Source organism: Vipera berus, assembly GCF_964194415.1.
Source record: "Vipera berus genome assembly, chromosome: 11".
Taxonomy (NCBI): Eukaryota; Metazoa; Chordata; class Lepidosauria; order Squamata; family Viperidae; genus Vipera; species Vipera berus.
This window is the reverse complement of record NC_138214.1, coordinates 9,405,116-9,547,228: the sequence shown is the minus strand read 5'-3', so window position 1 is coordinate 9,547,228 and position 142,113 is coordinate 9,405,116. Positions and strand designations below refer to the sequence as shown.

The window sequence follows — 142,113 nt, the reverse complement described above, 5'->3', positions numbered from 1 at the left end:
GTAAGAACTAATCTGGGACGCGGTGGCTCAGTGGGTTAGGACGCTGAGCTTGTCGATCAGAAGGTCGGCAGTTTGGCGGGTCGAATCCCGAGTGCCGCGTAGCAGAGTGAGCGCCTGTTACTCGTCCCAGCTTCTGCCAACCTAGCAGTTCGAAAGCACGTAAAAATGCAAGTAGAAAAATAGGGACCACTCCGGTGGGAAGGTAACAGCGTTCCGTGCGCCTTTGGCGTCTAGTCATGCCGGCCACATGACCACGGAGACGTCCTCGGACAAGCGCTGGCTCTTCGGCTTTCAAATGGAGATGAGCACTGCCCCCTAGAGTTGGAAACGACTAGCACACATGTGCGGGGGAACCTTTACCTTTACCTAAGAACTAATCAGTGGAACGCCTTACTTCTAGAAGTTGTGAGTGCTCCGACACTGGAGGTTTTAAAGAAGAGATTGGGCAGGCATTTTTCTGAAATGGTGTAGGGTCTTCTGCTTTTATATATATGAAAGCAAACTGAAAGAACCTAATTGCCCCGAATAACATTTGCCTACTATGGTTACTGACTGCGACTTAAGTTCTTCCTTCATTTGGCTTTTCTTCTGCCTTTTCTTTTGCAGACTGGCAAATCACCACTCTGGTGTTAATCCTGACAGCTGCCACCATCACTCTCCTGTCGTTCCTCATGTCTCTGATAGCCTTCTGCCTGGGGAACTATAAATACTATTATCGGATAGTGTCGTTTCTTCTCTTTGCGGCAGGTATGTCTCCCTTTTCCCTAGCCACCCGTTTGGGTAAAACTTTTTGCCCTGGCCAGTGGTTTTAACAGAACTTGTTTCTCCTATTGTTCCCTTGCTCCAGTGGTTCTCCAGATCTGCGCCTTGATTCTCTACCCCATCAAGTTCATCGACAGTAGCCCGTTGAGAAGCTACCATGAGTTCAACTGGGGATATGGCTTGGGTTGGGGTTCAGCCATCTTTATGCTGGGAGCAGCTATCCTTTACTGCCTACGCAACGATGCATATGAAGATGCTTACTACTAGGACAACTTGAAGGAAGGTCACTGGGTTATCAGATCTGGAAGGCCTGTTCAGTAAACAGAGAGCAACAGAAGGGGAAGGACGATGGGATTCATGGGGATTCTCGGCACACTCAATCTTTACGGATGGACCTATTGGACAGCCTCTTACCACCAAGAGGAGAAGACGCTAAAGGCCTTCAGCTGGACACTCTTCCATCATCGCCAGGACCCATCACTGCCAGCCAACCACGTTTCTCTCTGGCACAACCCGCTTAAGATCACTCGTGCATTTTTTTCTTTTTTTTAAAAAATATTTTTCTTTATTTTTATCTTCTGTGTATGAAAGGTTGTTTTTATTTTATTTATGAGAGGGCAGCTCCTACGGTGAAGAGCAGCTTGGTTTAGCTTTTATTGAGTGATATCTTGAACACAAAGAAGGGGAGTTGTCTGAATTGAAAGGGTTCTATAAATGCACTGATGGGCGCTAAATTTGTTTGATACCAAGAAGCCTGAAACACAGAAAATATAAGTTTATGGACTGCTGACGAATAAAACCATGGAAGAAATGAGATGGGTATCTTGCATACTTCTATGTAATGTGTGTGTGTGTGTGTGTGTGTGTGTGTGTGTGTGTGTGTGTACAGTATAAAAAATTTGGATTGTTAACAAAGAATTAAAGGGAGACTGATATAGCTAGTTTGGGCTGATACAGGCAAAAAATTTCACCCATATTTGTGTCGATGAGGTCCTTAAAACACTCAAGATATGTGTGTGTGTGTACACACAATATTATATATATTATATATATTGTGTGTATACAATATTACATATATACACAATATTATATATATATATATATATATATATATATATATATATATATATATATATATATATATATATATATATATATATATATATATATATATATATATATATATGTATATGTATATATATAGCATCTCTACCTCTACCTATCCACCCATCCATCATCTATCTATCTATCTATCTATCTATCTATCTATCTATCTATCTATCTATCTATCTATCTATCTACCTACCTACCTACCTACCTTAGTATAGATCTTATCAAATCAGGATTCTCTACGGCAGTTGTTCTTAAACTATGGGTAATTATCCCAAAGAGGTAATTAGGGCATATTGTGGTGGTAATGGAGCAATTAAGGTGGAGTCCTTGGTGATCTCTGAACTTGGTTGGTTTCATGCAGACATTTCATCACCCAAACAGATAACATCATCTGCGGTTGTTTTTCATTGCCCAACTAAGTAACATCATCAATGTATTGCACTGATGATGTTATCCAACTGGTTCACAAAAATACCTGCAACCAGGTTCAAAGAACACCGAGGAATCCCTAGGCTACAAGTATTCTCTTCTGCTGGGGTGCGCTTTATAATTAATTGCTTGTTTCAGAGCCCTGCATCTAGTGTGGGACTGCCAGTGCCGGTGCCTCTTGTGGGGTTTTGTAGAGGTAATTAGTTATTCAAGGCCAGGGAAGTGGACCTTTGGGTCAAACAGTTTAAGAACCTCGGTTCTACTGTGCTGAAAAAAGCGGGTAAATCTCTCTCTGTGTGTCTCACTGTGCAGCACTGTCAAACGGAGAATCTTGTCCATTTTCTTTCCTCTCCACGTTTCTGGCTGCAAATGTGCAACAATCGCACCGCACACACCGACACATAACCATTCAGCTGGTAAAACAATGAACGGCTCCTAATGCAGCAGCCCCAGGGCCTTTTTCAAACATCTCTTTGTACATATCCATGTGTATGTTTGTATGTCTTTGGGTGTGTGTGTGTGTGAGTCTTTGCAACACGCTGACAAAAGAACGAACGTGTTGTGGTGTTTATATCCCATCCTCTCTACTGTTTTATCCTCCGAGAGCAAGCTGCTGACTCGAGAACATTGTAGGAGCCCCTGCACCGGTTTCTGTTTGGGCTGTCACGTGCAGTGGTGCTATTCGGCGGACACTTTGGGACTCACAAAACAGGCTGATGCTAAGCAGGTTGAGCAACTGGAGGTTGAAACATACCAAGGACGGTTACAGGAACTGGGCATGGCTAGTCTAGTGAAGAGAAGGACCAGGGGAGACGCAATAGAAGTGTTCCAATATTTGAGGGGCTGTCACAGAGAGGAGGGGGTCAACCTATTTTCCAAATCACCTGAAGGCCGGACAAGGAATAACAGATGGAAACTGATCAAGGAGAGATTCAACCTGGAAATAAGGAGAAATGTTCTGACAGTTGTTGGTGCTTCATCCCTGGAGGCTTTCAAGAAGAACTGCTCTGCCATCTGTCAGAAATGGTGTAGGGCAGTGATGGCGAACCTTTTAGAGACCGAGTGCCCAAACTGCAACCCAAAACCCACTTATGTATCGTTGGGTGCCGGGTGGGTGTGGCCCATCGGGTGGGCGTGGCCCATTGGGTGGGTGTGGCTGTGGTGGTAACGGCAGATTGGGTGTGACTAAAAAGTTCAATCAATCAATTACAACTTTGCGAGATCATTTTTTCCCCTGCAAGGAGTTGAAATTGATTGATTGAACCTTTGTTTTTGGCACACGGTGGCGGAGGCTTAAAGTGAAAAGGTTTTATAAAACCCAGCTGAAGGCCTAGGACTGGGGTGAGGGCGCGCGTGCCCAGAGAGGGCTCTGCGTGCCACCTGTGGCATGCTGTAAGTTTGCCACCACGGGTATAGGGTTTCCTGCCTGGGCAGAAGGTTGACCTAGATGACCTACAAGGTCCCTTCCAATTCTGTTATTCTATATAACCTCAGCAGGGTTGATTTGATCTATTTTGTTACGATAGAAGACAATTTGTGTCTCAAGCTGGGAAACTCTGATCCACCCATCTCAAGTCTATTTTTGTTTAATTGATTTGTATCCCGCCTTTATTACTTTCACAAGTAACTCATAGCGGGGAACGTATCCTTCCTCCTCCTATTTTCCCCATAGCAACAACAACTCTGTGAGGCGGGGGGCTATGGGGGGCTGGGCTGAGAGAGAGAGGGACTGGCCCAAATTCACCCAGCTGACTTTCATGGCTAAGGTGAGACTAGAACTCACCGTCTCCAGCTTTCTACTGTGTGCCTTAACCACTAGACCAAACTGCCTCTATAAAATAAAGGTAAAGGTAAAGGTTCCCCTGCACATGCGTGCTAGTCGTTTCCGACTCTAGGGGCCGGTGCTCATCTCCGTTTCAAAGCCGAAGAGCCAGCGCTTGTCCGAGGACGTCTTCGTGGTCATGTGGCCAGCATGACTAGACGCCAAAGGCGCACGGAACGCTGTTACCTTCCCACCGTAGTGGTCCCTATTTTTCTACTTGCATTTTTGCGTGCTTTCGAACTGCTAGGTTGGCAGAAGCTGGGATGAGTAACAGGCGCTTACTCTGTTACACAGCACTCGGGATTCGACCCGCCAAACTGCTGACCTTCTGATCGACAAGCTCAGCGTCCTAACTGTCAGAATCCATTTATATCATATTCAAAATGTGTGTTTAAAACATTATTCCATGGATCCTGCCATCTCCCGAGGAGGAGGGAACGGATGTGTATTGAGCCGGTATTAGGCATTTCAAAGGAAAAGAGAAGCCTTTTGAACTGGGGGAACAAAAGGGTGGGGTTAGGGTAGGAGCATCTGGCTTGTGTCACGGAAGAGAGCAATAAACATAAAAGGTCCTAAGTTCCTTTTTCCCACGAGACGGATGATACGAGGTAAATGATGGGGGACTGACCAAATGGGATTAAGGGGGGGTTGAACCGGGAACTCTTTATAAGGGTTTAGTTTGTAGAACAATATTAAGTCCTGTCTTGTATTCCTACAACCATGCATGTCATAATAAAGATTTCTTTTGGACTAAGATTTGGCTCCAAGAGCTTCATCTTCCTAAGACGTGGTTTGGGGTGGGTCCTGACACCGCATCCCTTCCCTCTATAAAATACTTTACTGTAATTCTGTTGCTGCAGACGGGAGGCTTCCTGACCATTGCACCAGGACTCTGTAACAAAGGATGTGATTGTACCAAAGGAATGACTGAGGGTAAAATACTTTGCCTGAAAAAGTCCTCTTAAGAAAAACACACCGCCTTGCATCTCTGTATTTATGACGCAGCTTTGAGGAATGCAAGATTTGAACATTCTCACTGAATGAGTGCCCGAGTAATGATAGCGGTAGCTGAGCTGGAAGCTTCTGAAGAACTGCTTGTCTACTTTTATCTGATCCACTCAGGGAAATTTAAAAAAAAAAGGTGAATCTTTAGAAATCAAATCCAGCTTTTCTTTCCTGGCCTAATTTAGCTGTGAAACGTGTTTGGAAAATGAAGGACAGGGACGTTGCCTTAACAAGCTTCTTAAAACTCCTTGCAGGACAGAAATACGGCTCTGGGAAATCTGACCACATGGAGCTGGGAATGGTGGGTTTTTATACCTTCTTGGGCTCTTGTGTTTGGAGTTGTTCCTGTGGCATGAACTTTGACCTGAGGTTCAGTGTGCCTTTCTGGTGTTCTAATGTCCCTATTATGTCCCAAAGTTCGTATCCTGCTTCCCTGGGACTGTGGCTGATGACTTGTCCTGTGTTGGATTTTTGGGGTGAGGGGTTGTTGATTCTAGGGATCTTTGTCTTTCTAAACCCATCAGCTCTAAGCTTCCTGGCTCCAGTCTTTTTGACAGGATTATCACATCTGCATTTCTACAGACCTGGTTTCTGCTTGGGGCAGAGAGACATGGAGGGTGGGGGAAATGGGGGTTTCTGCCTTTTAAGATCTTCTCCATTATTCCTTTGGGGAAATATAATATTCTGCCTTTTTAAATATTCCCCAAAATATTTCTTTCTTGGGGTGGGGGCCCTGACTTCCTGCACAACTAGTTGCTAAGCTCAGATTCCCAGATTTCATGCTGGAAAGATCTGATGCTTTTCAGAAGCTTTTCTTCCCAGAAAATCTTAAACAGCTCCTTCTGATTTTTGTTTTCAGAGTTATTTACTCTCCAGCTCCAATATTTCTATACTGTAGAATCTACTAAAAGAAAGGAAGAAGTTCACGCAATGCTGCCATCATGTGGCTGAGCATCACCAATCAAACCATGTGACGAAGACATTCATGGAGGGTGAGAGAGCGATATAAACCCCACTCAAAGCAGGGTTTCTCAATCTTGACACTTTTAAGATGTGTGGACTTTGACTCCCAGAATTCCCCAGCCTCCCTCCTTCCTTCCTTCCTTCCTTCCTTCCTTCCTTCCTTCCTTCCTTCCTTCCTTCCTTCCTTCCTTCCTTCCTTCCTTCCTTCTGTGGGAAGAATCCAGAGAAAGAAATATTTTGGGAAATATTAAAAAGGGAGAATATATTTCCCCAAAGGATTTTAAAGGCAGAAGCCAACCCAAACACCCACCCCCCACCCCCCACCCCAAGTCTCTTTGCCTGTTGCTCAGGACAGCTTATCAACCCTCAATCAGAAAGTCAAAGGCACACATCTTTCGATGTTTGCATTTTGTAACTTTATCTTGGTGTGGCTGTGATTGCCTGGAAAACAATCAAATGCTCTATTTGCTTCTTTGGGAGGATATATAAGATAAGGTTGGATGGAGAGGAGCCACGCTGGATTATGGTAACACAAAATCAGGAATTAGGTACCAGTCTTTCTGACCTTGTGTGTGTGTGTGTGTGTGTGTGTGTGTGTTTGTGCCTTTGAACCAGTTTAAATTTCTGGTAACCGCCTGGATGAGATTTCAGAAGTGGTTTGGCAATGCCTCTTTCTTAGGGCTGAGATAGAGTCTGCCCCAAGGTCACCAAGTGAGGCTTTGTAATAAAGCACAACTAAAACACCGCTGGCACCAAACCAGCTTCCCAGTAACCCGCTTCGGCCAGAGCGACTATCCCAAAGCCAGCTGGCTGACCTTGGGCCAGTCTAGCGCTCTCAGGCCTGGGAAGGAGGCAATGTCAAAGACTTCTGAAATCTCATCCAGGCAGCTTAAGGAAAAGAAGGACCAGGGGTGACATGATAGCAGTGTTCCAATCTCTCAGGGGCTGCCACAAAGAAGACGGAGTCAAGCTATTCTGCAAAGCGCCTGAAGAAGCAACGGGTGGAAACTAATCAAGGAGAGACGCAACCTAGAACTAAGGAGAAATTTCCTGACAGTGAGAACAATTAACCAGTGGAACAACCTGCCTCCAGAAGTTATGGATGCTCCAACGCTGGAAGTTTTTAAGAAGAGACTGGACAGCCACTTGTCTGAAATAATCTAGCTAGGGCAGGGGTAGGCAACCTTGGCTCTTTTATGACTCGTGGACTTCAACTCCCAGAATTCCTGAGCCAGGAATTCTGGGAGTTGAAGTCCACGAGTCATAAAAGAGCCAAGGTTGCCTACCCCTGAGCTAGGGTTTCCAGCCTGAGCAGGGGGTTGGACTATCAAAAGACCTTCAAGGTCCCTTTCAAACCGTCTATTACAGGGGTCTTCAAACTTGGCCCTTTTATGACTTGTGGACTTCAACTCCCAGAATTCCTCAGCCAGCATTGTAGTCCACAAGTCATAAAAGGGCCAAGTTTGAAGACCCCTGGCTCTATTATGCTGCTTTCTCAACCGTGGCCCCTTTAAGAAGGGCCTACTTCCACTCCCAGAATGCTCCAGGCAGCACTCTGCCTTGTTGAATCCTGGGAGCTGAAGTCCACCCCTCTTAAAGATGCAGCAGCCGCTCCGAATCCCCCTTTGCCCCCCAACCCGGGCTTGCCTGGAAGCCCCAAGGCTGGCCTCCATGGCTTGCGCTTCTCCATCATCTCCATCATCTCGCGCAGGTGAAGCGGCTCCCAGCCTCCGCGGAAGAAGCGCCTCTTCCCCGCCCACCTTCTCCCGCAGCTTCCCCGCCCTCCGTCCCTGCTGGCCGGCTACTTCTTCCTGCTTTCCTCCGCTGCGCTTGGCAGGCTCGGCCGGGGCTATGGCGTTGACGCGCGCCGAGCGCTGCCTGGTGCAGGTGCTGCGCGGCTTCTCGCGCGCCTTCCTGGCGCTGCTCAGCCTGGCGCTGCGCCTCGCCGACTTGCTGCGCTGGAAGAAAGCCGAGGGCGCCGGCGGATCGCGCCTTGCGCGCACCGTCCCGCCGCCCGACCAGCCGCTGCTGCTCCTTTCCGCCGGGGAGCTGGCGCGGCGCATCCGCCGCAGGGAGGTAAGGAAGGGGGAAGGAGACCGACCCCCCCCCCACACACACACCCACGCTCACACCCACACTCACACCCACGCGCGCGTCCCCCGAGGCTGCGCGGGCGCCCCGTAAAAAGGCGGGGGGCGGGGGCGGGGGGTGGTTTACTGATCGTGGCTAGTTTTGCAAACGGGGAAAGTCCCCTCGAGAGAAAAAGAACGGGAGGGGAGGGGAGGGGAGGGGAGAGAAAAAGAAAAAAAAAGTTCGAGGAAAGAAAGACACGCGGGTTGGTATTTATTTATTTATTTATTTATTTATTTATTTATTTATTTATTTATTTATTTTTTTATTTATTTATTTATTTATTTATTTATTTATTTATTTATTTATTTTTGATTGATTGATTGATTTGGATTTGGATTTGGATTTGTATACCTCCCTTTCCCGAAGGACTCAGGGCGGTTTACAGGGTAATTAAAACAAGAAATACAAAAATTAAAATCAATTAAAAAGATTACAACGGTCCCTGAAAAAGTAAAAAAAACAAAACCCTTTAGGATCGCTAAAGAGTTTTGCAAGCAGGAAAACTCGCATCCAAGGGAAAAAAGGTAGGAAAAAGAAGAAGGAGAAAAAAAAAGGCAAGGAGAGAAAGAAGAGGCGTGCTTTTCTCCATCCCTTTCTATCCCTTGGAAAGGTCTTTCAAGAGCGCCACCACTCCTGTTTGATCCGTGTGTGGGGGGGGTCGGGGTGGGGGGTTATAGGTTGGGCTGGGGGAGAATAGCCCGCCCAGCTGATCCTCCGTGGATTTGAACCTTGGAGCTTGTGTTCTCTCCTGCTTCCCTATGCCCCATCTCTGTGGGGTAAAGGAAAAAGAGGGTGTGCTTATTTATTTATACGCTGCCTTTATTGTTTTTATCCGAGCAGTTTATTGCATTCTGGAGGGACACTGTGCCATGCTTATTCCAGGTGTTCCTCTAGAGTTGGACTACAAGTCCCATCACTAGGCAAGCACATTTCGTGGCGATAAGAGAGGAGATCCAGCAGTGTTTCGAGCAATGCCTTTTGTCCAGCCCGGATACGCCACCAAGCAGTGATCCCGCTTGTGATCAGCCACTTCCAAATGGCCTCCCCAATGTATTCAGGCGCCTGAAATAAATGGTTAAAGATGGTCGTGAGGAAGGGAGCTTCAATGTTCCTGTTAAATAATGATCTCTGCCTCCCTCTCTGCATTTGGAATCAACGGATGGGGGTCTGCATGAAGCCCAAATCCGTAACGAGAAGCATAACTAGGGCTTGCATCAACCCCTAATCTGGGATTAAGGAGAAAACATCCCCCGTTTCTTTAAAATCCAGAGATTTTCCAATCCTGAATTGATGAGAGAGAGAGGCTGAGCAGGTCTCAAAAACCTCTTTAGGAAATGCTGCCATAAAATTCACTTGATAAGATGGAGGCGTATTCGCCTTTTTTCTTTTCTCTAAAGTTCGTATGTTGGTTTGTTTATTCAATGCATACGTTGGCCACCTCACCAGTAGGGCAACTCTGGGCTCTTGAGACTCTTTTTCTAAAGTTTGAATTCATTTTTGAGGGAGGGCGTAACGTGTTGGTGGGAGTCCTATTTTTCCTATATTGATCCTCCTGTCTATAATAGCCGTCTCTCCCCCTGAAATAGTCTCTCCTGTTTTGATTTAGACTGATTGAAAATTGGCGGGTAATACTGAGGGGGCCCTTGGTGCTCTCTGAGCTTGGTTGTTTTCTTGCAGACGTTTCATTACCAAACTAGGTAACATCATCAGTGCTAGAAGGGAATGAGGTTTGCAGAGAGGAGGAGGAGGAGGAGGAGGAGGAGGATGACGACGACTGTGGGGCCCTTGGTGCTCTCTGAGCTGGGTTGTTTTCTTGCAGACGTTTCATTACCAAACTAGGTAACATCATCAGTGCTAGAAGGGAATGAGGTTTGCAGAGAGGAGGAGGAGGAGGAGGAGGATGACGACTGTGGGGCCCTTGGTGCTCTCTGAGCTGGTTTGTTTTCTTGCAGACGTTTCATTACCAAACTAGGTAACATCATCAGTGCTAGAAGGGAGTGGGGTTTGCGGAGAGGAGGAGGAGGAGGACGACGACGACGACTGTGGGGCCCTTGGTGCTCTCTGAGCTGGGTTGTTTTCTTGCAGACGTTTCATTACCAAACTAGGTAACATCATCAGTGCTAGAAGGGAGTGGGGTTTGCGGAGAGGAGGAGGAGGAGGACGACGACTGTGGGGCCCTTGGTGCTCTCTGAGCTGGGTTGTTTTCTTGCAGACGTTTCATTACCAAACTAGGTAACATCATCAGTGCTAGAAGGGAGTGGGGTTTGCGGAGAGGAGGAGGAGGAGGACGACGACGACGACTGTGGGGCCCTTGGTGCTCTCTGAGCTGGGTTGTTTTCTTGCAGACGTTTCATTACCAAACTAGGTAACATGGGGCTGCCCTTGAGGACCACTCGGAGGCTTCAGCTGGTGCAGAATGCGGCCGCGCGAGTTGTGATGGGGGTCTCCCGATACTCCCATGTAACACCTCTCCTCCGCGAGCTGCATTGGCTCCCGGTTGCCCTCCGGGTGAGATTCAAGGTGCTGGTGATGACCTATAAAGCCCTAAATGGCTTGGGTCCGGGTTATTTGAGGGAACACCTGCTGCCGGCATCAAGTTCCTTTCGTCCAGTGCGCTCGCACAGGGAGGGTCTGCTCAGGGTCCCACCGGTAAGAGATTGCCGGCGGGTAACACCCAGGGATAGGGCCTTCTCAGTGGGGGCGCCTGCCCTTTGGAACCAGCTGCCAGTGGAGCTGAGGACTGCCCCCGACCTCCGTTCATTCCGCCGGGACCTCTTCGAGCTCTCTGGCCCAGGCTGAGAATTTTAATTTTAATTTTAACTGGGGTTTTATTTGTTCAGGGACGGATATAATTTTTTTAATTGTTTTCAACTTTTGTATTTTTGTTTTTAATCACCCCGTAAACCGCCCTGAGTCCTTCGGGAAAGGGCGGTATATAAATGTAATAAAAAAATAAATAAAAATAAACATCATCGGGGCTAGTGAGTGTCGGGTTTGCTCTCTGTTTACATTCAGTACTTTGCACTGAACGCCTTGGTGCGGGGATGTGGTTTTTGTCCTTGATAGTGCCTTGATTGGGGCACTGTTTTCTGCTTGGTTGTCTGAGCGAGCTACTTAACAATTTACTGATCATAAAACAGGGAGTGAAGCCCACACTCATTAGTACTGACGTTGTTATCTAGTTAGGTAATGAAATGTCTGCAAGAAAAGAAAATAACCAAGCTCAGAGAGCCCCACGTAGCCCTCGTGTCAACCCTGAGTTACAAATATCCTCCTGTATCTGTGTCATATAATATTGAAAAGGCAAACAGTGCAAAATGCTGAACATAAATAGAGATCAAACCCCACGCTCACTAGCACTGATGATGTTACCTACTTTGGTAATGAAACGTCTGCAAGAAAACATACTAAAAATAGAGAAAGGAATAACAGGAAAGGGAAAAAAACCAAGTTAAGAAATACATTTATGACTTCTGACCTTCTTTTCAACAGGTCATTCTTGGTCTGCCTGCTCACTCCCACATATTTTAGAAGTCTCTTTGCCCTTTATTTTATTTAGCCCTCATCTCTCTTAGTCTTTAAATACATAAAACATCCATTCTTTATTTTCCTTCTTTCAGCAAAAAGTCCATATAAGACATCTGGCATTTAAAAAAAAAAGTTGTTTGTTCTCAGATACACTGGTCAGTTTTCCCAATTCGGCTGGCTCACCTGAAACTCTCTCTAGATTAGATCAGGAGTAGGGGAGTATGGGGACTTTACAACTGCGGACCAACTCCCAAAATTGCTGGCTCATGTCGTAAAGTTGCCATAGTTAGCCTGCTCTAGATAGCTACACATCTGGAGAATGACCTAAAGCAAAGGAGTCAATTCTTTGCCTTGAACCCCAAACTTTTCCCTCTAAAACTATAGCGCTCCTCCAGCATCAGACTGAAAAAAAATCTGATTTTGTATAACTGCCAGAAGAGAAAGGGAGCAGTGAAGTTGCAAACACAAATAACACTGTCCTACGAAATTTCATTTTGATGTATGCCGATTGGTGTCCATTCAAAGTGACAATAAAGTTGTTATTATTATAAAACTTTTATTCATAAAACATGAAACTCAGTCAACTGAACACTCAAATTGACTGGCATTAATGGTTGACACGGGCTGCTGCCAGCATCCTAGGTATCAACCAGGTATCGCCTTAAAATGTAAGATGTTCCGAGTAGCACAATTTTTTGTAGCTTTGCTGGAGTTATTGCAGGAAGCTGCCATTTCTTGATGTATTTTGCAAAGTTTTTGGACATAGTTCCCAGTGCCCCGATGACAATGGGTATCACTGTTACATGTTTCATCCATAATCGCCCAGTTTCGATGGCCAGGTCGCAATTTCGTAATTTTTCCTAGTTCTTTTTCTTCGACTCTCGCATCTCCTGGTGACAGCAATATCAATCAACTGGATTAGTTCAATCAAGTGGATTAGTTTAACAACTCGGTCATGTCTAGCTTTGTAATCAGTTTGCACGATTTTGCTGCACTCACATATTAAATGTGAAATAGTTTCAACTTTGTTGTTGCAAAGTCGGCAATTTGGATTGTCAGTTATTATTATTATTATTATTATTGTTATTGTTGTTGTTGTTGTTGTTGTTGTTGTTGTTGTTGTTGTTAGATTAAACCTGCTTTCTGCATGGGGAAAGCAGGGAATTGCAGATGCCTTTGTACAAAGGGCTCCTATTTTATGTCCCCCCCCCCCGGCATTGATAAGAATGCCAAGCTCAAAAAGCTTTACCCTCCTTACAGGAAATATCTGAATCTTGGTATCAAGGAATTTAAAATGATCTCTTTTTGTAGTCTGTAAAGAAGGTAACAAGGCATTTGTGTCAGTAGCATCTTAAAATTCAGGAGGGACTTTAATTTACAGGAACTGTGCAAGTTAATAAGGAAGATTATGGTTTACAAGAAGTTTTCCTGGTGGCAAAACTCGTTACTATAGAGGCAGAATTTAATAAATACTAAACAGGTGATCAAGATGTGGGAATTATATCTTCTATTCCTCCTTCCTTCTTGCAGACACTTTAAAATAAATATTCCGTCCCTTATAGGTTTTATTTTACCAGATGCAATGGTAATCCTTGACTTACAAAAACAATTGAGCCCAAAGTTTCTGTTGTTAAGTGAGACATTGATTAAGTGAGTTTTGACTCATTTTATGACCTGTCTTGCCACAGCTGCTTGGTTGGTAAGTTAGTAACAAGGTTGTTAAGGGGATCTGGCTTCCCCATTGATTTGGCTTGCCAGAAGGTCGCAAAGGGGAGGGGGGAATCACATGACCTTGGGACATGGCAAAGGTCGTAAATGCGAACTGGTTGCCAAGCGTCTGAATGTTGATCACGCGGCCATAGGGATGCTTGCAAAGGTCGTAAGTGTGTAAAACTGTCGTACGTCACTTTTTTCTGTGTCGTTGTAACTTGGAGTGGTCACTAAATGAACTGTTGTAAGTCGAGGACACAGGTGTGGACACCTGTCAGGTTTAGTTCACCTTATTCTGCCATAAATCAAGGGCAAAGGTTTTGGGCTACCTAATTTGCGTGCGTTGTTTCATAAATGCCACTCTGAAGTCTTCTGAAATTAGTCAGAATTCCCAAGAGTTTTCACGGGTGTCCTTGCTGTCACCTCCCAATCCTGTATATCCAGTTTCATGTTTTTTCATCGAACACATTATTATTTGTTTGTTTACGGAACTCTGGAAAACTATAAACAATAATTTGCTGAGATTGGCCTGATCTTCGTGGAGACCTGGGCAATGTTTACAGTAACTAAAATATTGATTCTCACTCATTTCCTTTAAGAGTTTGCTCTTCTCCTTCGCCTTTCAAGAGCATTTTACGTCATCTGGGTTACAGGGAATGAAATGGGATTGAAAATGGGGTAGCCTTTTCTCCTCTTTAAGCACGCTGGAAGGGCCGAGCCCTTGCCCCCGAACCAACATGTGCATGGATTTATTTAGCAGTTTTTCCAGTAGCTTCCTATCTCGCCCCAAAGAGCAGGAGAGCACCATCCCTAATCATAGGCTAGTCAATCTCTCAGCTCTGTCTACCTTACAGGGCTGTTGTTGTGGGGGAAATAGGGAGGAATGTTAGGTAAGTTCTTCCACAGAAAGGGGCCATCATTGAGAAGGCTTCTCTCCTGGTCCCTGTGGGTGGCATTTTATGAAGGAAAGGACTCTCGGGAAACTTCTATTCTATTCTATTCTATTCTATTCTATTCTATTCCATTCCATTCCATTCCATTCCATTCCATTCCATTCCATTCCATTCCATTCCATTCCATTCCATTCTATTCTATTCTATTCTATTCTATTCTATTCTATTCTATTCTATTCCATTCCATTCCATTCCATTCTTATTTCTATTTCTAATTCTATTCCGTTCCATTCTACTCTACTCTACTCTACTCTACTCTACTCTACTCTACTCTACTCTACTCTACTCTATTCCTATTCTATTCCATTCTATTCCATTCCATTCCATTCCATTCCATTCCATTCCATTCCATTCCATTCCATTCCATTCCATTCTATTCTATTCTATTCTATTCTATTCTATTCTATTCTATTCTATTCTATTCTATTCTATTCTATTCTATTCTATTCTATTCTATTCTATTCTTCTAGAATCTATGGTATTCTATTACGTTCCGTTCCATTCCATTCCATTCGAATAGACAGTCATGGATAACCGGCCCTTGAGCCATGAAGAACTTTAAAAGGGGTAACTGGACCTTGAATTCTCCCAAGAAGCCAATTAGTAGCCAGCTTAGCTGCCAAAGTAGCAGGGTCATAGGAACAAACATCAATCTTCCCATAGCTGACCAGCTGAAGCTTCCCTGCAGAACAAATTGCATCAGTCCAAACTGGAAGTGGACTAGGCTGCTCTTGACCATCGGTTGCCAGAGCATTATCTGACAACCCTTTTGAGGCGTCCTTCAACCAGGTCTACATCCTTCCGATCTTTGTATTCCATCTTTTTCCAGGGTGCTGAGATGCTAGATGTAGGCTGGGAGAACTAGAAGGTGCCTTCTTTAGAGATTAAAAACGTGCTTCCTGGCACCAGTGTTAGATGCTTGCTGTAAAACCCAGCCAGTAAATCAATGTAGGTAATTAAACTTTGTTTTCCTCATTCCTCCCAGTTGAAGTCTGTCGATCTTCTTGAGGCATACATTGAGAGGATCAAGCAGGTGAACCCACTCATCAATGCTCTTGTTAAAGACAGGTAAGCTGGAAAAACCTCGACTTTCTGCCCAACAGGTTCTGGGCTATTACCTTGGGGAGGAACCAGCAGACAGGTGAGGCTTGCTGGAGAAAGATTTCCCCTGTTTCAAATTCTTGCTGTTCCTTTCGGCAACGGGGCTGGGCCTTGAGAATTCGTCTTCCAAACATCCCATTCTACTGACTTGCTACACAGGCCTAGCAAAAGTAATTTTTTTTGGTAATCTTTTCTCCTTCCAAACCCTTTCTCACCATTTCACTGACCTTATACACCCTGAATTCAAGATAAGAGGAGAGGGAAGGGGGAAGACTCCATGCTCAGTTGAGCAGCTGATTGGCTGTCTCCAAGATAGAAACATCCTATTCAGCAATTTTGACCTGAAGCATCTCACAGTCAAACAGTTCTCCTTTTGAATAAGGCTGTATTTACTTCCCACCATTTGCTCACTGCCTTGACCTATTTTGTTTGTAGATAAGAGTAGGATTTCCATATCTGGGTTGCAAAATTACACAGTTGATCAGGGAGGAAGGGAGGGGTATAACTCGTGGTCATTCAGATGATTTTTTTTCCCCAACTCAGATTTGGTAGGAAAACAAGTGACTAAAAAAGCTGATTTAACTGTGAGAAAGTCTTTTAAAAAAGGAACAAAGGATCGGTCTGGTGCTCCTTGCTTCAGATTGCAACGTTCTCTTCTGCATCTTTTGAATTCTGTTAAAATGGGAAGTGCTTAAAAAGGAGATAGGCACCTACTGTCTTCCATATAACAAAGCCCAAGGTGAAGCTTTGTGAAACAAGACAGTGTTCGTGAGGTCCTTGGTGATCTTCGAGCTTGGTTGTTTTCTTGCAGACGTTTCATTACCAAACTGGGTAACATCTTCAGTGCTGGAAGGGAGCAGGCTTTGTTCTCATTATGAAAGAAATCAACCAAGTAAAAAGGATGTCGAGACTCTAGAAAGGGTACAGAGAAGAGCAACAAAGATGATTAGGGGGCTGGAGGCTAAAACATATAGGGAACGGTTGCTGGAATTGGATATGTGTAGTTTAACGAAGAGAAGGACGAGGGGGGGGGGAACATGATAGCAGTGTTCCAGTATCTCAGGGGCTGCCACAAAGAAGAGGGAGTCAAGCTATTCTCCAAAGCACCGGAAGGCAGGACAAGAAGCAACGGATGGAAACTGATCAAGGAGAGAAGCAACCTGGAATTAAGGAGAAACTTCCTGACAGTGAGAACAATTAACCAGTGGAACAACCTGCCTCCAGAAGCGGTGAATGCTCCAACACTGGAAGTTTTTAAGAAGAGACTGGACAGCCATTTGTCCGAAATGGTACAGGGTTTCCTGCCTGAGCAGGGGGTTGGACTAGATGACCTCCAAGGTCCCTTCCAACTTTATTATTATTATTATTATTATTATTATTATTATTATTATTATTATTATTATTATTATTATTATTATTATTATTATTTTCAGAGTGCACCAAAGACCTCACAATTCAACCCTGAGCTTCAAAAGTTCTCTTCCATCAGGACCCTATCAATTTTTTCCCCATTTTCCTGTTCTTTTCCTCATGCATTTTCTGCCACTCGTGAAGGGATTGTCCTCCTCCTTGAGTTGCTCAGATGCAAAACAGAAGCAACGTTTTGGCTCAACCAACGATATCCAGGTTTCCAGGCTGCTTACACAATGAAACGCTATTCCTTTGGTTCAAAAAGTACAGCCCACTCCTCAGAATACAGAATAACAAGAGTTGGAAGGGACCTTGGAGGTCTTCTAGTCCAACCCTTTGCTTAGGCAGGAAGCCCTGTACCATTTCAGACAAATGGTTGTCCAATCTCTTCTTAAAAACCTCCAGCGTTGCAGCATCCACAACTTCTGGAGGCAAGTCATTACACTGATTCTAACTGCCAGGAAATTTCTAGGTGGCTTCCCTCCTTCATTAGTTTCCGTTCATTGCTTCTTGTCCTGCCTTCAGGTGCTTTGGAGAATAGCTTGACCCCCTCTTCTTTGTGATATTGGAACACTGCTATCATGTCTCCCCTGGTCCTTCTTTCCATTAAACTAAGGTAAAGGTAAAGGTTCCCCCGCACATGCGTGCTAGTCGTTTCCAACTCTAGGGGCCGGTGCTCATCTCCGTTTCAAAGCCGAAGAGCCAGCGCTTGTCCGAGGACGTCTCCATGGTCATGTGGCTGGCATGACTAGATGCCAAAGGCGCACGGAACGCTGTTACCTTCCCACCGTAGTGGTCCCTATTTTTAGGTGCTTTCAAACTGCTAGGTTGGCAGAAGCTGGGACGAGTAACAGGCGCTCACTCTGCTACGCGGCACTCGGGATTCGACCCGCCAAACTGCCGACCATCTGATCGACAAGCTCAGCGTCCTAACCCACTTGAGCCACCGCGTCCCACATTAAACTAGACCTACCCAATTCCAGCCACCGTTCTTTATATGCTTTAGCCTCCTGTCCCCTAAAACGTCAGCCTAGAGATCTCCCTTTTTAAAAAAAACCTCCCTGCTCTTTCCTTTCCCATCTGCTCAGGTTTGAGGCCGCCTTGCAGGAGGCACATTCGGTTGATCAGCTGCTCTCTGAGGGACATGAAGATGAAGAATCACTCCGGAAAAATTTCCCCTTGCTGGGCATTCCTGTCACTATCAAAGAAGCCTTTTCATTATATGGTGAGTAGCTGGATTTGGGGTTTTTTCTTTCCATTGCTTTTGACTTCCGTCCTCAGCCTAAAGGTGTGGTAGAATGTAGTCCAGAGTTGCAGGAAGGGGGCGAGGGGGGAGGGGGGGGGTCTTTTCCAGGAAGCAAAGAGACAACAAAGTTTGGAATTTTTGATATGCAGAAAAAGGGCGAGGGCGGGCCCTCCTGAGCAGTTCAGTTTTGCAGTTAAGTGCTCTAGTCTGTAAGATTTTTCTCTATACTACAGGCAAGCAACAATTTAACAAAACAAAAAAAAACTACTTGGAAGTATATTACAACGAAAACAACAACACATATACACATATTATCTCCCCCGTAGTTGAATACTGATTAATACATTGCTACACTTTTTTTTTTCATGCACCTTTTTGAATGTCTTGTTTCTTTTGCGTTTTTTGTTTAAATTTTATGGAGTTTTGTATTTTAACTTTAAATAGAAGGGGGGAAAAATAGATGAAACAAACAAACAAAAAAAGAAACAACTCCGAAGTAACTCCTTGTGTCATTCTTGGTTCCTTGGGCCCACAGGGTGTGGGGAGCCATGGGGAGGTGGTCCAAACATAAAGATGGTGGCTTCCTATGTCTACATGCTTTGGGTTCATGAGACACATAGAAAAGATGCAAGGCTTCTTGTGTAGAGAATTCGTCATCTGAATTCTTTGGATCGCCTCTTGCAGTTGTCCCTGTCCATTCTCTCTTTCTTCACTGGTGCTTTTTCTTTGACCATTAGCACGTCCTTCTGTTCTGTTCTGTTCCGTTCCATTCTGTTCCATTCCATTCCATTCTTTAAAAATCCGACTCTATTCTCAATAAAGATTCTCTTCTCTTCTCTTCTCTTCTCTTCTCTTCTCTTCTCTTCTCTTCTCTTCTCTTCTCTTCTCTTCTCTTCTCTTCTCTTCTCTTCCCTTCCCTTCCCTTCCCTTCCCTTCCCTTCCCCTATTCTATTCTATTCTATTCTATTCTATTCTATTCTATTCTATTCTATTCTATTCTATTCTATTCTATTCTATTCTATTCTATTCTATTCTATTCTATTCTATTCTATTCTATTCTATTCTATTCTATTCTATTCTTCTATTCCATTCCACTCCATTCCATTTCCAAAAAGCCTAAGAGATGATCAGCACAATTTAAAGACTGCCTGCCTGTCTTCCTAACATTTGGATGCTCACTTTTGCTAATGCTGAGAACAACCTAGACTGAAAATGAAAAGAACCCCAGAGGATTAGGAACAAGGACAAACAAAACTTCAACTACAATAGCATTGACCAACCGGCACCAAAATCTTTTTTTTTTTTTTTACTATTTGGTAACTTTCTTGGAAAAAAAAATTCCGGTTGGCTGGCTTGACTTAGCAGCAGAAGAGATGAAAGGTGGTTTCCCATGGTAATTCCTAGAGGAAGTCAGAAACGGTTTCCTAATAACGCCTGTAAAAGAGAAGGGAAGATTTTGCTTCAGAATGAAGGGCTAAACATGCTGCAAATAGGAGTAAAGCCATGTTGCTCATTGAAGAACCCTCTGTTTTGAGTTTTTTCCCCCCAGTTTTCCTTATCTGTGGGTTCTTAGATAAGGTGTGAAACGCTTTCAAGCTTTTGTTTCTGTACCTTGGTAGGGATGCCCAATTCCTCTGGATTGATTAACCGCCGCAACGTGATCTCCACTACGGATGCTATTGTGATATCCCGGTTGAAGCAAGCAGGCGCAATTCCCTTGGGGGTGACCAACTGCAGCGAGCTGTGTATGTGGTTTGAGTCGAGCAACGTTGTCTACGGCCGATCTAACAACCCCTATAACCTTGACTGCATTGTAGGAGGCAGCTCAGGTCAGTGGATAAGTCCATTCTGGATATGCTGCAACTGGGTGAAAACTGGAATTCTTAACCCACCAAGTTAAAGACAAAAGTCTGAGCAGAAATCATTACTATGTTTGAAGTTGCCAGAAAACCCAGGGCTTCTTCTTGAGCTGATTTTGAGAGAGTCCTGGTTCACACAGCATGCTCTAACCATAATCAGATTTGTTTGGTTTTGGCAGTGTGGGTTGTGCAAACTCACCACTGGAGCTTATTCGCTAAGCTGCATTGCTGAAACAAGTCATGGCTGAATGTAATGCAGGAACCTACTCAGTAAAGTGGGTTGTGCAAGTGAGCGGGCACCCATCTAAATCAGTGTTTCTTTAACTTTGCAGCTTTTTAAGAAGTTGGCTTTCAACTTCTAGAATTGCCGTGGATTCTGAGAATTAAAGTCTGTGCATCTTAAAAAGTTGCCAAGTTTGAGAAACATTGACCTAAATGATTTGTTTAAGGAATGAGCAATAAATATGTTTATTAGAATCCAGAAACCCTTTGTGGACTTTTTGCTGATGAGTTTGATGATTATAAAGAGTAAACAATGGAAAAGTAGAAAGTTTATGTGGTAACTTTGCAGAGAGAACAACACATAAATATACTTGTCGCTGCTGTTAAGAAGATCTTTATAATCTTCCCTTCCCTTCCCTCTCCTCCCCTCCCCTCCTTTTTTCACTTATTATTAACTTTACTGCCGTGTGTGTGTGTGTGTGTGTGTGTGTGTGTGTGTATGCATATCAGTCTCCCTTTAATTCTTTGTTAGCAATCTAAAATTTACACACACACACACTATATATATATATAGTGTTTATTCTTTTAAAAATGTATTTAATAAAAAAAATTTGTGTGTGTGTGTGTGTATAAAACAGAAACACTGACCTAAATAACTTTATAAGCCAGGTGCGAGTAAAACCTGCATATCTCAGCTGTGGCCCTGGATGTGCATATTTTTGCAGATGAATCAACAAAATTAACATAAGCTCTGAAGTCGTCACTGCCAGAGTGGTATAACTGCTTTTTCCAGAACAGAGTTTCCAGGCTGTTTGGTCTTTATTACAGTGCCAATCGGCCCTTTGTTTCCACGCAGGAGGTGAAGGTTGCATCATAGCAGCTGCTGGCTCTGTGATTGGCCTTGGCTCAGATATCGGGGGCAGCATCCGTATGCCCGCCTTCTTCAATGGGATCTTTGGACACAAGCCCACCACAGGTACGGCCTGGTTATTCCTCCCTAGAAACGGTACTAATTACAAGTTTGTTATTAGCAATAGCACTTAGATTTATAGACCACTTCATAGTGCTTTACAGCATTCTCTGAGCGGTTTACAAATGTTAGCATCTTGCTCCCCCAACAATCTGGTTCCTCATTTTACCGACCTCGGACGGATGGAAGGCTGAGTCAGCCTTGAGCCGGTCAGGATCAAACTCCAGGCTGTGGGCAGAGTTAGCAATAGCAATTGTAATAGACACTTAGACTTATATACCACCCCATAGTGCTTTCCAGCCCTCTCTGGGCAGTTTGCAGAGTCAGCATATCGCCCCCAACAATCTGGGTCCTCATTTTATCAACTTCGTAAGGATGGAAGGCTGAGTCAAACTTGAGCCCCGTCAGGATCAAACTGCTAGTTGTGGGCAGAGTTTGCTTGCAATACGGCATTCTAACCACTGTGCCACTATGACTCTTATATAGCAATAGCACATAGACTTACATACTGCTTCACAATGTTTTACATCCCTCTTTAAACGGTTTACAGAGTCAGCCTCTTGCCCCCAACATTCTGAGTTCTCATTTTACCCACCTCGGAGGGATGGTAGGCTGAGTCAACCTTTAGCTGGTCCAGATCGAACTCCTGGCTGTGGGTAGAGTTAGCTTGTACCACTGCATTCAGATCACTGCACCACCATGTCTCTTGTTATTCAGTCATGTCCAAATCTTTTGAGACCCCATGGACCATAGCACAGCAAGTCCCCCTGTCCTCCATTGTCTCCCCAAATTCATGTTCATTGCGTATGACCCTATCTAACCTTCTCATGCTTGGCCGTTCGCTCCTTCTTTTGTCTTCCCTCTTTCCCAACATCAGAATCTTCTCCAAGGAGTTCTCTCTTCTCATTTGTGGGCCAAAGTATTTGAGCTTCAGCTTCCGTATCTGCCCTTCCAAAGAACACTCAGGGTTGACTTCTTTCCTAACTACAAGAGACAGCCACAAGTTTTTATCATTTTTAAAAATGAGCACACCCGTGCTCATGAAAAAGCATCAGGGATTGTATAATGAAGAAACGATGCATACATTACAGGGATTAAAATAAACTAAAGCGCGGTGGCTCAGTGGGTTAGGATGCTGAGCTTGTCAATCAGAAGGTCGGCAATTTGGCGGGTCAAATCCCGAGTGCCGCGTAGCAGATTGAGTGCCTGTTACTCGTCCCAGCTTCTGCCAACCTAGCAGTTCGAAAGCACATAAAAATGCAAGTAGAAAAATAGGGACCACTACGGTGGGAAGGTAACAGCGTTCCATGCGCCTTTGGTGTCTAGTCATGCTGGCCACATGACCACAGAGACGTCCTCGGACAAGTGCTGGCTGTTTGGCTTTGAAACGGAGATGAGCACTGGCCCCTAGAGTTGGAAAGTACTAGCACGCATGTGCAGGAGAACCTTTACCTTTACCTTTTTAAAGCATAAGAAAAAAAAAGAAAAAAAAGAATGCCAGACTAGAAGAAAGTGGCTTGTCAGGCAGGGCTGAACTCTGCTTCTGTGGGTTTATGCAGGCGTGGTGCCCAATGACGGCCAGTTTCCTAATGCAGTTGGTAATCGTACAAATTTCCTGTGCACTGGACCTATGTGTCGTTACGCCGAAGACTTAGAACCCATGTTAAGAGTCATGGCTGGACCAAGCATTTCCAAGTAAGTGGCTTTTGTTGATTCGTAGTCCAGGTCGTTCTCTGCTTAACAACCATTCATTTGGCAACCATTTGAAGTTACAACAAGTGACCTACAACCATCACAGCATCCCCACAGTCACGTGATCAAAATCCAGATGTTTGGTTACAAGCATGTATTTATGATGGTTGCAGTGTCCCCGGGACATGTGATGCTTCCTGCCGTTTTCCCACAAGGAATGTCAGTGGGGAAGCCAGATGGAAGTCAGAAGTCATTCCCACCTCCACTGCCTCTTTGGCCTAGTCATTTATCTGTTTAGGTTACTAAGTATTGATTTATTTTTAAAGTTCATTTTGCCACTACAATTTTCTATTTATGATATCTATTTAGATGATCATGGCACTGTCTGTGCATATGGTCAGCCTAAAATGTAATGCTGGACTAAACCAAAGCCAGTGTACACATGTCAGTTGGATTATCTTCCAAGGCAGGGGTCTTACTTGGCCCTTTTATGACTTGTGGACTTCAACTCCCAGAATTCCTCAGCCAGCTATGTCTGGCTGAGGAATTCTGGGAGTTGAAGTCCACAAGCGATAAAAGGGCCAAGTTTGAAGACCCCTGTTCTAAGGTAGGATAGGTCCCATTGTTCTTCGTAGCTGTCTTTTCCATCTTATTCCTTCCTTTTCAGACTGAAGCTGGATGACCCGGTATCTTTGCAAAATTTAAAGTTCTATTCCATGGAACACGATGGAGGGTCCATTTTCCTCTTGCCAGTCGATAAAGAGATTCTTCAAACTCATCGGAAAGTAAGAAGTTGTTGTTTTTGGTTGCTTCAAAGCTTGAGTGCTGTTGCAGAAATCAGAAAGCAGATTCAATAAACGGCAGTGTTGTTAGCTAGGATGAATTTCATTGGTTAGATCGCTCCTGTAGCTCGGTAGATCTGGACCCTGTCTTGCTGAGAATCATAAAGAGGCCTATAGCCAGTGGTGGGATTCAAATACCTTAACATATGGTTCTCTGTGTGGATGCAGGCCTGGGCCTCTGAGGCCTAGAATGGACTTCCGGAAGTGATATCAATGCACTTCTGATGGGCCGTTCTAGGCCTGAGAGGCCTCCTCCAGGCCTCTGAGGCCTAGAACGGACTTCTAGAAGCAGCATGGGTTTAGCTACTGGTTCTACCGAACCAGTGTAAACCAGCTGAATCCCACCACTGCCTATAGCTCAACATATTGAATCGCCAGTTTTGTGCACAGAAGGTCTTGGGTTCAGATCTAGGCTCCTCCCAAATATGGAATAGAAAGATAGATGAGTTGACATCTGGAAAGTCACTGTACAGGAAATCCTTGACTTATGGCCGTAATGGACTCAGAATTCCTGTTGTAAACCATGACAGTTATAAATCAAGATCCCCAAGTGAGCGGTCCCAATTCTACAAATTTTTTTGCAGCAATCGTTAAGTGCATACCATGGTCCTTAAGCCGATCAATGTAGTCCTATAGATGATTTTTTTCCTGAAAAACTTTTTCTTCTTTCAGATTGTTGAGTAGCCCTTTAATCAGCAGAGTTCTGACTTCCATCTGGCTTCCCCACTGACATTGCTTGTGGGAAACCGGCAGGGAGCATGACATGTCTTTTTCTGCTGTAAAAGGTTGAGACAGAAGCTGATGGCTCTTTTACTCCTTCTCTTTGCCATCCTGAAGGTGGTGTCGCACCTAGAGACAGACCTGGGGGTTGAGGTGGAGAGTGTGGCTATCCGGAAAATGAAATACTCCTTACAGATCTGGTCAGTTATGATGTCTTCCAAGAGCAGTGATAAGCAGGTATGTCAAATGGAAATCTTCCCTTTTTCCCAAGGATTGGAAATCTACTGGAGACAGCCTGAAAAGCTTTCTTAGCAAATAGTATGTAGGCTCCAACAAAGCTGTTATTTCTACATAGCAGCTCACTCCTACTAGCTTGTAAACTGTTATGTATGATCACAATTGCAGCTTCCACATAGTCTTCTGAGTAGATTTTGTAACCTTTCTGAGGCTTCCTGGAATGTCTTGCAAAAGAACTTGGCCTGCAGTCCTCTTTAGGCCTTTGTTAGTTACAAATGAAGGCAAATATACATGTCCCAAGATAACGTTGCAGGATCCAATCTGGGTTGGCTGTACCTGCTCAGCTAACAATCTTAATAGCTGCCAAATTGAGTGCATGTCCTTGTTCATTGCAGTGTGGTCCTCGTCTGACTGCTCACTTGTGTTCTTCCAATCTGGTGGTTAGCTTCTCACGGTTTGCCCTACATAGTAGTTACAGTACATGCAGGATTGTGTGTGTAGGAGGGAGCTAACCATCAGATTGCAAGATCATAAGTTTGTTGGCCGAGTAGGTACAAAAATAGCCAGGGGAATGATTGAAGTGTGGGAAACGGGCCCCTTATCAGTCAATCGGAGTGCTGATTTATCACCATCTTATCAGGTAATTAAGAGCCAAGGGCTTGGCAGCAGAAGGAAACAACAAACAACCACTTACTTGCCAGCCATCAACTCCCCAATCAATCAATAAGCCACACCCAACTAGGCACCACATAAATACTACACATAGAAGAGCCCAAACTACACATTCCTATACAGAGGAGTTCCCTGAGGAGAGACACCAGCATGGGTCCGAAAGCTCAGAAGACTAAACCTCTGGTCCTGGTGACCAACCCAGATTGGATCCTGCAACACATTAGTTAACATGTCCTCTGAAAATTCAGATACAGCTACAACTTTCGATAAAAGTTGCTACTAAGAATGAAGAGATGGGCCAAAAAGAAGGAAACGTCCTGGAGTTCGTTCTCTCTCTCTCTCTCTCTGTTTCTTTGTCCATGTTATCTTTTAGGAAAATCAAACCTTTAGTGATCTGCTTGCAGACCACGGAAAACCAGTCTGGCCATCATGGGAACTGGTAAAATGGATGATGAGACTGTCTTCTCACACTTTTCCAGCCATTGGTGAGAACTCAAGACCTGGGACAGTTCTTTATAGTTTACTGTGCCGCTTCCATTTTTTTTACATCTAAGGATTTGCCCTAGGCAGGAGGTTGGTTGGACCAAAAGACTTCCAAGATCCCTTCTATGCCTAGAATTCTATGATTCTATGTCATGTGACTCTACTCAGTTGTCTAGTGTAGGGCTCTCCAGCCTTGACAACTTTAAGACTTGTGAACCCCAACTCCCAAAATTCCTCAGCCAACATGGAGATTGAAGTCCACAAGTCTTAAAGTTGCCACGGTTGGAGACTCTTGGTCTAGTGGAATTCCTAGGGGGAACTGCACCTCCCCAAAATCAAGACAGCCACGTATCTAGCGCCCACAACAATTGCATAGTTTTTGTTATGAATTGATCTGTCTCAACATGGTTTTTTCCCCCAGCGCTAGGATTAACGGAGAAGTTCACGAAATACAACTCCAAGGCAAATGCTAAGATAGCAAGCATGGCACAGAGCCTGCAAGCAGAGATGGTGGAATTATTAGGAGAGAATGGTGTCTTCTTGTACCCTTCGCACCCTGTGCTAGCTCCCAAGCATCATGTGCCTCTGGCCATGCCTTTCAATTTTGCCTACACCGGTAAGAAGCTCCCGTTGTTTGAACTGCTGTGATTCATGTAACACAGTTTGTGGGTGCTGCACTTGATAGATTAGGTAAAGGTAAAGGTTCCCCGCACATGCGTGCTAGTTGTTTCCAACTCTAGGGGCTGGTGCTCATCTCCATTTCAAAGCTGGGACGAGTAACAGTCGCTCACTCTGTTACGCGGTACTTGGGATTCGACCCGCCAAACTGCTGACCTTCTGATTGACAAGCTCAGCGTCCTAACCCACTGAGCCACCACGTCCCTCTTGATAGATTAGAAGGGGACAATTCCCTGCTGTGAAGACATTGAAATCTAACCGGTTACCATTGGGAAATTGGGTGGAAATGGTTGACAGAAGCAAGGAACATTGCTCAAGGAGGCATTTTGATGTAGTTATACCTGAATGTGTGCTGCTTTCTTGTTTCCATATTTTAAACAATTTGTAAACTGCCCAGGGATGCTAGGAGTTGGGCAGCATATATAATTATCATTTTTTTATGGTTAATCTCACAATCGTCCAGATGTTTAGCTTGGGTTTGGCATTTTTATCCACCTATCAAGTCCTTCCCAAGGGCCTGGGACAGGCAGATGTGGAAGTGTTAAAGGTCTTGTTGCATTATTATTATTTATATCAGGGCAGAATTCAACCCTCTTGCAACGTTGCCCTCTTAGAAGCCACGTAGATTTCCTCTGATCTCTAGCAGTCGTGGGAGGGTCTTTCATGCTGGATGCTGCTTCATGCAGCATTCCTTGCATTCTTGCTTTAGATAAGTCCCAACAATGAAAGCTGGAATCTTCCAACTAACATCATGTCTAAACAATGATAATATGCTTTCCTCCCCTTTAAGGCCCACTCTGATCTCATAATCCTGGAGAATCCCTTTGGAAGCTGCAGTTGCCCTGAATGGTTTTCTCTTCAGATGCTTTATTCTGGTTTTACAGAAAAGTGCTCCAAACCGTTGACCTCCGTTGTCTTTTCCTTTTCAGCCATCTTCAACATCCTGGGCTTACCAGTGACACAGTGTCCTCTTGGCTTGAGCAAGGATGGACTCCCTTTAGGCATCCAGGTGGTGGCAGGACCCCATAATGACCACTTGACCTTGGCTGTGGCGCAATACTTGGAGAAGGCATTTGGGGGCTGGGTTCCCCCTGGCCAGCCCTAACACGAATTTCCTGGGACCTGGAGACAAAAGAAGAACACCAGTACCCCATCTGTGAAATCTAGGGCTAGGTGTCTGGGCCTGAGGTTCTGAAGGGCCATGCCACCTTTCCTTCCCTACGCAACCCAAGGGAATAGACATGGGGTCATGAGCTTGTTCACCAGGCTAGATCATTTCTCCCACGCCAGCAAAGCCAAAGTGGTGAAGGAGTCAACTGGCTCTTCTCTTTGACTTCCTTGCTAGATTTGGGGGAAGACGCTGTCTCAGGGAAAGCAAGGCTAAGAGCAAATGACAGGGTTGTGAGATGCCCTTTTGGCTCTTTGTTCTGTCTTGTTTAGACAACAGCAGTGGTAGAGTAGGATTGGTGCCCTCTGTGGCTCTTAACTTCTTTTTTTTTTTGCTGCTTAGAAATAATTTTAGACGAAGAGAGATCTTTATGGGATTGCATTCTTCTGATAGAAAGAACGTGGGAAATCAAGGTTCCCAAGTCCCTCTCAATTTGCACAGAGAAAGAGCCCTGGGACCTTGGCTTTGCTTCACCTTTTCATGGACTCAAGTGAGGGTTGATGTTGACGATATTGATGGGAGAAGCACAGGTCAGGTACCAAGCCCAGTGAAAGACACATATGGATAGGCTCAAGAAAACGTCTGGTAGAATCTGATGCGTCTCAGTGCTTCTGCCTAGCCAGCTTCTTCTTCTGTAGCACTCAGATGAGGGTCTTTAGAATCAGGAGTTCAAGTCATGCTTTATGTTGACGAAAGGACTTTATCCTGTTGAGGGTTGAACTTTACTGCGTTGCACGCACCACTTTCTGGATTGGGGGCCCTGCAATGGAAAGCTGTAGCCCCTCACTTGGTTCTCATGGGCCCAGTAGAATGAAATATGTATGGTTGTCCTGACAAATCAATATAATGTAAAGTATTATCTGGCACTGGAGATCTCTAGTCTTGTTGATTTTTATTCACTTCGAACCATTGTCATCTCTGAACACCATCTATTGCCGTTATACCTGTCATGAATCAAGTGGCTGAAATGTGCTCATGGCTGAATATGTGGGCGCCTGTTCTCAACACTAGGCCTGTGTGAGTGTGTCAAAATGCGTTTCCAAGATCTTGTCAAACAGAGGAAGTGCTGTCCGAAGAGACCTTTGAGCACTTTAAACCGGGAGAGTCAACCGTCACTGGGGATTTGAGAGGGCTCCCATGAAATGACTTCCTGGGTGGGCATAGCCAGCTGTAGACCGCCTGCTTTTCAGAAGTCAAGCTGCTGATGTTGGGTCCCTTTGCCAGTAACTCTAACAAGTGTGAAGACCACTTGTTACGTTCTAGTTAAGATGATTTATTGCTCATGCCTATACAAAGAATCTAGTCAATTAGCAGTCAACACTAAATTGGTGCTAAGCGAGAGTCAATGGAATTCAAGAGGATCTGGACCACTTGTGGGAACATAACAACTCCAGGCTGATTCCTCTCTTGACTCCACCCACAAGCTCTGCCTTCCTTCTACACCCCCTACGCTACATCCTCTGCTGATTTTTATTGATTTTTTCCCCCTAGGCAGTTGAGCATAATTCAGTTGAAACTATAAAGCAGAGCCAACCAAGACTTCTTAAGAGGGCCATGATTATAAATAATGAGTGTGATGTTCCAAAGCGTGTTAGTTTGCCTTTTTTGAAATGTTTTTAGATTGGTGGGGCAGACAGCCCAACTGATACCTAAGGTTGTATCAGGATGCCTACCCAACTTTTCATGCACATTGCAATTGTTGGGAACAATTCTGCAAGGCATGGTATTATTATTATTATTATTACATTCATATTATGGGAGGAAGATAAAAAATATAATGGCTTGCTTGCATTTACAGAGTGGCTGTAGCCAAATGAACTTGCTTGGAACTTATAAGTCAGTTTTCACCTTGTTTCTTTTTATTTATTAAGAGCCGGGATGGCACAGTGGTTAGAATGCAGTATTGCAGGCTAACTCTCTGTTCACTGCCAGGAGTTCGATCTTGATGGGCTCAAAGTTGACTTATCCTTCTATCCTTTTGAGGTCGGTTAAAATGAGGACCCAGATTGTTGGGGGAAATTGCCGACTCTGTAAACTGCTTACAGAGGGCTGTAAAGCATTATGAAGCGGTATATAAGTCTGCTGTTGCTATTGCTATTTTGGGTGTGTTTTGTTTTCATGGAGAAGCTAAGACTTACGTGGTTATGGAGCACTGTCAGTCTTCTCATTTTTAAATATTAATATAGTTTAATGAAACTGAGTATCCAACCCCATGCAATATTGCTCAGCCCTTGGCGTTCTGCTGCACACACCTTCCATGTTTAAGGTAATCTGGAGAAGATACCTTCCTTGGTTAATGCCGCGGGTTAATTACAGATTGTAGTACTACATCTCACAGTCACTTCATACAAAATGTTGAACACAACCAGTGCAACTGTCCAGAGGGAGACAAAAAAGGAGCGTATGCAAAGTTCTCTTCATTTGAATTATCGATTGGTTTAACAAGGTTTAAGGCCTGTCTTAATCCTAGTACAGTCGGGGTGGAGAACGAGAAGCACAGGCAAACGTTAAATTAGCAGAAAAAGCAATAACAAAAGAACGCTAGCTGAAATTTCTGTGACAGCCACTCTTTCTAGAGCCTGCAGTGTGCAAAGGGAAGGGCCTGGACGGACAGGAGGGAAAACTACCAACCCTGATGGAGAACTCTACACTCGGACAAGACACACTCTGGGGACGGAGGAAGTGTATTTAGACTTGCAAGATTCTGTTACTGTCCCTTTATAATTAATACTGGTCTACCTGCCTGATTTTCTAGTCGGGTGCACCGTGAAGCCCGCCAAAAGTGCGTTGGACAGGCCAAAGCTGCTGCCTTCACTTGCTTGCAAAATGCAAGAAGGCTGGGGCCAAACACACGTGCAAAAGGTCCAAGGTGGTGGTAAGTACGTATGTGAAGGTCAGCCCATTCTCCTTCTCGGACACTGCAAAGCCGAACATAGCATCCTGCCATCTTTACGCTTGTTCCATGAGCTTTCTACCCTATCCGAAGTAATTTGAATTTGAATTTTATTGAATTTATATACCGCCCTTTCCCGAAGGACTCAGGGCGGTTTACAGGGTATATAAAAACATCGATACAAAAATTAAGACCAATTTAAAAAGATTAGACTAAGTCCCTGCAACATGTAAAACCCCAGTTAAAACCCCTATTAAAATTAAAACTCAGCCTGAGCCGGAAAGCTCGAAGAGCCAGGTCTTCAGGTCTTGGCGAAATGATCGAAGGTCGGGGGCAGTCCTAAGCTCCACGGGCAGCTGGTTCCAAAGGGCAGGCACTCCCACAGAGAAGGCCCTCCCCCTGGGTGTCATCCGCCGGCATTCTTTGACCGGCGGCACCCTGAGAAGACCCTCCCTGTGGGAGCGCACTGGACGAAGGGAACTCGATGCCGGCAGCAGGCGTTCCCTCAAATATCCTGGACCCAAGCCATATAGGGCTTTATAGGTCATCACCAGCACCTTGAATCTCACCCGGAGGGCAACTGGAAGCCAATGCAGCTCACGGAGCAGAGGTGTTACATGGGAGTAACGGGAAACTCCCATCACAACCCGCACGGCTGCATTCTGCACCAGTTGAAGATCTGTCTTACAGATCAGAAGAAGGCACTTCTGAGAAATAAATAAAGCATTGACCGCAAAAAAAGGAAGGGACCGTGCTGATTTCAAGTTTAATGGATGCCCTTTTGAGGGAGCAGACAGGGCAGCGCAAATTCTGCTGTGTGCTTTTTTTCGCCCTTAAGAGGTAGATTTCCTCGGCTGTGACACTTCCTCACGCGACACAGGATTCTCGTGCCACTTCTGGATATTGGCAGGCAGTTGCTCTTCAACTCTCAGTGTTTTCACAGTAGTCCTTGGCTTAAAACCATTTCATTTAGCGACCAAAGTCATGAGTCATGAAAGAAGTGATTTCAAGACCCGTTTTCACGCGACGGTTGCAGCATCCCCATGGTTACGGGATCAAAATTCAAACGCTTAGCAACTGGGATGTATTTATGACAGTTGCAGTGTCCCGGCGTCGTGGGCTCACCTTTTGCGATCTTCTGACAATAGGGAAGCCAGATTCAATTAACAACCTTGTTACTAACTTAACAACTACAGTGATTCACTTAGCAATTGTGGTTAAAGGAACGGAGCAAAGTTCCCTTAACTGTCTTGCTTAGCAATAGAAATTACGGGCTGCGTGGTAACCTTTAACTTCTAAGGAATGTAATCCTGAGCCCAGACAAGTTCAGTCAGCTCCCGCCATTGTTAAGACGCCCCACCCTTTCAGGCACCTTCACTTCAGGAAGCATGGAATAATTTAAACGTAGGCAGCACGATCCCATGCAAATAGATATTTATTCAGCCCATTTAGTCAGATGCTCAGCAGCTTCCAATGTCCTCTTTTGAACTGGACTTCAACCAAGCTTTCTTGAAGCAGAAAAGCTTTTAAATGGGACCGTTGAATGTACAGTAAGGTTAATGGTCAGGGCTTCTGAGGCTGGTGGGCACCTCTACAGTTCATGAAACTAGGAAGGATATATTCTGACACATTCGCCTTGCCTCTATTCCTTCTGTGAACTTAGCTGATGCTTGTCTGACCATTGCTTGGTCTACGGTCTTTTTCACCTGTCCCCCAAGGTCATTCACACACATTTTACAAATGCAGCACTGAGTTATCCTTGCCGATAAAACTTAAGGCAACTATGGAAATTACTCCCCTTGCAGAGTCAATCCACTCTACCTCTTCCTGCTTTGAAAGGATGCTGAAAAAGTGTCGCATGTTCAGAAAGCTTTGCGCAATAGAGGACTCCGATGTTTTTTCCCCTATAATTATGGGTATTGGGCATGGTTTTTCCCCTTACAGATTTGTTGTGCTTGTGTCTTCAAAGCTGCATTAGGAATGTTTTTGATAAAGTGAGATCTAAGCAAATGTATCAAGTGTTTCATGGATGTTTGCTGGTTGAGGAGGAACAGGGAAAACCATACTTCCGCATCCCAGCCCTTGCACAGCTTTCTTGGATGCCCCATTTTGCCCTGAACTAGCCATAGCAGTAAGACTTGATTAAATACTTTTAATCTGAAGATGCCTGACATGCAGTAAAAAGGAACAAATTGAAGGCAGGGCAGAGATGGATGTGATTATGGGCAAGGGAACTCAAGCAACAATAAGGTACTCCAGGTCAAGATGGATGGGCATTTGAGACCATCTGTCATTCTCCACTTCTCGCAGATGAGCCATAGATGTATGTCTAGAGGGAAAATGAGTCTTTCAATACTGAGGATGACAAATGAGTTTCAGAAAAAAATGCCATAACTTTTTTGAACAAATTTCCACAAGCCTTTGTCTAGTTTCCTGCAATCAGAAAGACTACAGAAAAGTGGACTCTGCCATAGCACAGGAATAACCTGGGGGGGGGGAGGAGGAGGAGGAGGAGGAAGAAGAAGAAGAAGAAGAAGAAGAAGAAGAAGAAGAAGAAGAAGAAGAAGAAGAAGAAGAAGAAGAAGAAGAAGAAGAAGAAGAAGAAGAAGAAGAAGAAGAAGAAGAAGAAGAAGAAGAAGCTGTTTGTGGTTCAACTACCAAACGAAGCTGAGTTGGATTCCTATATGAACAAATAGAGATGTTTGGTCTTCTAAAGAGTCCCCACCCCATTAAAGTATTAGATCCAAGATCTAATGATCAAATCCCATGGGATAGAGGGAAACAAGAGATGGCAGATGCTACTTTTGGATCATCCAGCCACACTATGGATCTTCCAATATTGTTTGTTTGTTGTGTATTAACACATTTTGGAATACATCTAAATATTTGCTTTTTGACCCTAGTTAGACACAGGGTGCCAGGATCAGGACCCTAGGTTAGGTTTCCATTCAGAAAGATTTGTTACTCAAGCCTATACACAAGAATTTAGTCAAGTAACAGCACTAAGATAAGGGTCAATGGAATTCAAGAGGGGGTGAACATGGATCTCTTGTGGCAATGATAATCGTAAGAAGAATATGATTCTTGAGCAGATGGACCTCAGCCAACCAATCAACAATTTTATATCCAACCAATCAGCATTCGTTGAATAGGAAAGAAATTTCAAGATAGTAATTGGTAAACCCAGGATCCCAATTCAAGCATTTCATACAACTTGGTGGAGGTTTTGTTTTCTAAAAAATGATGCTATATAGCAAAATGGAGGTTTAATGTTTGGAGAAAGTGCACCTGTAAATGCCCAAACGTGGAGTGGGAGGATTAGTGAGGTTATGCTGCAAATGTGGACTTCCTAATGCAGTGGCCCCCAACCTTTTGGGCACCAGGGAGCAATTCTGTGGAGAGAAGTTTTTCCATGAACCGGAGGAGATGTGGTTTCTTGTGCTGCCACGGATGGGGCTTCGCTTGTTTGTGTGGCCTGGTGGCTGACATGCCAAGGACCAGTGCTGGTCCACAGTCTGGGGGTTGGAGACCCTGCTCCTAATGCATAGATTTGAATATTTATTTTGCCAGGAACTAGGCAAAAAAAAGGTTTGGATTACAGTGTTAGAAATAGATAATCCAGGGTAGAGTCCTGCCTTTCTGAAAGGATTATGGATTAGGAATTTTACAACTCTAGGCATAGTCTCTAGTTTATTTCAAATCTGTAGAATGTAAATGAAGTTAACTGAAGACAACATTCTTGAGTCAATCATCAACAGCAAAGGATCCACCAGTCAAAAAATACACTGCAGATCAAAAAAAGATTCTGGGAATGATATTTAAATGCTTTGATACATCCAGGGCTTTTTTTCTCACAGAACGCTCAGAACGGAGTTCCAGCACCTTTTTTGGATGGAACCTTGTAGGTTGTGTGACGTGTGTGAGTTCCGGCACCTTTTTCTTTTACAAAAAAAAAGTACTGGATACGTCTATAACAATGAAGTTCAGAATGGGTTCAGGCAATGATTTTTTCCTGCTAGATTGTTTGGATGTGGGAGTTGGACTTTGAAGAAACAAGATAGAACAAACAATTGAACTTTGGTGCTAGAGAAGATTTTTAAGCAAACCACGAGCAGCCAGAGAAACAAACAAATGAGTCATAGGGAAAAAAAATCCTCTGTAATTCTCACTGGAAACAATAATGATCAAGGCAATATAATATTTTGGATGTATCGGGTGGAAACACAGTTTCCAGTTAATAATTGTAGGACAAGTCAGTTGGAAAAGAAGAAGAGACACAGAGCAGCAAAGAGAATCAGTTAAGCTATGAGATTGTCATTAGCAGACCTAAAAGGCCAAGTTGAAGACAGACCATCCTAGAGAACGCTCTGGAGAACAATCATTAACACCAACTGGATGGTTTTTCATCAATCAATCCATCAATAGAAGCAAACAAAGGCAGTCAAGTAACATCTTCTGGAAGAGAAAAAGGCTGAGTCCTACTATAGAATCACAGCCCCATTATAACAATTGTGATACCTGGAGTCTACACTATTTTAACAAATCCTTCTTATTCCTTATGTGTCATTTCCCAACTCTACCTGTTGTGGAATCAAAGTTGAAGGACTCTTGATTCCAATGAAGCTTTATTAGGTTGCAGTAGACGTCACGAAGGGAGAGATATTAGTGGCACGTTCCTCTTTTTTTATGGAAGGGGAAGATATTTTATGCACAGCAGCAGTGTGTAAAAAGGAAATGCTGATTAGTAACTAATACCTAAAGAAAGCTTACATCCATTTTACTTTCAATCCCATTCAGTCCAGGCCAAAACTGTCAATTTCCACAGGTATTTGACGTCAATTCACTGTTTCTATTCCAAGTTTATCTAGATTGAAATAAACAGTGATGAAATCTCCAGTCCAGACCAAATATTTATTAAGGGCTACCTGTTCAAGCGATGATACAACTGAAGCACAAAAGGTGACGGTGAAAATGATGCACCAGCATGACAAAATGTGCATTAACGCTTGTTGGTTTGTCACTGAAGGGGATGGATGGCTTGGACAATGAGAGTCATTTGCAAGTTGATGATAACGTATTGATCCTGCAGAGATAGATGGATGGAGAAAGTATAAAAAGGATCCTTTCTGCTTGGGATTCTCATGACTGATCCAAACTGCAGAGGGAGCAAAAAGCAACAGAGATGCATCCCCAGATGTTGTATGCCCTGTTTATGCTTTCAGCAGGCTGCTGTATGAATGCTTATCCAGTTTATCCAGATATTGATGGCATGCAAGGTAAGGGCTGTTGCTTATCATGAATCAGAATTAGGTTTGTTTCATATTAGTGTTCAAGTGCAGAAGGTGTAAAAATAACCTATTGAATGAGGTCTTCTCTCATTAGCTGCCCTCTGTCTGGCTAGCCTAGGAACTATGGGCTTTGTTCTTTCAAAACATCTGGAGAATGATAGGTAGGGGAGGATTGGTCTTAGGTCCTCTCTGGTTTGCTCTAGTGGCCATGAATTTGGGGAGTCTATAAGTTAGATTATACATTCAACAACATTTCCCATTATTGCATCCAAGCAATTGGCTTCAGTATTGTATTGTACAACCAAGTCCCATGTAGGTTTTGTCTACTTCAGCTATAAAGTTATCTAATGCAATGTTCTATCATTAAAATACTGGATGAATAGTAGCTTTATGGAAACATACTTCTAGGTGTCTACCCAAAGTTCTTGCATTGTAAAAGAAATCAAGATGACCCTGACCCAGAAAAACGTGGTGGGTTTTATAGTAGTTCTGAATCCAGGGTGAAACTTTCTTTGGATTCTTCCAGATGAAGGAAATTGGCTTAAATTTACCTCAGGGTCTTTGGTCCTCCATGGAACTCATCTCTGACGTGGGCTGACATTATTACCAAGACAATCTTTCCTGATAATACCATAAGCCCAAAATAGAGACCTTAGCTTCTGTCTTTAGTCTTGTCCATTTGTGTACTGCTTTGTCTACTTCTTCTTAAGATATTTGTAGAGTTGGAAACCATCCCACCCCATCACTTCTGCTCAGATTTTGTGCCTACAGACTTTAACTTGGTAGACAATACAATGAGCTTCGTACCTGATGATGTACCTTCTATTGGGCTTCGTCAACCTCGGAATATGAACTCAGCTCACTCTGTTCTGGAAGAAGAAACTAATCAGATCCAGAAAGGTGGATGGTGGAATGGTTAGTGAAGATGAATGGTTTACCATCCTCTCCTTCCCTTTGCTCCTCCCCTCCATTGGGACAATGCACGTCATGTGTTGAACAAAACTGCATCTTAATCTCAGTCGTCATTGCATTTCCATCTTCAGTATCTATTTGAATAGTTTATTTGAATAAACTAAGAACATCCTTACTGCATAATTTGTTTTCTCTTTTCTTGGGGGGAAAAACCAGGAAGTACTTCCAAATCGGATACAATCAGCTATTTATTTGTAAATGTCCTTCTGCAGTGTAACAAACACCTTTGTTTCTGCTCTAAGTTTTTCGTGTTCTTACAGCTACCCTTACAACTAAAAATAATAATAACGAACCAACGTATGAAAAAAATGCAGTTTGATTTAATTTCCTCTCTGATGCCTGAGAGAGTTTACTCTTCCTTTCCTTTCCTCCCTTTTCTTTTGATTTTTTAAAGTCAATTAAAAATATGAGAATGTCCATCCCTCCAATTTACTCTGTTACCTTCCTACATACAATGATGAGCTTAGATATGATAACTGCATGGTTATTAACAAAGAACTCAGTTGAGCTAGTTTGTGTTAATAGTAGTCAGTCCATCCATTTAAAATATACATCTTTAATTGTGTTTGGATGAGGCCGTTCCTAACGGCATCAAGCAGGGGTTGCTCAATCTGTCCGTCTTGGTTTTTCAAGACTTTATTTACTAATAAGAAGGTCATTTTATGAAACCTTCTTGACAAACAGTACTTAGTCAGATGCAAGCTTAACAAAGATTAATAGATCCACGGTTTTCTTGAAATTTGCATTAGCATAACATGGGCCAACTCAAATGTTATCCGATTGTGACTATTTCCAGGAGCTCTTCATCACTGTATGGAGCAACTTCAAAAATCAAATTAAATCAGTTATTCTTAAAGTAGAAAGGAAGAAGGAGACAGCAGGCATTCATATTCAAATCTATTTGGTGATTTGATGGGGTCAAGTGACAGATGCATAGATCTTAAAATGTTTGACTAATTGTCTTCTCCTTCCGTTGTTCTTGCAAAATCACCATGCAACATTTCATTGGTGTAAATTTTCTTTCTTTCTTCTTTGCTGTTTGTGGAGATAACTATTTCTAGATCTCTTTGGTCTCTTTGTAGGAGGAAAGGAATCAACCCAGGATGATGTCCCTGTGAATCTGGTGAGACAGTCTGTCCAATTTGTTGTGTGCATAGTGCATATCTGCTGTGTGCACAGAACAAGCTATTGCCTGAGGCTAGCAAAAATGGTTGAACTCGTCCAATTCATTTTTCCTCATTTTCTCATTCTTTCTGATCATAAGTTCATTTCCTCCGGTCTTATCTGGATTTTAAGATTTTTTTAAAGAAAAAATTGAAAAAATGCATGATCATCTGTGTAGATTTCTGTGCATATTTCTCCAAGCTGGTGTTTTCCCACTTGCAAGATTAGCCGGTGTTCATGAGTTTTACAGATAATTCCACCCACCTCCCTCATGTCTGGAACACATATTTTCACAAAGATGCCCTGTTTGTTGATGGAAGACATTGCAACATTCAGAATAGCACATCTTCTGAATTTGTATTGTTTCTTCCATAACCAAGAGGTTTAACAGGGTCATTGTCCACCGCTCATTGTCGCACTATTATTATTATTTTTTAGATCGAAGATGTCAAAGCAATACTATGGAAATTGGAGGCTGCAGATAAGGTCCGGACCCAAGCTTTTCTCAAAGCAGACCAGTCTCCTCAAAAACCAAACAAGAGAGGTGAGCTGTCTTTGGTCCTCCGTGGAGCTGAGTTTAGCCACTGGTGACCTCACGGACAACTCCTGGAGATGTTTAGACAGTGCTTTCTTGCAGGAAGTTTTCTTTTTCCCAGCTCCTCAAATTAGTCTTCAGTTCTTGGGACTTCCTGGTGATCTCCCACCCAAAAATCCAACCAGACAGATCTGGCTTAGAGATCAATCAAAATTAACTGGGTTGGAGGAAGCGTCGCCCATATAGAACAAGGATGGGCAGTCCACAGCTATTGACTTTCAGGTGACACATACCTTGGCCCTGAAGCTTACTTGCCGATCTCAGAGAATCTTGATATTGTAGCGCAAGCAAAATATTTGCATTGGGGAGTTTGTTTGTTTTTTTAAAAAATTCAATTCTTAAAAATAAGAGCGGAAAAGATGTCCTACACCGCTGAAGTATTTCCTTTTTTAAAAAAAACGGGCCCCAAACAAGCACACAGAGCTGCCAACTATTTATTTCTCCTGAAGTAGAAGCTACACTATGTGTGCTAGAGGGGCATAGGATGCTCTGTATATCATGCCTTCATCATGTAAATGATGGGACTGACGTACTGGATCAGATGTCACAGCCGCAATATGTAATTGCACCATCGGCCCATTGTGATTGTGACTTGTGTTTTGTCATCCTGATGTCATTGTAGATTGACATGGGCACCACTGAGGGGACCACTTTTTGCCCATAGTTAACAGTTTTGGTGGCGGTGGGGGAGCTGACTGCATGGGTGGAAACACATCTCACACATGGATGAGGATAAGATTTGGGGGAGGGGGGGAATTCAGGGAGATTGATTGCTTTGATTTAAATCTCCCCATAGGAGAGTTTCCTCTATCATAATGCACTCCCGATGTGTGGACACCATTCCCCCTGATTCTCAGCCAATCAGTGGAAGCTTCTTAGAGGACAAAGAGAACTCATAGTACTCCTATTCTAACAGCAGAATTCCTTTCCAAAGGAAAAGAAAGACCAGATTATTCTTTTTTCTTTTTTCAGCTTGTTTCTGGAAGTATTGTGTCACCAACTGAACTTGGGAAACGGCTGTGCCTTGTCTGCTCAAGCCACGATCTCCACCCCCAGAAGAACATCTTCAGATCAAGCCTTCCAGAAAGTGGGCTTTCACTTTTACAGCCACTCATCCCTTCCCCATCTACCCTAATTGTTGGTCACGATTAAATATTTTGCATTGCACTGTAAATAAAACACATCTGATCTCTGTGAGCTGACCCCCTCTTCTTTGTGGCAGCTCCTTAGCTATTGGAATGCTGCTATCCTGTCATCCTTGGTCCTTCTTTTTATTAAACTAGACGTACCAAATTTCAGCAGCCTTTCCTTATATGTTTTAGCCTGCAGTCCCCTGATCATCTGTGTTGCTCTTCTACGCACTCTTTCTGTCTAGAGTCTCAACACATTTTTTTACATCGTGGTGACCAAAACTGGGTGCAGTATTCCAAGTGTGGCCTTACTAAGGCATTGTAAAGTGGTATTCACACTTCAAGTGATCTTGATTCTATCCCTCTTTTAAAGCAGCCTAGAACTATGTTGGCTTTTTTGGCAGCTGCAGCACACCGTTGGCTCCAGGTAGCATCTTTTCAGATATGCGGATTTGATTAAAAAAGATGATCCTACAGCTCATTTCATCAACTGCAAAAAGCTCCATGCATCTGATGAAGCTTGTGGATCCTCCACGTTGGATGAAGTGACTCACAGTTTGCGAAAGTTTATGCTTTCAATAAATTTTATTCCTCTGAAAAGATGCTACTAGGGACTTTCTGATTTCTGGCTACCACTGTCTGTCAGGGCTCTCCTCCTGAAACTTTAGCTATTCATTTTTAATAAGTCATACTTGAAACGGCAGGCTGAAACTTCCTTCTCATGGAACAACGGGAGATAAGATTTAATTTTGCTTCTTGGGCAAGGAGGAAGAAAGCAAAGTTCAACAGCCTTTCCGACAGATTTATGATATTTAACAAGCTGGAAGAATATTATTTCTAGTCTAGTTCTCCTTCCTGTTCTACCGGTTTTGTAAATATTGGGTGGGTGGTTTAGCCCGAGTTTAGCCCGACCATGGAGACGTCCGAGGACGTCTCCATGGTCATGTGGCCGGCATGACTAGACGCCAAAGGCGCACGGAGCGCTGTTACCTTCCCACCGGAGTGGTCCCTATTTTTCTACTTGCATTTTTTACGTGCTTTCGAACTGCTAGGTTGGCAGAAGCTGGGACGAGTAACAGGTGCTCAATCTGCTACGTGGCACTCGGGATTCGACCCGCCAAACTGCCGACCTTCTGATCGACAAGCTCAGCGTCCTAACCCACTGAGCCACCCTGTCCCTTTTATGTTTATTTTACATATCAGTAATTACCATATATAACATCTAAGTCAGCAGTGGAGGTTGTATATAAAATAAAGTTTATTATCATTACAGAAATACAAAGTAAACAGGCACATCTATATTGGGGGGGAAAAAAGGCCAGGATTTTCTTTTCATTATTGCCACATAGGAAATTGAAAAGCTCTTAGAGATATTGTGGCTTAGTGTTTTGTGATGGCTAATGCGTGTCTTGCATAAGGAAGTTGGAGAGCTGACTTAGGTTAAACGACGGCTTTCCCTCTTCAATCCTGCACAGTTTCCCAGGAGTTTATGAATATCTGTACTTTTGCTTTGCAAAGACAATTCTTATTCATCTACAGCAGGGGTGTCCAAGCTTGGCAACTTTAAGACTCGCGGACAACCAAGCTGGCTGGGGAATTTTGGAAGTTGAAGTCCGCAAGTCTTCAAGTTGCCAAGGTTGGACACCCTGATCTACAGTATCTTGTTACGTCACCTGTTTATATGATGGACAACTTTAACTTGCAAAACACTTTTCCCACCACCCCCACCCTCCCCAAGAGAGGTCCCAGGGCAGAGCCTCGATTGCAAGGAGCTTGAAAAGCGTAGAAAATGATAAACAGGATTATAACAGTTCCCTAAAGTCCTAACCAGGCAAGCCATGGCTTGACTGGCATGTAAAGCTAAGCCAGTTTTTTTTTTTAAAAAAAAGCTCGTTAAACAAACCACATTGACTTGCATGTCATGCTGAGATAAAAACAAGCATACCCTATAATGGTTTAGGATAATGTACAAACTAGGTTTATGGATGTATTGCAGTCAGTCACCCCAGTCAAACACAGATCTGTTTCCACCTCCGTCTGAGCGTGTCAGTGCTGAGCGGAGCCAGTAAGTCCTGAATTTACAAGACTGAAGTGAGGAAGCTTCGAGCTAACTGGGTTTGATCTTATGGGTTTCAATTTTCAGGTTTGAGATCTGCTACTTCCTGTTTCCTGCCTGCCTTCCCAGCAGCTCTTGGTTTCCTTTTCAGAAGAATACATAGCTGCCCTGCCAACATATTTTCACAAGTTTAAGCCAGGCAAACCCCACCCACTCCTCTGCCCAACTAAGGAAGAAGGGTTACACCTTAGTTGCACTCTGTTTACTTTTAGCAGCTCTTCTTGCTAAGAGCAGAGAACATTGACACAGGCCAACCATAAAAAAGATTTCAAGCAGAGATGGAGAACTTACAGTCCTAGTGTGTGCCCCAATTTTAAGAGTTCTCTCCCAGCAACTCACAGAGTCCTGTGAAAAGAGCTATCTGGGTCTTCTCTAGCTGTAGGCTGTGGTTCAGAATGAAAATAAGAAAGGGCAGGAAGAGACTAAGTAATCTTATCTCTTTAGTCTGTAGCCTCCCTCACTGCTTGCTTCAACCCACCCAAGAGGTCCCTCAACAGGACAGGATCTGCTCAATTCCAGCATATGCAGATGTTTTCCAGCTGCTTCTGATCAACCAGAAAGGGGCACCTTTGGTGTTCAAGAGAAGAAACTGCCAGGGTGGCACTCAGGCTATTTATAAGCCCCAACCTAGAACCAACCTAGGAGTCTGGATGAAAATAAAAAAAAATCCTTCCCAGGCACAGAGACACATAATCTTCTTCAACGGGGCAGTGTTTTATCAGTTGACGGTTCATATTCTTGGAAATCTTGAAGGAATGTCTTGTTGACCTGGAATCTCTTAGCAGAACCTAGAACGTTGGAGGGTCAGATTTAGTTACCTTTGCTCCATGAAAAGGGGTACATGCAGGTGAAGAAACTCCAAGAGAAGAAACTCTCATATATATTTAAAAGGCTAGTATGTGAGGAGTGTTCAGTTTGGGATCAATACTGCACACCCAATTCCCTGGTGGACCTTTGCAGGAACCAACTTCCAGAGCTTGGTCTTTAGCTCATCTTCTTAGCCACGGTGGCGTAGGTGCGTTCAATCTCCTCATCAGCTGGACAAGTGTGGCTGAACTCATTCCGGGCATAAGCCTGGTGGAGATAGCGCCATAGTGCGGTCATCTCCAGTGGGATCTCAAAGTTGCGATACCTCTTGGCAGCAACCTAGAAATTGGGGAGAACCAATGACGTAAAAGATGTCGATGAGAAAATGGGCAGATCACATCTGTTTGGTCAAGTGTCAGGGTAGTGACTGGATGCCCAGGCAATTGGTTCTTTTGGATCTGGAGACAACGAGCAAACCAGTAAATAAAGAAAATTTTAAGCTTTCTTATTAATCCAAGCAGACAGATTTAAAGGCATAAGAAAAACATACGTAGAGTAGTAATAGCAGGCTTATAGACTGCCTCACAGGCCTACTCTCTAAGTAGTTTACAGAGTCAGCCCCCACCAATCTGGTCCTTATTTTACCAACCTCCCAAAGATGAAAGGCTGAGTCAACCTTGAGCTGGGGAGGATCGCACTGCTGGCAATCGGCAGAATTAGCCTGCAATACTGCATTCTGACCACTGTGCCACCACAACTCTTATATACCAAGAAAGAACATACCCAACGCTCTTATAAGCTGTCAGGATTATAACAACAAATATCTCAAGAGCGGCCAATTTCCACCGTACCCAATGCTAGGTTCTATGTAGAAGATCCACACAGACAGCAACAACCCCAAAGTTTTTATTAAAAACTTGGCACCAGGACTTCATGGCTGTGCTATGGTCATGAGGCTGAAAGGCCTGACTGTCTCTGGGTGACACATGACTGAGATGAGGGCCATCAAAGAGCGAGAAACATTCACCTTGATGATGTTGAGTTTGGGGAGAAGGTTGCAGTCTGCCAATGTCATCCGGTTTCCATCCAAGAATTTCCTTTCGGAAACCAGAAGGTCTTCAGCACAATTCTGATCAATTTCTTCAGGCAGCGGGATTCTTAAGTAATCATCCAAGCGATGGAACTCTTTCAGCAAAGCTCTTTCCAGATCTGAAGCGCAAGAAAAACCAATGAACTGTCCTTCGCTTCTAGTGGGTTATAGGTAGTCTTTGATTTACAGCCACAGTGGGTTGTCAAGTTAGTCGTGCCCAATGTTATGATCTTTCTTTATCTCGGCGGTTAGGTGAAACACGCGGTCGTTGAGTGAAACCAACTTTCTCTTTTGACTTGGCTTCTTGGGAGCCATCTGGGAAGGTCAGAAAGGGCGATCACGGGGCCTGGGACATTGAGCCATCTTAAGTACAAGCCAGTTTTACAAGCCAGAATCGTGTGAGCATGGGGAACGGTCGTAAGTGTGAGGTTTGGTCCTAAGTCACTTTCTTCCGGGTTGTTGCAACTTTGAACGGTCCCTAGTTTTACTGGTTTTACTTAGACAAAAACATTTGGAAGAGATTATTATTATTATTAGGGACGCGGTGGCTCAGTGGGTTAGGACGCTGAGCTTGTCAATCAGAAGGTCGGCAGTTTGGCGGGTCAAATCCCGAGTGCCACGTAACAGAGTGAGCGCCTGTTACTCGTCCCAGCTTCTGCCAACCTAGCAGTTCGAAAGCACGTAAAAATGCAAGTAGAAAAATAGGGACCACTACGGTGGGAAGGTAACAGCGTTCCGTGCGCCTTTGGCGTCTAGTCATGCCGGCCACATGACCACGGAGACGTCCTCGGACAAGCGCTGGCTCTTCGGCTTTGAAACGGAGATGAGCACTGGTCCCCAGAGTTGGAAACGACTAGCACGCATGTGCTGGGGAACCTTTACCTTTACCTTTACCTATGATTATTATTATTATTTATAAAAAAAAGAATCACAAGAAAAACATGCATATGTTTTGCCCTCTTTCTTACTTTTATTTGCTTCTTTATGGGGGTTCTTGATGTAAGCGGAGAATTTGGCGAAAATGTTTCTGCCCACATCCATGGACTCCTTGTTTTGGGGAGTGAGCTGTGGGTACCTTATGAACAAGAAATGCGAAGTTACTTTTCTACCACGCCAATGAATAACACAACACCATTGCTTCAAAATCACTGTTTTTAGAAATCAACCTCTGAAGAACAAGGAGACAAGATTTTTAAAGCAGAGTTACAGTGATAAGATAGGTAAATAGAAGAAATTAAAAAGTTTGGCCACTAGAGAGCAACATTAGCATGCCGTCTACTTCCATGTCCTTCCATTGGCCTCTGGACATGTTAGTAGTGCCTTTTGGGTGAGGTCCCCCCAATGTAACTGAGGAACAGAGCATTGAAAAGAACAAGATTCTCCTGATACCATCTATGGCAGTTTCCCCACTCTGGTCCTTTGTCGAATGGGTTCCTGCCATTGCTTATGCATTAAATTTCTATGTGGCCCTGAGGATTATGAGTATTGTAGTCCGAGACATTGGAAGGGCATGCATTATTGCGATCCCATTTCACGGACTGCAGTTCCTGTGATTGGGTGTGGGTGTGTTTGTGTGTGTGTGAGAGAGAGAGAGGGCGGGCATGAACTGCCTGTTCCTTTAGAAAAGGCAGATTATGCCTCTCTCTCCCTCCCTCTCTTCTCTCTCTCTCTCTCTCCCCTCTCTTTCTTTCCCTCTCTCTCTCTCTCCCTCTCTCTCTCTCTCTCTCCCTCCCTCCTTCCCTCTCTCTCTCCCCCGTCTCTCTCCCTCCCTTTCTCTCTCTCTCTCTCTCTCTCTCTCCCTCCCTTCCTCTCTCTCTCTTCTTTCTTTCTCTCTCTCTCTCCCTCCCTCCCTCTCTCCCTCTCTCCCTCTCCTCTCTCTCTCTCTTCTTTCTTTCTCTCTCTCTCCCTCCCTCCCTCTCTTCTCTCTTTCTCTCTCTCTCCCTCCCTCCCTCTCTCTCCCTCTCTACCTCTCTCCCTCTCGTCTCTCGCTCCCTCCCTTCCTCTCCCTCCCTCCCCCTCTCCCTCTCCCTCTCCCTCTCTTCTCTCTTTCCCTCTTTCTCTCTCCCTCCCTCCCTCCCTCTCTCTCTCCCTCCCTCCCTCCCTCCCTCCCTCCCTCCCTCCCTCCCTCCCTCCCTCCCTCCCTCTCTCTCTCTCTCTCTCTCTCTCTCTCTCTCTCTCTCTCTCTCTCTCTCTCTCTCTCTCCCCTCTCTCTCACACACACACCCATGTGACACACCGCAAGGAATGCTCTCCTTTGGGGCTCTTGTCCTTTAAAGAGCCTCCTGTTTACTGCAGCTGCAAGTCAGACAATTCAGACAGTGGCTGCCAACAATGAGCGCATCTTGGCCTCCCTCCGAGCCTTTGGGGCTGAGCGTTTCTTTTGGCTCCCTGGCTCGGTTTCGATCCTTAAAAGAGAGGAGGAAGGAGAGAGGGGACTTTTCTGGCACATCCCTGCCTCCGTGGCTCTGCAAAGAAACACCAGACCTAACCACAAATGTGACCTTTCTTGCAGCATTTGGGCCTCCTTGCGAGAAAGCTCGCCCAGCTTCCTCTTTTCCCCAGCCCTTCCATTTGTCCTCTCCTGTCCGATATTCAACTTCCCTCCATTGTTTTTCATCTCTCTGGCCACCACATTTCCTCCCCGATCCTGGTGGGAAACAGATGGCTCTCGCAAGCTGTCCCTCTCTCATCAAGGACCATCGGATGGCAGCCTCTCTGCCAGAGGTCATCTCTGCACCTTTGTCTTTTCGGTTCTTCGATGCAAGCAGGGTTCCCATGGCCAAATTTCCAGGCAGAGGTTAAATAACCCTGAGCAAAGCAGACCTGTGAATGTGCCTGACCTTATGCTGAGACCATGGAAAAAGCGCAGAGAGGGGCAAATGAGATAATTAAGGACCTGGAGGCTAAAACATACGAAGAAGAAGAAGAAGAACGGTTGCAGGAATTGGGTATGGCTAGTCTAGAGAAAGGAAGGACTAGGGGGGTGACATGATAGCAGTGTGACGATATTTGAGGGCCAACCACAGAGAAGAGGGGGGTCAACTTATTTCCCATAGCACCAGAAGACAAGAAACAATGGATGGAAACTAAGCAAGGAGAGAAGCAACCAAGAATTAAGGAGAAACTTCCTAGCAGTGAGAACAATTAACCAGCGGAACAGCTTGCCTCCAGAAGTTGTGGCTGCTCCATTACTGGAGAATAATAATAATAATAATAATAATAATAATAATAATAATAATAATAATAATAATAATAATAATAATAATAATAATAATAATAATAATAATAAGAAGAAGAAGAAGAAGAAGAAGAAGAAGAAGAAGAAGAAGAAGAAGAAGAAGAAGAAGAAGAAGAAGAAGAAGAAGAAGAAGAAGAAGAAGAAGAAGAAGAAGAAGAAGAAGTTGGAAGGGACCTTGAAGGTCATCTAGTCCAACCCCCTGCTCAGGCAAGAAACCCTATACCATTTAGGCAAATGGCTGTCCAGTCTCTTCTTAAAAACTTCCAGTGTTGCAGCATTCACCACTTCTGGAGGCAGGTTGTTCCACAAGAAGAGATTGGACAACCATTTGTCCAAAATGATATAGGGTCCCCTGCTTGAGCAGAGGGTTGGACTAGAAGACCGCCAAGGTCCCTTCCAACTCTCTGTTATTCTGTATTTAGATTTAGTCTTGTTTGAAACATGACTTTGAACATCAAAATCCCCCCAAAAGCCCTTTTTTCCCCCTCCACAACAGAGTCTGCCAAGAATGCAGATATGAAGTAGGGTGATAAAGACACAGCAGTGACATTCTTTGCAGAGAAATTTGTAGCAGGGAGTAAAAAATGGAATGGACATTGGAAATTGGAAAAGAAGATACTTAGGTGGCGAGAGAGTCTGCTCCAGGAAATCCTCAATCTTCAGAAAATCTGTTTTCAGCTCCTTGTTGAACACTAAAAATGGAGGGTTGGTGCCTGGGGCCAAATCCTTCAGCTCCTCAGGCTTCCTAAGGGGAAATTACAACGGAGAGGAAGAAAATAATAAATAAATAACGACGCTCCTGGCCTTGGTTTTATCTCCCCACCTTACCACTACCCCCTTCTTTTTTTTTTAGTTCATTCTTCATTCAGCTCCTGAGATTACCTAGCGATCCACCTGCAAGGGTCGACAGAGATCTCAATTTCACTTCGCCGATCTTGAAAAATATCTAAGTTTGCCTATGTTTTGATGGACACTTGTACAGCCATTTGCCTGAAATGGTATAGATTTCCTGCCTGAGCAAGAGGTTGGACTACAAGACCTCGAAGGTCCCTTCCGACTTTGTTATTCTGCTATCCTTCCTTCCTTCCTTCCTTCCTTCCTTCCTTCCTTCCTTCCTTCCTTCCTTCCTTCCTTCTTACCCTCCCTCCCTCCCTCCCTCCCTCATCATCACTGGAGGTTTTCAAGAAGAGATTAGACCACCATTTGTCTGAAATGGTATAGGGTTTTTTGCTTGAGTAGGAGGTTGGACTAGAACAGACATGTCAAACACAAGGACGGGGGCCGGATCCGGCCCGCGAAGTGGTTTCATGTGGCCTGCGAAGCCATCCTGGAAACAGTGAGGGAACGGCCCCCACTGCCTTGGCCCTTGGCCCCAGAGACCCTCCTCCTGCCAGAGACCCTCAGATCTGTCCCACTCCTGCCCAGGCCCCCATAGGCACCCTTGATGCGAACGATGTAGGGCTGGCCACGCCCACCCAGTAGGCCATATGCACTCTAGCCACGCCCACCCAGTAGGCCACACCTACCCTGGCCCACCCGGCCCCTTGAGGGCAACCGCAATGCTGATGCGGCCCTCAATGAAATTGAGTTTGACACCCCTGGACTAGAAGATCTCCAGGGTCCCTTCCGACTCTCTTATTCTGTTGTGTTATTCTGTTAAATATGTCTGCAACAGAGCTTTCCCCCCCACCAGATATGCTGCCTCTTTTAACTATTTTTTCACAAACCTGGGCATTTTTGTGCAGATTTTGTTCTTAGTATATATTTCAGGATCTGATACAAGTGCACACTCCCATTATTAATATTCAACCAGGTAGCAGGCTGTGTGGCTGTTCTCCTTTTCACCTTCTCATCTTCCCCACCTCTCATCTTTCCAACTACCTTCTACTATTGGTGTCTTATGATTTATCAATTATTTGTATCTTATGATTTATGATTGTATCTTATGGTTTGTGATCTGTGACTTATCACTTTGCAGTGTTGTTGTTGTTTTTTAATGTACCCTGAGCGCTTATGCACCGGAGACAAATTCCTTGTGTGTCCAATCACACTTGGCCAATAAAGAATTCAATAAGTCATTTTCAGATTCCAGTATGGTTTCAGAACAAAACCTTAGCTGTGTTTGCAATGAAAGGCGAATGCATGAAAACTGTTAGGCTTATGGTGTTAGCCTACAATGTTGGGTTGAAAATATATTAACCATAATGCTATGTCTTTAAGTTGTTAATTGGCCAATGGGTGTGTAAGTGTTCTCATGGCCATAAGAGGAAGCTAGGAACGTAGCTTCTCTCTCTCTCTCTGAATTCACTGATCTCTACTATTACTGTTTTTGCTCTGCTGTTGGTTTACTACTGTTGTAAACCTGAACTGTGTATTGACCTCTGGACCGGTAAGAAGACTTTGTATTTTGGATTGCTACTTGGACTGTTTATTTTTGACTGTGCATTTTTGTTTTTACACCACCTCAAAGTAAAATACTTTTTGCTTTTAGAACTCAGTGTATTTCTGTGTGTGACTTTTACTGCTCTCAGTGCCCTTCCTTGTCTGTGCAACTCTTTGGTAGCACAAGGAGACCTCTGCACAATAAATTCCATAACACTGGTTATGGGCCCAGGCCTGTACTGAGAGTTAGTACACACAGTATTCCTAGCTGAGTTTGTGTTAGCTATTTGGTGTAAAATGGCACAGGTACTGTTGTCAGGCATCTCCTGGATAACCCGGTTGGATGGGACAAACTATGTTTCCTGGTCCACAAAATGCTGCTTGCTTTTGCGCAAGGAAGGACTATGGGCTGTTGTAAATAACCCACCAGATACTACTGCTTGGGATCCAGATGACGAAGAGGATGTAAAGAAGTTAGACAACTTTAGCAACGAGAAAGCTCTTTGCATTATTGGACTAACACTGAATGACCAGCAGCTTGTCCATATTCGTGGTGAGGAGTCTGCTGCAAGGTGTTGGGATGTTTTGCGAAGGCTTTATGTTCGAGACAGTGTGGGTGCACATATACACCTTACACGTAAGCTGTTTAGGGCTCGTCTGCAGAAGAATGGAGATATGCTGACCCATTTAAATTACATGAAAGCAGTTTTTCAAGAGCTTCATGAAAAGGAGCTGATTTTTTCAGAGTTGCATCAGGTCTACATTATTCTGTCATCTTTGGATGAGAGTTATGATGGATATGTTTCTTCTTTGGAAGTCCTGACCAGAGAGGAACTGACATTGACTAACATTACTGGGAGACTGCTGGAAGAGTCCAGAAGGAGGCGTGACAGAGACCAGCTGAGAGAGACACAGCCACGAGAGGAGCAGCAATTCACCACTGCTTACAACGTCAAGAAATGTTATTCTTGTGGGGCTAGAGGGCATATAGCCAAATTCTGTAGAAAGGGTAAAAAACAGAATGTGAATAGCAGTGGGAAGGCTAAGAAGGGCATTGGTTTGGCTATTTCTGGTGAATCAACATCCAGAAATAATGAATTGTGGGTTGTTGATAGTGGGGCTTCACAATGCATTACTAAAGAGAAAAAGAGGTTTGTTACTATGAAAAACAGCAACCAATATGTTTCACTGGCAAACGGTTGGAGGATGAAGGCCTCTGGTGAAGGTAATTCCTATTGTCCATGCATTGATGAACAGTTACCTATGTTATATATACCTAAGCTAAGATTCAACCTGTTATCTGTAAGGGAATTGGTTAAGGTTGGGTTTGTGGTAACATTCAGAGGGGAGCAATGCACTATTGAGAGGAATGGAACCTGTGTAACTGCTAATTTGAAAAATGGTTTATTCATTCTCACAAGTAACCAAGTTAGTACAGTTAAAGCTAACTCAATATGTGAGAACAAGAAGCCACATGATGAGTGCATACATTTATTGCATAGGCGGTTAGGGCATGTAAACTTTAACTCACTACATAAAACAGTTGAGTTAGTAGAAGGAATTAAACTGAAGCCATGTAGTAAGTATTTGAATTGCAATGCCTGTAATCAGGAAAAGAGTAAGGCAACTCCTGCAAACAGGTTAAACAGCTTCAAAACAACTGTACCTTTGGAAGTTGTGTTTGCTGATTTAATTGGACCCATGAAACCAAGTTTAGGAGGATCCTGTTATATTTTAAGTATATTGGACCACTACTCTCGTTATGGATTTTGTTATCTGCTTAAGTCAAAGGCAGACACTTTCCAACAATTTGCAAACTGGCTGAAATTTGTGGAGAGAAAAACAAAGAGAAAGGTTCAGTGCATAATTACTGATAATGGTACTGAATTTACAAACAAGCGTTTTGTTGATATGCTACAATCAGCTGGCATTGAGCATAAACGTTCAGCCCCTTATAGGCCTCAACATAATGCATTTGTTGAGAGACATGGGCAAACGTTACAAGCCATGATTAGAACCATGTTAAGAGATTCTGGCTTAACAGATAGACTGTGGGGGGAGGCAGCAAAATGTGCAAACCATGTTCTGAATATAGTTGTTAATACTTCTACTGGTAAAATACCATATACAATATGGCATGGTAGAAGACCAAACCTTGATTACCTGCACACGTTTGGCACCCCAGCTTGGGTCCACATTCCTGCACAACTCAGGAGTAAAGGCCAACATAGGGCTAGGCAATTATACTTCGTAGGTTACGAAGCTAATCACAGATCCTATCGTTTCTGGGAACGGGGCACAACTAATGTATATAACAGTGCTAGTGCAAAATTCCTTGAGCACGTTGGTTGGGATAGGTTAGAGCAAGTAACTGTTAATACTGATCCTCTAGTGTTTGAGGACTCCTCTGATAACGTAACTAGTAATGATAATGCATCTCCTGTAAATATAAAAGATGAAGAGGAGATAGGGGAGATAATAGAGGAATCAGAGGAAGGAAAGGAGACAGAAATTCAAAGCCCTGTAATTCCTTGGCGTTCAATGCGTATCAGACATCCACCTGATCGCTATGAAGCTAGTATAGTATGTCAAGTTAGTGTAGAGCCTTCTAACTATGATGAGATCAGGATGTATCCTGAAAAGGAACAGGCATCATGGAAAGCTGCAATGAACAGGGAGTTGAAGTCTTTGCAGGATCTTAACGTTTATGAGAAAGCAAAACTGCCACCTGGTGAGCAAGCTATAGGTTGTAAATGGATATATAAGTTAAAGAAAGGAGTAGACGGGACTGTAACCCATAAGGCACGTTTGGTTGCACAAGGTTTTGCCCAAACTACTGAGGATTATGACGAAGTGTTTGCACCCAGTCTAAGGGCGACTACTTTAAGAGCAGCTTTAGTATGGGCAGCTAAAAACCAATATATGGTTAATCATGTAGATGTTGAAACTGCATATTTACATGCTCCATTGCAACATACTATTTATTTAAGAATACCACCAGGATTGACCAGTGATAGAGACCATGATTGTTGGGAATTAAAGAAAAGCCTCTATGGATTGAAACAATCAGGCTATGAGTGTAATACATGTTTAGTTAATGAGTTAAGTGCAATAGGTTTTGTAGCCAGTAATGCTGATCCTTGTTTGTTTAGAAGAGAACACAACGGAGCATTATCTTTTATTTTATTATTCACAGATGATATTGCAATAATAACAAAAACTGAGTTAGAAGCACAAACTATCATTTCAAGATTGCAAAATAAATTCACAATTAGAAATCTTGGGAAAATTAGCCACTATTTGGGGTTAGATATTGTGAAAACAAATAGGGGTTTTAAGATGTCACAAGCCAGTAAAATATCTCAGTTATTAAAGAGATACAATATGGAAATGTGTAAACCAGCAAAAACTCCGATGGCTATGGATTTTAAGGACACTAATGTTGAGAGTCCTGTATTTGATAAGACTATGTACCAATCTTTGATAGGAAGTCTTATGTATCTGAGTAATTGGACTAGACCTGATATTTCTTACTGTGTAAATCAATTAGCTAGGTACAACAATAATCCAACTGTTAGACACTGGCAATCAGCTAAACGAGTATTAAGGTATTTGAAGCAGACTATTCACTACTCGTTATATCTAGAGCCAAATCGTGAGTTAATCCTTACTGCATATGCAGATGCGAGTTTTGCCTCTGATACAAACACTCGTAAATCTACTTCAGGGTTGGCTGTTATGTTGGGTGATTCTTTGATTGGATGGAAGTCCATCAGACAAAAGCACATAAGCTTGTCTACAATGGAGGCTGAATTTTCATGTCTATCAGTGTTATGTACAGAACTGCTAGTGTACAAACAATTATTGTTAGATATGGGTTTAAATGTAAATGATCCATTCATTGTATATGAGGACAATCAAGCTGCGATAAAGATGGCTAATAATGCTGCAGTAAGAACAAGATCTAAACATACTGATCTTCGTTATTTAAATGTCAGACAATGTGTCAAGGATAAATTAATACAGCTAGAGTATTGTTCATCTAATGTAAATATTGCTGACCATTTTACGAAGGTACAAAGTGCTGTGAAACACAATGCTAATTGTGAAAGAATGTGCATAAGATTGTAAGAGTTATATATTATTCTACCCAAAGGGGAGAATGTTAGGCTTATGGTGTTAGCCTACAATGTTGGGTTGAAAATATATTAACCATAATGCTATGTCTTTAAGTTGTTAATTGGCCAATGGGTGTGTAAGTGTTCTCATGGCCATAAGAGGAAGCTAGGAACGTAGCTTCTCTCTCTCTCTCTGAATTCACTGATCTCTACTATTACTGTTTTTGCTCTGCTGTTGGTTTACTACTGTTGTAAACCTGAACTGTGTATTGACCTCTGGACCGGTAAGAAGACTTTGTATTTTGGATTGCTACTTGGACTGTTTATTTTTGACTGTGCATTTTTGTTTTTACACCACCTCAAAGTAAAATACTTTTTGCTTTTAGAACTCAGTGTATTTCTGTGTGTGACTTTTACTGCTCTCAGTGCCCTTCCTTGTCTGTGCAACTCTTTGGTAGCACAAGGAGACCTCTGCACAATAAATTCCATAACAAAAACCCTCTTACCTTGTCATATCCACAGTGGTGACATTAAATCTGACACCTTTGAGCCATAACACCATAAAGAGGCTTTGACAGAACGGGCAGTTCCCGATGTTCTGTCCATCCAAGCCAGCCTGCCGTAGGAAAAAAAAAACACAAAACAAAGCAAAATAAAAAAGCGATGTATTGGTTCTGAGTGACACTTTCCCCGTGACAAGCGAGTAGATTGGATCCAAATTGTCCAGCTTTCCTGATGCTGGGTCTTCCATCTCTGCAAAGAGGTAAAACCCCTGGAGCTTCATGCTAGCATTTCTTTTCTGTTTTAATCAATTCAGCAGAGAAATGACACCTTGATGACACTGGAGCTCCTTCCTCCGTTGAGAATGCTTGAAACATGGGGGGGGGAATCCCTCAAACCTTCCTAAAGGGTAGTTTCCCTCGCACATGCGTGCTAGTCATTTCCAACTCTAGGGGCCGGTGCTCATCTCCGTTTCAAAGCCGAAGAGCCAGCGCTTGCCCGAGGACGTCTCCGTGGTCATGTGGCCGGCATGACTAGACACCAAAGGCGCACAGAACGCTGTTACCTTCCCACCGTGGTGGTCCCTATTTTTCTACTTGCATTTTTTTACGTGCTTTTGAACCGCTAGGTTGGCAGAAGCTGGGACGAGTAACAGGCGCTCACTCTGCTACGCGGCACTCAGGATTCGACCTGCCAAACTGCCGACCTTCTGATCGACAAGCTCAGCGTCCTAACCCACTGAGCCACCGCGTCCCTATTGGACTACTAGAACTATATAAATGTATGTTTTTATTAAAGTTTTTAATCTTTCTAAATTTAACTTAATAAATTTCCCCCTTTCTAGGTCCTGCATTTACGACGTGAGACGAGGCCAGACAAGACTAGCACTGATGATGTTACCTAGTTTGGGTAATGAAATATCTGCAGGAAAGCAACCACCAAGGACCCCTCAGCCTACCCACCTACCCAGAAACAAGAGGCAAATACAGGAAGTACCATAAGTAGTAGTAAGAAGCAGTAAGAAGCAACCTCATCAGTCTCCTGATTCATAAGTCGATGCTTTGTGATGGCCACGCCCATGATGGAAGCCATTGTCTGAATCAGGAAACCCTTCCCCTCCAAACAGGACGACTATTGTGTGATAGTCCTATATTGAGTGATAGTTCCCCACCCGAATAATTCAAATAACCTTCCAAATAACCCCACGGCACCAGAAGTGGAACAGCGAAGATTGGTGGAGGAGAAATGAAAGTTACATTCTTCACAACAGAAGCACTCCACAGGGCTACTCACTCACTCACTCACTTGAGAGAGCCTGAAATGTAGATCTACATTTCTCCCTTTAAAGGAGAGATCTAGATTAGGAGCTTCTCACTTTCTCTTGCTCCTTCAGAACTCTATGGAGATTCTCCGTCACCCAGGACATGGTTGTCCCAAAGATTCTTTTCAAAAGGCAACTGGACTTCCTTGGGCATTGTTGTCTTCTTCTTCTTCTTCTTCTTCTTCTTCTTCTTCTTCTTCTTCTTCTTCTTCTTCTTCTTCTTCTTCTTCTTCTTCTTCTTCTTCTTCTTCTTCTTCTTCTTCTTCTTCTTCTTCTTCTTCTTCTTCTTCACCTTTCACTTCTGTCTAAGAAGTATTTTCAGATCTAGATGAGAAGCGAAACGTTTTCAAGGGTATAACCAAGAAAGTCCAGTTGCCTTTTGGAAAACCACCTTTGGGCTCCTTGATAAGGTCGAACCGGTCCTGTTTCAGGCCAATCCTCGCTGCTTGAAAAAAGCCTTCCTAACTGGAAGCAAGTATGATTGTTTCGTCCTGTTTTCAAGGCAAATAGCACATGATTTCCGTTTCCTTAGGCGCGGGCTGGATCAGGGGTGAAAGCAATACTGAAAAGTCCCAATGTGGCTTGCCAGCCCATTGTAGCCCTCTTCATCTTTTGGAGTTTGCGATTGTGAGTTGTTCAGGAAATGAGATTAAGGGTGGCTGGGCACAGGAGGTCCTCTCTGTGGGGAACCTTGGATACAACACAAAGTGTTGATGTTGTTGGCTTGCAGCAAAGGAGGAGGAGGGTGGGGGCGGGGAACCCCAGAAGGAGAGGTGTGGAAGGAAAACACAAATGTTTTCCTTAATAGTCATGGGAGACTTTCTCAATTCCCTCCCCCCTTTCTATTCCTTTTGATTAGATCTTTTATAAGGAAGCGGTAGCTGAACTAATCAGATTTTTCCATGAGTGTTCTTTTAAACTCTGAACATACAAGGTGGAAAGAACTTCTCGCCAGCTTGCTTATTTCCGTTTCTCTTCCCTCCCCGCACAAGCCTGCTTGATAGATTAAATTAAAGAGAGAGATTCTTTTCCCGATAAGGGTCCCAGTTTATAGGATTAGCTGCTAGAGGAAGCTAGAGGAAAATTTAAAAGCCCGTTTTTGTTGCAGAACCGAACATTGGTCCACCAGCTAGAGGTGAGTGCCAAATTGTAGCAAACGGGAGAATCAAGACACTGAAAGCAGAATGGCTGCTCTATTGCACACACGAGGAACCCTAGCCAGTTCCCACGTTGCATGAGGTCTTTATTTATTTCTTAAATGCTTCAGTCACATTCAGCTCAATGCTCAAACATGCTAAAGCTTAAAGCCTGGTTTACAAGCCATACTTGGTGGAGCAGTGGGCTAATGCCTCCTTAAGTAACACCAGCTGCCTGCAATTAGTGCAGGTTCGAGTCCCACCAGGCTCAAGGTTGACTCAGCCTTCCATCCTTCCCAGGTAGGTAAAATGAGGACCCAGATTGTTGGGGGCAATTAAGCTGACTTTGTAATAATGCCGCTTGGGGGGTGTATGAAAGCCCTAATAAGCAGGCATATACATAGAATGAAGGCTACTGCTAAGCTTGTAAGCCGCCCTGAGTCTTCGGAGAAGGGCAGGATATAAATGGAATTAAAATAAAAAAAAAATAAAATAAATAATTTGGGCTCACCCAAAACATCAAGTCAAAACAGTATCTTCTGCTAGAAATGGATAGATTAACCATAGAGATGGTTAATGTGCTATAGAAATCCACAAGATGAGCTGCATCCGCTTTTTAAATCAGTTGCTCTTTAGATTTGTGGGGGGACAAGCTAGGAAGATCTGTCTCTGGCCATTAAGGAAAACGAAAACTCCTCATGTATTTTGGTCCAGATTGTGAGTAATAGAAAAATTGCCATGGTTACGTACTGTACAACCACAGCATTGCCCAAAACTCTGATTCAGAAAAAAAGGAAGAGGCTGGAGCTTAAGGGTATTGTAGCCCCAAAACAACTTGAAGTTGTGAAAAGGTTTAAGGTGAATTGTATGAGCCAGAAGTATAGAAAGAATGAAGATGCCTTTACAGATAAGTGTAAGGATGGAGTCTTTCCTAGGCGAAGCCAACCAACGTTATTAAAATGCCACGCAATTTACTGTGGCATCAGTTTTTATGGATATGAATTCATTTCATCAGAACCATATTAGTGCACGGAGTATGATACTTGCACATAATTCTTTTGGAAGGGGAGGGGAGAAGGAAGAATAATTTAAAAAGGATTAGAAAGAGAATGACTTTTGGTGTCCCGTAAGTTGGTTAGCACAGAGAGAAAGAAAACTCCATCTCTATGTTTTGCCTCTCTAAGAGCACAGTGTTAAGTTTACTTGTGAATTCTAACTCAGATCAAATTCTTGTATCAGAGTTCAGGATTACCACAACACAACAGTGCAACAAGGATAAAGTGTCATCTCTGGCTAGATCTCACGGGATTTTTTCATCCTCCCTCCCGCATCTCATCCGTGCTACTTTTACCTTTCTCCAGTAGTAAGAATTAATTGCAATGAGATCCCAAGAGGTTTTCACACAACATCTGTCGATGTCCCAAAAAAGTATTTTGATCAGCAGAATGAGCTCTTGACCATTTGGTCAGCTCCAAGCAAGAGGTCAAGTTCTTATGGGAGATTTCTTAATGGCTACACCCAAGCTCTTCATCAAATAATTAATAAGATAGAGATCATCAAATAATTAATAAGATCATCAAATAATTAATAAGATCGTCAAATAATTAATAAGATAATTAATAAGATAGAGCAGGTACCAAATGTCCAGAAACCTTAATTTAATCTATCAATGTAGTAGCATAGTTTCATTGTCGTAGACTCTAGACTTAAAGGTCTTAGCCACGCACAATCATGCACATTACGTTTACGATTTGCTGTTGGGATCTGCCAGTCCTCTGATATTCTGCCCCACAACCTGCTTGTTCTTCTGAACAAGGCCCCTGACACCTGACCCCAAAGTCTACCTTTGCAACGAAGAGGAACTGACCTTTACAAACAGCTCAATCTCCGGTTCCTTTAGGGGATTACGAAGCCAACTTGCCATCCTCTCTCTTTAGCTGGTCACCAATCCTTGCCAAAGAAGTCCCTTCCGCCACGGTATGTTTGCAAGCAGTCTTTCCCAACGATGCACTGGGTGATTTTTTCAGGGCAAGGACTCTCTAGGGGAGATGGCGACCTTCCATGGTTGAACCCCACCTTTGTGGGAAGCTGCTTTGCTGTTCCTGTCTTCTTTCACGCTAAGCCAGAAGTCGTGAGGAGGTGAGCCGAGCAACCTGCTACCAGCCAAAGGGGGATCTCCATAAAGACCTCCCAGCCATGACTCAGCAGCACAGTTTATCAGAAAGCCACATACCACGTTCTCCTCTGGTCTATCAGAAGAGCCAGATGTCTAATTCTCAGAGAAACAAGCCAGAATACGTCCTTCGCTGGAGCGCCACTCCGCAGCTGCCAGAATTTCTATAACAGGAAGTGAGTCGGGAAGCATCTCAAACCTCAGTAGATAGAGAGGTCACTCACTCAATATATTCCTGCCCTATGAGAATTCCTCCTCCACCCAAGAACATCCTACCTTTTATTTACAAACTCATTTTCCCCCAACGATGAACTTTGACATAGCTAAATGGCCCTGTCCACGAATCAAAGGAACGAGGTAAGGGACTTAGGGGGATTCCGAACATTGCAGAAATGAAAATGTAATTTCAGGTTAGAGACCTGTGTTGAGATGAATTGCTTAAATGATCCCATTTCCCAACCAGTTCTAGCCAAGGTCCAGAAAGCTCTTTAGAAAAGAGAAGGGGGACCGTTGAACGAGAAGAAGTAGAATGGTCTTCCCAAGAAGGAAACATGATTGGATGGTCTTCCTGAATAAAGATGCTCCATCTTACAGCATTTTATCATGAATTATGATTGGATGGATGCATGCCTAGATCAGGGCTTTTCAACCAGTGGTACGGGTACCACCTGTGGTACATTGGCACCTGGCAGTTGGTACGCGACCATCCTAGAAAAGTGGCAGTGGGGGAGGGGAATGAGCTGAACCGGTGGCAGCACCGCACAAGCCTGAGCGAGAGATGGCTGGAGCTGCGGGGCTGTTGGGGCTCAGCGGAAGCGCCAGGATCAGTGCTTCTTCGGGGCTGTCAGGGCTCAGTGGAAGCGCCAGGATCAGCGCCAGGCTCCAGCTGGAGCTCAGCACTGATCCTGGCACATCTGCTGAGCCCAGAAAAAGCGCCAATCAGCTGGAATGTTGCAGCATCTCCAGGGTCTTGTCATTTACATTCAGATGCCTGGCAACTGTATTCATATTTATGACAGTCACAGTGTCCCAGGGTCATTTTTTTTTGGTCATCATGTTTTTGACACCTTGCTAGGCGGTACTCGGATGTTGCCATATCCTAAAAGTGGTACAATGGGTGAAAAGGTTGAAAAGCCCTGGCCTAGATAAATGGATGGGTGGATAGCTGGCTGGGTAGGTAGGTGAATGAGTGGATGGATATGGATGACAGACAAATAGACAGATTTGGGAATGGAGGATAGAATGGATCCTACAAGAGAGCATAGCTTGCTGGCTGGCTGAAATTCTCTCCCTCTCTCCCTTTATTCAATCATGTCTGATCCTTGGAGATCAAGTCCCTGCAGTTTTCTTGGCAAGCTTTTTCAGAAGTGGTTTGACATTGCCTCCTTCCTAGGGCTGAGAGAAACTGACTGGCCCAAAGTCACACAGATGGCTTGGTAGCTAAGGTGGGACTAGAACTCCCAGTCGCCCAGTTTCTGGCTTGATGCCTTGAAGAATGCCACCAAACTGGCTCTCTGACATTCTCTAGATCCAATCAATTCACCGCACCATTTGTGTGTGAGCGTGTGCTTTAAAACTCAGACGCGGAAAAATCTTTCTGCTTTCCTTTGAAAAGGGAGGGCTTTCCTTCCAAAACAATTTAATCAAAGCCCAGGCGCTGGAGGAAATTATGCTGCTGCTGCTGCTACTATTGTTTTGCATTTTCCCAAAGCAAACCACGAGGAAAAGCTGGTAATGTTTGTCCCTTGACATTGCATCACAAACAATGCCCTCCTTTCACAGCTCTGCTTAAGGAGCAGCCTCGGCGAGAAACATTTGCCTCTTGTTTTTTTGTCCTGGTTGACCTCCATTTCTTCACTCACTGTGAAAAGGGACAGATAAGGCAGAATCTTCAACCCTACCACCTTGGTGCTACCTGCTAGGTATTTATTTGCTGCTGAAAACTTCACCTTTTTAAAAGCGTCGCAGTCAGAAGCATTGGTTGGTTAGCCGAAGCATCTAGAGAAATGTCTTTTGAAATGGGGACAAATTCCCTTCTGCCAAATCTGAGCTTTCAAACTCTATGTCACTTTGCACATGGTTAAAGAACTGACACAATGTGTGTTTTGCTATAAGTGGAGTTCTTCCACTTTAAATCATTCCTTTCTTGGCAGGCAATCTCTGTGTTAAACTTAACGTCTTGGAGGCTCATGGCACAAAACAAGTCTTTTAAATAGCAATGTAAACATTGAATTAATAGATGCTCTACTGTGGGCGTCTGTGGCTTTCAGACGTTGCTGAATTTTAAGTTATCGGTTCTTTAGGTAGCATGAGCAATGGAGAGGGATCTTGGGAATTATATTTCGGGAACATCTGGAAAGCCACGGCGTGGTTTTTCCTCTGCACAGTGAGAAACAGAAAAGTGCCAAAACCATCGGGAATTAGAAACAGTTTAACGGAGGAAAACCCAAAGAGCGACGCTACCATAATGCAAAAAGGACTAATCTAATTAATTGGGGAAATGTTGTTGCTGAAAAAGAAGGGTAGAGAGTAAACAGTTCATTAAAATAACAGTTGTCGGAAGAAATTGGGTAACAGCTAAATGAGCTTTTGCTACCAAGTAAGAATGAAATAGGATTTCGCTGGTAGCGTTGAGCATTTCTGGATTTATTTATTTTTTTTATGGAAGAGGTTTTGCTATTTTAAGTGCTGTGTGGCGCTCCCGTATACGTTCTGATTCTGGCTGTTGCAGGAAGGCCGTGCCTCAAGAGTTCTGAATAGTTTCAATATAGAAAATATAGAACGAAAAACCTATGGCTCACTAATATAGAATTTTACTCTGAGGAGCTGCACTGGATGATAGTTAGCTTCCAGGTGCAATCAAACCAGCTCTTTGCCACCAGGAAGCCCTTCCTGTTTCAGATCTTGGACATCCTTGAGATGCCCTCACGGGATCGAATCTGCATGTCTGGCAAAAACTGGAAGAGGGTCTTGTGAAGGGTCTCCACACTAAGAGAACACTTATTTTCGCTGACCACCTAGCTGTATTTTCTCAGTAATGGTCTCTTCAGTGGAATAACTTTCCCCCCAGACACCTCAATTGCCTCTTTTTTGGCTGGGCTTCCAAAGAGTTGGGAAGACAGCTGTTCAGGAAAGTGTTTGGGACATTATAGGATAGAATAACAGAGTTGGAAGGGACCTTGGAGGTCATCCAGTCCAACCCCCTGCTCAGGCAGGAAACCCTGTACCATTTCAGACAAATGGCTGCCCAATCTCTTCTTAAAAACTTACAGTGCTGGAGCATTCACCGCTTCTATAAATATAAAGACCTCTGCTGCTGTTGGTAGCACTGCCAATGGATATTGTCACTATAATTATGGCGTTTATTGTTTTTAACCCATATTATTACTTCTATGCTACTTAACAGCTTTGGGAATTGAATGGCTTAGAGTCTATAGAAGAATCTTGCAGGCACAAAAATCAAGTAAAATAATTTAACTCAGACAAGGAAAAGGTGTATATATCAGTGGAATAAGAAGCATTATTTTGGTTTTTAAGCTGGGGCCTGATGATGTCTAAAGCCAGCACAGGTTTACTGGATCTTTTTTAGTTAGCTAGCCACACACAAACATGCACACACACACACACACACACTGCCAGCCACGTACAGAACCAGCTCATTGTTAATGGACAATAGGAGTGTTTAGTTCCAGCAGCAAAAGGAGATGAGAGAGAACAGCAAATTGCACTGGAGTCTGGGCTACATCAAGGCTGGCTATGCAGTGCCATGCCTGGATCTCGGCTAATGGGTTGGCTTTGGCTGGCTGCAACCGTGGTGAGCTTGTCCTGTTATCCAGCATTCCTGGAGGCAGCTCCTGAGTTTTCAGGTAAGTTTCTGAGATGATGCGCTAAAACTGGGAGGAAGGAGGGTCCTGATTTAACATTGTCAGTTGCTTTCTTCTGGCTGACTTTGGCTGCAGATGAGAGAGGACAACTTCTACCTCAAGTTCTTAAACGTCTCTTATTCCTGGAGGGAAAACTGAGGCAATCAAAAGAAAGTGAGGTCATTCTGAGAGGGATAGTGTTACAGCTTCTTCTTTTGAATGATGACTACAAACTAAAAAAAAAATCAAGGAAAAATTTTGGTTGTCAGTGTTAGAAGGGACCTTGGAGGTCTTCTAGTCTAACCCTCTGCTCAAGAGGGAAACCCTATACCACTTCAGACAAACGGTTGTCCAGTCTCTTCTGAAGTTGCACCCATAACTTCTGAAGGCAAGTTGTTCCACTGATTAATTGTTCTCACTGTCAGGAACTTTCTCCTTAATTCCAGGAATTGCTTCTCCCCTTGATTAGTTTCCATCCGTTGCTTCTTGTCCTGCCTTCAGATGCTTTCAGCTGACCATTGACTTGGATTCACCCTACCCTAACAGAAATATCTCTTTCCTATTTTAGAATTGCTAACCAACAGTGCTTGCATCGCAACTATTTGTTTATCTTTCTATGTGTTATGTTGTCAGATCTAGGGTGCTTCACTATAAATTGGAAATAGCAGTTGTAGGACTCGAACCATTCTCACAACTAAGGCTGTGTTATTAAAACAGTAAAAACAGCAGCAACTCAGAAAATGACCTTCCTGTAATTAGAAATGCAAAGTTATGTGAGGGTCTGTCAAGTAGTAAGCAATAGTTTCATCACAAATGTTCAATACTGTCCATCTGGGTTTTTTTAACTCAGTGATTTAAAGCCAATTCTGCCATATTGAATAGTAAATTTGTGCTGGAACAGACACAGTGCTGGCAGCTTTTGTAGAGTGGCTTGAAAATGGCTTGTGTGACTGAAGCCTTCAGAACCTTCTAGAATAGAGAAATCTGGTAATGCTAGTGAGTGTTTGGCTAGACTGTCTCAATTTTCCTAAAGATCAGTCTTCCTGAATGTTTTTTGGGATTTACGTTCTAGACTATACAATGTGAGGGTAACGTCTCGTGTCTAATGCAGGGGTCCCCAAACTTGGCAACTTTAAGACTTCTGGATTTCAGTTCCCAGAATTTCCCACCCAGCATGGCTAGCTGTGGAATTCTGGGAGCTGAAGTCCAGAAGACTTAAAGTTCCCAAGCTTGGAGACCCCTGGTCTAATGTCAAGTGCAAGTAAGATTTTCAAGGTTTCTGCTGTCTGTGACCTTCTTCTTTCACAAGGCTACCTGAGGAAGGTTTTGAAGAACCACACCATCCACGCCTGTGATGGGGAGCAACTAACAATACTTTGCCCCCACAAGACCTCCATTGCCATACTTTCTGCTTTTTATGGGCGAAGGGTGCCCAGCCCAAACCTCTGTCCAGCCTCAGGAGAACTCTCTTGGGAGGACCTTGATTGCTCATCTGCAACAGCCCATCAGGTAAGACGTTCTGACATTGCAGAAGAGGTTTTTGGGGTTTTTTTGTACAGATAGTCCTCAATTTATGAGCACAATTGAGCTCAACGTTTCCATGGCTAAGCAAGACAATGGTTGAGGGAGTGGCGCCCATTTTATGTCCTGTTTGGGGGGCCCTGTTGTTAAGAGAAACACTACAATTGGTAACTGAACCATTTCTCTTCCTAGCATTAAGTGAAAATGCTAGGTAGAGAGAGAGAGAGAAAATTCATCTCCCTATCGTTTTTTTTTAAAAAACTGTTTCCCCCCTTTTAATGATGTGGAATCATTAAGCAAATAAAGCAATCAAGAAGAATGAAGGGAGCATCAGAAGAAAAAAATACTGCTGCTCCTGCAAGCATTGGTTTCTTTGAGGGCAAAGGAAGGGCTACAGAGAATGAGGAAGAGCTTTTCTGGGTCAAGCCTTCTCAACGTGGGGCATCTCAGCTCAATGAGACCCCTGGCAGCCAATGCTGGAGATCCCTTTTCGACCACCTATCTCTTAAGGGCAACCGCAAGCAGCATATTCCCTCGTTTGATTGTTGGGTCGTCTGAGCGAAGGACAGAAATCCCTCCCGGAGAAGGTTTGGGGAAAGACAGATTGCCATCTAGTGGCTAGCAAAGCGATGCGCTTGGGAGCGGCCCAAAGGCTTGGCTGGCGTTGAGATTTCTCCTGGAGATGGCTTGGGAAAGACCTGGGAAGGAATGTGCTGGCGAAGAGTTTTCCTGCTTTTGCCACAAAGAGCCAAACTAGACTTAGGGCATAAAAGGAAACCAGGCCACCAAAGAACAGGCACCTGAATGCTGACCATGTGACCGTAGGGATTCTGCAATGGTTACATATATATAGAATAGAGTAGAGTAGAGTAGAGTAGAGTAGAGTAGAGTAGAGTAGAGTAGAGTAGAGTAGAGTAGAGTAGAGTAGAGTAGAGTAGAATAGAATAAAATAGAATAGAATAAGGAACAGAACAGGACAGGATAGGACAGGACAGAACAGAATAAGGAACAGAACAGAACAGAACAGAATAGGAGTAGAGTAGAGTAGAGTAGAGTAGAGTAGAGTAGAGTAGAGTAGAGTAGAGTAGAGTAGAATACAGCTGGAAGAGACCTTGGAGGTCTTCTAGTCCAGCCCCCTGATCAAGCACTTGTGGTACATTTCTTTTTTCAATGCTGTTGTAACTTTGAACAATCACTATGCCAAAGGTTGTAAGATTTCCTGCAGACAGGACAGGACAGGACAGAACAGAACAGAACAGAATAGAACAGAAGTAGAGTAGAGAAGAGTAGAGTAGAGTAGAATAGAATAAAATAGAATAGAATAAGGAACAGAACAGGACAGGATAGGACAGGACAGGACAGAACAGAATAAGGAACAGAACAGAACAGAACAGAACAGAATAGGAGTAGAGTAGAGTAGAGTAAAGTAGAGTAGAGCAGAGTAGAGCTGGAAGAGACCTTGGAGGTCTTCTAGTCCAGCCCCCTGATCAAGCACTTGTGGTACATTTCTTTTTTCAATGCTGTTGTAACTTTGAACAATCACTATGCCAAAGGTTGTAAGATTTCCTGCAGACCCAGGGACAGTTCCTTTGGCCACGATTACTGAAAATGACAATAATTAACAGAGAAAGAGGAAGCTTTCAGTCACAAAACTCTACAGAGAATGCTGGGTTGTAGAGAACCTATGCACTACTAGGGACTAGTTATGGTCTTTCTAAATTAGATATGGCTACACCTAACGCCTGTCCTTTTCCACCAGAAAATGATGGATGAGTGCCAGGACCACCAATGGTGCCATTTCCTTGTCCACAGCCGAGTGTTTGGGCCTGATCCGTGCCCAGGAACACACAAATACTTGGTGGTTTCCTACAAATGCAGACCTGGTGAGTGACTTCAACAAGGCATTAAGGTGGAAAAGGAGAAAACTTGTAGCTCTACCCTACAGTCTTCTGGAGAATTGCAGGAGGTTCTCCAAAGCTGCTATAACATCATTAGTAGAGGCCAAAAGTTTAATCTATCTGGAGGGCTTTGGGAAAAGGGTGAAAGCTGGTGATGCAGATAAGAGACTTCTCAGAGGAAGGCTGAATAATTGGATCCAACAAACCATTTGTTCACATAACAAGAAGTGGCACTCTTTGCATCCCACTAAGTTAATCTGAGAGAGCCAGTTTGGTGTCGTGGTTAAGGCATTAGTCTGAAAACCAGGAGACTGTGAGTTCTAGTCCCACTTTAGGCACAAAACCAGCTGGGTGACCTTGGGGCAGTCACTCTTTTTCAGCCCTAGTTGAGGTAATGCCCAACCACTTCTGAAAAACCTTGCCAGGAAAACTCACTTATCCAGGCAGTCTGCAAGAACTGGACACAGTTCAATGGAAGAGAGAGAGAAAAAATGGTTTATCTAATCACCTGTTGAATTTCATCCCATCTAAAATTAGAAGAAGTGATTTTTGAAGCTTTATCTGGAAACACATATAACTGAAAACAAAATCAGTTGATTAAAATCTTTGGGGCTAAATCACACTAAATTGTAGTTTGACTAACTGTAGTCAATGAATTATTGCATAAAACGCAGTTGTCCGGGTCTATGCAAAGCATTATCCAGCACTTACAACCTTTAAGAGCTGATATCAGCTCAAAAGAATTCCTTTTCAGGTTTTAGCCTGTTGTTCTGAGAGTCAAACCTGTCCTAATAGTCCCTTATCTCAAATATGGCCTTAAATAAAAGGAAAAGGGATTTTAAAATATTAGGGAGCAAGGAGGAGATTGAGACTATGAGGAATGACTGTTTTTCATTTTCAGCCAATTTTCGTCTCAAGACTGTATGTGAAAATGACAAGATGAGGCTACAGTGTCGGAGTAACTCAGTTCTAGCTATTTATTCTTCGATCTACGGACGACCTTTGCGAGGAAAGTTGGAGTGTAATTCTATGAATGGGACAGAACCTGAAATAGGTCAGCATCTGCTAAGACAATCCTAAGCATTTCTGCACTTGGTGAGTCTCTGGCTCCTTCCACATCAGGATCTGGTGCCAGGTGGAAGGTTCCTCATGACCTCTGTATTTCCATCATGGCAACTGGTTGGAGAACTTTCCCCATTGCACCAAATCCTCTGACATTCTCCCAGGTCCTGAAAGGGGAAGGGCGGTTGGTTGGTTTCGTTGTTTCCTTTAAGCAGCCCAGTCCAAGCAAACAGAGTTGAAATTGATCAGAGTTCTATCATTGATCCTAGGGCGGTGTGTAAAATGCCACACTACTGTTTTTCCTCCTTCTTTTCATTTCCCCCCCCTTTGAGTTGAAGGGAAGATGAGGGAACCTTTGTTGTTGCTGCTGAGACAATTGTGATGGATGCCAGCCTTCTGAAATGCTAAGGAGGCCTTCTGAGGCTTGGAGAGGGAAAGTGGTGGTGTAGAGGTGTTATAAGGGAAAGAGATCCCTTGAAGTATCACCTCCTTCAGACACACAACTCTGGTTCATCTGCCCTCTTGGATACCTCTTCTACCCTTCTGCAAGAGCCTGAAGACCAAAATGGGGCAATTCCACACTGGAGGTGGCTGCTGGATTGTTGGAATTCATTGTTAGAATATATTTTTGTGCAACAACTACAGTTGTATTCAGCCAGTAGATGGCAGTGTTTACAATTTTGGATTTATGGTATATTCTCTTATGTTCTTTTGTTTCCTGTTTCCTGTTACAGAAAAACAGTTAAGCAGTAAAGCACATGGTGACTGTACACTTTGTTTAAACAGAATTTCTAACATGGATGAATGGCAGATTCCACCTATCCTCTCCCTTGCTTTCTGCTTGCCACCCATCCATCTTCCTGATTATCATATTGATGTATTTATTCTAATTGTGTTCTTTTGTCATAGTTTATTTTATTGTTCTATTATTGTACTCCTGTTTATACTCCTTTCATTTTTCTTCCTTTTTATTATTGTAAGCCACCTAAAGTAGCCCCATGGCAAGATAGGGAGCAAATAAATGTAATAAACAAACAAGCAAATAACTTACCTACCTATGGATGTAGCCAGTTCTGAGCTGAGGCTTCATTACTGGACACAAAGAGTCAACAATTGGTATTGTTGGCAACTGCCAAGAGGCACACTTTAGCAAGGGCTGATGCCGACCTCTCATGTCCTTGTTTTTCAACTCCTTTTGTTGCCTGATTATGGCCTGCTCAGCTCTGGCCCTTTCCCTGGTCGGAGTATTGATGCTCCATCCGCAGAAACCAACACTTGGCATGAAATTTGCTCTCCGCGTAGCCAACTCTATTCTCCCTTTATGGCTTATTTCAGCTGAAAGTTGGACAAGTGAGATGTTGAGGTCAAAAAGAATGCACTTCACGATGACACTGTTGTGTTGCGAGACTAAAATTAAAGGAGCTTGGGCGCTTCCCAGGAACGCTTTCTACAGCAGGGTTTGTTCAAATAATTCTGCAGGGTTTCCAGAGAGACAAAGGACAAAAAGGAGGAAAAATGCATGTAGGACATCCATTGTTAAAAAGGGGCGCATTTGTTCTCCTGCAAAATAAATAAATAAATAAACCCACACCTGGTATTTTGTGAATTCTGGGGTTTTTTTTGTTTGTTTTTTTAAAGCTAATAGCTTCACAGCCTGAAAAAACTTGAACGGCCCACCTCTAGGGCGCCAAGTGTGATGAACTGGTCCTTCCAAATATTTTAACTCTAGGATCTCTTGAGCATCACCTGAGCAAAACATCTGGAACGCCTCTTGATAAACAGCTTTCTTCACTCCGAGAATCTGAACAGGATGAAACTATTTCACTCATGCCATGCCTGTATTTTGTAAACGATGAAGGAAAGCCATATCTAACCCTTACACCAAGCTGGTGACTATCTAATGCATATCTGAGAGTAATAATAATAATAATAATAATAATAATAATAATAATAATAATAATAATAATAATAATAATAATAATAATAATAATAATAATAATAATAATAATTTAATTTCTATACCGCCCTTCTCCCGAAGGACTCAGGGCGGTGTACAGGGCAATACAATAAAATACAACATACAAAAATTAAAAAATATTAAATATTACAGCCCAATTCAATACAATTAATACAATAACAGTGCCTCAACACTACCAAAACTTGTGATTGCCATTTTGAGACTGACTCTGGTAGACAGTCAGTCTTTGGGGCCTGTTTGGAAAGTCCACAACTGAGCGAACCTCCAAAATCTGCCATTTCTCCACCCCCAACAGGACTGACTGCGTTGTGTATGTGTGTGATTTGTAGAATGCACAGTTCCTGATGCCTTGAGAAGAGTGTCCCAGAGATGCCACAAGAAGAGGAATTGCACCATTGTTGCTAACACGGCTACATTTGGAGATCCATGCTTCCCAGGGGTGAAGAAACAATTGAGAGTGTCCTACACTTGCGGTAAGCAGGACGACAAATTCAACTGTTGATATTTGGGGTGGGAAGGACAAGCGACAAACCAGCTGAGTGAGCAGTTCTCCATTCCAAGTTAGACATGTTTAGAGCTTTGGTAGCCCTTGTCTTACAATCATTCGTTTAGCGACCGTTCAAAATTACAACGGCACTGTAAAAAGTGAGTTAGGACTGGTTTGTTGTTGTTTTTTTACACTCACAACTGTTGCAGCATCCCCATGGTCCTGTGATCAAAATTTGGATGCTTGGCCACCAGCTCATATTTATGACGGCTCGTATGAGGGTCATACGGTTCCCTTTTGCGACCTGACAAGCAAAGTCAATGGGGGAACCCGGGTTCGCTTAACAAACCCTGTTGCTTGCTTAACAACTGCAGTGACTCACTTAACGATGGTGGCGGGAAAGGTTGTAAAATGAGGCAAGGCTCACTTAACAGCTGTCTCGCTTAGCAAGAGAAATGGTGGGGGTCGGTTGTGGTCGTACGTCAAGGACTACTTTTATCTGAAAAATAAAAATCCTTTGTCAAATCAAAGCCACAGCTTATGTGGCCCGGTACTTTCCCTCCTAAGGGTTGAACCATAATCCCCGCCCCCCCAGGGCTAAGTGTTTAGTGACGTCCAGCTCTCTCTTAGTGCTAGTATAACCGATCGCTTCTTTTCAGAAATTCTATTTTTCATGTAGGTTAACTTTGCCCCTGGGAGAAAATAACTTTTAGACAAGCTTTTGTTTGCTTTTCCCATCACCTGCACCTCTATGTGTCTTTCAGTGCCAAGGCAGTTGCTAGAAGAGGTGACACGTGAATCTCGGGAAGATCCCTTCTCAATCTCAGATTACACTCACGGTAATTATCCCGCCTTGATTTTAATCCGCAGTACTTCTCTGGATGGAGAAATACCTGGGAAAAGCCTCCTTCCAACCACCTTCTCCTATATCTATGGAGATTCATTCATTCATTCATTCATTCATTCATTCATTCATTCATTCATTCATTTTTTATCCTGTGAAAATGTTTCACTTCTCATCCAAGAACTGAACCGAAGAAGCTTCTTGGATGAGAAGAGGAACATTTTCAAAGGAAAAAAACAAACCCCAAGAATGTCCAGCTGCCTTTTGAAAGAATACCTTTGGGACACGGTGTACAGGCGACAGTCCTTGAACTTGTGAAGGCCAAGAAACCAGAAGCCACCATGTGTCTGCTAAAGAATAGAACAGCAGTGTGTAGGTGGAACTCCAAAGTTTGCTACAAGAACTTAACTCTCTTCTGTCCAAGAAATAGTTCCGTAAGGAATGAACCCGGTTAGTAGCCACCCAAGGCAAAACAAGACTTGGATATGAAAAATAGAACATTAAAGGAAAGACCAATAATAATAATAATAATAATAATAATAATAATAATAATAATAATAATAATAATAATAATAATAATAATAATAATAATAATAATAATAATAATCTTTGATTGAAGCCCGCCAATCACAGGCTGGAAATATGAACAGGATCAATTGGAGGGATGATGTTCTGGCTACATTTTTCCATAGGTTCCCTCAGATTATCCCATCTTCAGGTAACGGGCCAAATTTTCACAGCCTGTTTTGCACCCAGCATAGAAAGTTACTTTAGAAAGGGCAGGTGCCCTTGGAATGGTTTTCCCAAAGGGGTGCCTTTTGTTTGGGGATTCTGGGACCCAAATTTCTAGCCCAGTGAGGAGGGTGCCAGTTGGGCAACGTTTGCCCTAGAGAAAAAGCTGGAAAGTCAACCCAAGGAAAGGAAGGAAGATGCTTCTTAAGAACCCTTGATGTCCTCCAGATGTTGCCATGATCTATCTCTCAACACCAGTTGGATTGAAGCAGGGTGAGACATCCTAGGGTTGGTAGCTCAGAAGGTCTGAAGGATCTCATATTCTCCACCCTTAGTCTGCGAGGTGGCGGGGAGGCCTTCCTCAGTGGTAGCAGGAAATGCCTGAGAAATGCAAGCAAGTGTTCTCCGTCTGTGAAATCCATTCTCCAGCTTTTGAATGGCATCTCTTTCACCTCAGTTGCACTGGGCACCTCTGCCCTGAGGAGAACAGAGATCCCAGTGGATTCTGCTCCCCGCTCGGTGGCTCTTTTCTGATTTCCCCATGGCATGAGATTTCAGCTGGGCTCCCCAAGGGAAAACTGCATTCCCTCAAGAGGCCTGTTGTATTTCCATATAGATAATAAACCTGTAGCAGCCTGTAGGACTGACATAATTCCCTTCTATTAGAACATAATCCCTTCCCAGGATTTTGCTGCTGGAACATGGAGGCACATTGCCAAATCATAGCAAGATAATTTCCGGCTGGCTTCTGATGAGAAATGAAACGATTGTGAATTCCCACCACATAATAAGCTTGTTTAAAGGGTTGCTTGGCTCTTTTGTTGTTGAGTGCATAGCATGTTGTACATCGCAGGCTATTAGGTTCAATGCAGTGTGGCAAGCCAGAATGCATTAATCGGGTAACTGGCTGAAGCCTATTGGGCCAATGGGGCTGTTATAACTGTGAGCAGACCTAGCGGAGTGTCTTGCCTGAGGTCACCTGCAGTCAGTCTGTGGGAATGGAGTCATAAATATATCTTCCATTTTTGCAGAGTTTAGAGCTTTGGGATGGTATGGGCAGAGGCGCAAAATGGCTGCCTTAAACTTTCCTTGCTCCCTCAGTAGGACCTGATTCCACTCCCTTTGGAAACATGGTCCTTCTTCTCCTACCTTCTACCTGACCAAAGTTGGATATTACTGGCCACATTCATCTGGAAAACCTCCTATGAGATTATATCAACAGAACATCACCGTGAAAACTGCATCAGCGAGGCTATTGGCCTGATGATCTCATCAGTGAGACACACCCACTTCCTTGGCTGATGTCCTTTCTCCTCCCTCTGAAGCCCTTGGCCACTGAATCCAGTGGCACAGAAGAAGACATAGGTTTTGTTCGTCAAAAGGTCACCCATCCCCTATCTGGAAGGTGTGGCCTTCGAAAGATGCCTGAGCCAGTGAGTTTGTGCTTGTCCCTTAAACGATCCAGACTAAGAAAAGGAACTTTCTTTTCTTACTACCAGAGGCATCCTTAGTAAGATCATCCTATCCCTTATTTGCTACAGGTGGCTGGTACACCGGGCCGAGGCTGTCCAGGCGGTTCCAAGAAAATCTGATGATATTTACTAACTCTCTGGAAACAATAGCCCATATCTGGGGTATGTGTGATCATTCTTGGCCCTACAGGAGTTCATGGTGTGACAAGAGAATTTCATCCTACATGACACAACCTGTAATCAGATTCCTCCATGCCTTCTAGTGTGGCAGAGCTTCCAATGTACTTGAAGAGTTCTTCAAAATGTTGCGAGAAATTCAGAGGTGTATCTGCCTTTGAAAGCAGTGCTTTTTTTCTAAAAGAAAAAGGTGCCGGAACTCACACATGTCCTACAACCCGCCTTGCCTACCCTACAAGGTTCCATCCAACAAAGGTGCCGGAACTCCGTTCTGAGCGTTCTATGACAAAAAAAGCCCTGCTTGAAAGTAACACATGTTGAACTATACAGCACAATCAAACATCAGCAGCTGTCCCCAAGAAATGCTTTGTGATGTTTTGTATTCGGTTCTAACATGCTTTATGATAATTTTAGGTTGGAAAGCGTTTTATAAAATTTGCCAAATTTCAATTCGATGGGGTCCTGGATTTTGGATGTATTTTGTAAGTTAGCCAATTTAAGGTACTTTAATTGGAAAAAGGTTTTGTGCTATCATGCACCATTTTGCCTAGTTAAAGGTTACAGACACAAGTATTTTAGTAGACTAGATTTTCATAATCCGTAGGGATTCAAGTAGTCCTGTGACTCTTTTTCATTTCTCTCCCACCATTGAGAATTTAGGGCAAATTTATATCCAGCCGTGAGACCAGAAAACTATTTAACTTTTCATCTTTAGGATTGAGGGATTGGAGGATGTGGTGTATATCACATGCAAAGCCACACTCTGTTGGCTGAACATAGTAGAGAAGAAGCAAACTAATTATATTTATTTTTCATTAAACTTAAGAGAAATTAAGTTTATTTTTTTTCTCCTGGCCGCATCAGTTACTTTTTGGATTGTAGGACCCAGGAGGGTACTACAAAGCCAAATGTGGTCCTCTGCCTAGACAAACACTGAACATTCCAGGGAACTGTGATGGGTTCAGTAAACGAGGGTTGAACAAGCCCTGGCTTATAGCAGTTGGTGAATTGAGACTAACTATAGTGAACATCATCTTCTCTCTTTGCAGGTGTTCCTGAAAAGGTGGGCTTTTATTTCCTATGTGGGGTATCTGGAGGGCTGGTGCTTCTCCTCCTCTTCTTCGCCCCCAAGACAACCTTCTTGCGTGACCTCAAGGGGGCCTTCAAAAAGGCAGATGTGACTGACTCCTTGCAGCTGGAGACAACCAAGTTACAGGATGACCAAGATGAAGAAAATCGGGAGGAAAGCTCTTCAGAGTCCTCTTTCGGCCATCTTACCTCCAATTACCGGAACACCAACATTTTTGGGCCGGAACTGACTGCAGCCTTGGAGGGGGCAGCTGATGAAAGAGGCCACATAGGAGATGAGATTTGGATCCCCAAGGAATCCAGCCCATATGCCATCCACAAAATTAAGTCAGCCACCAAATGAAAAGAACCAACCTTGGACGTTGGGCAGAGCGAGCTGCACTGAGTGAATACAGCTAGACCTTGACATAATTAGGATGACAAATTGGGACCAGAATAACTGCAGTTAAGGGAATCATGGTCATTAAGAAAATCTGGCTTCCTCCATTGACTTTGTTTGTCGGAAACTGGCTGGGAAGGTTGCAAATGGGGATCATGCGACAACCCCCCCCCCTGGGATTCTGCAACCATGGTAAATATATGCCTACTGCCAAGCACCTGAATTTTGACCCTGTGACCAAAGGGATGCTGCAATGGTTATATGTACCTGTTGTACATCTCCTTTTTTCAATGCTGTTGTAACTTTGAACCATCACTATACAAATGGTTGTAAGTATGTGAACTTCAGAGTTTGTAAGGATGGAGGGCAGTTTGTTACACCACCCATCTTAAAAGGATTTGTGCATGGGGGGGGGAAGATACAGTGGGCACAGGTAGATTCCCTGCAGACACTGGTTCAGTTCCTTTGGCCATGGTTACTGAAAACGATGCTAATAATGTAACAATGTATTTTCAGTATAATTTTCCATATACGGGGGAATTCACTGGGAACAGCAATGATGTTTGGAAGAAGTTAGCAATAGAAGGAAACCGGGCCGTCAAAGAACGTGGTGGCTGGACGCTATCAAAACTGACACCAGCCAGAGCATAGAATAACTCAAGGAAACAGTGCAGATCAGAAGACACGGAGAGTCCTGGCCCACAGAATCGTCAAGAGTCGGACACAGCTGAATGGGTAACATCATCATCATATTTTCGATCTGTAACTTATTAGGTTGCTGGAAGTCGGAGGGAAATATGTAAATTCTCCTTCCTCCCACTTCCAACTGATGTCAACCATGTTTGGAAGCCTTGACTTCCAGACATTTGGGGGGGGGGTGTCTGTCTTTAAAGCCTGAAATTTTGCTAATGAAAGCAACTTCCTGCCACCAGCCAGGAGAAACCGAGGTTGGGATAAGTCCAGATTGTTACTTTCAGATTCTCTTGCTTATTTTATGTAGTGAACCGTGGATCTCTGCCTCAAACGTTTTAACCCTGATAGCCCCAGGAATAGGGGAGTTCAGCCCTCAGAGGCTCCTAATTCTTTTTTTTCCTGCATGTTCCACTAGTGCTGTTTGTGTGTATTACATTTCTCACACATAACCTGAGCTATAACCTTAATGTGTGCATTCACATAAAAATAACGAACAAATTGTTCAAGCTGTGTGAAAATCAAAATGGGTTGTTTTTCTTTTTTAAAGAGGCATTGTTGTTTGTGGGACATAATTCTGCACGTGGGTTTTCTGTGCTGTGTTATTAAACTTGGAAACTTCAACTTTAGTGATCTTGGCAACGTAACAGCGCAAGCAAAGGCAACTTGATGTTCTCCAAGTATCTCAGAGGACAGCCCTTCGTTTTCTCTTCTTTTGGTCACTGACTGTCGTGCTAGAAGCAGGTAGAAAAAACAGCTGTCGAAATATCTCAGACACTAGAAGATGAACATTGCTATGCTACTGTTCCATTGAACGTGGATGGGGAAACGTCTGAATGGGTGGCAGACGGACCTCCAGATGGTGCTGTCTTCATAGCTTTATATAGACCGTGATTTAGATTGATGAAGTTCAGTCCAAAGACATTTGGAGGGCCCTAGATGATTTGAGAAGACCATCCTGATAGAACACATTTCCCCATCTCTTTAAAAAAAACAACAACAGGGAGCATTTTCAAAGGATATAATAACATTTGCACTGTTTCTCTTTCCACTTCAATTTCAGTGGAGTGAAACCTACTTAATGGACCAGTTGGGGAGAGAAAAAGATGCCATTACTGCCAAATGTTTACTACATGACAAAGTGTTGGTGCTGATTTATGTCATTTGGATCCATCGGTGTCATCCATCTAATGCCATTATGCAAATGAGAATAGCTGCAATTGATGGCAAATTCATGTAAATTAACGGGCTTGCCTGACACTTCTGCGAAGAGGCGTTCAGATATGGAAATGGGGCCTCTTGCATCTGAAGCTTGCTAAAAGAGTCATCTTAAAATCAAGATTTTAATGTGCACCTTCTCTCACCATCTAGTTTTGCTTCTTATTACTGTTAATGGTTTACTGGAACAACAACCCATCGTAGGTCTCTTATTTATTTATTAAATTTATGTGCCACCCACCTCACCGACTCTGGGCTGTTGATTAGGGTACAGTTGTATACCTGATGGTTCTGTACTCTTGTATAGTTAATATATGGCAAGAGATCAATAATAATAATAAAGTTGGAAGGCACCTTGGAGGTCATCTAGTCCAACCCCCTGCTAAGGCAGGAAACCCTATACCATTTCAGACAAACGGCTGTCCAGTCTCTTCTTAAAAATTTCCAGTGTTGGAGCATTCACAGCTTCTGGAGGCAGGTTGTTCCACTGATTAATGGTTCTAACTGTCAGGAAGTTTCTCCTTAGTTCTAGGTTGCTTCTCTCTTTGGTTAGTTTCCATCCGTTGCTTCTTGTCCTGCCTTCAGGTGCTTTGGAGAAAAGCTTGACCCCCTCTTCTTTGTGGCAGCCCTTGAGATATTGGAAGACTGCTATCATATCAACCCTGATCCTTCTTTTCATTAAACTAGACATACCCAGTTCCAGCAACCATTCCATATATGTTTTAGCCTCCAGTCCCCTAATCAACTTTGTTGCTCTTCTCTGTACTCTTTTTAGAGTCTCAACATCTTTTTTTACACCGTGGTGACCAAAACTGGGTGCAGTATTCCAAGTGTGGCCTTACCAAGGCATTGTAAAGTGGTATTAACACTTCACATGATCTTGACTCTATCCCTCTGTTAATGCAGCCTAGCACTGTGCTGGCTTTTTTGGCAGCTGCAGTACACGGCTGGCTCATATTTAAGTGATTGTCCACTAGGACTCCAAGATCCCTCTCACAGTTGCTACTATTAAGCAAGGTACCACCTATACTATACCTGTGCATTTGGTTTTTCTTGAACTTTTACTTTTTTTCATCATTGAATTTCATTTTGTTAGATAGCACCCAATGATATGTATATATGTGATGTTTCAAACGAAGGGGCATCCTATGTACACCAATGGTTAAAATATTGTTGCCCCCTAAAGAGATGTGGTAGGTGGACACTGGTTTAATCCCCAAACCTCTGAAGCAGCCTTGTACTACCTAATACATGTCTTTGGTGGTGTTGTCCTCAGCATGCAGAGAGCTCAGAACTCTTCATCAAATGTCCAGCCAACTGGTCACTGAGCTGCAATTCAGCATCCCAATTGTCTCCTGGTTTGTCCTCAAAGTCTCCTTCAAGGCCGAACTGATCCTCCTGCCCTGCAGCTCAGCATTAAACAGCTTGTATGCCCCATCCCACCCACCCACCCCCATCCTACCTCACCTGTGTCAATGAGGACAACAGGAATAAGGCATCAAACTTGAGCTGCCAGAAATGTTGCATGGATGGAGCACGGATGATGTTACCTAGTTTGGGTAATGAAACATCTGCAAGGAAAGAACGCAGCTCAGAGGGCAACCAGGCCCCCCTCAAGGAGAACATCTGGCCTTCTGTCCTGCTGATGAAGTCCATCAGACAATCACTGGTTTTTCCTTTCTGAACAAATCAATCAGTGAATCCAACTTTCCCCGACAGGGTGGGGCTTCCAGTCTTAGAATACCAAATGTGGACATTTGCAACCAATTGCAGGAGATTGAATCTGAATGAGCCCGAATCTCACAATATTCCGTCTGCTTGAAAGCGTCAACCACATCTGCTATTTATTCTTTCCTATGAATACAATTGACACTCGGGACTGCTGGCTGCCAACCTTCCCTCCCGCTTTATGTCCAGCTGGTGCCAGGAGATTTCATCACATTTAGTCAATCTTTTAAGACATTTAGATATTGTATTTACCAAGTTTGCAAGGAGTAAAAAGTGCAACATTCAGAAATATAGGGAGAAGTCTCTCTTATGCATTTCTGGATACTGTACAAGAGTTAGGATTCAAAACTAAAAGTATATCCCACATTTCAGTTTCGCATCACCATGCATTAAGGGATTTTTTTAAAAAAGAAACAAAACAAAATTTTTCCCTATCTTGCCACTGGCTTATGGCGAGACCAACTAGCCTAGTCCATAATCCTAAAAAGGTAAAGGTAAAGGTTCCCCCGCACATGCATGCTAGTCATTTCCAACTCTAGGGGCTGGTGCTCATTTCCGTTTCAAAGCCGAAGAGCCAGCGCTTGTCCGAGGACGTCTCCGTGGTCATGTGGCCGGCATGACTTGTTCTGAACCAGCCCTCTTCTGGCCTTGTAGTAAGGCAAACCCCTATTCAGAAAGAAGAGACTGGAGAGCGTCCAAGGCTAAAAGGCATCTGCCAAGATTTATTACGCAGTTAACAAAAACACTAGAGCTTGTCTTCTCAAGCGGAAAAGTTGCTTTCAGCAACCAGCCCCTCCCCAAACACTCCTTTTATAGAGAGCTCAGGGCGTGGTCTCCCTGTGCCTCCTCCCGAGGAGTCCCACAGCCTTTCTTTGTTTGTTCCTGCTCGACTGCCTCCTGCGTCGGGCGTCCTTGAACAGGGCCAGCTGTGGGTCATCTTCCTCCGCACTCTCGGGCTCACGCAGCTGAGAAGAGGTCCCCGGCTGAGGGCTCTGCAAAGCCTCCAAACCATCATCAGCCGGTTCGTTTCCCTCCCCCTCATCTGAGTCATCCGATACATCGGAGCCGGCTGTCGGACCCACAGGCTGGCCCTGAGTCACAACATGACTAGACACCAAAGGCGCATGGAACGCTGTTACCTTCCCACCGGAGTGGTCCCTATTTTTCTACTTGCATTTTTACGTGCTTTCGAACTGCTAGGTTGGCAGAAGCTGGGACGAGTAACAGGCGCTCACTCTGTTATGCAGCACTCGGGTTTCGACCCGCCAAACTGCCAATCTTCTGATCGACAAAGCTCAGCGTCCTAACCCACTGAGCCACCACGTCCCTTATCTCATAATCCTAGTGGGGTTTTAATGTAGGCAGATGACTTAGGTTACCTTGCCCGTATACAAGCTTCTCAGAGAAAACATGTTTAAATCCATCTAGGTGTAGAAGGAACAAAAACGAATTTCCAAGGGTTACTGGAGGGTGCAAGGGAATCTAACATACACAAAAAGTAGTAGAGAAGCAAAGCACTGGCATCCTGCAGCAAAATAAAAGATTTTATTCCTTGATAGACAGATTGTTCATGTCAATATTGTACTGTGTAGGGCAGTGACCAAGTCGCCGCAGCCAATTCACCACGGCCAGCTGACCCCAGACAATTCACTGCAGGACAAGGGTGATGCTCATATCAAACAAATGGTGGAACAGAATCATTAAAGAAAGGAAGCCAAAGGAGAGACAGAATGAAAACAAGGACAAAAATGAAAATATTTTTATTTATTCATTTTAAGGAACTAAACTGAATTGTTAAATTGTCCCACGGTGAAGTTGTCCTGCGGTGAGTTGGCCGTGGCGGGCTGGCTGTCCCATTCTGACTTGAAGAGGTGTGGACTCCAAGAAGTCCTCTGTTAAAGTTGTGGTCCACACCTTTTCAAGTTGCCAAAGCTGGAAACACCGGTCAAGGACAGCCTTAATCATGCAGCTCATGCAAATCCACTGGAGGATCCGATCTTTAATAACCCTGGTTGGAGCAACAGTTTAAAAATGACTTCTGTAGAAAAAACAAAAGAGGTACCGAAGTGGTTCTCTACATGAAAAAAAAAAGCCAATGTTCAAAAATTCTTGCTAACATGAGTTTGCAACCCTTATCCAAATTCAGATTGCACAATGGTTAACTTTTTAATTTCACTCTTTTTTCCTGAGCAGTTCTACGCAATAACATACGAGGTTTAATAATGTTTAATCTTCTTGGTCACATAGATCTACAGTGATTTGCCTCTGTAACAGGAATGTGTTTTGATTCATCTCTGATCATTTGAAACAAGGCATTCAGGGATGTGTCATTCAGGGATGTGTGAATGCACCTGGCCAAAATATAAGATTCATCTTCATGATCAGTTACTGTAAAGTGCTTCTTTAAAGTCTGGGGCAGGAAATCATAATGGTTTGAGAACATTCTCTCCTTCTTACCATACTGGAGATATGTCTATGGAGATTCTCAGTCATCCAGATCATGGTTGTCCCAAAGGTGCTTCTTTCAAAAGCCAACTGGACTTTGTTTTTGCTTGAAGATGTTTCACTTCTCATCCGAGAAGCTTCTTCTGTTCAGAAGCTTCTTGGAGGAGAAGCATAATGTCTTCAAAGAAAAACAAAGTCCAGCTGCCTTTCGGAAAAGCACCTTTGGGACAATAATGGTGATATATAGTCAGAAGAAATAAGATTTCAAGATACCTTCAGATAGACACAAGCTTCCTGTTGTTATTTTTTTTGCTAAACAATGGGAGGGGGGGGAAAGCAAGGGTTTGAGGAGGAGCATTTATTTGACTCAGTTGTGAGCTCTGATACATTCACACACTGCAGCAATTAGTCAAAATGTCAGCTAGCTGTCCAGCTCATCCCTTCCTCTCACTCCTGCCAATATCCGTTCTTATTAGTTATAATTTCTCGGGGAAGATTTGGGCCAAATAGTCCTTTTTTAAAAGAAAGTCTAGTGGGAAAAGTGGCAGAAAGGCTAAGGGAGGCTAACTAAAATTGGCTTTTGTCTGTGGGAAGTTTGTTCCCTGCTTTCTCACCAAAGAATTTAGGAATAGCCAGCTAGGAAAGTAGTTCATCTTATCAAACTGTAACCAATTTTCTAGGTCAGAGAGAGAATTCAGGCCTAGGATATTTTATCTGTCCTGAAGATGAAACTTCATCTAACGTTTTGGAAATCAAATGGCAGTCTTGCTTGTCTACAAAAAAATAAATAATAAAATTCAAATTTGACCTTGAAAGAAAACCAACAGTGACATCTCATGAATAAATCCAAAAACAAAAACAAAAAATGCAAATCCCATACATGTCTACTCAGAAAAAGAGTCTCTCTATGTTTGGTGAGCACCTGTTGCTGGTCCCAGCTTCTGCCAACCTAGCAGTTCAAAAGCACGTAAAAATGCAAGTAGAAAAATAGGGACCACTACGGTGGGAAGGGAACAGCATTCCGTGCGCCTTTGGTGTCCAGTCATGCCGGCCACGTGACCACGGAGACGTCCTCGGACAAGCGCTGGCTCTTCGGCTTTGAAACGGAGATGAGCACCGGCCCCTAGAGTCAGAAACGACTAGCACGCATGTGCGGGGGAACCTTTACCTTTACCTTACTATGTTTGGTGAAGCCTCTTTGCTAGGAAACATGTCGAGGATTATAGGTTTAACTCTTTAGATTCATCAGAAAGAACTTATTATATTAGGAATCACACTGCCAAGCTAAATACTTTTGAACTCCTTTTGGTCTAATGGAGTCTACAGTTAGGAATAGGAGTTTGTACATTCACACTTTGCCCAGCAAATCTGAGCCATCTTCCTGTCTTCCTCCGCCAAGTTCATTTAAACAAGTGCATTGGGTAATGGAGTGTGCACTTGGAGAAGCTTGGAGGTAGATTTGGCCACACAGAGCTTTCCCAAAGGGGAGCCCAAGACAAGAGACAGCTTAGTTCCGAGCTAAAGGAGGAAGGAAGATAGACGTTCAAGGTAACTACACCCTTGCCCTATATCCCAAACCCCCTTCAACTAGTTCTCTTCCGAAGATGGCCACATTGGAGAAGAGAAGAGAGAAGACAAGCGTAAGCAGCTTCACCTACCCTAGTGTTCTACAGTTATGTTTGGACCAGAATGTTGGATGGTGGAATTCTATCTTCACAACATCAATATACCCGAGGGCACCTCAATAGCCATCTAGTTGGAAGAATTGATAGAAGTCTGTTACCTATTCCACCAAATTGCACACTGATGCTCAGCTGCTCTGCAGTAAAGAAAGTAAAAAGCCAGCCGTACTGATGGGAGAGGTGAAAAACTGAGTCTCTTCCATCAGGACCTCACTTTCCATCCTGAGTAAAACAGTAGCAAAGAGAGGAGAAAACAAAGGAGAGGGGGGAGTGTTGAGAGAACTTGTCACGATCACCCAAGCACATTTTTATTATATATATATATATATATATATATATATATATATATATATATATATATATATATATATATATATATATATATATATATATATATATATATATATATATATATATATATATATATATATATATATATATATATATATATATATATATATATATATATATATATATATATATATATATATATATATATATATATATATATATATATATATATATATATATATATATATATATATATTTCTCAACTTCTGAGCCAGGGACGTTAATTACAACTCTTGATTGTGCAAATCCATGGCAACGGATTGTGGAATGTGTAATTAAAGCCCAACGAGCAGGGAGCTAAGTGCCTTTCTGAGCAAACTTTGGTTCGTCTAAGCAGAAAGGGATAGGTGATGATTCCATCCTGTGTACAAAGGATTATTAATAGAAAGGATGGTGGCTTCTCTGAAGGACAATAATGGTGCAGAAGTATCTCACAGAAGGTTATGCAGAAGAACAGAAGGACCAGCCTCTCGCTGTTGGCCTTGGCATGAACAAAGCTCATGAAGACATTCTTAGAACTGTATTAACAGACAGTAGAAGGAGGAAGTACCTCCTCAAAGAATGAAGTAGATTAAGAAAAGTAAAAAAAATAAATAAATTATGCTATAATGTTGCTTGGCATTGCAGGATAGATTCATTTCATGAACATGTATCACAAGAAAGTTTCATTCCCGAGTGTGATATCCATGACTTCTAATAACACACTGATTCTGAAATGAACTTTAGTACTGTCGCCACTATCCTGATTATTTCTTAAGAGATGTGGATCTCTGATTTCCAAAATTACCTAGGAAGTCTATGGAGAATTAAGTCAATCTGGTGTCTTCAGATCAGTCGGGAAAATAAATTCAGGATATTGAAGTGAATGTTAATCTAGGCTGGGAAAGAGAGTTCACACAAGTTCATCATCGGGATGGTCCACAAGAGATTGGGTGAACAACTGCTCCTAACCAGGATGTCACAAAGTAAGAGTGACCATTTGATACGGTTGCCAAACAGTGGACAGGCACTTGCAATTAGTTACAACTGGCTAGGTCTGAGAAACAAATTGCAGGACAGAACTCCAAATTAATCAAGAAGAAGTTGAAGAATCTCTTGTATTCCTTCTGTCCTGGATGAATACAGTCAATCCAAGAACCGAACGCAATCTTCTTGCAATGTGTTACTTCATCAAGCCACACAGACATTATAATATAAGGGAGAACTTATAGAAGAAGAAATAGTGGACTGAGAAGACCAAAAAGGAATGATAATTCTCTTTAATGGGAAGGACACATGAAAGACCATCCAAGGTCATACAGATCATTTGATGCAATTCCCATATCTAGAAAAGGGGCGTGTGTGTTTAATTGAGGCTGCCCAACAAAGTGAACGACTTATCAGCATCACAGGGCCGAAACAATCTAATGCCCTCTTGGATAAACTAATCTGCTTAATCTACAAAGAGACAGAAGAGCGAGTTGTGGTGCACCCCCTTGCTTTTTCACAGAAAAACTGCAACACATCCTTAGCAAGGAAGAAGCTTTGTGGGAATGTCTTGGGTTCAGAAGAAGCTACCGCAATAAGAGATAAGCAGCTTGCTGAAGAACAACCTGCACTCCACACTGGCCAACGAAGACAACTTGTGCCGAAGGGAGCTAAGTGCTTAACACATGTTGTTTCGGTAACTGATCGGCCACAAAAACCCAAAAATGGACCTTGTGAAAACAACACTCCTCTTGTTTGCTATAAATATTGGATGAGAACTTCAACTTCTGCTCTGTGCTTACGTTCAAAGCCTAGCCCAATTGTACAGGAGGCATTCCTGAGACACCTCAATTGTTAAATCCCTTGACCGTCGCTTTCTTTTCACGGCTCTTGGCTTCGGTTTTCTTCATCCTAACAGGATATTTCAAACCAGGTATAGTCAAAAGGAGTGCAATAGATTTTATTTACTGACAAGATCTTTAGAGCAATAGGAGCTGCTACTTCTTCTCCCTCTTATGCCTGGTCAAACATAAGCGCCCTTCCTTCCTTTTCTTTTCTTTCTTCCTTCTTTTCTATCTATCTATCTATCTATCATCTATCTATATCTCCCTATATCATCTCTCTCCCTCTCCCTCTCCGTCTGTCTGTCCGTCCGTCCGTCTATCTATATTATCTCCCTATATCATCTCTCTCCCTCTCCCTCTGTCCGTCCGCCCGTCTGTCCATCCATCCATATTATCTCCCTATATCATCTCTCTCCCTCTCCCTCTATGTCTGTCTGTCTGTCTGTCCATCCATCCACCCACCCACCGATCTATCTATCTATATCTATCTATCTATCTATCTATCTATCTATCTATCTATCTATCTATCTATCTATCTATCTATCTATCTGCTGGATGCTTATGTTTTACCAGAAACACACATAAACACACAAACTCCATCCTTCCCCCCCATCCTAACTTAAAAAAAAATAACACCACCAGACTGAAGAAGAGTTGTGAAGTACTCAACCTCTTGGAACAATCTGAGCCTGATAAAGGGATCAGCCAGTTATTAGTGAGGGAACCAGATAAAAGAAGCTGCAGGATTAGTTGGCTCCAACAGGATTTGGTGTTCTCACATCAGTCTCTTTTTTGAGACGTGGGTGCTGTTAGTCTGAACCCTATTTCTCTCTGCTTGATGATTTGGGGCTCCCCGTGGCTATAGTTGCCCCAGACAACTGCCCTTCCTTCTCAGCACAGCACCTGCTATGGGGCAGCCCAAATAGAAACGTCCGAAAACAGCAGCCCAGATACTCCCATGTCTACTGCTCCCAGCTTTCAAACTGTACAATGAATCAAACACCAATCTTATGGATGTAAATTAATCTGATCAAAGGAAAAGAGAGAATCTCCGCAGTTGCGTGTGATTTTCCCTGCTCTAATTATTTCTAAAATCCAACTTTCTGACCAATTTAGGCCAAGAGAAAAATGTTGAGCCCCCAATCCTTCAAGTTTGCTTTGAAATAGATAAACAGCCCCATCTTTGCAATTGCCAGTAGACTAAACTTGGGTTTTACATGTTTTTGTGTGTGTGTGTGTGTGTGTGTGTGTGTGTGTATCTATATCTCTATATCTATCTATCTATCCATCCATCCATCCATATATCTACACACACAATACATACACACAGTGACTTCTGTTCTCAATATGGATTACTGCTGAAGCCAATTTATGATTCTCCATTATAAGTTATAGCCCTTGAGGATATTTCCTGAATTTTCTGTATGGGTATGCAGGCCTGGGTGTCTATGCATAGATATACCGTTCATTCTTTTATTAATTCAACCCTTCTCAACCTTATAATCCCATTGTCACTTTTTCTAACACACCGCTCAGTTAACTGCAACAAGACGACTCCATCCCCATTCTTCAAGACCTTGAAGACGAGGGTTTTGTTCAACGTTAGCCACCATCTTCTCCAAAAATGTGCATATTCCATCTCTTTCTCTCCATCCCTTAATAGCGGAACCTCACTGGGGCAGTTCTGCAGGGACAGAAAGTCTATTGAATCGTAGGAGATGCTTGGAAGTCTATTCCATTGGGGAAGAATTTAAACCTTGGCTTGCTTTTTATGCAGGTAACCACTTCCTCTCCCTCCCCCCTTTTTTTAAAAAAGAAACCACAATCCAGACAGAGAAAATTAAATCCTGATACAATCCAGCAATAAATTGAATATGCTCAGGCAGGATATGTTGAATTTCATACAGGCAGGTAAGATACAGCAGGATTCATAGAAAACTAAGCTTTGAATACATATATTTCTATGTACATCTATATTAAACAAAGTCACCCTGTTTCACTCTGCATTTGTGACAAATTGCTGTGGGCTCCTGGTAGCAAGTTGCTAAAGGTCCTACCCTGTTTTGTTAGGGGCACTTTTTGGTAACAAGGAAATCAGAGGCTGCATCCACACAACCATGCTTAACTGAGTTACAAGAAATAACCCATTCTTTGGGTTTGCACAATACACTTCATCATCATTAACTAAACTGGGCTTGCGCCACACAAAGCCACATCCACCTCCCACACACACACTTAAACCGAGATTAACACAAACCAAGCTCAGCACGTTAGGTGAATGCAACCACTTGGCCTTTCACTGGCGTGGTTCAGCAGGATAAAATCCAGGCAGTCCTCGACTTAACACAGTTCCATTTACTGATTGTTTGAAGTTACAACGGCACTGAAAAAAAGTGACTTGTCCCCACTTTACACACTTCACAACCATTGCAGCATCCCCCACGGTCAGGTGATCAAAATTCAGAGGTCTGGCAACTGACTCATATTTGCGAGTTACAGGGTCCCTGGGGGTCACCTCCCTTTTGAGACCTTCTGACAAACAAAATCAATGGGAAATGCCAGATTCACTTAACAACTCTGGCAGGAAAGATCGTAAAATGGAGCAAAATTCACTTGGCAACTGTCTCCGCTTAGGAGGAATGGAAATTTGTGGTCGTTAAGTCGAGGATTACCTGTAACGCAATGTTTTCTAAATCCGTTAGGTTAAAACTTCCGAAGCAGGAAATTGAACTGGAGTTTTGGGAATAAAACGGATGGGGATTCTCAGCAAGCAACACTTCAAGTTCTTGGGGGAAAAAGCATTAATAAAATGAATGTTTGCAGTGAGGGTTGTGTTAGTTATAGCTGTTGTCGTCTCACTCTCCGCCTGGACATGTGGAACAACTCTTATAAAGAGCAACGCATTTAGAAAGGTAATTTTTTAGGCAAAGGAAGGCTAAGGCCGGCAAGCTATACCATCCATGTCATCTCTGCTAAAATGAACGTTGTGTTCCTTTCACTGTCATGACTCCAAACCAAGGAATCAAAGAACTTTGGAACTGACATTTTGTAAACAAAATTCAGGGTCAAGGGAGGAAAGGGGTGTTTTGTCACTGTGTAGGTAGTCCTTGACTTAGTTTAGTATCAAAGTTACAACACTGAAAAGGGTGATTTATGATAGGTTTCCATGGCAGCGTCCTCTTGGTCACGTGATCAAAATCTGGGCACTTGGAAACTGGCATGTATTTAGGACAGTTGCACGATCCTGGAACCACGGAATCACTTCCCAACCATCTTTCAACAGGCAACGTCAATGGGAAGCACCGTGATTTACTTAACAACTGTGGCAAGAAGGCAACAAAGTAGGGCGTCACTCACTTGAGAATTGTCTTGCTTAGCAACAGGAATATCGTGGTTGTGAGTCGAGGGCTACCTGCAATCCCCTGTGTCTATAATTCCTAAGGTTGTTTCAGGAACCTAACATTCATTTCAAGTTATCTAAAATTTGCCATTCGAAATCTCGCTTTTTGAAGCAAACGAACAAAAAGAACAAAAAATCCTTTGGCAAATCTTTTTTGTCCAGTAAGACCATCCACAACTCTTGAATTTTGTTCTAATTTTTTTTTTCTGCTGGGCGGTGGGACTATGTTCCTTCCAATGTAGAAGGTTTGTCCTCCGAGCATGTGGGTTGGTTTCGTTACCAGGCTAGTTAACATCTTCAGTGGAGTTGAATAAACTCCGCTGAAGATGTTACCTGGAGATGTAACGAAACATTCAGAAACCAACCCAGAAGCTTGGAGAACGAATCTTCACCTTCATCCGACACCCAAGCTACAGATATTTGCCACTATTGTGAGTCATCTTGTGTTAAAATGACAAAGATAGAACAGTAAGGGTTATGGATGTCCCCACTGGTAATTTTCAATTATTTTCTAGAGTCATTTGGTCATTGTTGCGCCAAAATAACAGTAATCAGGACAGGTTCTGATGCTATGAAGCCCCTTTAAAGAACTAGCAGGGAAATGACCAAAACAATGTCCTTCCACCCAGTTTTTAAGCTATTATTTTTAAATTCTGCCGCAACTAGACCACGCAACTGGGTTTGCTATTTGTTGCGCAAGAAAGCATCCTGGAGAAATAACTTTGCATTAGTAAGGTTTCATTATTGCAGGTGCTGTTTTGAACTTTTGATTCATTCCAGAATGAACTAACAGGATTTTTTAAAAAATAGTATTCTGCCAATTTATTCAGAACATTAGATACTAGGTTTGTTCAAAACACACATTGGAATTATTGTATGTTTTGTCCTAATCCTCCACGTTATGCTACACCCACAGAAACATGAAGAATAGGAACCCAGGGACATAGAGGAAAGGCGATAATGCATGGATTGCTGTGTGTGTGTGTGTGTGTGTGTGTGTGTGTGTGTGTGTGTCTGTGCGTGCAGCAGTGTTTCTCAACCTGGGCCACTTGAAGATGTGTGGACATAAAACTCCCAAAATTCCCCAGCCAGCAAAACTGGCTGGGGAATTCTGGGAGTTGAAGTCCACACATTTTCAAAGGGTCAAGGTTGAGAAACACTGCTAGGTGCTAATAGCACCGAATACTGGAGGGAAGTCCAGAAAGCAGGAAAGGCTACATTATTGAATAGCAAGCATGCTGGGTATTTCTAGTGATTGTCTTTGCATCTAAACTCATCGTCCTCATCTGTTTTCTGTTGCGTCTAACACACTCACTGAAGGAGTTTAAAAAAAAGGCCATTAGCAAAAAAAAACAAGACATGCAAGTCATGGCACAACGGAGGAGGTCATAGCTCAACAGGTAGGCTGAGGGCTCTGGTCTAACCTATTGGTTTTTCTATGCATCAGATTCAATGGACTAGCGAAGGAAAGCTGAGGCTGTAATTAAGCAGTTTAATTTCCAAGGCGCTGTGGCAAACGGACTAGCATCCAAATTTGGTTGGGGCAAGAGTAGAGCCGCTGGAATCAAGAGGACAAATTGGCCATACATTGAACACTCACCGAATCTTCTTCACCGAACTGAGTTGGATGCAACTACTAATATAGCCTGTGAGGTTTTGCTTTCAAGAGCCATTTGTCGGCTCACCTCACTGGAGGTTTTCAAAAAGACTGGACAACCATTCTGTAAGGCCCCTGCCTTGAGCAGGGGATTGGATTAGATCTCTGAGGTTCTTTCCAGGCCTATGATCCTATGTTGCACAGGCCAGGCAAGTCATAGGGTAGGCGATCCTTATAGGGCGGCAAAGTGGTTTTTAAACACAGCTAGCCATTTTGAGCAGAGTCTCATGCCTCCAAACAGAGGCGTTTGTTTTGTATTTCAATACTTTGCATTCGCAATAAATGAATCTTGAAAATAGAGCAGGCCTCTTTTTTCATATATCATACATTGAGATATGCAAAGTGCACCGATCTGTTGACAGGAAGCATTTTTTTTAAGTCAGTGGGGAAGGGGGGGGCATGAGTACATGACTTCTTTGCCAGAATTAAATCTATGCAGTTTTCCGAAAGACAAGGTGTTTCTCGTAGAGAAACCACAAACTAAGAGTATGGAAAATGGTAGCCTCTGGATGACCAGAAATACAGTTTCCACTAACTTACCCAAGAAAGCCTAGGAAGTCTTGAAACATTGCTTTTGCAAAAGGGAAGAAACCTACCGATATTTATCTCCAACTTTTTTTCCCCATTCTTCACTCCAAAGAAGATTGTAAGCCGCCCTGAGTCTTCGGAGAAGGACGGGATATAAATGGAATTAAATAAATGGAATTTAACTCGCTAGAGACATCCCGTTAAGCACTTTCCACCCTCTGTGTGGGGCCATCAAGGGGAGAGCAAGCAACAAAAGCAATGTCGCATCGTTGTGAAACAGGCTCTGCCCCATTTGTACCTGTGTTTGACAGCATTTCATCGTTTGGACAAAAGCACTGTGCCCAACGGACAACTCGGTTTTCAGCCTCATCTCTCTAAAGTGACTCATTGGTCAAAACTCTTACGAAGTTTTACAACCCAAAGTAAAAAAAAACAAAAAACAATAAAAGATCAAGTGTGTGTGTGTGTGTGTGTTTAAAAAAAGAAAAGCCACAACAGCTGCATATTATATCCTACAAGCACTTAAAAGTACCACATGCCAAAGAAACTGGACAGTTCCAAGTTAGCTTTGTTGCGGAGAAGAAATCAAAATGGGGAACTCCCAATTTGTACACCTGGAAAAGAAAAGAGAGAAAGAGAGAGAGAGAAAGAAAGAAAGAAAAAGAGAGAGAGAGAGAGAGAGAAAGAGAAAGAGAGAGGGGGGAGAGAAGGAGAAGGACGAGGAGAGAAAGAGAGATTTTGTTCCTCATGCAATCAGGGACGAAAGTGTTAGGTCCAACTCTGACACCCACCTGTGATAGCCCTTTCTAGGAACATCCATTGTGCAAGTCTCTTTTTCTAACCCAGGAAACAAAATAAAAACTCTGTCCCTTATGAGGAAAAGTGTGGGGCAAATTCCACAAGGGATGGGTGTGCTCTTCATTTAAGACACTTTGCTTGAATCTACAGAGTCATCTCCCCATCCTCACCCACCCACCCTCTCTCCCAGTAAAAACCCGGGAAAACTTTTGGCTGCAGGGAACAAATCAACCCGGGTGCTGAAGCTTCAAGGGGGGGGACAGATTCACTCCTAAGGTCAAGCTTGGAAGAGGACAAGAAGGATAAGGAGCATATACTGCAAAGTCAGTTCTTTCAAGAAACTCAGGGCTGGATTTTGGAGCTTGGGATTGTCCCATCCACAGCAAACTCAGTCATGACCCTCCGAGCCAAGGGGTTGGTGGTCTTGAGAAGTTCAGCTGCAGATGTTCGGATGCCTGAGGCCCCCTTGCCACTTTTCTTCTGAAGGAGAGCCTTGAAGTCCTCGTTTCTGCTCGAGGTTCTGCTTGTGCTAGAAGGGCATTCATTGATCATAAGCCCTGCGGCGTTCTTGATGGGCATCTGGGAATTTGGTCGGTTGCCAAAAGAGTCGCTGGGTTCCTTCCAACCCAGTAACTTCCTCTTGGATCTGTGAACAAAGGGATGATGAGACAAACTCGAGGGAGAAATAAAGCGATGACCACTATTATGCCGGCATCAACTTCCCTTCGCCCTGTACGTTCTCACAGAGAGGGCCTCCTCAGGGTGCCACCGATCAGAGAATGTCGACTGGTGGCCCCCAGGGGGAGATCCTTCTCTGTGGGCGCCCCGGAGCTATGGAATCAGTTACCGGTTGAGCTCCGGATGGCGCCCGATCTTTGCTCCTTTCGTCGCGATCTAAAGACATTCTTATTCGAACAAGCCGGCCTGGCCTGATGGGGGATTGGTGGGGGGTTTTATTGTTATTTTAATATTTGTATTTACTGTTTTTAGTGGGCATATATTTAATTCTTTTTTAACTTTTGTAACTTTGTATTTTTTATTCTTGCCCTGTTCACCGCCCTGAGTCCTTCGGGAGAAGGGCGGTATATAAATATTATTAAATAAATAAATAAATAAATATTATAACCAACACTTGATAGCCTGGGAGCCAGCTGGAAGCTAGGGAAATATTTTCAATGGTACGCAAGCTACAAGTCATCCATCTATCCATCCATCCATCTATCATGCCATCCCTCATCCATCATCCATCCACCCATCCATCTTCCCATCTGTCCATCCATCCATCATCCCATCCGTCCATCCATCTATCCATCATCTGCAAGAGCTCAAAGTACCATAGAAGAGAATATTTGTTCATCCCACAGGGTTGAACTGTGGGGTGCTTGGTTCTCTCCGCGCTTGGCTGTTTTCTTGCAGACATTCCATTACCTGACCAGGTAATATCATCATTATCTGAGGTTGGGTAATTAAACTGGTGGGACTGAAATGGCCGGTTCCTTTTGTTTTCAACTTGGTAAGGGTTGGGTAACTTTCAAAGAAGTAATGTTAGGAGCTGAACGGGGGGCCTACCATGTTTATGTAACTTCTCTATTTTTCTAAGACAAAAATTGTTCTAATCTGGCAGTTTGTCACCAGATTTCACATGTGGGGCCGAGGGGGAGGGTTCTGCAAAAGAATTAAAAATAATAATAAACAGGAGGAAGGCTGGGGCCCATAGCTCAAAGGCTGGCAACTGTGAACGGCTAGGAGACCTTCTGCTCCTATGCCAGGTCAACTCAAGGAGCAACAGAGACACTGACCAAGAAAGATGAACTGAATCTAAATCTTTTTCTCACTCAGGGCAGACTGGCTGGTGGGAAGGGAGGGAGCTCCAGGGATCTGGGTTGGGCAAGCAGCACAAAACGGTTCCTCAATAAACTCCTGGATAAACTCCCACCTGTGAATGACAGTGAATAAATCTTCTGTGGTTCGGGTTGTCACAAAAACATCGTCATCTTCCTCGGTTATGGACTCAGCTGTTTTGTCGCTTACAAAGTGTTTCTCTCTGCTCCTCAAACCCACAGAATTCCCTACGGAAAAGAAAGCGAGAACCTTGGGGGGGGGAAGAATAGGTCGCTTCCACGAGTGGGATTCAGACAGCAAGTAGGACGCAAAAAGAAACAGGGTGTTCCTCAAACAGCGATAGGCAGGCAGCATTTGCGTATGGCGGAAGGGGAATAAAATAGGGTACAGTATTTTGTTGGAAAGATACTGGTTTGAGTCTTCCCACCATCTTCAGGAAACCCATCCAGTTGACCACAGAAAGGCCAAAACAGCGTTCTTTCTCTCTTTGCTGCCATCCAGTGGTTGACTGGATTTTTTTGCAACCCTAATCTGTAAGACCTGCACCATAAATATCACATTAGTCCACAATCCCATTAGCGTACATTAGCCGAGTGTCTTGTCCTACACATTCTGCAGATATTTTGACCAGTGCCTAGAATTCCATAGCACTCAGGAAATTTCTCTTTAGTTTAAATTTACTCCTTAACTGAGCTAAGACCTTCCCTCAACACCCTGACGTAGAAAAAGCAAGAAGGCTTACCTGAAATGTCACCCCATGATAGGTCTGTGGGAGTTGGACTTACATTCACCTCATTGGCAACAGGAGACGGCACTTGGTAGGTGGTCAGTTCTGAGTAGGCAGAATCCTCATCTAGCATGATAACTGGGCTAGGAGGAAACCTCTGATCCCCAGGACAAGGCCCTGGATGGAGTGGGGAAGTCACCAAAGGCAGGTAAAGTACACTAGGCTTCTTTGGGACAGGAGGTGGGACTTTAGTTTTACGGCTCTCTCCCCCAGGCACCACCTCGTCGAGAGCCTTGGCCTTCATCTGCTCGTCCTCCTCCAAGCTGTCCTCAGAGAGCCTCCGTGCAGTGGAGAAGAATGTCCCTGTGGTGCCTTGTGTGGGAGAAGCTGCCCCCTCAGCAGAAGGGGATTCTGTGGGGCTCCACGTGCCTGTATCCCACAGGTGATCTGGCCTCCTGGCCACCATATAAATGTTCTCTGCAGGGACCAACTCTTGGGGTGCGGCTGGAGACGTTGGGGAGCTCACAGGAGACTCCTCCTGGACTGGTGGGGTTTTATGCAACAGCATTGGTGGCCTTCGGGAGAGGGGTGGCTTTTCTGCCACTGGGGGCCGGACCTTCTTGCCAGGTTCCTCAAGTAGCTCTGGACTGTCCAAGTTATCCTCAGTCTCAGATCGGCTGACAGAACGCAAACGGACAGAGCGCAGGTCTAGCTGGGTCACCATTGGCATCACTGGCTGCACCGGACTCAGCTTCGGGCCCAATTTGGCTCCAAAGGTAGAATCTGAGTGGTGTCGGCTGACTTTGGCTTTGCTCTTGTGCGAGATCTTCAAGCCCGAGAGGTCCAGATGTGTCGGTGGGGCAAAGGGCAGGTCGAACGAGAGACGAGACTTGGGGCTTCGTTCCATAGGAGAGACAGGGGGAAGGGAGGACTTCCTCTCCGGCACAAGGGGCCTTGTCCGTCCACTCTGGTGAGGAGCATGACCCAGAACCATGGATGTTGGAACGGTTGGGGTTGGCGTTTCAGACTGACTGGAGTAGCCACTGGAGGGAGACATTACCCCTGTCAACCTGCCTGGGGAAGAGGTTTTCAAACTCATGTCAGCACAGAGGTGAGACGGGGTGGTGGCCCGGGAGATGGAAGGAGATGGGAGGGACTCAGAACTACCACGTACCTTGGACAGTTCAATTACAGTAGTCCCAGTAGCAGTGCTGGATCCGGACAAGGAGCAATAAGGATCCCCAGAATTCCATTCAGGCATAAAGCCCTGCTGGGCATATGGCCTGCTCTCCAGTTCCCTTGTTGGATCACCTTGGACTTTGGTGTGGACCTGTGGATCAGGCAGCAAGCAAAGACTTTTGGGTCTCTGATCCTGGGGCAGTGCCTCACCACTCACTTCTGCTTGGCTGTTTTGCCCTTCTTTGATCAAGGAGACGCTGCGCATGGGTGGGCAAGGCTTCTTCTTGGCCTTCTTGAGAGAGATGCTCTTGGTTCGCTGTCGGCGCTGCTTTCGGGCCTCTTGCTCCAGAGCCAGGGAGATGTTGTCTGTGCTGGTGCTCCCCTCCGAGCTGGCACTGGGATAACTAAGGCCACATGTCTCACTGCCCCCAATGTCCACTGAGCACAGGGAGGCTGTGTCCGTAGGGACAGAAAGTGACCTCTCGCGGAATTTGCACATGATTCGCTCCCTCTCCAGGTGGGACGATTCCTCTTCACTTGAGTTGACAAGGGCCGCAGGGACTTTGACGTCTCTTGTTCCACACCTCGAGCTTCCTTCAGTCACTAAGGGGGACTCGGGAGAAGTGCAAAACGTTCCACACTCATTCGCCCCAGCCATATTGTCTTGGCTAATGAAGAAGGAAGAAAGTTGATCTGCCTCTGGAGTGTCCCTGGGTGTGCAAGGAGACATCTGCGATGCGCTCTCTGCTGCCACGTCATTTTGACTCACAGAAGAGTTGGTGTAGCAGAAGGAGGATGTGCTGCAACCAGGAGAGAAGATGGAGTCCTCTTTGGGGCCGTTGCACAATGGGCTGGCATACATCACTTTGGGGTTCTCAGCACGGCCTGCTTGGATTTGGCAACCTCGTCCCTGTAGAACTCCCCCAAGATCACTGAAGGTCTTTCTCAGCTGTGGTCGGGACTGAGGAGAACGGGCTTGGCGAGTGGAACTCCTTCCATTGACCACATCAGAGACAAAATTGCAAGAGATGGACTCAGCTATGGTGGCCGGTGGGTTGACGATGGGCCCATTGCTACTTCCTAGAGAAGGGTTAGAAAGGCAAGGATGAAACCGAGTAGAGACGCTCTTTAAGACCTGTGGACTTCAACTCCCAGAATTCTGTCTGTTCAAGCCAGCTAGGGAATTCTGGGAATTGAAGTCCACAAGTCTTAAAAGCTGCCAGTGCCTTGCTTAGATACACAACATGGCACTGATTAAAGAAAAGAGCCTTTTATTCAGCTTCGGGTGCACCTTATCCTGCGACGTATATTTTAAATCAGCAAATAAAATAAATATCTTTACGACTGGCCAGCAAAAATCAAAAGAACAAGGGAGCAGCTGCCCCACCAGTTGGTCACCTGGATCACGTAGAGAGAGGTGGGGGAAGCCAATCACGGTCCGTCTTCGGCGTAGCAAAGACTTGGGATTCATGGCGGTCTCTGTATTGAACAAGGAGTGCCGTGCGCTGGCGTGTCGTGCGAACGGCTGCCCTGGAACCAAGACAAAGAGATTCAGTGGTCCAAGCAGAGACTAGGAAGCCCAGAAGATGACAACAGACAGGAGAGGCAGATGACCTTAAGTCGTGTTTCTCAATCTCAGCAGCTTTAAGACGGGTGTTCTTCAATTCCCAGAATTCCCCAGCTGGCTTCAACAGAGAGATGGTTTGCATGTAGGTGTGTAACTGTGACAGGACTGGAGGGACAAAACCCACCAGCATCCTCTTAAAAAAATCTCAAGCTTTTGCTGTGCCGAGTTCGAATTTATTAGATGCCGAGGGTGATAGGACCACAAATGTAGGCTAACATTACACGCAGCCCTCATTTAATGACCACAGTTGGAACCAGCAACTTGGTCGTTAAGTGAAGAAGTTGCTAAGTGAAAAACCCTGACTGTATTTTCAATCTCACTTCAGCTTTCCTTTGCTTTACAGACCCGTGAAAGTCATAAATGAGAGGACGGGTCATAAAGTTACTTTTTTTTCATTACCACTCTCGCTGAGAACAGCCACTAAACGAGGTAGCTGCTAAGCAAGGACTGCCTGCACGTGCAACACTGACAAACAAAATACCCGAAATGAGAAACCCCAGACGAATGCTCTAGTCTAGCGGAGCACGTTGCACATTTGCACGTACAGAAGTCCAGATGCAACGCTTCATTCAATGCTTGTCGGGTTTTTCTCTCTCCTGAACTAACGTGCTGAGCTCAAGATGCTTTTCCCTGCAATTCCTCCATCGTTTCATTCTAAGAAACTGCCCTTACACACACACACACACACACACACACACACACACACACACACCATCGATTCTACCTGAGACGTTGATGGGGATGATGTTTGCTTGGGTGGAACAGGGCTGTTGTAATCTCTTCTCCTCCAGAGCAGGCAGTGGGGTCCAGGCTATGTGTCTGTCCGGGGTAGCAGGCAAGCTTAGCGAAGGCTCCACCACTCTTACCCCAAGGCTCGTTGTTTCGTTCTCCTTCACTTGCTGGCTTGTAGGCTGTCAGAAAGTGGTATGGATTGGGGAAAGAATCAGCTAAGCCCCAACATTTCCCTTAGCAAGCTACAAAGCACCAGACTCACCATGAAGACGAACTCCATGCGTTTGTTGGGTGGAGGGCGAGGGCTGCACTCGAGATGCCTGTCCACGGAAGGAGAGCTGGCATAGCGGAAAGTTTGGCCAAGGTTCTTGGCATCCGAATATGGCTCCTCATACTCTTCTGGAAGGAAGGAAGGAAGGAAGGGAGGGAGGGAGGAAGGGAGGAAGGAAGGGAGGGAGGGAGGGAGGAAGGAAGGAAGGAAGGAAGGAAGGAAGGAAAAAAAAGAAAGAAAGAAAGAAAGAAAGAAAGAAAGAAAGAAAGAAAGAAAGAAAGAAAGAAAGAAAGAAAGAAAGAGGAAGGGAGGGAGGGAGGGAGGGAGGGAGGAAGGGAGGAAGGAAGGGAGGGAGGGAGGGAGGAAGTTAGGATAATTTGCACACAAACCATTCTTCACCTATCCTCGGCAAGGGCACTTTCATTTCCTCTTTAAATGTTTTTCAATCCGTAAGGTTGAGTCACAACCTTTTCAAAATGGCCTCTTCCACATGCGATGTCTTCTCTTTTAAAACTATAACTGCTTATCTGATGAGGAGCTCTGTAAAATCTGGCAGTTTGGAATTCTTTTATGTTATTTTTGTCTGGATTTTGCAAAGGGGTGACTAGCTATATTTTTTACCTTCCTTCCCAAAATGTGATATTGCAAAACGCCTATTTTTTCCACCTCCCCAAGATGGCCTCTTCTGAGGTAATAACACTGGTTCATGGAGGAGTGGATTTGGCCTGATGAAGAAAGGAAGAGGGAATAAACCCTAACCCAACCTATAAGATAGATAGATAGATAGATAGATAGATAGATAGATAGATAGATAGATAGATAGATAGATAGATAGATAGATAGATAGATAATGGATGGATAGATAGATAGATAGATAGATAGATAGATAGATAGATAGATAGATTCAGTACCTTGCAGCAAACTTTGGAGATTGAGCTCAGCTTCATGGTGCAAGTCCTCCACACCAACAGGTCGAGCCAAAAATATGTTGACGGGTTGATGCCATAACAGCTTGGGTGGGGTTGGCTTCTTCACATCCAGATCTAAGTTGGAAGTAGCTGGAGAGGAAAAAAAAACCAACAGAGACAAAGTTTGTGTCAGGATTCAAAAGACACAAGAGAGATATTTCCGGATGTGATTGCACAACCCAACACGATCTACTTTTGAACTACAGGAAGTTCTCAACTTGCAACCATTCACTTATTGACCATTTGACGTTACAGTGGCGCTGAAAAAAAGTGACCCGTGACCAATCCACACACTAATGACCATCGCAATATTCCCATAGTCATGGCATCAAAATTTTGGCACTTGGCAACCAGCATGTTATTTACAATGGCTGCAGGGTCACATGATCCCCATTTGTGACTTTCTTAGCTGGTTTCCAACAAGCAAAGTCAATGGCGAAGCCAGTTTCACTTAACAACACTTGATTCATCTAACAACTGCAGTGATCCGCTCAATGACCATGTAAAAAAAAAAGCTGTAAAATCAGGAAGAACTCACTTAATAACTGCCTTGCTTAGCAATGGAAATTCTAATCCCAACTGTGATCATAAGGCAAGGACTGCCCTTACTTAAAGGTAAAGGTAAAGGTTCCCCCACACATGCATGCTAGTTGTTTCTGACTCTAGGGGCCGGTGCTCATCTCCGTTTCAAAGCCGAAGAGCCAGCGCTTGTCCGAGGACGTCTCCGTGGTCATGTGGCCGGCATGACTAGATGTCAAAGGCGCACGGAACGCTGTTACCTTCCCACCGTAGTGGTCCCTATTTTTCTACTTGCATTTTTACGTGCTTTCGAACTGCTAGGTTGGCAGAAGCTGGGACGAGTAACAGGCGCTCACTCTGCTACGCGGCACTCGGGATTCGACCCGCCAAACTGCCAACCTTCTGATCGACAAGCTCAGCGTCCTAACCCACTGAGCCACTGCGTCCCCTGCCCTTACTTAGTTCTTGCCATTTGCAATAATTTTCTAGCAGGAGAGTGAAATATTAAGCCTAATCCAGCAAAATCCAAGCAGATTAATCACTGTAAATTGAAACCATTGATCTGATTTGGCTCAACCGTTCATCCAGCTTGCTTGTGAACTGAACATTTCCCCAGAACTGACTATTCGCACCATCTTTTTCCAAATGTTGTATGCAGTGGTGAGATTCAAATATGTGAAGAACTGGTTCTCTGTCTGGATGCCGCTTCCGGAAGTCCATTCTGGGCCTGAGCAACAAAAAATTAGCTACTGGTTCTGCCAAACTGGCTGAATCCCACCACTGATTATATGCAACCTTCTCTTTCTTCCAGTTCTTCAAATGGGTGGTATTTTTTTTCTTGAGAAGGTTGCCTTGGAACAATCTTTTACTGCTTTAGCTCAACTGGAGATCAAAAGTTTAGCACACTCACTTGACTTTTATTTAATAAACAAAGACTTGCAAAATATGACAATACTTATTGGCTTTATTAAACAAGCCAAGACTTTTTCTCCCTTTTGTAACCATGTTATCTCTATGGGATGCATAAACAACTCTGCTGGAAGGAAATGAATTGAAATGCTCGAGTAGGGGAAAAAAATAAATACAGAGAGATACAGCATCTCCCGAGAGTCAACTGTGATCAAGAAATGTACAAATAATTACTATCAAAGTGGCTGTAGGAGAGATTTTCTTCCCCCCCTTTCTAAATCTTATGTTCCTTCCTTCCTAAAAGCTCTTGTTTTTTGAGTGGGAAGCTGAATTTCCTTTCACATTCCTTTCTCTCCAAAACAATAATCCATCCTTGGTTTCAGTGGGTGGGAAATTATTCACACTGGTGTTCTACAGGAAGAAGAGGGCTGCTATTAAGGAATCCACCAGGTTTCAGACCAACTCTGTTCTGATCCAAAGATTCAATTCTTTGGGGTTCTATTGCACCTAGGAGGACCCCCATTGCAGTCCATTTTCACCAAAGGCACCGTTCACGTAACATGAGTTGAGGCTGAAGCAGTCTTTTATATTTTATGAGGTTGGGTGAACATCCACTGTATTGAACCTTAACCTCCAATCTGGCATGGTGCAGCTGATTACTGGGGGGTGGGGAATAGAACAGAACAGCAAACATAATTGCAAATACTGATATTGTCTTTGATTAAAACAACAGGTCTCTGGGAGCTCCTTGCAAGAAAAGTAGTGGCACAGCCTGGAGGCAGAGTTAAGAGAGGGGTCAGCCTAGAATCCCTACATAGCCACAAGCAAGTCCAATTCCCTTGAATTCTATGGATCCTTATCTAACTCTAAGCAGCTGTTGTTAGTTGAGAAGATTCCTGCACATAGGCTGCTTAACAATAAATCAGATTAATTGGACCTTCAGCTGTGGACCGGGCCTTTGACTCCTGACAAGCCCAGCAGATCCAAGATCTTTTCAGGGCTGCATGAAGTCAAATAAATAAATATTTTAAAAGTCCCAGTTTTGATTTCTGATACAATAAATAGTGAGAGGCATAACCCTTATAACCCAAAACTTGTTGAAATCCTCAATTATTCTGAAGGTGGCAAAGAGGTCCAGAGGCCAAAATGTTTGAGAACTCCAGTGTTAGAAGTGTGTATGAAAACGCCCAACTTCATAAGGATTCTGAGGTTCGGGGAATAAACAAAATATTTTATAATACTGTATACTTTTTTGACAGAACTCTGTATGCCGGTGCGAAGCTCGCTGGTCATGTTCTCCTGCAGAACCGCCTTTGTTGTCTTTAAATTTCCAAACATACTAAACGGGTTTCCTTGAAAATTATCACTGCTTACATGGAATGCTTATAGATGTTTTAAGACCCGATTGTTCAATAACCTCCAATTGCCTTGCATTATTTAAAGGTCAGCAGGGGAGAAAGGAACGCAGAGAGTGAAAAATGGCGACTATATTAATTTTAGCATGCAGCGATACACACGTTGCCCTGAGTGGAAATTCAATTGGTAGCATGCAAATCGGATAAATAAATGCGTGTCCCAAGGCAAAGGATGCCGCAAGAAGCTAATTACAACTTGAATTTTTCCGTTCCAGTTGCTCAAGTTGATTTGCACGGTATTCGTCTAATTACGCTGCTACTAATTCATTTTCGGCAACAACGCCTCTCTAATAATATGGGGAGGGGGGGAATTTGCAGGAAAATCTAGCAAGAAAAAAAAGAAAAGAAAATGGCCTTCCTGTTTGTGATGGTTCCAAACCAGATCGCAGGGAATCCCTAGGAGAGCAATTCCATCAAGGAATTAAAGAACTCTAATGGAAACATTCTGGGGGAAAAAAAGTAGAATATACAAGTTTGCCAGCAGGTGTGAACGTGTGTTTGGGGTGGGTAGACTTAGCCAGGCTAAAAGATCAGGCAGAGATGGGAGACCACAACTGTTTTCTTCTCCAGAAATATCAATGCACACAAAACAGCGTTGCAAGGATAAAAGAGAAGGAACTAAGCTTAAATCATCAAGCTGTAGAGAGCTAGTGGTGGGTCCTAAAGCATGAAGCAAAACGTCGCCTTCAAGTTGAACTGGGACTACCCAGTCATGTCCATGTGGTTTTCATCACAGCAGCATGTTGAGTCTTGCCACTGTCTACTTTCACATTTTATTTTTAAACTTCACAGTCTAACTTTCAGACTTGAAATATCCTGGCAGTCCTCCATCTCCAGTCTTCTGGTCTTGCATAGATTAGTGTTTCTCAACCTTGGCCATTTGAGGATGTGTGGACTTCAACTCCCAGAATTCCAGTTCCAGTTCCAATCTATACAATTTTAGCAGAATTCTAAAGAGCCCCAAGCAATAATCACCCCAGCTTTCCACAGAGGCAGAAGGGCTATGTGGTCTCAAAACATGATTAGGGGCCTGGAGGCTAAACCCAGGGCTTTTTTTCTCATAGAACGCTCAGAACGGAGTTCCGGCACCTTTTTTGGATGGAACCTTGTAGGGTAGGCAAGGCGGGTTGTATGACATGTGTGAGTTCCGGCACCTTTTTCTTTTACAAAAAAAGCACTGGCTAAAACATATGAAGAATGGTTGCAGGAAGTGGGTTTGTCTAGTCTAGAGAAAAGAAGGACTAGGGGTGACATGGTAGCAGCGTTCCAATATTTCAGGGGTTGCCACAAAGAAGAGGGGGTCAACTTATTTTTCAAAGCACCAGAAGGCAAGACAAAAAAGCAATGGATGGGAACTAATCAAGGAGAGAAGCCACCTGAAATAAAAGAAATTTTTTCTAACAATGAGAACAATTAACCAGTGGAACAACTTGCCTTCAGACGTTGTGTGTGCCTCATCCCTGGAGGCTTTTAAGAAGAGACTGGACAACCACTTGTCTGAAACGGTATAGGCTCTCCTGCTTGAGCAGGGGGGTTGGACTAGAAGACTTCCAAGGTCCCTTCCAACTCTTATTCTCTTTTTTTGATTTTCCTCCATTCATCTGGAAACTTGGCGGTGGCAATCATCCTGCACATGTTGGGCAGACTGTCCTTCCCTACTCAGATCCTCTTTGCCTCTTCCGTCTGCTATCGTCCGTTCGTGTTATTCAGGCATGAAAGGCAGCCCTCCTCTTCGTCATTTCAGATGAGGATTCATGTCAGAGCAACCTGGCTTGGTTCCAAATGCCTACCCTGACATTGGAAGGAGAGCATCAATGTCCTTCAAAGAGCCCAAGTTTTATATACAGTAGAATATGCCTCGGGTTTCTTTTATTTTTTACCTGATGTTTACCATGCGTCAAATGAACCACGGTTCATCGCCCTCTGATAGGGAAGTATTAATTTATTTTCCCTGACAGGGGGAACCCCAAGTGTGATGAGCAAATAAAAACATCCCATGAAATAAACCAGGAAGACCCCAGATCACCAAAGAAGAAAGCACTCTACAGGCAGAAAGGAAGAAGAAAGTCAGAAACAAACCTTCCATCTTTCACAATGCACACAAGACAGTTCGGAGTGAAGGATTGCGGGTCCTAACTAGCTTGTCCCGAGTAAAGAGGAACAGCCACAGGCATGTGCTTTAACACTAACTTTCCTACTCAAGGAGCACCACAGCATGAGCATAATTTATTTCCATCAATTTTGGATTTTCCAGCTCTGCAAGCAGACCCTGCCTGCACCATCCCTGCATAATCAGTCACTGGCAAAATTAACTATTCGAAGGTGACTCTCTTACCACATTAGCCCTTAATTTCTTAGCAAAGCCTACAGCTTTGGCCCACAGTAGAAGTGTGTCACAGACAGCCTCATACACAATTCCATAAGCCCACTTTTGTAAGTCTCCAGATGTCAAATTATTATTATTTACTACATTGCAATTTTTAATATGACCAAAGGGTTTAATTAAAGACCAAACTGGAGACTAATTTTATTGTGTTTAATTTTAATTAACGGGCAATAGAGAGAAATCTCTCTCTCTCTCTCTCATTTTGCCCAATTCCTATTAGCCACTTTCCAGCACTCCTAGGATGTCATCTCAAGGCACAGTGTCCTCCTTGGCCTGCCCAAATTTCTGCATCCGTGGCTTTCTGCACATGCTCAGCTATCTTCTAACCTTTGATTGCTTTCCATTAGAAAACCATTCAAGTTTCAGAAATTGAGTCCATCTAACTTGAATCAAGGAGTGCAGCATGGGATAGACTAACCTGCAAATTTGGAAGAGAATTCTTTGTCTTTTAAACCGCCCTTCCTCTCTAGATATTTTAGACTACACTTCCCATTATCCACAACCACTGGCTGCGGTCTTGAGTCTGATGGGAACAGGAGCTCTAATTAAACAGGAGAGGTTGGTAAAGCTGCTTTAAAAGGAAAGTCAGGGTGGGTTATGTTGTTTTAACCCTTTCTTTGCATTTGTGGGAAGCATTTGTTTCCCAGTTGACGTTTTGTGGAGAAATTATGTGATCGTTTATCCAGACCAGAACTTTGATTGGATGTTTCCGTACAAAGGTAAAGGTAAAGGTTCCCCCGCACAAACGTGCTAGTCGTTTCCGACTCTAGGGGCCGGTGCTCATCTCCGTTTCAAAGCCAAAGAGCCAGCGCTTGTCTGAGGACGTCTCTGTGGTCATGTGGCCGGCATGACTAGACGCCAAAGGCGCACGGAACGCTGCTACCTTCCCACCGTAGTGGTCCCTATTTTTCTACTTGCATTTTTACGTGCTTTCGAACTGCTAGGTTGGCAGAAGCTGGGACGAGTAACAGGCGCTCACTCTGTTACGCGGCACTCAGGATTCGACCCACCAAACTGCTGACCTTCTGATCGACAAGCACAGCGTCCTAACCCACTGAGCCACCGCATCCGTACAAAAGAGGGTCATAAATAATACACAGCATTGCCTCCCTCTGTGGGAGAACCCAGATGCCTCTTCTGAAGAAGAAGCTTGCCATCTGCACTTGTTCTGCATTCTTCTGTTTCCTAAATTGCAGCTTTTAAACTTGCATCGCGTTGCTGCCTTATTTTTCATTGCCTTCATGGATCTAAAAGCCTCCCTTGGAAACATTTTACTTTTAAATAAATCACCAAGGGATTTTTTTTTAAAAAAAACCAGATTCAATTAACAAGCCATTCCATATCTTCAATTCAAAGATTTGAAGCCGCTTGATCTCAGACTTTACTTTAAAGGTTGCAATGCTACACTCTTGCGATTTACAGTTGAGCTTCTAGCAAAGCATCCCATGTGGCTGGTGCCATATCTAGACTGGATCAGAGACAAGGATCCCACTCAGCCCTTCCTAGAATTAGCCAAGATCAAGATCTAGTCTAATGAAAAGAAGGGCTGGGGAGTGACATGACAGCACTGTTCCAATATTTGAGGGGATCCTACAAAGATGAGGGAGTCAACCTATTTTCCAAAGCACCAGAAGGCAATGGTTGGAAACCCAACCAAGGAGAGAAGTAACCTAGATCTAAGGAGAAATTTCCTAATGGTGAGAGCAATCAATCAATGGGACAACTTGCCTTCAGAAGTTGTGGGTACTCCATCAATGGAGGCTTTCAAAAATAAAAGACTGGACCACCATTTGTATGGAATGGTCTAGACTCTTCTGCCTGAGCTGGGGGTTGGACCTGAAGTCCTCCGAGATCCCTTCCAACTCTATTATTCTATGTTCTAAGATGTGGATAGAAATCTCCATTAGAGGTGGGAGTGAGCAAACTAGCTGGTGTGGGGGGCTTCTACGGTAAGAAGGCTATACAAAGGGCTGGACATCTAAGGAGCTGGTTCAAGGCAATTTGCTTGGTTTAATTATGGAAGCAGGAGGTTACAATCTGACTTTTTTTGCATCCTACAACCGGGATCTGTTAATTTCACATTCTCACTGCTAACAAGGAACCAGCTGCATTATTCCAATCACTCTGTCTTGCTTTGGGCACACTTTGGGCCAATGCAAAGCAGCGCCAGGTCACAGTGATCTTGTGACCACCAGCTTTATTCAAAACCTCAGTTCCGGCTCAGCTACCGCATATTTGCATATTTAAAACCGGGCTAAAACTACCTTTCTCCTTTCTTTGAAACTGGGTGGACCCCAGTTTTCAGAAGCTCCCAGCTTCAGTGCTTTGGGTCTTTTAAGGGGAAGGGTGGCTTGACAGATTTTTTTTTCCCCAGCTCTCCCTTGCGGGAACTGTAGAGGTATTTTGGGACATATGAGCAGATCACAGGGCTGTGAATTGGGAGTGAGGGAGTTGCAAACCGTGACTGTACTGAGTGTGGATGAAAAGATGCTTGATAATGTAGGGCATGTAACACAAGCCCTCGTTTCTGCTCCTCCTCCCCAGCACTTTGAGATTAGCAGATTATCAGTTCCTTCTCTACCACCTAAGCTGGGTATATCAATTCTGGCTGATAATTAAGTTTACTGTCACCAGTCATGGTGTTCTGAGCAGCACAGAGTCAAATGATTCCATTTCCCACAATGCCTTGGTGCTGCACTGTTTCAAGGACATTATGGGAAACTAAAAAAAATGACTCGGCTGCCTGGTGCTGAGCCAGCCAAATGATAAAGGTTAAAAAAAGAAGGGAGGGAGGGAGGAAGGAAGGAAGGAAGGAAGGAAGGAAGGAAGGAAGGAAGGAAGGAAGGAAGGAAGGAAGGAAGGAAGGAAGGAAGGAAGGCAGGCATACTTCAACTTCACACTTTGTGGAAGTATTAGAGTTTTAAGATCCACACAAACTTTAGTCATAGATCCTGGGACTGGTCTCTCCTTGTTGAGCTCCAGTTCTTCCCAAGATATTGGAAGAGCAATATCACTTGCTGGTCTGCCTCAAGTCCTAACTTTTTCTGTAAATTAGCAAGTAAGGCCTTGAGGACCAAAAAGAAATAGCTTCATTGGGATTTTTGCATTGAAAGCACTCTATAGGAGGGGGTGGGGGAAAGAGGATTTCCGGTTGCAAACGGTTTCCTGTTTGTTGTTCATGAAGATATGGCTCTGGAAGTGGAGGAGAAAGATCCCACAATTGGTCTTTTTTGCTTACGTTTGCTCAAGTTCCAGGAATGTAATATTCATTCTCTCTCTCTCTCTCTCTCTCTCTCTCTCTCTCTCTCTCTCTCTCTCTCTCTCTCTCTCTCTCTCTCTCTCTCTCTGTGTGTGTGTGTGTGTTTGTGTGTGTGTGAGAGAGAGAGAGACAGAGACAGAGAGAGACAGAGAGAATCTCCTTGGGATCAGACCAATAGACAGCACCATGCAAAAATTCTAGCATTAGCATTCATTTGCAGAAAGGGACTAGCAGTCCAGATTAAATGTGTACAGGGAGCATTAGAGCTTGACAGTAGTTTGTATGTTATCCCTCCCCTTAAGAACTCTTCCATCTCCAGATGCATGAACTTCAACTGCCAGATGTCCCAAACTGGAATGACCACTGACGAGAATTCTGGGAGCTGAAATCAATTGCACAGCATCAGACTGAAGATGTGTACCCCAAAGGACTGCGTTACAGTGAGGCAACAACAACACACTAGTATTTCTAGGCTCAGTGCAGGAAAGAACAAACTGCCACTCTAAACCACAATGTCCATCTAAAAAAACCCCCAGCAGTACTAAGATGTCGCAACAAAATCTAGAAAGGATAAAATTTTGATCCCACGTGGTGAGAGGATTGTGCTTCCAGCAAAAGACAAAAAAGGAAACGAACCTGAATGCATTTTTCGCCTCTGGAAGTGAACCATCCATTGTCGATATAGCCCTTCAAAGCTTTTCCCCAAACTGATGCTACAAGCCAATCATGAATTGATGTTGCCATAATAAAGGCGTGCAAAGAATCCTGATTTACTGGTTTCTACCAAAATCCAGAAGTCCACCATCAAGAAGAGCAAAATGATGACGGGGGGGGGGGGGAGATGCAAAATGGTGGATAGAAAGTAGTGGCCAATAATCAATAAGCTTTGTATTTCCTATCCTCACCCCTTTCAGAAGAGAATTCTACTGCTGGTAAAGAAGCCTAGAACGGAAAGAGGTCATCTCTGTAGGCCTCTCACATCATTTCTCACTCGCCTAGCCCTAGACCAGGGGTAGGCAACCTTGGCTCTTTTATGACTCGTGGACTTCAACTCCCAGAATTCCTAAGCCAGCATGGCTCAGCTTGGAAACTACTCCCTTTCCCCTCAGCGTGGCTGGCTCAGGAATTCTGGGAGTTGAAGTCCACCAGTCATAAAGCGGCCTAGGCCTAGGCCAGGGGTAAGCAACCTTGGCTCTTTTATGACTCGTGGACTTCAACTCCCAGAATTCCTGAGCCAGCATGGCTGGCTCAGTAATCCTGGGAGTTGAAAGTCCACGATTCATAAAAGAGCCAAGGTTGCCTACCCCTGCCCCTAGACCCAACTAATGATGGGCAAGACCCAGCATTCATTTGTCTCACTTCACAAAAATCTCAAGGAGTCTCTCTCCACATTCTGGGCAGTGATTCTAAAATCAATTATTCTGATGATGTAACCAAGTCAGGTAATGAAACATCTGCCAGCAAACCACCAAGTTCAGAGACCACCCAGGATTCCACAATTCAACTCTGAGCTCAGGATATTCTTTTCTCCTGGGATCAATTATTCTGCCACTTTGTAGGACTCCCTGGATGTTAGCAACAATTGCCCAAGGCGCTTCTCCCAGCACGGAAAGGCAGCCACAAAGCAACTGCAGGTGACAAGTCTGCTACCCTACTCTTCGAAGCAACAATCAGTGACCCAGCGAGAGTCTGCTGAAGATCTCGTCCCAGATTGTGGCGTGGAAAATGTGTGTGTGTGTGTGTGTGTGTGTGTGCTGGCAACTCCTCTGTTTTGCAAATAATACCCAGACAATCCTCTCATCTCCCAAATTCTGGAAGTGAAGTCTGTCTCTATTTCAGGAAAATCTCAGGAGCACCCAACACCAGGCTGATAGGTATAGGGGGAACAAAGGGGGTTGTGCCAACTTGCAGTCCAGAAGAAAATGTTCTGCCTTTTGCGCCCACTTGCTGTTTGAATTGAGGTTGCTGTGGCAACCTGACATCCTGCAAGACTGCTTCTCCCCCCCCTTAAATAATTTGACTTGTTGCCGTGCCAACAGAGGGAGGGAAGCAGAAGCAAAACCCGAATCCGCTTCCCAATTCTCTGTGGGTCCAAGAGGATCTAAGCATCATTCAGCAAATGCAACCTGACCATGGCAGTTTCGTTTGAAACCTTTAAAAAGTTCAAATATGCATTTGAAAAACAATATATATAAACTATCTATCTATCTATCTATCTATCTATCTATCTATCTATCTATCTATCTATAAAACAACACATATAAAAGCCTTTTTTCCACATGAGGCATTAATGACCATCAGTGATTGCTGCAAACACTTCTCATCGCTGACCCATAATCCTTTGCAGATCATTGGTGGAAAAATGTTATTCTGGTTTATTAAGAATGGAGAGGTTTCTTCTGAAGCTTATTGATTATTCCTGGGTGAAAGGGCCTCAGAAACAACACCAAAAAAAATTGCTGCTGCATTCACATAAAATGTTTCATTTGGTTATGGGAATGAAACATTTTCTGAGTTCACACAATACTTTCAATATGTGGGTGTACTCTGATTTGGAGAAAACAAGCTTCCTGAACATTGGAGAGCGTGAAATCCCTAACCAAACACAATGCTGTGTTTACATAGGATACAATGGTCAAAACAAATGAACCAATTGTGTCTTAAATGTGATGATTTGGTTCACACAATACATAAGTGACAACCATGTCTAGGTTTCCAAAACATGGGGAATCTGAAAAGATCCAATCCAACTTTTGCTTTTGCCAATCTGATTCCCTTTAGATGTGTTAGACTCTTACCATCTAAAATCCTCAACTCTTAGGGGTACTTGCAGGGCATGTCGAAAACATCAAGATGGTGATTGCAACAGGACAATCAAACCTGTCAAACGTAGTGCAGAACTAGCAAGATTATTAGATGCACAAAGGTGCAAAGAGTTCTGAAATACCCACAATGGAGGAACGCTTGGCGAAGAGGACAGAATTTGCAGAGATGGGAAAATCTATTTGTTTGATTAGGGAAAAGACAGTAACTACATTTGTCAATGTTTGGAAACCGTTTATGGACTTTTTGCCGAAAGGCAGATCAAACTTAACAAGGAGTAACCTAAGGCAGTGTTTCTCAACCTCAGCCATTTTAAGATGTGTGGACTCCAAATCCAGAATTCCTTAGCCAGCTGCACATCTCTACGTGGCTGAGATGGAGAAAGATTGTTGTAGATCATTCAGGTCCATGTTAGTGCAGTACACAGCTGGACTGGTGTGCCCAGAGACTGCTTTCACAGGATGCTGAATAGTTACTGAAGCCCTGTTTCTGGTTTCACATCAAGTAAACCAGGCTGGATTGCACAGCCCACTAAGTTACATACATGGTCCTAATCAAAGCAGATAGTACAATTGTATCTTCTAGGTTGCCAGACCTGATTGATGGTGCAGCCTCCACTGTCATTTAATCCCATGAGTGGCACCTGGACATCACCACCACTGGTGGAATTCTGGAAGTCCGCACATCTTCAAGTTGCCAAGTTTGAGAAACACTGATCTGTGTTGTTCTTGATGCTCACTGAGGCTGGTTGTTTTCTTGAAGACGTTATGATTACCCAACTAGGTAATGTTACTGATGATGTTACCTAGTTAGGTAACGAAACATCTGCAAGAAAGAAACCCAGCTCAGAGACCACCAACAACTCCACAGTTCAACCCTGAACTAGAAATATTCTCTTCTATTGGAAACACCGATCTAGTCCAACTCTGTGCTTGGTGGTAACAGTATTTGATACAATAAAGAGAAGGATATCATTCAGCCAACATTGCTCGAGTTAACCTGCACCCTAGATAGAAGACCCTAAGGTGGCATTTCCAGCCCACCTTGCAACTACTGAAGCTAGCCTTGGCCAGGAGCTGCCCAGAAGCTGTCAAGTCAAAAATGGATATACCTCTTTCTGCACCAAGCAGAGAACACTCTCGTATCCATGGATACCGAACGTCTTGTCCACACCAGGTACAAAGAGTCTCAGAATAACCGGATCGAGGCGTTGGGGTTCGAAATCCAGAGGAGGGGAGAAATGAAGCTTGAGACAGGACACCTTAGGAGCAGCAGATCCATGCTGGCGTGCAATGTGGGCGATGACCTCCACGACTGACAGATGTGATTGAGGGCTTCCAAAATGAAGGAACTAAAGCAGGTTGAAAGGAATTTGCTCCAAGGTGTGGCCTGTTTTATGTGTTTGTCAGGCTGTCCTCTTTCATAAACAGCACTTACCCAAAAGGAATGAAATCTGCAGTTATGTAGCCTCGGGTACCTTGCACAGAAGGACAATATCTGCAACTCCTCATGCCTTCCTTTGGTTAATGACACAGCTGGTTTTCTGGCTAGGCCAAAGGACCAGCCAGGGTTGGAAGGGATGGGAGCTTTATGACAGGCAGGAATGTAGCAGGACTCATGAGCTTTTGCCAGCCCTGTTAGGAAAATTCCTTCATTTCTAAGCTTGGGTGACAAAGATCAGGGCTTACCCTCAGGGGGTGGGGAAAATAAAGAAGAGACTTAAAACTAATAGTTAAAATGATATCAATCTTCCAATATTTGAAAGGCTATAATAGAGAAGAGGGGGTTGACTTATTCTCCAAAGCACCCGAAGGCAGGACGAGAAGTAACAGATGGAAACTAATCAAGGAGCGACCCAACCTAAAATTAAGGAGAAATTTCTTGAAGGTGAGAACAATTAACTACTGCAGGGGTAGGCAACCTCGGCTCTTTTATGACTCGTGGACTTCAACTTCTAGGAGTTGAAGTCCACGAGTCATAAAAGAGCCGAGGTTGCCTACCCCTGCGACTAGTGGAACAGCTTGCCTCCAGAAGTTGTGGGTGCTCCATCACTGGAGGTTTTTAAGAAGAGTCTGGAGAGTCATTTGTACCAAATGGTTTAGGGCCTCCTGCTCGAGCAGAGGGTCAGACTAGAAGTCCTCCAAGGCCCCTTCCAACTCTTATTCTGTACTTCTGTAAAGAGATCTTCCAAATATTGGAGAACATGAGTTTGAGGAGCAGAGGGGGAAAGAAAATGAGGGATTTATTCCTGCATCTTCCGTGTGGCTGAGAGGGCTACATGTCAGGACAAAAGAGGGTCATGGTGATTTGTTGCAGCCTGTTTCCAAAATATTGACGGGGAAAAGAGCATCTGGATGAAGAGTTCAACCTACCTCCTTAACCTTGAGTGCTTTCTTCCCACATATTTTTCCAGGCACAGCCTAGTAGTCTCTGTTCCTTACCTAATGCCTAAAGATGAGAGTCACGTGTGCTGCCAGTGCAGTAAATCCAACCTGACCTGGGCCATAGGCAAGGGCTGTTCTCACTTCCTCTTCCCAACTTTCATTGAACCTTTTGAGAAACTCTGCTTGTCTGCTTTGAGAATCAGCCCAAAGGTTGAACAGCTTTCTCCGAAATGGAGCAAAGAGCTCAGCGGAACAGCAATTGTAATGGATCCTGAGAGAACATTGCTCAATGGTTCTTCTGCTATTAGCCCAAGGGAGGGGATAGCAGAAAGTGAAATGAATCCACTGGCAGGATGATTCACCGGCATGGAGGGAAACCTAGAGATGGAATCAATGTCTTTTTTTTTAAATCCCATTTATATCCCGCCCTTCTCCAAAGACTCAGGGCGGCTTACAATCTAAAGCACAAACCAATGTGCTTAGCAGTAGCCTTCATTCTATGTATATGCCTGCTTATTAGGGCTTTCGCCCCCCCCCCCCCAAGCGGCATTATTACAAAGTCAGCTTAATTACCCCCAACAATCTGGGTCCTCATTTTACCTACCTCGGAAGGATGGAAGGCTGAGTCAACCTTTGATCTTCATTCCTTACTCAATCAATCAGTGGAGTGACTTGCCTCCTGAAATTGTGAGTGCTCCATCACTGGAAGTTTTTAAGAACAGATTAGACATCCATTTGTCCAGAATGGTATAGGGCCTCCAGCTTGAGCAGAGGGCTGGACTGGAAGACCTCCAAGGTCCCTTTCAACTCTAGGCTAGTAAAAGGTTCGGTCCCTTGTTCAAGGAGATTATTATTATTATTATTATAAAACTTTTATTCATAAAACATGAAACTCAGTCAACTGAACACTCAAATTGACTGGCACTAATGGTTGACACGGGTTGCTGCCAGCATCCTAGGGATCAACCAGGTATTGCCTTAAAATGTAAGATGTTCCGAGTAGCGCAATTTTTTGTAGCTTTGCTGGAGTTATTGCAGGAAGCTGCCATTTCTTGATGTATTTTGCAAAGTTTTGGGACATAGTTCCCAGTGTCCCGATGACAATGGGTATCACTGTTACACTGTTACTGTTGTTGTTGTTGTCGTCATCATCATCATCATCATCATCTTATTTTTTTAAAAAATGAAGCCGGAAGCCTAATCCTTTAAAATCCCAAGGGTCCTTGCAGCGTTTTGCAATATTCTATTTACCAGCCCATCATGTCAGTGCAGAAAAAAAAACAAAAACCTCCCACCAGGAATTCAAGAGGGGAGAGCACTAACAAGTGCACAACCACGGCACCCCATTTTCCACTTGCAGTTATCTCCCTGCCAGGCTATCGGAGATCTGTGATCCCATCTCCTCGCTTACTTTACAGCCAGCGAAATGGCTTCTAATTTTTTTTATCATGGTTGCAACACTCGGAGCAGGGGGTGTCTCTCTCTCTCACCACCACCCCCTTCGCTTTTTGCTGTTTCCCTGATCTGAATCTCCTGCCAAAGAGTGAAGAAATACAGATGCCAATAATAGGCTGTTATTTGTTACACCCTGGGAGGCTGATAGCAGCCTAGGAGAAAGGGACAATGGGTTAGCAGGAACCCCTGACACCTCTATTCAGGGGTATGTTTTTTATGGAAGTTGAAGGGCTGTCTTGACTAAGCTGGTTTTAGGGTATAAAGGACACAGGGTGATTTTTTTGCCCAGGTCTGCAAAGGTTGCTCCGGCTACAACCTAAAAAAAATCATAGAAACGGAAGACCTTCAATGATCCCAAAATACCAAATATCCATCAAAGCATCTCAGTGCAATTTGAATAACCCCTGCTAATGAAAGTCCTTCTTTCAAGGAACCAGGAAGTCGGAGGTCAGCCCTTTGGGGTAGACCAAATTTGACTAACCACGTTTTGAATGCGAAGACTACTTTTATTATAGGGTCAGAAGAAAAGAACCTTGCAAGCCCCCACTTTCTGTCTCTACCCTAGAGAGAACAGGGAGCATCAGAGAGATGCTCTTCCAAATTACTTTTCTGCCCCAGACTCAAATTACTCTTAACTGATGATAGCTGCTTTGGCTGCAGCCCTTCCTTGTTGCTCAAGGTTATTCTCACAGTCCATTAAAGGTAAAGGTAAAGGTTCCCCCGCACATGCGTGCTAGTCGTTTCCAACTCTAGGGGCCGGTGCTCATCTCCGTTTCAAAGCCGAAGAGCCAGCGCTTGTCCGAGGACGTCTCCATGGTCATGTGGCCGGCATGACTAGACGCCAAAGGCGCACGGAACGCTGTTACCTTCCCACCGGAGTGGTCCCTATTTTTCTACTTGCATTTTGATGTGCTTTTTGAACTGCTAGGTTGGCAGAAGCTGGGACGAGTAACAGGTGCTCAGTCTGCTACGCGGCACTCGGGATTCGACCCGCCAAACTGCCGACCTTCTGATCGACAAGCTCAGCGTCCTAACACACTGAGCCACCACATCCCTCAATTAGCTACCAGCAGAAAGATAGCAGAGATGGGACTTGCGTGGTTTCTTTGGACAATGATTTCTGTAAGGTAGGAGCAACCATACTGTGGGAACAATCCAGAGAAAAGAAATATTTTCCCAAAGGAATAATGGAGAAGATCTTTAAAAAGACAGAAGCTTCTCTTCCCCCCACCCCCCAGCCAGACAACTCGGCAGAAACCAGCTTTTAGAAATGCAGATGTAATAATCCATTCAGGAAGGTTGGAGCCTTCCAGCTAGAAGCTGAAGAGATCAGGAAGACAAAGACCCTTAAAATCTACCCACCCCACCCAAACTCTAAGACAGGACATAATAGGATTAACCCACCACCATCAGAATACCAGAAAGGCACACTCAGACTCAGGTCAAAGTTCATGACACAGGAACAACTCCAAACAAAAGCCCAAGAAGGTATAAAAACTCACTCCCTACTACAGGTGGTCAGATTTTCCAGAGCCATCTTTCTGTCTGGCTCTCCTCTTCAATAAACTACAGCCTTCTTTCTAAAGCAGTCTCCATGTTTGTTTATTCCCGGCTTGGACTGGACCTGGATGAAGATTTTTCTTTCAACATTTCCTCTAAATGTCCAGGGAGAAGGCAGCAGATTCAATCCCTAATATCACCAGCTTTAAAAGAATTAGGTAAGAGATGTTGGCTTACATAGCTGTGGCCAGAAAAATAGGGTGAAGACACCATCTCAGTTAATCTGGGCAACTTCTTAGGTTTTCTTTGCCAAACACCCCCCCCCACGTGCAATTGCATAAAAAAATTAGCATTATCTTTCTCCATCAAACGAACAGGGCTTAGCTTACCACCCAGCAGCAAAGTTTTAAGTCCCTTGCTTGAGCCGCAGTTCCCAGGAACAATGTGACCCGTGCCCAAAACTGGGTTTCTCTTTCCCAAAAAGATCGCCTCCACCCATCCCACCCTTCTAAGCTAAAGCACCCACCCATCTGTCATCATGAGCAAACCACAGTGTTGCAAATATATAGCTTGTGAAATGGGAACTTCAAAGAGGAAGGGACTATTTTGACATAGATAAGAGGCTTTCAAAGACAAGGAAGACAAGAGGTTACATTTTTCTTGCAGAAAGGGGCAGAAACAAATAAGGCAAAGTTGCTTGGTTCTCTTAGTTAAAAAAAATCTATCAAAGCCCTTGCATGCAAAATCATGGTTTGCAGAAGAAGGTGGCTGTCAGTGCACTGAATTCTATAGGCAACCTGGGTGTGAATGTTACAAATAGTCACCACAGGATGCCTGATCTCTGATATGCAATGCAAAGTTTGCATTAGTGTTAATCCCCAAATGGATATCCCATCTGGATATCCCATTCAAGTGATTTGCACAGGAGTCCACCAAAGCACTGATCCAACCCAGCTTAGACTGAGCAAGCAGGAAACTGAGATGTTTGGATGTTGGTGGAATAATATATATTCAAGGGGTGTGGTGGCTCAGTGGGTTAGGACGCTGAGCTTGTCGATCAGAAGGTCGGCAGTTTGGTGGGTCGAATCCCGAGTGCCGCGTAACAGAGTGAGCGCCTGTTACTTGTCCCAGCTTCTGCCAACCTAGCAGTTTGAAAGCACGTAAAAATGCAAGTAGAAAAATAGGGACCACTACGGTGGGAAGGTAACAGCGTTCCGTGCGCCTTTGGCGTCTAGTTATGCCGGCCACATGACCACAGAGACGTTTTTGGACAAGCGCTGGCTCTTCGGCTTTGAAACGGAGATGAGCACCGGCCCCTAGAGTCAGAAACGACTAGCACGCATGTGCAGGGGAACCTTTACCTTTACCTTACGGTGGGAAGGTAACAGTGTTCTGTGCGCCTTTGGCGTCTAGTCATGCCGGCCACATGACCACGGAGACGTCCTCGGACAAGCGCCGGCTCTTCGGCTTTGAAACGGAGATGAGCACCGGCCCCTAGAGTTGGAAATGACTTGCACGGATGTGTGGGGGAACCTTTACCTTTATATATATCATCAAGTATTGCTGTTCTGCAGAGTTTCAAACAGTAGCAAGTAGTTTTCACAGCCTAATGTGAAAATGATGGAACTCCACTGAAATCTAACCATGCAAAAACTTTATCCACTGAATCATCTTCCTAAGATTGGCATAGCGTATGTATAGGTAGGACCACAACACTAGTACGTTCAATTCTACCACAGAGGGCCCAAGGAAATTTGCATAGCATTGCTCATTTGCATACAGGAAGAGCTCATCTTACAACCATTTAACAACTGTTTGAAGTTATGGCAGCGCTGAAAAAAAGTGAGTTACGACTGGTTCTTGCATTTAGGATCATCACAGCATCCTCATGGTCACATGATCAAAATTCGGCTGCTGGCACCTGGCATGTATTTATGAGTTGCAGCATCCCAAGGTCATGTGATCGCCATTTGCAACCTTCCCAGCTGACTTCCGACAAGCAAAGTCAATTGGAGGGGGGGCAGATTCGCTTAACCAACCCTGTGATTCGTTTAACCACTGCAGCAAAACAAAGGCTATAAAATTTAACAACCTCATCACTTAGCAGGAAGTTCCAGATCCAATTGTGACTGTAAGTTGAGGACTACTTGCATGTTCATCCAGTGGCACTCAGCCTAAAATATACAGCTGCCCAAATCTCCACCCGCTTCAGCTACATCTATCGTTTTCCTTGGCTCAAAACAAAAGGATTTGCAGCACAGATAACTCCTAGCATTAATTCCCAGCATGCTGAAAATGCTTATTTATTTATTCTTAAAATGACTTGTGTCCAGGAGACACAAACGTTATTGAAACAAAACCCAACACAATACTCAAAAAGTAAACGCCAACTCAAACAAACGACAAACAGAATAAGATAGCCTCACTATTTAATATACCGGATTTTTTTGTTTGTTTGTTTAAATAAGCATTGGGAGGTATTCCTGTCCCTACAGAACAGATCTACTTCTTAGTGAGTTGGCCAAAAACGTGTAACTTACAACACCTAGCAGCCCCAGGTCCAAACATGGATTCTGGGAACTATAGGTCCGACAACTGCCACAAGCTGTATCAAGTCCGCCACCGCTAATTTGACAAAGAAGGTAAAGGTAAAGGTAAAGGTTCCCCCGCACATGCGTGCTAGTCATTTCCAACTCTAGGGGCCGGTGCTCATCTCCGTTTCAAAGCCGAAGAGTCAGCGCTTGTCCCAGGACGTCTCCGTGGTCATGTGGCCGGCATGACTAGACGCCAAAGGCGCACGGAACGCTGTTACCTTCCCACCGTAGTGGTCCCTATTTTTCTACTTGCATTTTTACGTGCTTTCGAACTGCTAGGTTGGCAGAAGCTGGGACGAGTAACAGGCGCTCACTCTGCTACGAGGCACTCGGGATTCGACCCACCAAACTGCCGACCTTCCGATCGACAAGCTCAGCGTCCTAACCCACTGAGCCACCACGTCCCTCCTGACAAAGAAACTATAGCCCAATTGCTTTTATGAAAAATTCAAGTTGGGAGGGGTCTTGGCGAGTGGCAGCATCACTGGGTTCCAGCTAAGGTCCATTTGCGGAAAAGGATACCTTGTATAGCTTGCTGAGAAGGCAATAACTTCTCTCTAAGCAGGGACAAGATAAAAATCTCCCTCCCTACTCAAAGAGACTCTGCTTAATGTGCAAGAGCCTCCCCCCCTTCTCCCTCTCCCCCACCCACCCACCCACAGATCTCTCTGCAGAACAAAAGAGACAAAACAATGCATCAAATCTAGTTTGGCAGCAGCAGGAAGGGGGGGGAAAGGACAATGGGACAGCAATTCCACTCAGAATCTGCTGTAGCATTTGAGAATATTCAGTGGTTTGATCCTTTCCCTTCAAGGCATTAAAATGCAAGCCCAAAAGTACCTGGGGTGGGGCTCAGGGAGAGAAATTCTGATTTATCATGCCATGCAAGAGGAAGATGACACAGGGAGACTAGGCAGCGAGAGGGGAAAGGGAGTGTGTGCATTGAAGTGATCATAGGACACAGAATATAGAATAACAGAGTTGGGAGGGACCTCAGAGGTCTTCTAGCCCAACCCCTGCTCAAGCAGGAGACCCTATGCCATTTCAGACAAATAGTTGTCCAGTCTCTTTTTGAAAGCTTTCAGTAATGGGGCACCCACAACTTCTGAAGGTAAGCTATTCCATTGGTTGATTGCTCTCACCATTAGGAAATTTCTCCTTAGTTCTAGGCTGCTTCTCTCCTTGGTTAGTTTCCATTGTTGTTTCTAGTCTTGCCTTGGAGAATAGTTGGACTCTCTTGTCTTTGCAGGAGCCCCTCAAATATTGGAACAATGCCATCATGTCTCCCCTAGTCCTACTTTTCATCAAGCTAGGTAAAGGGTAAAGGTTCCCCCGCACATGCGTGCTAGTCGTTTCCGACTCTAGGGGCCGGTGCTCATCTCTGTTTCAAAGCCGAAGAGCCAGCGCTTGTCCGAGGACGTCTCCGTGGTCCTGTGGCCGGCATGACTAGACGCCAAAGGCGCACGGAACGCTGTTACCTTCCCAGCGTAGTGGTCCCTATTTTTCTACTTGCATTTTTTACGTGCTTTCGAACTGCTAGGTTGGCAGAAGCTGGGACAAGTAACAGGCGCTCACTCTTTTACGCGGCACTCGGGATTCGACCCGCCAAACTGCCGACCTTCTGATCGACAAGCTCAGCGTCCTAACCCACTGAGCCACCGCGTCCCTTCTTCTTCAGGCTAGGCATACCCAATTCCTGTAACCGTTCTTTGTACATTTTAGCCTTTGGAATGGTTAAATTCTGCTTCCAGAATTGTGAAAGATTTCTCAAAGGCTCTGGCTGAAGGTATGCAGATGCATGCACAGCCCTTCCCTCTTCCGTCTGCACTCCATCCCCAAAGAGTGCAGGAGAGCTACAGCTTCATTCAGGCACATTGTGCGCAGTTCCACAATGCTCAGCTGGGGCAGAAGGCCAAGGAAACTGGAAGAAGATTGATGGGTTGACATGACAGAATCCAGAGAGGATTCTGTGAAAAGCCAAGTTAAACTTGTTATAACTACAGCCCACGATACAAACCAAAGGTGAAGAGCCAAGCCATCCAGGAAGGACCAGCATCTCCTAAGTTATCTCTGCAGAAGAAGTCTCTTTGGTACCCAGAAAAAGGCGGAAGATGCTCTTAAAACAGGGTTGCTAAGCAACCCAGCCTCCTGCCCTCAGAATCTTGGCTCAGCCAATGGCAGCATGCCTCAATGACATCATCAGCCTTCTTTGGAATGGACTTACTGGCGTGTGCCTGGCTGGATACACTTGGCAAAGAAAAATGGATCGCTTGGCAAAACTTTGGGGGTTGTCCTGCAAAACCATTTTCTCCTTCCCTTTTAAAAGAAGTGAAGTGGCTGGGTTGGGGGGGGGCGTTAAGGCGCCTAACTTTCCCAGAAGCACACTGAATATCCCACCCATCCTGAGGCATTCCTATCTTCAAATGAGAGATTTGCAAACCAATAGGTTGCTTCCATGTTCAATTGACTGGAGAGTTTGCTGGAAAAAATTCTGGGGAGAAGTGGGTTGATTTAGTTTCAAAAATACTCCCCAAATTGGAATTCTCCCCAAATGACTATACAGGTGACACCTGTTATTCTCTCCCGCAGCCTGCTGGGAAAGAGACAAGGGTGACCCCCCCACACTCCCAAAATGTGCCAGGAGCCCAGTTCAAACTCACTCCCCATAGATAAGAGAAAAAAACAGCCCTATCTCCTGATTTAAATGCACTTGGCTGAACATAATTTATTAGAAGCCAACTGGCCATCATTTTTCTCTATAAATATTTCTCTATTCAAGGAGTAGGATTGAAAATTGTGTTGGTTTGTGTGTGTACATGTAGAGAGCCAAAAGAGAAACAGAGAGATAAGAGGGATAAAACTCAGCCCAAAGCTTATCCAAAGGAATTCAGTTTTTGGGAAAGGAGGGGAGAAGTTAAGGGATGAAAAACAAAAGACAGGAAAATATCCAAGCACTAAAATCTGGAGTATCAGAGGAGAATACTGATTCCGTGGAAACGATATAAAGGCACATCCTTTAAAAGCAGGGTTTTTTTGTTTTTTTTCAAACTTGGCAACTTGGAAGATGTGTGGACTTCAACTCCCAGAATTCCCCAGCCAGCATGGATGGGCTGGCTGAGGAATTCTGGGAGTTGGCGTCCATACATCTTCCAAGTTGCCAAATTTGAAAATCACTGCTTTAAAACAACCTGGCGAGCTGAATAAGGCAATCTGTATTGCAATCTTTTATAGCAGGTCTTCAATCTTCACACCCCGTTTTACAAGACTGTGGGCTGAGCAGGTAGAACGAAATAGGGAGAATGTGGCTTACTCTTCATTTCAGAGCAATATCCAGCAATCTTTGGGCAGCTGTTGTGGCAGAAATGGTTTTAGAAACTCTGGCTAACCAAACACAAAAACAAACACAAACACACACAGAGAGAGTTCATCATTTCCCCCCTGATCAGGGTGATTAGGCCCAAATTGGGGTGTTTTTTTTCTTTCCTGTGCAAACAATGGCGATGAATCTCTAAACTAAGCCAGATTAAATTCCCAGCCTTCCTATCTTTTCTTCTGTCAGGTGCAGAGAAGCAGGACCCTTCATTAAGCTGCAGAGAAGGGTTATTCAAGCCTATGCAAAGTCCTCTACTTACAGCTGTTCGTTTAGTGACCAAAGTTACGACATGTGGGGAAAATCCAGAGAAAGAAATATTTTGGGAAATATTAAAAAGGTAGAATATATTTTCTCAAAGGAATGATGGAGAATGATCTTTAAAAAAGACAGAAATCAGCTCCAGCCCCTAGGCCAGGGGTAGGCAACCTTGGCTCTTTTATGACTCGCGGACTTCAACTCCCAGAATTCCTGAGCCAGCATTGAAGTCCCCGAGTCATAAAAGAGCCAATTTCGCCTACCCCTGCCCTAGGCAGAAACCAGCTTTTAGAAATGCAGATGTAATAATCCATTCAGGAAGGTTGGAGCCTTCCAGCTAGAAGCTGAAGAGATTAGGAAGACAAAGACACTTAAAATCTACATACCCCACCCAAACTCTAAGACAGGACATAATAGGATTAACCCACCAATGCCAAAAGGGCACACTCAGACTCAGGTCAAAGTACATGACACAGGAAATACAAAGCCTCAAACAGGAACAGGAAACAACCTCAAGAGCCACAGAAGGTATAAAAGCCCATCACTTTGCTGCATGTGCTAAGTTTTTCCAGAGCCATCTTTCTGTCTGGCTCTCCTCTTCAATAAACTACAAGCCTCTTTCTAAAGCAGTCTCCATTTTGATTATTCCCGGCTTGGACTGGACCCTGATGAAGATTTTTCTTTCCACAAACAGGACTCAAAAAAGTGACTTTTGACTGTTTTTTTCACACTTATGATCATGGCAGCATCCCCATGGTCACATGATCAAATTTGTATTTATGACGGTTGCAGTGTCCCAAGGTCTTGTGATCTCCTACGGAGACCTTCTAACAAGCGAAGTCAATAGATAAGCCAGATTCACTTAACAACCATGTTACTAACTTCACAACTGCAGTGATTCACTTAAGAACGGTGGCAAGTAAGGCCATCAAATAGGTCAAAAATGATTTAACAACTTTCTTGCTTAGCAATGGACATTTTGGGCTCGATTGTGGTCAAGGACTACTGTGCACAAGAGTCTAATAAACTTAAGTTCAATACTTAATTGGTGCCAGATACGAGTCAACGAAATTCAAGAGGTCTGGACTTGGATCGTTTGTGGCAATGTAATGATTCTAAGCTGCTGACACATTTAACTCTGTCCCCTAGCTCTGCCTGCATCTCCTACATCTCCAGATTTGTTGGGTTGCAGCAGCTATGTTTCCTACCCTGTATAGATTGAACCAAACTTTTGGAGATGGCAGCAGAAATGTTACTTTACACACTGAAAGGTAGCAGATTCTCCATCAGGCCAAATTAGAAACTGCTTTGCACAGAAGAACATCTGTTTTGAAAATCCTGCGTGTGATTTACAACCCCCTTGCCTGGACAAGCTGCATTTCCTGATTACTAAAAGGAAAAGATTATTTTTTCACTCTCCGGCCAGCCTATCTTTGACAAACAGCTATTGAAATCTATACCTCTCTCTCTCTCTCTCTGCTTTTTCACAAAGGAAACATCTTTCATCTCTGTCCCAGTGTTTTAGAGGGTTGGCATCACCGTCCAGCCACTTCAGCTATTTGGATCTTATTTAAAGAAGAACACCAGCTAGCAACTTTATTCAGAAATGACCTGCAAATCTCCAGAGCTTCAAGGGCCCGAAGGAGAAGGGGAGGAGTCTTCACGCAATCTCATGGTGAATTCTTAGGAACTAGTAGGGAATTCTTTGTCAAAAGCCAGCAGGGAATTTTCAACTGTGCCCAAATTACTCGGTTGCTGAGATTCAGGAGAACTTCAAACACTTCATGAAGTTTCGTGGGCCTTTGGATCTAGCCATGAGACTCTGCTGCTCTGTGGCCCAACCTCCAACCCTTGATACATACCAAACACAATTCATGGAAATTGCCTACAAGACGAGTGGGAGGAAGGAGGCCCAGGGTTCAGGCCAAGAGGTGAGATCAGAGGCAGAAAGACAATGCACAGCCAGGCTGGGTGCCTGTCTAAATAGCAACTTACAAGCCCACCTTCCCTCTCCCTGTAACACAAGATCATTGAAAAGCAGCAAAGAGTGGTCCAATCTTCTAATATAACAACTTTGGTTGAATTTGGTTCTTTAGGAAAGGAACTATCTCTTCCACTCAAGCTCAGTTCCCGATGACCACAAGATGGTTGGAAACAGGATGGAAGTGATTGCCCATGTCTTCTTCTGGGCTGGTTTTCTCAACTTCCCGCTCGATAGCCATGGACATCATTCCTTCGTGGATGATCCCATCCCATCCAGTTGAATCCAGCTCAACGTCCGAGCCTATGCAAAGTTGTGGAGTCCTTGGTGCTCAGACACTCCACAACTCAATCCTGAGTTGCAGGTATTCTCTTCTGTGGCTACACAAAGTTGCCCAGATGTTTCTGCCTGCTGCTGGGACCAAAACCCAGGGGCAGAATAACAACTGTACTGTAGCTCTATTTGAGAATTGTTTTCTTTTTTGGGTAATCTATAGGGCATGTGGTAGGTGAGTCTGAAACAAGCCAGTGGGGGTCAGAACAAAAGAGGGATTAGCTACCTTCCCCCCCCGCTTTCTCCCCTTTTTGTTATAATATCCATTTTTCTCCTCCCTAGCAGCCGACCGTTCTTTTCTGATAGGAAGCCTCTTTTTTGTGGTCAAAAAGTTGCTCACCTTTTCTCTACTGATGCCTTGAGAACACCCAAGAGTTACAGCAAGACGCTAAACAAACTAAGGTAGAAGGAATGCACACAACCCTTACATGCCCAGCACTGTAAACATCTCAGCTACACAAAAAGTGAAGAATTTGTACTTTGCAAGCATTAATCAGGGTTTTGCAATCTAACACAGGTGTGCATTACAAACTGTCTGCATTACAAAAGACAAGGTATAAAAAGACACAATTATCTCTTCCTGGCTGGAAAAATCCCAGGCCTTTTGTCACAAGCAGATTGTAAAATCCTAAAGCTGTCTCCAAGGAGATCTGAAATAACTTTGGGCTTTGCTGTGATCTTAACTACGGGTGAAGAATGACCTAAGTCGCCCCTTTCTTGATTCTTTGATCGTCTGCCACTGGGGGAAAAAGAGTAAACTGGCATTTCCTCAACAGTGATAGCTAGCTAGCTCCTTGAGAGAATCTATGGTGTGTTTTTATTGCCTTTATCTTTTGCTTGGGACCTCAAAACAACATACAAGAAGAGCCTCTTAATGTTGTTCCAACCACAATCCTAAAAGGTAGGCTGGGCCAAAAAACAGTGCCTCACCCCCAAATCATCCAGAGATCCTTTGTGGCTGAAGATGGGCATAACTATGGTTTAGTTCAATCTTTTTCAACACTTTAATCACTGTGCAACACAGCTCTACCTAACACACTCGTCTGTAATACCATTTTTTAAAAAAAAAAACCAACCCAGAGTTTTCATCTACTTTTTTAAAAAGCAACATTTTTTTTAATGTTCATAGAAAACACTTTCTGAAAATCGGCTTTCCTGTTCCCCTTCCATACAGGAGGTAATAAATCTTCTAAAAATAATGTCTTCCACAGGACGCATGTAGAAAAATCTCTGTCTCTCTTGCTTCGGAACAATTGGTTTTCATTCTTTGCACGCCTAACTTAGGACATTAAAAAAAAAAATCACATAAACTTACCCCGGGGTTTAAGTCTGGACTGAACAGATTTAGTAGCTTGGAATCTGCCCAGAGAAAGGGTCGCTCAATTACACTACTCTGTGTATTATTTAAATAGAAAAGCAGGAGGAATATGTTTTAGCTTAAGACTGAATTCAATCTTTGGAATTTTTTTTTTAAAAAAACTTTTGCAGGAAAAACATTCAGCGCAGCTACTGCTTTTCAGTCTCCAGTGCATTCCCAGAGTGTAGCATGCATGATGTGGTTTGTTGGCTTGGGTTTTGGTAATGTTGTGTGAACCAAGCCCATGTGATCAGTTCAAGGAACCATGGTAGAAATAAGGTTTAAGAAGATCCAGGATCCCATGCACCAAGCATGCAATGCACAATTAGAGCGCCTTATCACCCACTCCTTGCCTGTCACTCAACCAGCTTTCTTTTCTGTCTTACCTGCTCTGTGCAAAGCAACAAGCAAAGATCCCACCTTCTCCATATCCACCGACCCCAGAGGCTGCAACCGATGGTCTCCAGGGATCCACCAAGCATGCACCCTAGAAACGCCAACTTGTTTCACAGCAGTCCACTTTCGGCAACCTCCTGACTTCCAATCTCGGCTTGCAGCAACAAGGAAATATCTGCCACAGCCAGGCGCAAGTCCCAGATGGGTCCCTTCACCACCTCACCGGGAGGGAGTTCTCCCTTTTGTTCCCTGCTGGAGCCTGCTCAACACCCTCCCCCATGTCCAGCAGCCCCTGGTCTGAGAGAGGAAGTCACCAGGGCTTGGATGTTTGAGTCAACTCCGGCTTGCTCATTGTCACTGCCTCGTCCAGTCTTCCTTCCTAGCAACAAGAGAGAGAGAGCGAGCGGGCAGATTCTGAGCCGGTCAGGAACTCAGCCCTGATTTTGACTTTCCCAAGTTTTGAAAAACACCAGAGTTTGAACCCTGAAAGCATTCTGGGCTAAATAGGGCGTTACTTTGCCTAGAAAAAAAAACCCTCAAAAGAAATCCTGCAAGATTAGAAGGAGTGGAGAGACCTGTCCCATAAAATTGCCAAGTGTCAGACACGACTGAATGGATAACATCCTCATCAACATTTTAAGAAGGTGACGAGTTCATCATTTCCACTGATGTTTCCGGACAGGTCCTTCCATGGAGAACCAAAAGATCTGTTTTAGAAAGTCCTGGACTTACAACAGTTCATTTAGCGTCTGTTCAAAGTTACAACGGCACTGATAAAGATGACTCATGACCGTTTTTCAAAGGGACGACCTTTGCAGCATCCCCATGATCAGGTGATCAAAAATTGGATGCTTGGGAACCGGTCCATATTTACGACCGTTATTGTGTCCCAAGATCACGTGATCCTCCTTTGTGACCTTCTGACAAGCAAAGTCCATGGGGAAGTCAGGTTCACTTAACAACTGGGTCGCTAACTTATCCCCTGCAGTGATTCACTTAACAACTGTGGCAAGAAAGATCATAAAATGGGGCAAAACTCACTTAACAAACGTCTCACTCAACAACTGAAAGTTTGGGCTCAATTGTGGTCGTTAAGTGGAGGGCTAATTGTAGTTATATTTGGACTTCAGGGCCTCCAGCTGCCGATTATATCAACCAAGAGCATCTTCTTGACGTGTAGACAACTCCACACGTTCCCAGTGAAACTCATGAAACATTATCCGAATAGTGCACTGTGCAGGTGATCCATCCCATTTCTTCTGTCCATTAGCAATACAACAGTTGTCGACATATGACCACAATTGAGCTCAAAATTTATATCGCAAGGCTGGCTGGGGAATTCTGGGAGCTGAAGCCCACAGGTCTTCAAGTTGCCAAGGCTGGGGACCCCTGAGGTAGGAGATGGTGGGAGAGTCCTTGCTCCAGAATAGAAGACAACATTGAATCAAGGGGATAGTTGGACTTAAGTGACCAGGTCTGCACATCACACAAAGCTAAGACTTCTTTAACTACCATGTACTAAATAAATCATAATTGCTGGCTTTTGCGTACAAGGTTAAAGTCATAAAACCATGTTGCAAATCTTCATGACCACATTGCATATAATTGAGCGAAGCCATTTTGTGTGTTGTTGGTTTGGAGCTTTCTATGTTACATGAACTATAGGTCAGTTTCCATTTAGCTCAAGAAATAATTTATAAACTAGCAAGAAGAGCTGTGATGGGTTTGGTACCCCAACAGGCTAAGAAGGAGGAACTGAGAAGGTAATGGATACCCCAAATGCTTCCTCCTTCCTCTCCAACCGTGAGCGTCTACACACACACATACACACACACAAACAGCAGATTGTGCTAAACACAGAATCAGGTTGTTCTCCCCAGAGAATGAATTCAATTGCCAAGAAACTTCTTTCTGGCAATTGGGAGTTTAATCACTGCAAGGAAAACACCTCCCTGGAGCAAATCCATACTTTGAGAGCTTAGTAATCATGCATGGCCCAAAGGCTCTTAGTGAAAAAAATGTCCTCCCCCTCCTATCTTTGCAGAAATGAATTTCAAGATATGCACCCAAGGCTGTAGGTATTTCACAAAACAGCAGCAGAGCCACCAAAACAAGGATTGCCAGGCCACCTGCCTCTATCTATCTTCAATCTCTCTTTCCTTCATGCCTACAGATTGCTGGAAATCCTGCTTCGCTGCAATTCCCCTCCTTTTGGTTTTCCGTGATTTCACCAGAAATGTCCTGCATGCTTTTTTAAGGCTCGTTTTTTTTTACCACCTTGAGGGCGAGAAACTTGTTTTCTTTTTAATAGCACTGTAATTATCAGTAGATCTTCCCAAATCCCAATCCTGTACTTAAAACCTATTGTAAGCTTCACTTTCCATTCAGTTGAGAACTACACACAAGGAGGAATTTGGGAAGGGGGAAAAATGTAGAAATTGGGGCCACTCGGGGCTGGAGGTGGCATGAATTGCAATAGTATTTTTTCCCCCGCTTTTTCCCATTTCTCACATGGAGACACAACGTCCCCGGAATGAAACTGCCACCTGAAAGAGCCTCGCTGTGAAGTTGGACTCAAGCAAAATCAAAGTAGGAGACCAGAAAAAGGAGAAACGACATTGCAAACCCTGCTTCTCCTTCTCAGTCCCTTGGCTTCTGCAAAGGGTCTCAGCAACACCCTTCATTCCTAAAAGATGAAGGCAAAGATTTTTCCCAGACCAGTTGTGTCCAGGTCTAGGGCACGGTGCTCATCTCCTTTTCTTGGCTGGGTCAGCCAGTGTTGTCCGAAGACAAATTCTGTGACCATGTGACCAGCATGGCTATATGTCAAAGGCATACGGAACACTGTTTGTTACCTTCCCACTGAAGTGGTACCTATTAATCTACTCGCAGTTGCATGCTTTTGAACTGCTAGATGGGCAGGAGCTGGGGCACGTAACGGCAGCTCACCCCTTTGTGTGGTGGAGCTTGTGTCTCCAACCTGGGCTGTCAGCTCTCCAGCCGAGAACTCAGCGTCTTTTAACCTTCATTCCTATGTCCCATGAATTTAAAGGAGGATAGCCCTCCAACTTTCTCCGGGAAGGGCTTGTGCAATTCCTTAGCACCGGAAGCCAACTTTGGCACCTCCAAATCCATTCAATCCCTCTCTTCAAGGCTGGACAAAGCAGAGAAAAGAGATCTGAATTCTTTGCAGGGCACATTCAAAAGGATGCTGGAATTCTTCTGACTTGGGCAATCTGGCCTGCATAGAAGCGTCTCTAGAACAGGGGTGTGTCCAACCTTGGCAACTTTAAGACTTGTGGACTTGCAACTCCCAGAGAATACCCAGCCAGCCATGCTGAAGTTGAAGCCCACAGGTCTTGTGGACACCCCTGCATTAGAAGTTGAAAACCAAACTGCAACAGTTTGCTTTAACCTCCCAGCCATCAAAATGGTCTTTTAAAAAAAGGGGGATGGAGCTGGGATGATCTTTTACATCTTTCTCTGATTCAACATGCAAATATCTTTTCCATAGCCCGGCAGGTCTTTCCAGCTCTCTTCTCCCCCCCCCCGCCCCACCCCCAATTGTGGCTTAAGCTCCTCTCCCCTTCACCTGCACTGCAGGAGGCAGGTAGGAAAATAAACAGCCAGCCTCTTCCCTCCCCAATCTACAGCCAATCAGCTCAGGCATCACTTCCGCCATCCTGCTCACACACCTTGTGATTTGCTGGCTCTGTCTGCTAATTAGCAGGCTAAAAGCAATCATTTGGGGAACCATGGCAACAGCTTACAGATCCCCCCACCCACCCACCCACCCACCCACCAATGCCTTTTGGATGAGTTTTGTTTCCAAAAGAGGCTTCTTAAAGGCAAAACCCGCCTCAAAGATGGAGGGGAACAAAAGAGAGGAAGGTGGGTGATTGATTTTTTTTTGGGGGGGCTGCTCCTGATCCCTCCCCCTACCCTTCAAGGACTGTGTGGCTTTGCATTCAGCTAGTTGTCAGTTTTGTGAATGAACTTATTTGTGCATCTGCATGCATTACATAATCTAACAACAATAGGTATAACAATAAAGACATTGAGGATCGTTTTTTTTGCATGCCAATTCCCTCGGAGGCCATTACTTAGAAATATCAGGAGAATAAAGGAGAATATTTGTAGCTCAGGGTTGAAATGAGGGGTCCTTGGTGCTTTCTCAACTTGGTTGTTTTCTTGCAAGTGTATCATTACCTAAACTAGGTAACACCATCGTTCGTAAAGCCCACTCCCTCCTAGCACTGGTGGTGTTAGCTAGTGTGAGTAATGACATGTCTGCAAGAAAACAACCAAGCTCAGAAAGCAGCAAGGAATCCTCAACTATCCAGAGAGAATCTAGCTTATCTTGGCTGATATCAAGAAGAATTAAGTATAGTTTGATTGGGACTAGCCGATTAGTACTGGGTAGGAGACCACCATGAGTTCTCCCCGATGTTGGCTACAAAAATACATCTAGGAAGAGGGTAACATCAATTCCTTTCCACATGGTTCCCAAGTCACTTGTAAGTCACTTGTTCCGAGGCTGTTGTAACTTTGAACATTTGTCGTAGTCGTAAGTTGAGGACTACTGATATCTGCATCCTCCTGGCAATTCAGGATTATTTCATTCATTAAGGAAGTGGACTTGGTTGCTTCTAAGGGACCAGAAAGCACTCTGTGTTTGCACATGTTGATGCATGATCTTCTCTGTAAACCTACTCAACACTGTGAAGTATAAGCTAACAACACTGGGTAAATGCAAACAACATAGTCAGCCTGGTTGCTGAATTAAGCCATTTTCTGCATTCACAGAATATATTGAGCCATAAATTTACCAAACAGAGGTTTAGGGCAACATACTAAGCCTTGAACCATTCCAAAAACTGGAATTGGATGTGATTGGACACAACAGGAATTTGTGCCTGGTGCATAAGCTCTCAGTGTATATACAAACAACAGAGTGGTAAATCTTACATCACAAATCCTAAGATATAATAATAAATCCTAAGATACAAACAACAAGTGATAAATCCTAAGATACCAATAGGAGAAGCTGGTAGGAAAGATGAGAAAGAGAAGAAAAGGGAAAACCTGTTCATCTTTTCAAAATACCAGAGGGGGAAAAACCCCTTCCTCCTGCATTTTAACCACTATACCATACTATTTCTCCCAACACAAAGAGATAGATAGAACAACGGTGTCCAGCAAGGAAATCCTCATATTTATTCGGAATAAGTAGCTAGAATTTGCAAGTAACTCTTCCTGTTCCAACTAATTTCAAGACTGAAAGACTGAAGATTGCAAAAGATCTGTTTCTAGCAAATGCTGGTAAAGGTAATCCTTGACTTACGATCATTTAACAACGGTTTGAAGTTACAACGGGCTCAGAAAAAGTGACTTAGGACCTCTAAGTTGAACTTATGACTGTTGCACCACCTTCCTGATTGTGTGATCGGAATTCAGGCGCTTGGGCAACTGGCTGGCATTTACCACCGACTGCAACATCCAGCAGCATGTGATCATGATTTGCAACCTTCCTAGCCAAGTTTCCAAAATTGGAGAAGCTAGATCAACTTGATGACCATGTGAGTCGCTTCACAACCATGTGGTTTGTGATTTGTGATTTGCTTCACAACCACGATAAAAAAAGGTCGTAAAATCGGGTCCGGTCCTTCCTCAACGACTTCATTGCGTAGCAACCAAAATTCCACTCCCAACTGTGGCCATAAGCAGAGGGTTAACAGTACATGACTTCTGAGCAAAAGGTAAATGGTTGCTTTCAAACAACCTTGAATAGGGAAGAAATTGCAAAGGGAGGTGGGCAGCAGTTGACTTCAGCAGTTAAGCAGAGGCGAGTTTGGTTAATACTTGGATGGGAGACCTCAAGGAAAAACCCAGAGTTACAGGTTAATCAGGAAAGTCAAGAGAAAACATTGTGGATAAAGGCAGCCTCCTTTTATGCTGCAGACAAGAAAATGACCACCAAAGAATTGAAGCCTTTGAACTCTGGTGCTGGAGAAGACTCCTGCGAGTCCCTGCAAGGCGATCAAACCGGTCAGTCCTAGAGGAGATCAACCCTGACTGCTCTTTAGAAGGCCAGATCCTGAAGGTGAAACTCAAATACTTTGGCCACCTAATGAGAAGGAAGGACTCACTGGAGAAGAGCCTAATGCTGGGAAAGGTTGAGGGCAAGAGAAGAAGGGGACGACAGAGAACGAGGTGGCCGGATGGAGTCACTGAAGCAGTTCTGAGGTACATTCCAGGGACTGCCGTGGCATTTAATTTCCATCATATGTATCTCCACAAAAGCCAGTTTGGTGGAAAGAACTGGGAGACTGTGAGTTTAGTCTTACCTTTGCCACAAAGCCAACTAGGTAACCTTGGGCCAGTCACTTTCTCTCAGCCCTAGGAAGGAGGCAATGGCAAACCACTTTGGGGGGGGGGGGAAACGTGCCAAGAAAACTACTGGGATATGTCTAGGCAATCTCCAAAAAAAAAAGCAGACACAATTGAATGGAATAAATGGTATATTTAACGTAGCTTTAATGAATTGTATAGCAAAAGGGGACTGGTACTTAAAAAATAACTAAGAAATAATCACTTTCCTATTAGAAAGCATGATGAAATTCTCAACCTGTTCACTCACTGCCGGAAAAAGAGGGATGGAGGCAGTTATGCAAATCAGCTCTGCAGGATATCAGTTTGTAACAAAAGGAATGTGGGGTATAAAGTCTGCTCAGCATCTTCGCAATCCTTTTCAATCCTTTAAACAGTCTATAAGTATCCAAAAACCGCAGACATAACACAACAGATGGGCCATCTTCAGGACACAATGTGTTCCCATCTTACGGCTGTGGGGTGTGATTATTTTCAGGCACTGGAAGGACAAGGAACCCTGGTAGGCAGTAGACTCCAGTCTCTGCTTCTTAAACTGAAACTCCTATAGCTGCGTTCACACAACCTATTAAGCAAGAAGACGGGTAATCCACCATACAATAGCCCCGTTCTGGGGATTTGCATAGCACAGCCAAGAGAACTAACTCACCACCTTTTAAGCTAGCAAACCCAGCTATTGCATCCAGTTAGGACTGCATCCTGGTGGATCCCAGGTAGTACATCCCAGGCACTCTTTGGCCTGGAGGAAAAGAGAGAATTCTGGAAAAAGCATCCATAGAAGAGAGTTATTCCCCACCCCACCCCCTTACTTTCCATCCCCTCCTTTCCCCCAATTTGCCTCCAGGCCTGCAAGAGGCATTCATACAGCCTTGAGAGAAGACTTCAGCAGCAGCAGCAGCAGCAGGTCTCCTGAACGACCTTAAAGCTTTCCAAGGGGGGGGGGGGTGTCAAACCGTCCTTGTTTCTTCCGATTCTCACAACCGTTCGGACATTCACTGGAGACGGCCAGGATTATTTATTTATTTATTTATTTATTTATTTATTTAGGGGGGGCGGGGGGGAGAAGCGCTGGTGCGAGTGTTAGCCCCGCCAATCCCATCCCTTCTGAACGTGTGAAGCAGCCTCAGCGAAACCCCAGCCTTGCGCTCAGGGGTGGGTCGAGACTTTCTCGCGCGTCCGAAGTTCAGACCCTGAGCGCAAGGCTGGGGTTTCGCTGAGGCTGCTTCACACGTTCAGAAGGGATGGGATTGGCGGTGGGGGAGAAGCCGGGGGCGGGAGAGAGAAGGGCACGACGGCCCTTCTCCAACTTGGGGCTTCGGATGATGGGAACTGTAGCCCCCCCCACACACACACAGAGAGAGGGAAAGACTGGCAAAGCTGTGAGCTGGCACGGCGAAAGCTGAAGACGGGGTTCTCCCCACCTCCCCCCCCCAACACACACACACCCCTCATCCCCTTCCCGGTCGACCCCCGACCCCTACCTGTTGGTAGCTCGGGCCGCGTGGCCGGCGAGGCAGAGGAGGAGGAAGGCGAGACGGCGGCAGTCCGCTGGGGTCGCTTCCCGCGCGGCGTCTTCCCCAGCATCACCGGCGGGGAATTGCCCATCTTGGCGACGCGAGGCTCCTGCTGCGGCTGCTGCTGCTTCTATTGCGGCGGCAAGCCGTGGAGCATCGCCGAGCCTTCGGTCCGGAGCCGGGAGCCAAGCGACCTCCGCCGGGGCTCCGCCGCCGAGCTGCTGCCCAGCTCCGAACCGCCGGATCCACCGCCGCCGCCGCCGCATCGCCGTCGCTCCCTGCCCCCGCCCGCGGGCGGGCCGCGAACGAACCGTGGGGAGGGGGGGGGAAGAGGAAGGAGGGGATCTCCATCGGCCCCACCCCTCCTCCGGAGCGGAGACGCGCGTGGAAAAGCGGGAACGAGCGCCCGCACCCAGGATCGAGCCTGCTGCCGCAGCCGCCGCTTGCCACGCTGGAAAAAGGGCTACCGAGCACGTGCAGAGCGCTTTCCTTTCCCCCCCCTCCCTCCCCCCCCCACCGCCTTGCCCACGCGGCGCTGCTCCGGTGGGCGAAAGCGAAGGGTGCTATTCCCGGGTGGCCCGTCCCGTCTGTAGCCATCCTCGGGCAGCCAAGGGTGGCGATGCCCAAGGCCAGGGAACTGCGCCTGATTCAATGCACCCGCGCAGCCACATCAAAATACACCCACCCCCCTCCAAGATTTCCCTGGGTGGGACTTGGGGGCGGGGTGGGGGGGTGGGGGTCAGATTGGAAGCAGAAGCAGACGCCCGCCTCATGAGCCGCCAGGGGAAAGAGTTTTTTTATTTATTTATTTATTTATTTTAATTCCATTTATATCCCGCCCTTCTCCGAAGACTCAGGGCGGCTTACAAGCTTAGCAGTAGCAGTTCTCAGAGGCCCCGCAGCCTTCCTCGCTCTTCCTCACTTATATACCGCTTCGCACGTACACAACCTTCTCTAAACTTAGCCTATTGCCCCCAACAATCTGGGTCCTCATTTTACCGACTTCGGAAGGATGAAAGGCTGAGTCAACCTTGAGCCCGGTCAGGATCGAACTGCTGACAGTCGGCATTCTCACCACTTAGCCACCAGGGCTCTTCCAATGTGTTGGACCACAATCCCCATCAGTCCCTGCCAGCGTTCCCTTATTTATTTGCTCTTCCTGGCCTCAAGGCTGCTGAGTCCTATGGGACAGCTCCTTCCTATGGCTCTATTCTAGCGGGAGGTGGATGTCCTTCAGAGACCGAACCTTGCATTCCGCTTCTGAATTAAGCAGGAGTGCAGGCTAATGTTAACTCCAACATCCCGACTTAACTTTCAATCCGTAAACTAGCGTATCTCAACCTTGACAACTTGGAAATGTGCCCATGCTGGCTGAGGAATTCTGGGTGTTGAAGTCCACACATTTTCAAGTCGCTACGGTTGAAGAACACTGTCATCGACAATCGTGGCAACCCCATCACTCTACCTGTTTGTCCTAGTGGTTCTTGCAAAATGGCTCAGCTCCAGCATCAAATGACTTGCAGGAAGTCACGGAGAGAGGCTGAAACTTCTTCCTAGACCCAGGAAGTAAAAGCAAGAAGCTGAACCCAAGAATCAGCCTCGCAGGCCAGCGGTCCATAAGGAAACACTTCTCAGTGGTGCAACACCTAAGTCTATCTTTCAATCTTAAGACTTGGTGGTCTTCCACGCTGATCAGATCCAACTCTTACTACCTTTTAGGCTCACCCAAGGTTGCTGCCCTTCCTTGAGCATACCCACAGTCCAGGTTTTAAAGACCGAGGCCAAGAAGTGATAAGGGAAACATCATTCTACAAATAAACTTGAAGGACCAATGGTCTCGTTTGATGATGATGAAAGATCAATCATTAAGGGAGAAGATAGAACTGACAAGCCTGTAAGTTTTAAAGGTAGGAGTTTCAGACTGAAGAATATCTACTAATCTGCAAAAAAAAAAAATTAAAAAAATTGCCTGCTTTCAGTGAGAGAAGCTATCTCTCAAATCAGAGATAGCTTCTCATTTTACCAGTCAGCTAAGATCCATCCGTTTCTTGTCTCTGACAGATGAAGGGCGGAAGTGCTGGTCCTGTGTGGGAGATAGCACAGAGATTGACACCAGCACATGTTAACTGGGAAAAGAAGGAGAGGGGGGGGGGCTAGACACATGAGTTGTTGGGTGGATCAGTTTGGAGATTTGGGGATACTTATTTCTTGGGGGAGAGGGGAAATGGTTCACCTAGGGGAAAAAATGACAAAGCTTTTTTGTTGTTGTTGTTGTTCCTTGCTAGCAGAAGCAAACCTTCCACCATCATCTGTGTTGAGAAGATGGAGTACCAGAAAGCCCTGGGAAGTTGCTATGGAAACAGATGCAAATTGGATCAGTACTTGGCATCCCTTTGGCAAAGCAGCTTCTCATTTCCAGAAGCATTTGTGCTGCAGATTCTAGCCTCAGGACCAGCCGGTTGCCTCACACCAGCCACATGAGATGATGCACAGAAACACAACGTTGTTGAAAAAATACCAAACCCTTACAAACGATGCATTTGTGCAAGGCTGGCTCATGAGCTGTATTTGCATTTACAGGTAATCCTTGACTATGATTGTGATCAAGTGTGGAATTATAATCGTAGGTCTGTAATGGCTGAGGAATCCTGGGAGTAGAAGTCCACAAGTCATAAAAGGGTCATGTTAGAGGACCCCTGGCCTAACTGATACAGCAATAATAGAGAAAGTGTTACACTTTGTCTTCACACCACCAATGACTTCCAAATGTTCACTGTTCCAGGAAGCGCACAACCCAATTGGGACAGAGAGACATGTGCTACAACTGAATGGTTGAGCTTTGAATAGTTCATCAGTGCACCCTCAAGTCCCATCAACCTGGACCAAACCAAGCTCCATAGCACCAACATCCTGAGGTCCACCTCGTAAGGCACAGGACCAATCTCTTCCTTTCATGTCAGTTCTTTTCATCCAGTGGGATTCTGAGGCTGCTTCCATCAGAAGGAAGCCAAAAGGATCTCAACAAACTCCTCCTCTTCCAGATCCTCCCTCAGTCAGGCACTGAAGGATCTCATCCAACTTCTACGTCTTCCAGCAGTGAATTCTGATTCAATCAGGCTCAGAAAGCTGAGATTTGGTTTGACAACAGTAGTCTTTGCCCTGTCTCATTAACCTGGTTTCATTTCCCTCTCAATTGGAAGCCAAATGTTTCGAGAGAGGCTCCAGAGAAGGATGTCCAACCTTGTCAACTTTAAGACTTGTGGACTTCAACTCCCAGAATTCTCCAGCTGTGTGGGGAATTCTGGGAGTTGAAGTCCACAAGTCTTAAAAGTTGACAAGGTTGGACACGCCTGGTATAGGAACTTCCAAATTGATAGTAAAGAACAGGAATGGATGGGGGGAAAAGCTGCTCTTTTCACTCTGGCCCAAATCTTCTGCCAATCAATTTAATTGGGAGCCCTGAATGGAAATGTTCTGACTGGACATCAACCCCAGGCATGCTTCTGTGAGCCTATTTGTGTCCTCCGTTGGAAACTTTGCTGAAGAAACTGTTGGGTTTATTACTGTTGAAGCAGCACTACCATTTTTTGGTGCCATCTAAATTCTGGACATTTTAAATCTATGGGAATGCTGCTTAGAAGCTTTAGCTGAGTCTTTTGACACGGAAGACTCAGTGTTAAAGATCCAAAGATTGCAGCGCAATGCAGACTTACAACTGTTGGTTTTGTGATTGTTCAAAGTTACAAACGGCACTGGGGAAAAAGCGGCTCGCAACCATTTTTCGCAGTTATGACATTTGCAGCATCCCCGTTGCCACGTGATCGAAATTTGGAGGCTTGGCAACTGGCATGTATTTATGACGGTTGTAGTGCAAACGTCTAACAAGCAAAGCCAATGGGGAAGCCAGATTCACATAACAGCCGCAACTCACTTAAGAAGCGTGGCAAGAGATATTGCAAAATAGAGTAACACTCACTGAATAACTGTCTCACTTGGCAATGTAAAATGTGGTCATACGTCAAGGACTACCTGTGGTGCATGCCCAGTCCCCCAAACCCACATCTGTACAGTTGTGGTGTTCCTCTTCCAGACTCCTCATCTCATCACCTTGGCCAAGCATGACCTGGTTCCTGCCCCTCCCCCCCACCATAACTTCTCAGGATCCTGCAAGGTCTTGGAAAACAGGTTTACCCTCAGTCCAAACAAGGTTTTATTTGTCAAAGCCTAAGATTCAAATAGAAGCAAGGAGGAGGGCTGGAAACAGATGGCTGGGGGGGGGGAGAGAGAGAGAGAGAGAGAGAGGAGAGAAAAAATAGAAGAAAGTGGGGAAGGGAGCATATATTACAGTTTGTACTTTGTTAACACCTTCCTTGCCTCTTGGATGCACAAATCTGCACGCACAAGGGGAGAAAAAAAAAGTCCGATGGGTACAAATGCCGACAGAAGCCTTCCACACAAATCAGCTGTCGAACGTTCTCATTTCAGCAAAATAAATAAATAAATAAAAATAGCACCTTCTGAATGCCATTACGCAGAGCTTTTCTATCTCATCGCTATCCTGGTTTGGTTTGGTTTTAACACCCGGGATATTTTGTTCATTTGCAAATTAAACCGAAGTGCAGTTTCCTTGCATTTCTTTCCCAAACCCTCATCAGCAAGGAAAACCTGGCAAGAACAGTCTTTGCTGGCCTAGTGTTCTTTTCAGATGTTTAAGAACTCTGACTCTGATGATTGCTCCCCTAGTTGATTGGGAAGACGCAGCCTCAGGGCGGATTGAATTGACAAAGGCGTTGTGGTCACCACAGGACCAAACCTTCAGTGCCTACATCAATTTTAATCTCCTGCTAAAGCCAAAAGCTTTTCCGTGATTGGAAAAGACCAGCCTAATGCAAATAGTTAAAGTATTCAACTGAGGTCATATTTGGAAGGCAGCAGGAAAGAGCAACAAAAATTAATAGGGGTCTGGAGGCTAAAATGTACAAAGAACGGTTACAGCAATTGGGCATGTCTAGTCTAATTAAAAGAAGAACTAGGCGGGACATGATAGCAGCGTTTCAATACTTGAGGGATTCTGACAAAGATGAGGTGGTCAAACTATTTTCCGAAGCACAGATAGGCTAGAAAAAAAAACAATGGATGGAAAGTAACCAAGGAGAGAAGCAACCTGGAACTAAGGAAAAAATTCCTAACGGTGAGAGCAATGAACCAGTGGAACAGCTTGCCTTCAGGAGTGGTGGGTGCTCCATCACTGAAGGCTTTCAAAAAGAGACTGGACAATCCCTTGTCTGGAATGAATAGAATAGAATAGAATAGAATAGAATAGAATAGAATAGAATAGAATAGAATAGAATAGAATAGAATAGAATAGAATAGAATAGAATAGAATAGAATAGAATAGAATAGAATAGAATAGAATAGAATAGAATAGAATTTAGGAATAGAATAGAATAGAATAGAATAGAATAGAATAGAATAGAATAGAATAGAATAGAATAGAATAGAATAGAATAGAATAGAATAGAATAGAATAGAAGAATAGAAATTAGGAATAGGGAATAGGGAATAGGGAATAGGGAATAGGGAATAGAATAGAATAGAATAGAATAGAATAGAATAGAATAGAATAGAATAGAATAGAATAGAATAGAATAGAATAGAATAGAATAGAATGTAGAATGTAGAATGTAGAATGTAGAACAGAAGCTGGAAGGGACCTTGGAGGTCTTCTAGTCCAGCCCCCTGCTCAAGCAGGGTCTCCTGCTCAAGGAGGGGGTTGGACTAGAAGACCTCTGAGGTCCCTTCTAACTCTATTATTTTATGTTCTATCTTCAAATCCTCGAAGATCGCTTCTATGAGTGATGCCCAACATGATCTCTATCAGTATTTCTAAGACCTGTTAACTTTAAAATGTGTGGACTTCAACTCCCAGAATTCGCCAGCCAGCATGGGAAAATTTATCATCTGGTTGTTTGTGATCAACCCGTGACAACCACAATCACAAAGCAACCATTTCCCTTTGAGATAAGAACAGCACCATTAAATAACTGCAAAAAAAAAGAGTGCGTCTAAACTCCTATGGCTGCTTTAGGAAACATTTTTTTTCTGTCTTGATTTAACTACCTGAAGTGAAATAAAAGGTTCGGTAAATAGATGCAGCAGTTTTATTCCCTTTGCAGCATCCGAACTACGGAGTGCCAGAGCACATTTACACACCAAAACCAATCTTTTTAAGAATAGTGTCGTCTTGTTAATCAAACTTTTAAAATTTGCAACGTGCGTTTATTCTGGAACAGAAGATTAGAAAAAGCATGAAAGAAAGGCAAACCCGTGAAGAAACCGCTGCCACCGATTTGATTACGTTAAAAGCAAAGACACTGAGTGACAGCAAAATTGACTCCGTTACCCGTGTAACACAGGCCAATGAATCTGGACGGCGGTGATTTTATGATGCTCCCAACTGTATTTTCCTTCTGGCCTCTGCCCTTTTATTTCACTTGGTACTGACTGTGCATTAGCCACCTTGTGTGCGCTTCTAAAATGACAGGGCAATACATTGCATTGCGTAATTATGCAAAGGCAGTTCAGATGCTCACACTCGCCATATTGAGAGACTGCCGAATTCTGGGAATCGGAGTCCCAGAATTCGGCAGAATGAATTCTAAACTCCGCTGCAACTCCTTACTGAGAGCATAACATGACATGATAGTTCGGTTCACGCAACCGGTTAAGCTAAGCTAAAATATGCACGAGTGATTCAGCCTGTGCTGGGAACTTGGCAAATGTTTTGCTGGGCTGAATAACCCAGCCACTGTATAAATAATATACTTTTATCTGTTTGGGCACAATAAACAGTTATGACACATTCACATCTGTTATATGAATATGGCCATTATATTTTACAGTTTATTTTTAAGCAATTCATTGAACAAGGAAAAAGCAAAAGCAAAAAACAAAAAAATCCAGTAAGTAAAAGGGAAAGATATTAAAAGCTTATAAATCAATATAAGGAACTTATCAAACTTTAATTTTAACATAGTTGGCTAACTCAGTACCAGGTTTACAGTTTATTTCTCAACCTTAGCAGCTCTAAGATGTATGGACTTCAGCTCCCAGAATTCCCCAGCCAGCAGAGGAGAGGAGCTGAAGTCCACACATCTTAGAACTGCCAAGTTTGAGAAACCCTGGTTTAGGGTGACGTGGGAATCCAGCCAACACTACTACCTGCCCAGCAGCTCTGTTTGTACAATGCTTTGTGTAGAAGGAAAGCTGCAAACATTCTAAAGGGTTTCTGTGCCAAGGCTGAAGTAACTTCCCACCTTAATTTTGACAGGAAGTGGAAAGAGAACCCTGGTATCAAGGCTAAAACAGGGACTTGGGGTTTATATACCCTACATCAGGGGTCCCCAACCCCTGGGTCTGTGGACCAGTACTGGGCCGCGGCATGCCAGCAACCGGTCTACACAAACAAGCAAAGCCCCATCCGTGGGATGCAGGCAGCACACAAAACCACGCACTCTCTGGTCCGCAGAAAAACTTTTCACCACAGAACCGGTCCCTGATGCCCAAAAGGTTGGGGACCTCTGGCCTACGTTGTGCTGCTTTTCAGGATTTCAGACATAAGCCCTACTGAAGGCTTGCCTTGAGAAGTTGTGGGTGCTCCATTACTGGAAGTTTTAAAGAAGAAATTGGACAATCATTTGTCTGATGTAGTAGAGGGTATCCTGCTTGAACAGGGGCTAATAATAATAATAATAATAATAATAATAATAATAATAATAATAATAATAATAATAATAATAATAATAATAAGAAGAAGAAGAAGAAGAAGAAGAAGAAGAAGAAGAAGAAGAAGAAGAAGAAGTTGGAAGGGACCTTGGAGGTCATCTAGTCCAACCCCCTGCTCAGGCAGGAAACCCTATACCATTTCAGACAAATGGCTGGCCAGTCTCTTCTTAAAAACGTCCAGTGTTGGAGCATTCACCACTTCTGGAGGCAGGTTGTTCCACTGGTTAGTTGTTCTAACTGTCAGGAAGTGAGAAGACCCCCAAAGTGAATGATTCTGCACGCTAAGCTGAATAGCAGAGATGGATTAGGTCTTATATTCTTGATGCAAGGCATGACCAGGCATGACTCAAGCCCTGATCAGCCTCTTCTTCCAGCTTGTGCCAACAAAGCTAGCGACTGCTTCCTAAAACCCCTGTCATCGATCCCAAGAAAAAGTAAGCATTAGGTGAACCAAAGAGAAGGGCAAATCAAGGATGGAAAAAAAATACTGATCCAACCATACCTTCTCTTCTGCAGCTTGGATTCTCAGTTGCAAAAAAAACCCCCAAGACCGTGGATCGCCTTGTATAAAATCTGCTTGGCTCCTTCCCACTCGCAAACACAGCCAGCGTCAAGGACTCCAAGTCGCAAACATTGAAGGACAAACTTAAAATATCATCCTCTCCAGCCCACCATGAAACAATTGACCAGTCAAAGCAGAGCCTCCCATTTTCACATGACGGAAATCAGCCTGCCTTCGGCTCCCTTCCAACTAGTCCTTCGCCGCCTTGATCTCCCCCCCCCCACCGTCTTCCAGGGTGGAGCTCCTTGGCTCTTGTCCAAACCTTGAAACCAAAGAGACTCCACCTTTGAATGGGAGGCGAGATTTCACCACACCAGAAACCCACTCTTGGAGTTGAGACCAAGGATCAGGCAGCTGAGCAGATTCAAGAGCAGTTGTGGTGAGGCAACAGATCTTATCAATGGGCTGGGAGGAAAAATGGAATTTGGAAGCAGGGGAGGGGGTAGGGGGGGGCAGGCTGTCTCACATGACAGCTACCCCTGCAAGACTGATCTTCAAGTCAGACCTTCAAGATGAAGTTCATACTTTCAAACATCTCTGAATAGCAGAGATGGATTAGGTCTTATATTCTTTTTTATTAAAGAGTTTTACAGATACATTTTAAACATAAAAACCCATCCCCCCACCCCCACCCAATTCCCCCTCCCTCTCCCTCCCCCCCTGACTTCCCAGAGCAACAATCTTAAACTATAATATGCAAACTAACTATAATAACACTTTAAGTCCTATCGCACTTTAACTCAACTTAAAATAACTAAATAATAACATATCTTCTAAATCTAATACTCATTCAAATGCTAAATCATACAAATGCATCATCATATCCTGCCCCCCCCCTTTTAATTCCAGGACTCAATTCTGTCCAACATGTTTACTCCTTTCCCTTCCTAGTCCCCGAATCCACAGCCATAGCTAGTGTTTCACAACCATGACATACTTAAAATGTGTGGACTTCAAGATCCAGAATTCCCCAGTTGAAGTCCTCATAACTAGAATAGGTCAAGGTTGAGAGACACTGTCTTGCAGAAATATAACCACATGACGTTCATTCTCCCTTCTCATCTCCAATGTCAGTCTAACTACCACTCTAAACATCTGATGAAGTTCGTGATGATAATGTTTTTT

The 142,113-nt window shown here is 44.1% G+C and overlaps 5 protein-coding genes across 11 annotated transcripts in view; 3 read left to right on the top strand and 2 right to left on the bottom strand.

Moving 5' to 3' along the window:
• The window catches only part of LOC308673017 (transmembrane protein 47-like), a 9,953-nt gene extending 8,344 nt beyond the window's left edge, over window positions 1–1,609 (top strand). The window contains exons 2-3 of the mRNA XM_081336384.1: window positions 607–747; window positions 848–1,609. Of these exons, the coding sequence (XP_081192510.1) occupies window positions 607–747; window positions 848–1,029 (323 nt within the window). The 3' untranslated portion in view covers window positions 1,030–1,609. The remainder of the gene's footprint in view (window positions 1–606; window positions 748–847) is intronic.
• A 6,087-nt stretch (window positions 1,610–7,696) lies between these two features.
• LOC308673215 (fatty-acid amide hydrolase 2-like) lies at window positions 7,697–28,826 on the top strand. Of its 2 annotated transcripts, none has more exons than XM_081336737.1 (11): window positions 7,697–8,170; window positions 15,404–15,486; window positions 18,018–18,154; window positions 19,795–20,004; window positions 21,113–21,232; window positions 22,786–22,921; window positions 23,586–23,703; window positions 24,598–24,717; window positions 25,763–25,874; window positions 26,294–26,488; window positions 27,480–28,826. In XM_081336737.1, exons 1-11 carry the CDS (start codon window positions 7,766–7,768, stop codon window positions 27,653–27,655), a joined length of 1,812 nt encoding a protein of 603 aa, XP_081192863.1. In that variant the 5' UTR covers window positions 7,697–7,765; the 3' UTR covers window positions 27,656–28,826. The 2 variants fall into 2 exon arrangements, with proteins under 2 accessions (XP_081192863.1, XP_081192864.1); XM_081336738.1 differs by lacking the exon at window positions 27,480–28,826 and adding an exon at window positions 26,770–27,077 and having other exon boundaries at window positions 26,294–26,562.
• A 12,168-nt stretch (window positions 28,827–40,994) lies between these two features.
• Window positions 40,995–58,713, bottom strand: LOC308673128 (chloride intracellular channel protein 2-like). Of its 3 annotated transcripts, XM_081336566.1 has the most exons (7): window positions 58,337–58,706; window positions 55,318–55,657; window positions 54,018–54,127; window positions 47,631–47,756; window positions 44,742–44,848; window positions 43,711–43,892; window positions 40,995–43,022 (listed from the first exon to the last, which is right to left on the bottom strand). In XM_081336566.1, the coding sequence occupies exons 3-7, from the start codon at window positions 54,071–54,073 to the stop codon at window positions 42,861–42,863; spliced, it is 633 nt and encodes a 210-aa protein (XP_081192692.1). In that variant the 5' UTR covers window positions 54,074–54,127; window positions 55,318–55,657; window positions 58,337–58,706; the 3' UTR covers window positions 40,995–42,860. The 3 variants fall into 3 exon arrangements, with proteins under 3 accessions (XP_081192692.1, XP_081192690.1, XP_081192691.1); XM_081336564.1 differs by lacking the exon at window positions 55,318–55,657 and having other exon boundaries at window positions 58,337–58,713; XM_081336565.1 differs by lacking the exon at window positions 58,337–58,706 and having other exon boundaries at window positions 55,318–56,720.
• Window positions 58,714–62,231: 3,518 nt separating this feature from the next.
• LOC308673015 (protein eva-1 homolog C-like) lies at window positions 62,232–76,285 on the top strand. 2 transcript variants are annotated; one of them, XR_014027553.1, is made up of 9 exons: window positions 62,232–62,508; window positions 63,815–64,014; window positions 65,786–65,909; window positions 66,826–66,978; window positions 69,294–69,437; window positions 70,216–70,290; window positions 72,569–72,661; window positions 73,726–74,879; window positions 75,898–76,285. XR_014027553.1 is itself a non-coding variant. In XM_081336383.1 (8 exons), exons 1-8 carry the CDS (start codon window positions 62,409–62,411, stop codon window positions 74,106–74,108), a joined length of 1,272 nt encoding a protein of 423 aa, XP_081192509.1. In that variant the 5' UTR covers window positions 62,232–62,408; the 3' UTR covers window positions 74,109–75,458. The 2 variants fall into 2 exon arrangements, 1 of the variants encoding a protein (XP_081192509.1); XM_081336383.1 differs by lacking the exon at window positions 75,898–76,285 and having other exon boundaries at window positions 73,726–75,458.
• Window positions 76,286–85,900: 9,615 nt separating this feature from the next.
• NHSL2 (NHS like 2) lies at window positions 85,901–132,868 on the bottom strand. 3 transcript variants are annotated; one of them, XM_081336591.1, is made up of 8 exons: window positions 132,609–132,868; window positions 97,742–97,888; window positions 96,822–96,958; window positions 96,552–96,738; window positions 95,599–95,730; window positions 93,037–95,280; window positions 92,389–92,521; window positions 85,901–91,098 (listed from the first exon to the last, which is right to left on the bottom strand). In XM_081336591.1, exons 1-8 carry the CDS (start codon window positions 132,730–132,732, stop codon window positions 90,795–90,797), a joined length of 3,408 nt encoding a protein of 1,135 aa, XP_081192717.1. In that variant the 5' UTR covers window positions 132,733–132,868; the 3' UTR covers window positions 85,901–90,794. The 3 variants fall into 3 exon arrangements, with proteins under 3 accessions (XP_081192717.1, XP_081192718.1, XP_081192719.1); XM_081336592.1 differs by having other exon boundaries at window positions 96,822–96,955; XM_081336593.1 differs by lacking the exon at window positions 132,609–132,868 and adding an exon at window positions 124,728–124,850.
• Between the last annotated feature and the right edge of the window lie 9,245 nt (window positions 132,869–142,113).

Excerpts from the sequence above, each read along its gene's own strand:
- LOC308673215 (XM_081336737.1), top strand. The coding sequence starts at position 7,766 with ATGGCTTGCGCTTCTCCATCATCTCCATCATCTCGCGCAGGTGAAGCG. Across the intron at positions 21,233-22,785 it reads TGGACACAAGCCCACCACAG|GCGTGGTGCCCAATGACGGC; the intron begins GTACGGCCTGGT and ends GGGTTTATGCAG. Across the intron at positions 23,704-24,597 it reads TTCTTCAAACTCATCGGAAA|GTGGTGTCGCACCTAGAGAC; the intron begins GTAAGAAGTTGT and ends GCCATCCTGAAG.
- LOC308673128 (XM_081336564.1), bottom strand. The coding sequence starts at position 58,393 with ATGGCAAGTTGGCTTCGTAATCCCCTAAAGGAACCGGAGATTGAGCTG. Across the intron at positions 54,128-58,336 it reads AGATTGAGCTGTTTGTAAAG|GCTGGCTTGGATGGACAGAA; the intron begins GTCAGTTCCTCT and ends TTCCTACGGCAG. Across the intron at positions 47,757-54,017 it reads ACCACTGTGGATATGACAAG|GAAGCCTGAGGAGCTGAAGG; the intron begins GTAAGAGGGTTT and ends ATTTCCCCTTAG.
- LOC308673015 (XM_081336383.1), top strand. The coding sequence starts at position 62,409 with ATGCCTGGATCTCGGCTAATGGGTTGGCTTTGGCTGGCTGCAACCGTG. Across the intron at positions 64,015-65,785 it reads CATCTGCAACAGCCCATCAG|AAAATGATGGATGAGTGCCA; the intron begins GTAAGACGTTCT and ends CTTTTCCACCAG. Across the intron at positions 70,291-72,568 it reads AATCTCAGATTACACTCACG|GTGGCTGGTACACCGGGCCG; the intron begins GTAATTATCCCG and ends TATTTGCTACAG.
- NHSL2 (XM_081336591.1), bottom strand. The coding sequence starts at position 132,732 with ATGGGCAATTCCCCGCCGGTGATGCTGGGGAAGACGCCGCGCGGGAAG. Across the intron at positions 96,959-97,741 it reads TCTCCAAAGTTTGCTGCAAG|AAGAGTATGAGGAGCCATAT; the intron begins GTACTGAATCTA and ends CCTTCCTTCCAG. Across the intron at positions 96,739-96,821 it reads GCATGGAGTTCGTCTTCATG|CCTACAAGCCAGCAAGTGAA; the intron begins GTGAGTCTGGTG and ends ACTTTCTGACAG.